Genomic DNA, 144,179 nt, shown 5'->3' with positions numbered 1-144,179 from the left:
AGGCCTTTGCAATAATTCAAGTGAGAGGAGATGTAATCCTAAGTTAGGGTGGTGGCTATGTGAGAGGACATAAGAGGAGATGTGATATATGTTGTGGATGTAGAAGTGGCAAGGGGAAGGGAAGTTGGAGAGAAGAGTAGAGATTAATTCCAGGATTGTAAACCTAGAAGGAAGGTGTGGTCCTGAATATAAATAAGAAATTATGGAAATAAATGGCTTTTGATCGAAGGTTGGAGATAAGATGAGTTATCTTTTAGACTTGCTGAGTTTAAAATGCCTTTGGGATATCCAGGTACAAATGTCCAACTATTGGTGATGTGTGGATTGGAGTTTAGAGGTGGATATGTAGATGTGGGATTCATTTGAATGGAGATGTTAATGGCAGTGAAAGCTAATAAGCTCGTTGAGAAGGTATAGCAAAAGTTGAGATTTAGCAGTACAAAATCTTCCACTATATTATGAGGCAGTAATTATCAAAAGCTTCTGGTTCTGGCTAAGAAATAGAAAGGTAGATCAATGGAACACAGGAGTCATACAATGTACAACAGGAAATAAATACAGTAAACTTGTATTTTTGGGGATAAGAACTCATTTTTCCGTAAAAAATATTGTTGGGAAAATGGAAAAGAGTATAGCAGAAACTGGACATAGACCAATATCTTACACCGTTTGCCAAGATAAGGTCAAAATAAATACATGACCTAGATATAAAGAAAGATATTAAAGAAAATTTGAAGAACCTGGAACATATTACCTATCAGACTTATGGGCAGGTCAATAATTTATGGATAAACAAGAGATAGAGAGCAGAGTAAGGTGTAATATGGATAATTTTAATTACATTAAATTTAAAAGGCTTTTTTTTTTTACAAATAAAACAAATATTGCCAAGATCAGAAGGAAAGCAGAAAATTGGGGGAAAATTTATAGACAGTTTTTCCAAATAAAGATTGCATATCTCAAATATATAAAGAACTTTGTCAAATACATGAGAATCAAGTCATTCCATAATTGATAAATCGTCAAAGAAGACAAACAGGCAGTTTTTAGATAAGGAAATCAAAACAATTCATGGTTATATGTAAAAATGCTCCAAATCATTATTGATTAGGGAAGTGCAAATTAAAACAATCTTGAGATAGCATTTCACACCTATCAGATTGGCTAAAATGATTGAATGGGAAAGTGACAAATGTGAGAGAGGATGTGGAAAAATTGGGACTCTAATTCATTGTTGGTGGAATTGTGAACTGATCCAACTATTTTGGAGCACAATCTCTAATTACACCAAAAGAGTTATTAAACTATCTATACCCTTTGACCCAGCAATACTACTACTATGTCTATTTCCAAAGATTATTAGGAGAAAAGGAAAGGAACCTATATGTTCTAAAATTTTTATAGCAGCTCCCTTTTGTGGTGGCAAAGAACTGGAAATTGTGGTGATGCCTGTCAGCTGGGGGGATGGCTGAACAAGTTGTGGTATGAGAGTGAGATGGAATACTACTGCGCTATAAGAAATGATGAGCTCAATGATCTTAGAAAAACATGGGTAGAATTGCATGAAGTAATGAAGATCAAAATGAGCAGAATCAAGAGAATGTTCTATAACAGTAATATTGTTTTAAGAACAATTTTGAGTGAATAAGTCATTTTGACTATCATAAGTATCCAAATTAACTGCAAAGGATATATGAAGGAAGATCCTTTTTGCATCCAGAGAAAGAAGTGATAAATAGATTTATGTATAGAATAATTTTACATGTTATACACATATTTGTGCCTAATGGTAGCCATGGTGAGTGGAGGGGGAAGAAGGGAAAAAAAAAGGAAAAAAGAAATTTACATGACAATTTTATTATATATATAAAAGAATAGCAAGTTATACATAATAGATTTGCACTTTCATGTGCAACCATCTTTTTTTTAATTATGCTATGTTATAGAAATGCTTGTTTTATTCCATAAATTAAAAATAAAATAAATTTAAAAAAACAAGTGACTAGGAGGAGAGGAAGTGGATTAAACAAGGGTAGGTTCCCCCCACCCCACCCCAGTAGCTGATTGGGAAAGGGAAGGGATAGCTTAAGATAGCTTGAAATGATGTCAGGGCCAAACGAAAGTTTTTAAAGGATTGGATAGATCTGAGCCCATTTGTAGAAAGAAGGGGAAAAGATAAAAAGATTAAGGATTAAAGGTTATTTTTCAAAAGGGAAAGCGTAGGATTGAAATAAGAAGATGGGATCAATGGAAGAAGTAGAAGGATCGGTCCTAGAAAAAACCTCTATGTCCTTTTCAGAGATTGTTGCAAGGACAGAACAGGATGATATTGAGACATTTTGAATTGTAGAACAGGAAAGAAGAGAGGACCCACAGGAATAGCTTTTTTTTTGTCAGAAAAGTAGGATGCAAATATTTCTCTTGAGAGGGAAGGGTGAAGTAGAAGGTGTTGAAAAATTGATTCGGCACTCTAAAAATGTTTACTCAATTAAGGCTGCCTTTTCGTAGTCACAAAAAAGAGTTAGCAATAGACCCTATAGTAGCAATTTAGATTTGAAGATCTTTTCCACCCATTAATAGGCCATGTGACCTGCTTATGTCACAGGAAGCCTGAGTCACATGTGGTGGGAGGAGCTTCCTGAGAGGAAAAGGAATTATGTCACAGGAAATGGAGAGAGAGAGAGAGAGAGAGAGAGAGAGAGAAAGCAGTTATGGCTGCTAATGGCTGCCATTGTGATAGTTAGAGCTGAACAGGCTGACTTAGCTGTACTGTGTGTTTGTTTTTGGGAAGACCCCAGCAGGGAGTCAGAGAGGTTTTGGGATGTTGAGGCTCCATGTTGTGATATTGTTTATTGAATGTTTTACTGCTCTGATAGATTGGATAAATGGCTTGGGGGATATGGTTCTCTGGTGTCTGGATAAATGGTTTCCTTCTTCCACCTTCTATGTGGAGAGTCTTGTATACTTTGCGATACAGAACCACATAGACATTGTTATAATTATCATCTACATTGTTATTATCGCCTTATTGATACATTATTTGGTGACAAATAGGATGGGATCGCAAGGTATAAGATCTCTGTTTAGAGGTAGAAGGGCTTTAGAAGGAGAAATGGTTATCCCAAGACAGGAGGATGTAACTTATTGCTTCCTAGCAACAGAATAGTGTAAAGCCACTGGTTTGCGTGAGGACTGAAAATAGAAGGTACACAGTGGAGGACCTAGAGATTTGGAGTGATGTCTCAGAGAAGTTACTGTTGAGCCAGGAAAGGAAGGGCTAACAGAGATCTCTAGATGAGGCTGGATTTTACTCGCAGCCTATTATATTATATATGAAAGCAGGGACAGACTATTACGAGAGGGAACTCAGACTCAGACAGTTGCTGAAACGTTTGCTAATTCAAGTGAGAGTGCTTCTTCTATACCACAGAAAGATGGAGAATCTCAGGCAGTAGAACAACAGGAATCTACTAACTCTGTGATAAATTTAGCTAGAAGGCAGAGGGAGTGTAAAGGCAATCAGTGAATGGGAAGATCTTCCCCACCCATTTGAGTGGGCTTTGGGGGCAGGGCTCTCAGGGTCCTGGGGGGAGTGGCTAGGACTGGAGCCAATGGTAGGTGCCTGAGTTCTGGTCCACATGATGACATGAAGCCTGTGGTGGGAGGAGCTTGCTGAACGATTGGAGCAGAGCTAAGAGGCAGTTGGTGAGGCAGTTGGTGAGAGCAGTTAAGAGCTGAAGGAGAGAGGAAGCAGTCAGCTAACTGGAACACAGCTTGGAGATTGCAGCAGTGACAGCGGCAGGTGCCACAGAAAAGCAGGACTGACCCTCATGGAGACTGGAGAGTGCTGAGCAGGGGCCTGAGGTCAGCGGGTGGTCTTCTTGCTGGAGGGCCCTGGTATTGGGGGTGGGGGAAGCACCAGTATGGCTTGGCTTGCTGCCATAATGTGTTTCTGTGGCCCCCTGGTCACTATTGTGAGATGGGCATACTGGTTTTAGAAGGTTCTTGCCAGGATGTTGAATTGGGGACACTGGTCTGTGGGTCTGCTACTTTTGAGTTTCAATAAATGCTTTAACTCCTCCACCTTCTACTTAGAGAATTCCTTATATCCTGTGATTCTGGACCATTCAGGCATATTCATGGTTATCCTTGAAGTCATGAATTCTGCATTAATTATATGGGAGGCAATAAAAAGACTGGCATTTGTCTGAACAAGCTGTACTCTCCATACAGGAGGTACCTGCTCCCTAGGAATGCAAAATAACTAGCTGAGACCCCACACTCTTTTAAGTGGGCTACCCATATTCATGGTTATCTTTGAAGTCATGAATTCTGCCTTAATGATATACTGTCCTGACTCTTTGGTGAACAAATTCAACTCTACACTGTCTTCCTCTTTTGTATCCTTAGGAGGCCTATCATGTTACAGACTGTGTCCAGCCAAGCCTCAGCCTTGTATCACTCCTATCATTTGTTGTCTTTGTTACTACACATACGCTGCTCGAGAAAGTGGAGAAGATAATGCAACCATTCTGACTGGGTCCACTATCAATTTATGTGACATAACGTCAATTGGGCCGTCACTTCTCCTAGACTATCCTAGTATACCTTCCTTATCAACTCCATAGCCAAATCTCCACAGTGTCTCTTTGAAATCTTTTCTACCATCCTCAAACCTCCCATGGCTCCCTCTCCCCCTACTGTCTCATACTCTGGCTCATATTTTACACAGAAAATTAAAGTCATTCCCCATGAATTCACTCTTCTCTCCTCTTCCTTATCTTCTATTACTCAGATGCCTTCTGCCACTCTTTTCTCCTTCATTCCTGTCTCACATGGTGAAGTAGCCACCTACTTGTTCATCTGATCCATTCCATCCTGTCTCCTTGAACAGATTGCGCCCCCGTCCCCACTCCTTCACTTATTTTCAATCTCTACTTGCTCATTTCCTAGTGCCTACAAAAATGCCCATGCCTCCCCGTCCTGAATAAATTCTCTCTTTATTCTTTTGATTTCTCTAATACATGTCTTCCTCTCTTCCCATATGGGTCAGAGATGACAACGATATCCATGAAGACCAACTCCAGAGGATATCTTTTGGACCATAGATGAGGCCTACATCACCCTATTCAGACTTCATCTAGAAGCATCTGGAATCCCAAATTCTAAGCTGATTTTTCCTTCTTGATCCCTCTTCCATGTGAGCTTTTTCTGTAGTGTCCCTTCTTCTTCCTATATCCCTGTTGCAGGTGTACAAAATTGTAGCTGCCAATATCTTAATCTTTAAATAAATATCAGTGCTGAACATGAACTTTCCTGAATTTTTTCCATTCATGTTGAAGCCAAATAACCTGTACTTTTTTACCTTGAACCTGGCTCCTGAGGGACACAAAGTTGGATATCTGAGTGACCATATTCTTGGCCTCTTTGAAATCCTAGATACATTTTTTTCAGTCATTCAGGCCTGGTCTCTGAGTGATCCTGTGCCTAGTTTCACAGTGATGCTAGGCACCCCTCCACAAGTCACCCAAGAGAACTAGTTCCAAAGTGGACCATCACAGATCATATGGAAGCTTGAAATGATGTCATCCAGAAAGGAAAATAGGACTTCACTTGGATTTTCTACTTAAGATTCCATTCCTAATCTCAGCAATGCAAGGATGTTAAATTGAAATGTTTTTGTACAAAACAAGCCAATGCAACAAAAATTAGGAGGGAAGCAGAAAATTGGGAGAAAATCTTTACAACTAGTATCTCTGATAAAGGCTTCATTTCTAAAATATACAGGGAACTGAGCCAAATATAGGAATACAAGCCATTCCCCAATTGAGAAATGGTCAAAGGACATGAACAGGCAGTTTTCAGAGGAAGAAATTAAAGCTATCTATAGGCATATGAAAAAATGCTCTAAATCACTACTGATTAGAAAAATGCAAATCAAAACAACTCTCAGATACCACATCTCTCCTGTCAGATTGGCTAAAATAACAAAACAGGAAAATGATAAATGCTGGAGAGGATGTGGGAAAATTGGAACATTGTTACATTGCTGGTGGAGTTGTGAGATGATCGAGCCATTTTGGAGAGTAATTTGGAACTACACCCAAAGGGCCACAGGAATGTTCATACCCTTTGACCCAACAATACCACTTCTAGGGTTGTATCCCAAAGAAATCACACAAGCGGGAAAAGGACACATATGTACAAAGATATTTATAGCAGCTCTTTTTGTGGTAGCCAAGAATTGGAAATCAAAGGGATGCCCATCAATTGGGGAATGGTTGAACAAGCTGTGGTATATGAAGGTAATGGAATACTATTGTGCCATAAGAAATGGGGATGATATGGACTTCATAACAACCTGGAAAAACCTACACGACATAATGCTGAGTGAGCGGAGCAGAGCCAGGAGAACATTGTACACAACCACAGATATATGGATTCTGTGAGGACCAACCCTGACAGACTTTGCTCTTCTCAGCAACACAAGGTGCAAGGACAACTCCAAAGGACTCACGAAGGAGAATGCTATCTACATCCAGAGAAAGAACTATGAAGTTTGAATGCAGATTGAGGCACACTTCATGCTCGCCTTTTTTTCTTCTCTTTTGTTTTTGTTTTTGGTTTTTCTTTTTTGGTTCCGTTTCTTCTTTCTCATGATTCATTCCATTGGTCATAATTCTTTTCCACAACTGGACTAGTGTATAAATTAATTCAATGTGATGTTATACGTGGTAGTTATATGAGATTCCATGCTGTCTTGGGGAGGGAGGGGGAAGCGAGAGGAGAAAATCTGGAACTCAAAATTATGTAGAACTGTGTGTTGTAAACAAATAAAAAAAAGAAAAAAAAAGAATGGAGCAAGTGGAAGCTAGTGACTTCAGGAGAAATCAAGAAATGATAAAACAGAACTAAAAGAAGGAAAAAATGGAAGACAGTGTGAAATATCTCATTGGAAACACCACTGATCTGGAGAATCAATCCAGGAGAGAGAATTTTAAAAGTATTGCACTACCTGAAAGCCATGATCAAAAAAAGAGCCTAGATATCATCTTTCAAGAAATTATCAGTGGAGCCAAGATGGCAGCTGGAAAGCAGGGACTTTGATGAGCTCCCCACCACATCCCTCCAAAGGCCTATAAAAAAATGGCTCTGAACAAATTTTAGAATTGCAGAACCCACAAAATAGCAGAGGGAAGCAGGGATCCAGCACAGGACAGCCTGGATGGTCGCTGGATGAGGTCTTTCATGCACGGAGTGGAGAATGTTGGGGTCTGCCACCCCTCCAACACCCAGGCCTTTGTCCAGAAAAGACCTGATCTCCCGGACAATGAATGAGGCAGGAGCCGAGGTGGTTAGTAACTCCGATTTATTCAGGTTAGCAGCAAACTTTTATATCTTTGGTGATGTAGGTACTATCTTTGGTTATGTAGGTACTAGGACTGGTTCTGCCTACTCTCCTCCCCTTCCACCCCTTCCCCCCCAAAGTTCCCTGCAGTCAGGCAAATCCAGATAAAGAACCGGAAGTGCCATGTGCTCAGGCAGGTCCACACAAAGGAACCGGAATTGCCACATAGGTAACAAAGGCGAGACCCTCCTTCCTGGACCCATCCTGTTCCTCCCATGTCGCAGAGCCCCGAGTTTACCTCGGCAGGTCCTGGACGCAGAGATCCGAGGAGGGCAGGGGTCAGCTCTAACTTGCCCCGTTACAACTCCCCCTTTTTTTTTTTGCTCCAAGCGTCAATGCGTACTAAATCAATGGCTGTATACAGGACCCCAAGACACATCCTCAGCACTAGAGGAGTGCAACAATATAGCAAAAAGGGCAAGGCCCCCACAGTGGCCACAGTCTCTAAAACATTAGTAAGCCAATTGGGGGTTAAAAAGGTCTTAATATGACTCAGAAAGCTGTCTGTAACACTGTCAGGTTGTAAGTTCTCATGTGCTGCTTTTTCTTCCTCAGTGGCCAATTGCAACAACTGGGTAATTTCTGCTGTAATGTTCTGAATATGAACTAAGGCTTAAACATAGCATTCATTATCCTAAGGACACAAGCTAAACAAAAACTTATTATGACCAAAGATCATAAGGTACTGTATGGAAAATAGTCAAGAATACATTACGAAATGGGTAAATGTTTTGAAAATATCAATAATTTTTTGAAACTATCAATAATCAATAATTGCTTTGCCAAAGTATCAATAATCAATAATTGTTCTGCTACTTCAATATTCCACTCAATCTGTATTCCACTCAGTTCCCCCCTTTTCTTTTTTGCAGACATCTCACCACTATAGGTACATCCAAATTTTTTTTTTCTTTAACTATCCCCTTGTAAGTAAACATGGGAAGGATTGATCGAGGCATTGACAAATCAAAGGTGGCAGTCCCCTTTGTGAATATAGATACATAGACTCAAAAAAGAAATAAAAATGTAATTGTCTCTTTAATATTCAAAAAGTTCTTTTCGTATGCAGCTGTCTGGCAGAGGACATCGTTAAGGAAATCTTCTAGTTCTTGGTATCTGTTCCAGTCATCTCCAGCACAGAGGCTTCTTCTTCTTCTCTTCTTGCAGGAATCAGCTTTCTGTCCATTCTCCTACAAGAGTAATCTTAGCACAATTTTAAGTTACCATTTCTAATCCTTATAACCCTGATCATTTTACAAATTCAAAATTGGAATCTTGACCAATTGTTCTGTTTAAGAAATTCACATCAGAACCCAGTTTCTTATATTTTACATTCACTCATTATTAATTTCCTCACCAGGGGGATGATATCTCACTTAAGGAATTAACAGGCTTCAGCACATACATAAACACATTAAATTATCACAGTACATACAATGTCATAAACTTTTGTCATGGCATGTTTCTTTGATGGCATTTACAGGATAATACACAAGCCATTCTTCTTTCAACATTACTAATTGTAACAAAGGTTTAGACAAGCTTGATATTAACCAAATAGCAAAATAATATTCTCACAAGCCCTTGACCTAATTGTCTCCACACCACAGCCTAGAAAAAATAAATCTAACTTATACCTATACAAAAACACTGCTCCCAGTCCTATGGTAATCTAAGAGGTTCCATAATTAATATTAATAGATTTTCACTGTACTTACAAAACCTTCTGATTATAGAAATTTGCCACCAAGAGAGTAGGGACTTAGAGTAAGGGGACCATATTTTCCCCAGCTTCCTGTCAACTCCAGGCAGAGGCTGTGTCAAACTGCAAGCTGCATGGAGCCAGGCTTAGTCTGCCAAGTTTCAATTAAGGCATCAAGTCAAAAGGGTCCTACCTCAGCACAGGCTGAACAGTTGCTCTCTCAACTCTGCCAAGAAATCATACCTGCAGCTCATGCTTTCCCTCCCACAGGGCTGCTGGCATCTTGGGTCAGCCTTCCTTGATACTCACACCTGGAGTTAGACTCAGAAAAACAGTCAGTTAACAGTCCCATTAAGTCTTTGAATGGCAAGATTGAATGAATATAATCTCACATTGCTTCAGGAACATCCTTAAAGCTAGCTCTAAATAGCTTGCTTGCATTTCCTCCCTTGTTCATAAAATCTTCCCATTAAGATCATAAGGTATTGCTCTAACACATTTGCATCAGTTTCTCTTCAATTTTCCTATTCTTCTTTAATTATGCCTGATCTGAAAGAATTGAGCCATATAACTTTATCTTCATGTTTTAGACGATGAAATGAATTCAAATCCACATTTAACTTTTTCCATAAATATTCTACAACTTCTCTCCTAAAGAGACTTACATTGAAATTCCTTTTCCTAAACTGAAGATGTCTCTGATTTAGTTTCAGTGATTAATTACACTATTTGTATTAATACCTAATTGCTTCTTATATCACTTTAAAACATCTAGGGACTCTATCTCACATAGATACAATGTAACTTTAAAATCCCAGCCTTAGTCTATGGGATAATGATTCAACCTTACATTTGTAAACAATATTGTCTCATTAAACTTATTTTCCCCTTTTTCCCAAATTATTCCCATTAATACTTTAGAAGCCATATTATCTTTCATTTGGCTATATAAGAGTACCAATGTGACCAGTCATTTGATTAAAACAAGATTTCACATATTTGCATTTATCCAGTTTTCTATTTTTCCCCAAGTATGAGGTTCTCACCCAGAACTTGGAAAACTCACAGAAAACTGCAACCAATTAGCTTACAGGTGGAAATTCAGCAGGCCTTCTGAAAATCATACAAAAAGAGTTTACAGAGCATTTTTCAAAAGTATTTTCCATTCTTTAAAACAGTTTGAAATTTATCCTGATGTTAAAAGGAATACTCACTAAACCTTTCTGAAGAGAATTATTTAGAAGGTTTTAGAATGAAAGACATGTATCTCCTTCTCTTTCCTTAAAGCAAATTAACCCTTAAACACTGGAATTCGTTAGCTAAGTTAGTGGAGAATGTCCTCATTCTCAAATATAGGACATTACAAAGTTCCCTAGTCAAAAGGTGTTGTAACGTAGAGGACACTTAATTTCTATAATTACATACCCAATTAAATTTACCTTTATCACAATAACAAAGTTTACCAGGACTTTGAAAGTTTTCATAGGGATTCCTTTACACAGAAAGCTGTACACAAGATTGGTAAGAATTCATGACTAGATGGTTAACAACCTCAATTTCTTAATTAAGTACAATTCTTAATCTAACAACACCCAGATTATAAGAGGAATTATTTTTCTAACAGCATAGGTAATGCAATGTTAACCCATTTGCATAATATAACAAATTTAGAAATATAAGTACACTGTAAGCCATTATCATGTATTTAAAAACTTGAAACAGAATCTAATTAATTACCAATCTAGTGATCATAACTGAGTTGGATAAGCAAATCAAATCTGATTCATAACCATTAGTGTTAACATTTTAATTTCTAAGGCCCACTACTCTTAGCACTGTAAAAGAAAAGATTACTGTTTATAAAACCACATTTTAACAGTTCACAATGTACCTGAATTGACAGAAATTACAAGAGGACCTGATGAGGGCACAGTCTCTGGGAACCCCCTTGAATCTGGAATACAGTCTCTGGGAACCCCCTTGAACTGTCCTTGAATCTTCCAACTAGATCTGGCCTTCCCCAGAGACTACAGCCTCACATTATCATTAGGCCTAAACCTTCCCCTCTATTGTTAACTATAGATATGCATGCCTTCAGTTACTTCCCAAAGACTATAGCCTCACATTATCATTAGGCCTAAACCTTGCCCTCTATTGTTACTTTAGATATGCATGCCTTCAGTTACTTCCCAACCTTGATATTCCTTCAGGAACTTCCTGCACTTGATCCCATTCTCTAGGTTCCTGGACTCTGACCCCACCTTATCCTCCTTAGGCTTCCCCTCAAGACCCTCCCTAAACCCCTCCTCTGGTCACCCCAGACCACCCCTCAATCCCTCCTACAATCTTTGTGTATATAATCTCCATCTTGCCTCCATGAAGGTGCTCAGGGTCAATCTAGCTCAGTAGATTGAATCTGGCCCGCTTGTGGAAACAGGCGTCACAAAGGGTGGGATTTCTTAAGGCAGCCCATTATGGTGAATCCCTAATAAACTTTGTCTTTTCCCTTGGCTGAGAAGGCTTGAGTTAAATTCTTTTGGCAGGACACAGTGTGTAGGTATTTTGGGGTCTCAAGCACCCCTAGAAACGTATGGTTCCCTTACCATCATCATTTTTTACTTTAACCTCTTCAGACCCAACAAGGCCTTTGTATAAATCGTTGATTTATAGCAAGAACAATTTCAACTGAACTTCCAGACAAAACTTGGAAGTTATAATTTCTTAGGTTATAGCAATTGTCCAACTTCTTAACCTAATGCAACTCTAACAAAAATTTTTACATTATAGAAATGTAATGATGCCCTAAACATTATTATGTATGTAAAATTTGAACTACTCATTTCAGTCTAGGTAAATACATTTCTAAGCCAAATATGACAGTTTAAAATTACCAAATTTTCATCACATCCTTGAAAAGCACCCAATTCACATATGACAAACTCAGATTAAAATCATTTAATGGTCTTCTCAAATTACACAATCTAGAGAATTTTAGAAATAAAATATAATTTTAGAAATACAGAAACAATAAATTTCAGATGTCATCAATTGCATTTTTAGGTTATCACATATAGAAATTGTTGATCCTATTACTTCTGGTATTTCTATATTAATATATAAATACATGCATAACATAAATTAATACATTAATATCTTAAATACACTTTATTTATTTAGCTGTATATTCTTCAGCACCCACTTTATAAAAAAGAAAAGAAAAACTTTTTATTTCATATCATTATCTGCTTTTAGGAACCATGCAGGTTTGAATTTGGTACCCCGCTTTCTCCAAACTTCATCTTATGCATTCCAATCCCTGACTCTAATACGTCAGTTTCTACAAAAGGGTTTGAATTAACAAAAGGCCTGAGGAATTTGAAAAAGGTGAGCCACTTCCTTTCAAGCAAAAGGAGTAAGCTAAAACAATTTTAGTTTCCTCTCCCTTCTGTCTACCTCGGCATGAGAAGAGGGGGATCCTTTTCACTTGCTGAGGAGGACTGACAAAGGTGAGTTAAAGAGGAACTCAAGATTATCCATAATAAAGATCTCAGCCACAGGTAAATTACTTTGGGCTGGGAAGTCCCTTTGAGAACAAAAAAGCTTACCTATGTTAATTTTCCCAGCAGAGAGCTTCCTCAACCAACAGTAAGATTTCATATTTTTAATACAGTCATACCTTACATAGACAAAGCTTAATGATTATACAAATTGAAATCTTTCTCATAGTAAATACCCAGAGATTCAATAAAACCTTTCATCACTAACTACAGGTTACAAGTTTCTTTTAGTTTCAGCTCCTAATTAACACACCCAGTCTTCTAAGGTGGAGTGGGGGGGAGAGGGTGGCCCAGAGCACATGGACCCAGAGCCACGTGCACTCAGCAGCAGTTTCTACCCCCCACACCTAAATTCCTTTATACAAGTTTCTCTCTCTCTCTTTCCCAACTTTTACTTTAACTTTTAGCCTCTGCATTCCAATTTTAATCTTTCTTTCCTAATCTTGACCCAAACTACCTCAAACATTTCAAGTAAATAATAAATTACATACTCACCCAGCTTTTCCTTTCTCCAGCTGGCTTTCTTTTCACCTTAAAACTTAAAGATTAAAATGACCAACAACTTAAAACTTTTTTGGAAGTGAGAACTTTGAACTTGCCAGTCAAAGGTGAGTGGGACTCTGGGAAAAAAAAATCCAGTGGTACCATATCCCTTTCTCCTTGTACTGGAAGACTCAGAGTGTCTCTTTATTAGAGATTCATGCATTTTCTGAATTTGCCTTAGTGCCAAGTGGTATAAGAAATTCTGACTTTATCTTAGGCATCAAAACAGGAGCAACACATTTCATTTAAATTTCAGGGAAAAATTCCCGCTTTCTTTCTTATCTCTCTTCACATCCATATTGGCCAGATTTGGAAATGAAGGAGGAAAGAAAGAGCATTATTTCTGACAACGTTCCAAAAGTTTTTTCAACACCTCTAATCACATTGTAAAAAGAAAAAAACCATTAAACAAGAAGACATTTTTCTCTGTCTTTCTCTCTCCCCTGCCCTCCTGTTCCTCTGAAGAGAATGGAGTCGGGGAGGGAGAGAAAGAGATAGTGAACATTACAGGGTGTCAGATTACACACTCCACACAGAAACGCAGATACAGAACAGATGCAGACAGGAACAAACAGGAAACACAGAGAAGATTCTTTGAATCCTATACACAAAGTGCTTGGCCCGCTGATGTAACAAAGGCCAGGTGCCATGCTTTATTGGGGTTGTGGAGACCCTGCTTTTAAAATGATCTGGGGCAGATCCCCGGTTGGTCTCTTCCAGTTGTTTAATCAGAAAAAGGGTACACAGGGACGTGTCTTCTCACTGGTAGAATTTGTCTTATTCTCGTCTGCCCTGGATTGTCAGGATCATCCTCCTCTACCTGCTGACTGGGGTCCTCCATAACGGGGAAAGCCCCTACTCCTACCTAGGAGGCCCCACACGTCCTCATCTCCCTGCTTCCTCATCTTTTTTTATCATATATTGTAATGGCGACATTCCGCCATCAGAGGACGCCTGAGTTTCACTTATGAATGCCTGCGCTCTCTTTCTCTCCCCTTTTACGGGAGCCTCTGCCTTTGTCTTATTCCTGGCTTATAGCCAAGGTCCTCTTTAAAACTGACTTTTTCTTGTGGAGCTGACTGAGCTAACAATCTTTCCAACCTTTTCCCCAACTCCCCAACTTCTTGTAAGAACCTCTGTCTCTCCTCCCACTTTGGCATTTGAATTTGAAACTGCTCTAAATCAGCACATAACCACTGTGGGGGAGGCAGAGCTCTAAGATCTGGGGAGGGAGATTCGGATTGTCTGGGGGATGTGGGGGGCGTGGTTTGAGTGGCGGCTGCGAACTGCCTGGGTGGTCTTTCACAGCAGCCTTCTGCAGCTTCAAGAGCCGCCTTTATGATCTTGTATAGAAATAATGTGCTGGGCATGTAATCCAGAAAGAGAAATCATAAGGGACTTACTAAAGTTGAACTGTTTACATTCTTACATGGAAAGATGATATTTGTAACTCATGAGACCTTTATCAGTATTAGGGTAGTTGAAGGGAATATGTATGTATATATGTATATATGTATATATATATATATATGCATGTATGTATGTATATATGTGTATGTATATATATACATATATATGTATATATATGCATGTATGTATGTATGTGTGTGTGTGTGTATATATATATATATATATATAGAGAGAGAGAGAGAGAGAGAGAGAGAGGGTACAGGGTGAGTTGAATATGAAGGGAATCTATGTAAAAAAATAAAATTAAGGGATGAGAGAGGAATATATTGGGAGAAGGAGAAAGGAAGAGATAGAATGGAACAAATTATCTCATGTAAAAGTGGCAAGAAAAAGCTGTTATAATGGAAGGGAACAAGGAGTAAGTGAAAGGGAATGAGTGAACCTTGCTCTTATTGGATTTGGTTTAAGAAGGGAATAACATACACATTCAATTGGGTATCTTACCCTATAGGAAAGTAGGGGGAAAGGGAATGGGGGGGGATGAGGGGAATGATAGAAGGGAGGGCAGACTGGGGAAGGAAGTAACTAAAAGGAAACACTTTTGAAAAGGGACAGGGTCAAAGGAGAAAACTGAATAAAGGGAGCTAGGACAGGATGGAGGAAAATATACTTAGTCTTTCACAACAAGACTATCATGGAAGTGTTTTGCATAATAGTACACATATAACCTATATTGAATTGCTTGCTTTCTCAGGGAGGGTGGGTGGGAAGTGAAGAAGGGAGAGAATTTGGAACTCAAAGTTCTAAATACAAATGTTTAAAAAATTTGATTTTGCATGCAACTGGGAAATAAGACATACAGGCATTGAGATACAGAAATCTATCTTGCCCTACAAGAAAATAAGGGGAAGGGGGATAATGGGAAGGAGGAGTGGGGTGATAGAAGGGAAGGCAGAATGTGGAAAGGGGCAATCAGAATACATGCCGTATTGGGGTGGGGGGGAGGGTAGAGATGGGGAAAGTTTTTAACTCAAAATCTTGTGGAAATGAATGTTGAAAACTAAAAATAAATTTTTAAAAATTAAAATTAAAAAAAAGAATTTCAAAAATACTTAATGAAAGAATGGCAAGATGTACTATTCTGAGAAGCAATCATATTTTAAATTATTTCATGCTAGTTAAAAAATAGAAAAGTTGGTCATTAAAACAAATTGCCATGCAACAGGTAAATTAACAATAATGTAATATATCATAAACCCACCAAACCCCAATAACTAGGGTAAGGAATCACTATTTGATGAAAACCTCCTAAGATAGTCAATTATGGAAGGGTTTTGGAATGATAGAAAAATAACAAACTCGTTGTTGGAGCTGTGAAATGGTAAATGTTTGGAATGCAGTTTGAAATTATACAAATAAAGTGACTAAAATGTCCATACCTTTTGAGCCACAGATTCCATTACTGAGCTGATACTCCAAGGAAATCATCAATAAAAATAGAGTCCCCATATGGAGTAAAATATTTCTATTCATTCATTCAATAAACATTTTTAAGTACCTACTATAAGCCAGGCACTGTGCTAAGCTCTGGGCATTAAAAAAAAAGTCAAAAGAAATCCCTTCCATCAAGGAGCTTGCAATCTAGTAAGGGAGACAACAGGCAAACAAATTTATACAAAGAAATCTACATAAGGATAAACAGGAAATATTTAAAAGAGGGAAAGCACTGGAATTAAGAAGAGTTAAGGAAGACTAACCATATAAGGTAGAATTTTAGCTGGGACTTAAAGGAAGCCAGCAAGGTCAGAAGTCGGAGCAAAGGAGGGAGAGTATTCCAGACATGGGGGACAGACAGAGAAAATACCCAGAGCTGAGAGATGGAGTGCCTTGCTCATGGAACAGACAAGAGGCCAGTGCCTCTTGATTGAAGAGTATGCATTGGGGAGTAAAGTGTAAAAAGACTGGAAAGACAAGAGAGATCTAGGTTATAGAGGGGCTTTGAATGCCAAACAGATCATGTTGTATTTGATCCAGGAGGCAATAGGAAGCCACTGGAGTTTATTGAGTAGGAGGGTGACATGATCGGACTTGCATTTTAGGAAAAACCACTTTAGTGGCTGAATGGAGAGTGGATTAGAGTTGGAGGAGACTTGAGTCAGGAAGACCCATCAACAGGTTATTACAGTAATCAAAGTGTGAGGTGAAGAAGGCCTGCATTAGAATGGTGGCAGTGTCAGAGGAGGGAGATATTACAAAGGTGAAATCAACAATCTTGGCAACAACTTGGATATAGAGCACGAGAGATAGCAAGGAATCCAGGATGACTCCTAAGTTGAGAGGCTAAAGGACTGAGACGGTGGTGTTTACCTCTATAGTAAGAGGGTACTATATGTTCAGAGGAATTCAGGAGGAAACTTCAGGGAGTTCAGGGGAAAAGATAATGAATTCTGTTATGGAAATACTGAGTTTGAGATATCTGACATTCAGTTTGACATGTCCAAAAGGCAGTTGGAGATGTCTGATTGGAGGTCAGTAGAGAGATTGAGTCAAGAAAGACAGATTTGACAATCATCAGCTTAAAGATGGCAATTAAACCCTTGGAAGATGATGAGATCACCAAATGCAGTATAGAAGTAGAGAAGAAGAGGACCAGGACAGAAGCCTAAGAGGCATCTGCAATCAGAGTGGAAATCTGTATCTGGAGGAGTATCCAGGAAAGGAGATGGAGGAGTGGTCACATAGGTAGGAGGAGAACCAGGAAAGAATGGTGTCCCTAAAACCTAGAAGAAAGAGAGTATCAAGGTGGAAAATAAGTCAGTAGTGATTAAAAATAAGTTAAATGAGTGGGGACAATAGAAGAGTGATAGTCTTTTCAAGGAGACAAGATAGAATGGGATAACATGAAGACATAGAGGGGTGGGTCTTGGTAAGGAATAGGCCACTTCATCGTGTGAGACCGGGGTGAAGGAAGTGACAGTAGCAGAAGGTACCTGAGTGAGAGGAGATAAGGAAAAGGGAAGAAGAGGAAGTTCAAGGTGAATGGCCTTGATTTTCTCTGAAAAGATGAAGCATCATTCTCTGCTGAGAGAGTAGGGGAGGGGGACTCATGGGAAGTTTGCGAAGGGATGAAAAGGTTTGGAAAAAACATTGTGGAGATTAGGATATAGAGTTGATAAAGAAGGTACACTAGGATTGCTTAGTAGCAATGAGTGCCCAGTTAAGGTTATGTAACAGAAATGTGTAGCAGACCCACTTAGAATGATTGCCCAAATTCATACCCAGTTATGTAACCTCCATCAGAATGATTCTCATTATCAAGAGACTTCTCCTGGTTGATATCACCTACACCTTCTCCCAATGCGCAGACAACAGCGCTACATACTGCCTTCACACCTAGAAAGAGAAAAGACATGACAGAAGAATCCTGAGTCTCGAGCAGAACTCCAACAACGTAGACCTGGCTCTTTCAGGAAATGAAACTTCTGCCCTGAATTCAAGATATTTCCTTATGGGTGGCATAGAAACATGCCCCAGACCACTGGTGTCCAATGGAAATGGTATGTCAAGATGAACCTTATAAAAAAGGAATTCCTTCCCTGAGTTAAATGCTAGATTCTCCAATCACAATTTGTGTTATCACTTTAGGCCCTTGCTAATACTGCTCCATTTCTGTCAGAAAGAACTAAGGATGAAAAATAACCTGCCCTAACCTAGCAGTCTCATTCCTATTTCATATCCTGAGCGGCCTGGTGGCTAAAGACTTAAGGGCTAGATTCCATACCATCACTACCCCATTTTGGATCTTTCTCCCTTAGGGGTTCATTCCCTTCTAGGCGAAACAATCTTCCTCTTCTCAGCATTCACGTGCTTTTGCAAAGCAACATAGCTGATGTTTAAATCAAAACAGAGGAGATAGACAGCTATAACATATTCTTACCAGTTAACATTTCCTTACCTTAACCAATCATCACACCAAGCTTACTTGTACTGTTGACACACAGGACAAAGGAAAGGAGGAAGAGGCTTGTGATGAGTTTCACTGTGAAGAGCAAACTGAAATGCAGAAAAGAGATCCTCAAGAAGTCAGACCAAGACTCACAAATGCTTTTCTGTTTCACTGATTTAGTATTCCTAGTTCCATGCCTATGCTTAATTTTCTTACAACCTTTCTTACAACTTACAACCTTTACTATCTAATACGTGAAAGCGAAAAAATTGCTCTACAGAGAATCAAACAATTTCAATTCTCCTGATACTACATCAGCTCTTGGGAAAAGCCCAACAGGGTTCACTTAGCATAGGTACCATGCTGGATAATACCCTTAGCATGGATACCATGGCTACCACTAAACTTTCCTAGGTTTTGCTCCCAATTTTGTTACTCATCAACATGGGGCCAGTCAAGCATATTATTTAATTAACCAAATCAACTCAAAAAATATTGATTATGTGCCTATTAAATGTTATGGTTTGCTCTGCCCTAGAGATACAAAAAAAAATTTAAGGCATTCCCTGCTCTCAAGGAGCATACATTCTATTAAGGCACATCTTATTTAGAGCTTAATATGTTAGACCTGAGGTCACAGAAAGGAAAACAGAAGAAAAAGGCCCTGTCCACAAGAATATTCCCCACTAGATGTAATAAAGGCTCTCTGCAACAAAAAAGAAGAAAAGAAAGGCCTCAGAGAAATGCAAGTTCACCTGGGATGCCCTCTCCTTTCTCAGTCCAATGGGGAGGCTCAGCTATAAAGCCTGCTGGGCAATAGAGGAGAGGCTGATACTTATACAAACTTTTCACCAATGGAAAAAATTTAGAATTGAATCTGTAAGCCAATCCTACTTGAGGTATACTGCGAAGTCCCCCTTGAAAATTCTTCCTCAGTGATTATTGAAATAAATGCCAAGGAACAGAGAATTTGTCATTTTTTTATATTGCAAAACATTTGACTCTAGTTTCTTGGCAGGTTTTCCTGTTTGAATGCTTTCTCATACTTTCATTGTCTTGGAACAAAGGAAAGAGCCCTATGGGGTCAATTTAGCACATTGAACCAGATAATCACAAACTTTGAGTTGTGGATAGACTGCAGTCTTTATACCACATTATTTCTAACCTTGGGATCTGAACCCAATTCAGTTGTAAATATAAAAATCACCAACATTTTGATAGGTTTATAAAGCATTTTACACATCTTCTCTCATTTGAGCTTCACTACAACCTCAAGAAGTTGGTTCTATTTACAGATGAGGAAACTCAGGCCTGGAAAGGTTAAATGATTAGACCATGGTTAAACTAGGGAAAGTTATGAGGAGCAGACAAAGCTTACTGCGTTAAACTTTGTTTTTCAGTTTCCATTCTGCCTGAGACTTGGCTCATGCCATTCCTCTTGTATGAAAAGCTTCCTCTGCTCTGCATGTATAAAGCATACTTTTCAACACACAAATAAAATGTCTCCTCCTCAGTAAGGCCTTCTCTGATTACCTCAGACTGCAGGCTCCACCCCTGTTCTGAAGTATTATTCCTTAACCTGCATTGGGGCAAAGCAATATGATTAGGTGTATCAGTCAGAGCTAAGTACTGAGGACTCCCTCCATATGTGGTTGAGGGAGGAAACATACATTTCAGCGTCTTTGCACTTAAACAACTTCAATGCTATTGTGCACTGGCCTGACATATGAATTCTATGTGAGAATCATGTCATAGTGTGTGGGTGAGGGGAAATAAATAGTAGATAGGGATCCAAGAAAATTACAACTCACCCCTTTCCTATGTCTCTTGGGGTTTTATAGGATCTAGGCTACAACATATTGGGTAACTGCTGCTATTGTGTCTCATGTCTCCTATTTGTGTTTCCATCCATATCTTTCACTGATTAGGCTTAGCCCTGGACTACAGCAGAGCCAGCAGAGAGAGGACATCTAAGATGGGACCTGGGCAGTGACACTACATTCTAAGTAGTGAGGTCTGAGAGCAACATATCTCACACTCACTAATGGAGCTCAGTCTCCCATAGCCAAGGATGACAGTCTAGCAGCAAATGTTCATTATCACCATTTCTAAGTTCTGTGAATGCATGGACCATGTCTCATATTTCTATTAAATCCCACAGCACTTATCACATGACTGAGCATATACGAAGAAACTGGACAATTAGAAATACATGGAATATCAGAGTTAGAAAGGACCTTCAAAGTTCATCCTTGACATAAGAACTATGGCTTAAAGCCAACATGCCTAACTTGTGACCTGAAAAACTGCAGAGTGCTTCTGAATCATATTAAAATATAACTGGGAGATAAGAGAGAACAGCCCCCCCACCCAGACCTTGTGGAGTGTTACATGTTGCACATGTTTTCCAACTTTTGACAGGTATTGATTAGCTGTGCTGATTTTTTTCCTCTCTAAAAAAAATACTGTTTGTTATGAAGGATGACTCTCTGAGAGGGAAGAAGGAAGGTTACTTTGGATAAATATAATGATGCAAAAAACAGAAGAGAGCAAAAAGTTTTTTAAACAAAAAGAAGTATAATGGGGAAATATTTCACCAAAAAAGTACAATATAACATAGATAATATTAATTTGTGATTTTCTAAGTCAATATGTGACTGACAGGGAACCATGTCTTACACCAATGACACCAGCAGCTTAAACTATAATCATAACACCTCACACTTGTTTCTAGGGACCAATGATTTAGCTCTCTGGGGGAAAATAGTTGTTGATCATAGCCACAGAGGGACAGGAGTGGAGAGAGTAGGAGACTTATCCTCACAGAAAGTAAGTTCCAGGTTTGGTGGTCAAAGGAATCATCTGTGACCATATTGTAAAAAGCCAAGAAAGATAAGTCTATTCCTTCTTACAGATGATAAGTCTTACTTCTTAAAGATCACCTCCCCTACTAAGAAGGCCTCTCTTCTCTAAGATAAACATTTCCAGTTTCTTCAACAAATTCTCATAATGTATACACTTCTAACCTCACCATAAGCATCACTGTTCTATAGACATTCTTATTTACCGTGTCCTTCCCAGATGTCTCACCCAGAACTGAATACTATATGCTATCAGTTATCTGACCAAGCCCAAGTGCCTTGGGACCATGACATTCCTGGTACAGGACACTCAAATGTCAAATGGAGTGCATCAATTTTGATGTTTCTTCCCACAGTGCATATTTCAACTCATTCATGTCTGCTGACCGTGTAGGATATCTTATCCATATCTTTCCCCATTTCACCTCAGAGGATCCACTCAATACGCTAAGCTTTCTTCAGTTCTTGAGTTTGCAGAGTTGCAACTGAAGAATTCAGACTGTCCTGATGTCACCCCTCATCTTTGACACATGAGTGGTCTACCATCTTATCACATGATTCCTCGATGGTATCTTTTACTCCTACTTCGAAGTTCCTTAGTGATTATATGTTGACAAGGTTAAACTGCTTTCATTAGTTACATCTCTCTTCCATGAAGTTATGCAATATTATACAGCTTAATGGAATGAGTATAATGTCATCTGCAAATGAGAACATTTGCCATTTCTAACCATCCACAAGGAATTATGTGGAACAATGATATTAGATTTCAATTGTGACAGCTTCATGCCCTTGATGGCCACCACAGTTTATAATAAAAATCTTTACACATCACCTCTATTTTGTTCTTGTTGATTGTTCTTCAGTTTTCATGCTTAAATGCCATCAAGATCAATTTGCTTAGCTGAATCTCTTGCCAATTTCTTCAAATTGATTTTATCCACCATTGTTTCTCTCTATTTTATGAGATAGTATTATTCATAATAGGCATCATCTGTCTCTGTAAGACTTTACAAAGATATTCTTACTCCAAACCAGTGCTGCCTCCAGCTGCCAGCCCCCTCAGTATTTGTGGACTTGATCCCTTTTGTGGAACTTTCAATTTCATTGAACTGTTAATCATTATAACTGATGCTGATGTAATTTTTCCTCTGCCTTTCCCCCATTTTTCATGACTAGTTGTGTAAATAGTTTGGGATTGAGTTGCTGCAATTGCCTCTCATCTCTTTCCTTATTATTCTTTCTTCTAGCCTGGACTAAGATTGATCTTTGCTCTAAAAAATTAGTCATCTGACTGTACAAAGGCCGTTGATGTATGGTCATTCTCAAATCAGTAATGAGTCTTTTCCCCTCTGTTAAAATATAAACAATTTCATTTTTGTGACATTTTTTCAGTGCTCACAATATTCAGTGCCTATTTTTCTTTTCTCAAAGAAAGTAGTCATAATGTAATGGCAAAAGATTTTTCTGTAATTAGCAATTCTTTGGCCTCTCTCATTCCCACTTCTTGATCCAGGTTTTCCAATGCATTTCTCAACATAGTCAAATATTCTAATAATGTTACTATCAAAGTGTATGATGCTTTCAGTTTTTGATGTTTTCATAGAATTTCTTTATTTCTTAATCCACTACAATTGATGTCAGTACATAAGATAAGATGATTTTCCCAGTGGTCTTTTTTTCCAATATCAAGATGATTACAAGATGATTATTTTCTCTTATCCTATCCAACAAGGCCTTTGACGCATTGATTCATTCTGCCCTGGGTCATACAATTAAACCAATTTTGCTAATTCTTTTCTCTTTCTCTGGGGAAAGCTGAAACAGTAAGGCAATAAACACAACATCAATGATAATTGTGAATATGCCTATGTAGTTCTGTATTGCAAAGTATACAAGAAGGTAGAAGAAGTGTAACATTTATTCAGACACCAGAGAACCATATCCCATAAGCAAATGCTCAGCTCTTACAGGCAGTCAGTCCACAATCATAACAGCAAGGAACCCAAAACATTCAATACAGAAAATCACAACATGGAGCCTCAACATCCCAAAACCTCTCCGACCTCCTGCTGGGGTCTTCCCCAAAACAAACTCACAGTATAGCTAAGTCAGCCTGTTCAGTTCTACAAGGGCAGCCACTAGCAGCCACCAGCAGCCATACTCTCTCTCTCTCTCTCTCTCAAAATCAAAATTGCTAATACAAAAGCCCACCTTCATTTTAGTTGCAACTTTCTTCTTTCTTCTGGTTTCTTTTGTAGAGGGAATGTCAAGGTTGACATGATCCAGATTCTCCAGTAGTAAGGCTCCTCATTGACCACTGGCGAAGGTCTCATACTTAGAGTACTCACAAGAGAGTTAAAGTATATAAGCAATTTCAAAATTATGGGTTTCTCAGCACCCTCTGCTTCCTTATCTGCCATTCTGCCACCATCAATCACCGCAGAAAGAAGCTGCAGAAAATGACAGAGTCATTTTGAATTTTTCTTTGTTTTATAGATTGGCATGGCCAAAGAACTCATCAAGCGGTCAGCCTACTAGCAATGAGCTTCTCTTTACTTAGCTAAAGTAGCCTTTGGAAAGCTGCATTTATGTGTCTTCAGAGCCATATTTGAATCCTTTTTATTGCATGATAGAATGTGTCAGAGGTTAGAGTCACAGGCATTTTCTTTGAGAGCCCAGGCCGATCTTTGTGGCATGATGAGACATTAGATTAGGATTTTGCATAGCACATTGTGCTTCTCTTAATGCAGCCTAAGAGTATATGATGATTTTTTCATTGACATCTCACTCTGTTGGCTCATACTGAACTTCCAGTCCACTGAAGCCAAACTCCAATTTTTTAAAAAATAAATGACTCCTTTGTTTTGCACTTATGAAGTTGCTGTATTAAATCCAGGTATGACTTAACTCTTTTAAATGTATCATTCTGAATTAAATTTATTAGATTCTCTTTATAGAGAGAAGAAAAAAGAAGAAAGAGAAGAGAAGAGGGCCCAGGATATAGTAGTGTGCGATTGTGTGTGTGTGTGTTTGTCCTTCATTCTCAAAGAGGACTATGACGTCAGGGAAATGATGACATGACTTGCAGTTGACTTCGATTTGAGTGAGGGTGGGCTGTGCAAGGTCACCAGCCTCACTTTCTCCTCCAGAGCCATCTGGATCCAGTTACCTGACCTTCACCAGGATGACTAGAGATGGCCCAGGATGCATTGGGAGATCCTGGCCTTTTTAGGCTAAGGTATTTTCAGGTTCTCACTTTGAGTAAGGTAATATCCATGGTTAGATGATGTGACCTGGATGAATATGAAGCAAAAAGGACTGAGATCAAGAATTCAGATTGGTAGATAGAGAATTAGGAGAGAGTAGTGTTCTGAAAGCCTAGGGAGAGGAGAATATCAAGGAGAAGAGAGTGACTGGCAACGTCAGAGCCTGCAGAAAGATCAAAAATGATGAAGACTAAGAAAAGGCTATTGGATTTGGCAATTAAAAGATAACTGGTAACTTTGAAAAGAGGCATTTCCAGTTGAATGATGAAGTTGGAAGCCAGATTGTAGAGAGTTAAGAAGAGAGGAGAAGAAGAATCGAAGTCTCCTATCATGGATGGCCTTCTCAAGAAGTTTAACCACCAAAAGGAATAAAGATATAAGACAATAGTCAGCAAATACGTATGGTTAGATCAACTGAGGTTTTTTGAGAATGGGGAGACATGGGCATGTTGGTAGGCAATAGGAAAGCAGCCAGCAGAAAGGGAGAGACTGAAGATAAGAGAGGGAATGAGGATGATAGTGGGGGAAATCTGATGGAAGAGAAGGGATGCAGTTGTTCTAACTTGTGCAGGAAGGGAGGTTAGCCTTGGCAAGAAAAGGGCCATCTCTTCATGTGAGACAGGGATGAAGGAAGAGAGAGTGACAAAAGACATCTGAGCAATATGAAATGAGGAGGAGGGGAGAAAAGGGAGCTCTCCATGAATGGCCTCAAGTTTTTCAGGAAAATATGAGGCAAGGAATCCTGAAGCTAATCCTCAGTTAATTAGGAAGATGTAAAAAGATTATCTAGCAGCAGTGAGGATCTGGTTGAAGTTGTGATGCAGTCGATTATTGTGTGATTTTTTTTCCACTGTCATTCAGTAGCATCTTTGTAGCAGGGAAGACAAAGATGTAGAGAGTAATCCAAGGTTAAGATTTGGAAGTGCATGTTCAGAGATATGATAAGGGGACAAGAGACTCGAAGGAAGAGGACAGTGTAGAATTCAACTGGTTGACCAAGGGGTCAAGATGAGGAAAGGAGAAGAGTATAGCTAGGGCAGAAGTAAGAGAACTGAGGGGTCAAAGGAGGAGAGGGAAGAATGTAAGTGAAGAGCAGTGTTTGGAACACTGATGGAGAAGTAGAAAGCTTATAGTTTGTGATCAGATAAAGGAATTTCAGAGTTCATGAACATGGAGCTTGTGTATTTGGGGGTGATGGCAAGATCAAAGGTTTCTCTCTGCTGTCAGTTATCATTTCTGCTTTGCATAGCCATCCCAAGCCATGATCCCATTCCTTCTTTCTGTTTTATTCTTGGAAGAAAGGCTTCTTTCTGAATTGATGGGATTATGTTAAGGAAACACCTATGTTGGACATGTGTATTAGCATATTGCAAAACCCCTACTTGTCCTATGTGATGAATAAATCCCTTAGTTGTCATTCCAGGTTCACCAAACAACACTTTTCAGCAATTCTTTTGTCATCTGTCCTGGTGCATAGCTTATATTAGAATAAAACATCACTCTGTCTCTTACTTAATGTTTTAAACCTAATGCATGGGGTCTGGATTTTCTTTTCTTTCTTTTTTTTTCCTTCTCAAACAGTTCAAGGTGAAGAAATAGTTTTCTGCTTTATAATTCCCTCCATACCTCTGAGAACAAGTAAATTTTGCTAGGGTTGCTCACCCCTTGCTCACTCCTGAAAAGTTCTGTCAGGGGATCCTGGTTGCTCTGGGGTCCTGCTTGCTAAAAGTAAATAAGCAAATATTTAGGATTCATCCTGTAAGATGTAAAACTCACAGTTAACTGTGGCTTTCTTCCAATTCTGAAAATGCATGTGTATTGGCTCAGTTTGTAACTACCATGAACTGTGACGAACCTGTTTCCAGAAATTGACAAGGTAAGGAAAACAGAGATTGGTCAGGTCTCGATAATGGACACCAATAAAAGAAAATCTGAGAATACAAGACCAAGATGTGGGGACATCCTCTCCTGACATGCCAGACAGAAAATTATAGGTCAATATTATTAACGTATCTTGATTCAGAATAGTAATAAACTGGCAAATATAACACAAGAATCTATCCAAAATCATCCATTTAAACTAAGTAGTGTTTATACCTAGAATATAAGGTCAGTTTAATATTATGGGGGGAAATATCAACATAATAAATTATGATTGTATGTTTTCTGTTTGCTTCCATTGCCTTATAAATGAATCTATTCATTACCTAAGCCTTGTGACCCAGGCCCTTGCAAAAGATATTGGCAACAGGATCCTAGGTGCTCCCAGATAATGAAGTTTCAGGTTATCTACATTGGGGCAGTTAACCAGAGAAATGAATCCCACCCCAAAGTGTACCCAAAATTTGGCTTTAAAAAAGGACTTTAATTGAAAGAGTATTCTTTTATGATTTAAAAAAAATTGAACTTTGCATTAATTGAAGGATATTTCTCTCATCTGATTAAAATAATCTCCTTGTAGCTTATGACCTATAAACAGCCATGAGGAGCAAAATCTCTTGTGTATACCTCTAGTGAGTGAGGTCCTTCCATGGAAGCCAACACAAATGCAGAAAGTTTTTGGAAACTGTGAAGTTGCGAATCAAATCCCCAAAATGACAAATGTTTCTCTGGCACTGACAGGTCAGCACCATTTTTTACTATACCCAACCCTGCATTTGTCCCTGTCTCCCTCTCTAGCCTCTCAAGCAATTGCAGAGGAAGGGGAGTCAAGTGTAGCACTAGGTATTTCAGACCCCTTGCTCTTGGCAGGTGAGGCTGGACAGATCTCTCTCCTGTATCTTAAAACATGAAGAGAGCCATGGGGAGGCTTTGGCCAAGCCCACTGCCTAGTGTGACATATAAAAGTTCAAAGACATAATTTCTGGGTAATTAATATTTTATTAATTATGTCTAGCAAATAATTAATAAAAGGATGGTCATTTGATTGTCTCTCATAAACCAAAGACCCCTCCCAGAGGTCTCTTGATGCTTATATGCCCTTGGAATAGTGGGTGATCCTGACAGGAGGGAACCAATTCTGATTGATTAACAATGAATGAGAAATGAATATCATAATGAGAGGCTGACCTATTGTAATGGAGGTCTGGGGGATGTGACTTTGATTATGTCACTCTTACTCCCAGACCACCCTCAGTTTTGCATAATGGGCCCAAATTCACCTAGATTAGATTCTCTTTGTAAGGTCTTTTTAATTGGGTGGGGTAATACTCCCACCTTGATAAGATGGTCTAGGTTTGGTAAATTTTGGGACACAGCCAGTAAAGTCCTTCAAAGACTGTATTAATCTACAGGGGTTTATTTCTGAATGAGGAAACAGAAAGAATAGAAAGAAAAAATCTTGATTTTACATAATAATTGGTTATGATATAATATAATTATTGTAATATAAAATATAATGTAAAATTGTAATATAAAAATAATCATTCCTCTCACTTGTTTGAAAAGTCAGACTAGTTACTGATATATGTATGTCCTAGGAGACCAGCCATGCTGTGATGAGGCCAAAGCTACAGAGATTCTCTATGTGAATATCAAGGCCTTGAACAAGCCAAGTAAGAAAAAGAAGCTGACTTCTAAAAATAATTCTTTTTTGGCCACTCAATTCTTGATCAAGCAAATCTTTTGAATGCTGGACCCTGGTCTGAACAAAGCTGAAAAGTTTCTACCTACACTGACCCATAGTGAGAATATGGTGGCCAAGATTGATAAGGTTAAATTTACTATCACTTTTCACATGGAAAAGATACTATGTCTGGCAATTGTGGTTGGCCGTATGAAAATGAAAGAAGACAAACTAGTCTGTAGTATCCATGTGGCTCTCAATTTCCTGGTGTCTCTGCTAAAGAAAAACTGAAAAATTGGCAAAATGTTAAGGACTTTGTACATCAAGAATACTATTTCCATTTTGAAGCATGGTGTTAATAAATGGAAGAGGCTACTAATAAAAGAAAAGAAACTGTCAGTTTTCTAAATATGAAGGCAGAGTGTTAGCACCTTCATCACCATTGAAATTGGAGTGTAAGAAGAGCAGATAGTGGCAGGAAAGCAGGGACTGGCTTAGGCTTCCCCCCCAATCCCTCACACCTGTAAAAAAATGTCTCTGAAAAAATTCTAGAGCTACAGAACCCACGAAATAACAGAGGGAAGCCGGTCTCTAGCCCAAGGCAGCCTGGATGGTCCCTGGGACGGATCTATTGCACCATGCTGGAAGCAGAGCACAACCCAGTGTGGGCCGCACCAGGACAGACCAGGCACTGAGGAGATCAGGCAGAGCAAGCTGTATGGCTCTGAATCACTGAGTTGTGGCAGCTATTGGACTTCTTAACCCACAAACATCAAAGACAACTTAAAAGGTCAGTGGGAAAACTGCTGGATCAGGGTGAGAGGAGGGCGTGGTCAGCCCCAGCCCCAGGGGTGGTGGAGGTGGTGCAGCATAAGGGCTGCAGCAGCAGGAAGATCCTGCAGCTGCTTCCAGAGCTCCAGCTGTAGTTCTTTCCAGCCCCAAGCATGGTGGGAGGAATCAAGTGGTGGGTCAGAGTGGGAGTGCAGGGAGTACTTTGCTGGTTCAGAGGCAGGGTTCTCTTGCTTTGCCTTGCTTGGATCTGGGTCATGGTCCTGGTTGGTGGTTCTTGGGGGAGGAGTAGTGCTGGTGTGGCAGAGCTGGCCGGGTAGAAGTAGCTCTGAAAACAGCAGCACAACACCCCAAAGCTTGGGAAAAAGCACTCGCCATTCTGAAGCCAGTCATACTGTGACAAAAACCTCAAGGGTCAAATAGTTGGCTGGGAACATGGCCAAGCAGCAAAAAAGGATGCAGACTATTAACATACAGTCAGAAGAAGTCAAAAAAGTCTAAGAGCCCACATCAAAAGCCACCAAGAAATATTTGAACTGGTCTCAGGCCATGGGAGAGCTCAAAAAGGATTTGGAAAAACAATTAAGAGAAGTAGAGGAAAAAATCGGGAAGTGAAATGAGTGATGCAAGAAAATTATGAAAAAGAGTCAACAGCTTGCTAAAGGAGACCCCCCAAAATACTGAAGAAAATAACACCTTAAAAAATAGACTAACCCAAATGGCAAAAGAGCTCCAAAAAGCCAATGAGGAGAAGAATGCCTTGAAAGGCAGAATGAACCAAATGGAAAAGGAGGTCCAAAAGATCACTGAACAAAATAATGTCTTAAAAATTAGAATGGAGCAAGTGGAAGCTAGTGACTTTAGGAGAAATCAAAAATTTATAAAATTTATAAAAACAGAACTAAAAGAATGTAAAAATGGAAGACAATGTGAAAAATCTCAGTGGAAAAGCCACTGACCTGGAGAATAGATCGAGGACCTGAAAACCATGATCAAAAAAAGAGCCTAGATATTATCTTTCAAGAAATTGTCGAAGAAAACTGCCCTGATATTCTAGAACCAGAGGGTAAAATATAAATTGAAAGAATCCACTGATTGCCTCTTGAAAAAGATCCCAAAAAGAAAACTCCTAGGAATATTATAGCCCAATTCCAGAGTTCCCAGGTCAAGGAGAAAATATTGCAAGCAGCCAGAAAGAAGCAATTCAAGTATTGTGGAAACAAAATCAGAATAACACAATATCTAGCAGCTTCTACATTAAGAGATCAAAGGGCTTTGAATATGATATTCCAGAGCTCAAAAGAGCTAGTATTAAAACCAAGAATCACCTACCCAGCAAAAATGAATGTAACACTCCAGGACAAAATATGGATTTTCAATGAAATAGAAGACTTTCAAGCATTCTTGAAAAAGAAAAGAGCAGAGCTGAATAGAAAATTTGACTTTCAAATACAAGAATCAAGATAAGCATGAAAAGGTAAACAGGAAAGAGAAATCATAAGCGACTTACTAAAGTTGAACTGTTTTGGTTACATTCTTACATGTAAAGATGATATTTGTAACTCATGGGACCTTTCTAAGTATAAGGGTTGTTGAAGGGAATATATGTGTGTGTATATATATATGTGTGTATGTGTGTGTGTGTGTATGTGTATATATATGTGTGTGTGTGTATATATATATATATATATATATATATATATATATATATATACAGACAGACAAAGGGCACAGGGTGAATTGAATATGAAAGGATGATATCTAAAAATAAATAAATAAACACAATCAAGAGATAAGAGAGAAATATATTGGGAGAAGGAGAAAGGGAGAGATAGAATGGAGTAACTTATCTCACATAAAAGTGGCAAGAAAAAGCAGTTCTTTTGGAAGGGAACAGGGGGCAGGTGAAAGGGAATGAATGAATCTTGCTCTCGTCAGACTTGACTTAAGGAGGGAATAACAAATACACTCAATTGGGTATCTTACCCTACAGGAAAGTAGGGGGGAAGGGGATAAGAGAGAGGAGATGATAGAAGGGAGGGCAGAGAGGGGAAGGAGGTAACCAAAAGCAAAGACTTTCGAAAAGGGTCAGGGTCAAGGGAGGAAAGTTGAATAAAGGGGGACAGCATAGGATGGAGGGAAATATAGTTGGTCTTTCACAACATGACTGTTATGGAAGTGTTTTGCATAATGATATATGTGTGGTCTATGTTGAATTGTTTGCCTTCTCAAGGAGTGTTGGAACTCAAAGTTCTAAAAACAAACGCTCAAAAAAATTTGATTTTTTTGCATGCAACTAAGAAATAAGATATACAAGCAATAGGGTATAGAAATCTATCTTGCCCTATAAGAAAGTAAGGGGAAATGGTATAAGGGAGCGGGGAATGGGGTGGCAGAAAGGAGAGCAGACTGGGGAAAAGGGCAATCAGAATATATGCCATCGGGGGGGGAGGTAGAAATGGGGAGAAAATTTGTAACCCAAAATCTTGTGGAAATCAATGTTAAAAAGTAAAAAATATTAAATGAAGAAATAGAAAGAGAAAAAATAAGCATTAAATAACAAGACTGTTACAAACAAAACCATGCATGAAGAGATAACAAGAGATACCCACTTTTAAAATAACTCTAGACAGTATAAAATACCTGGAAGTAAACTTGCCAAAACAAACCCAGAACTATATAAATAAAATTGTTTTTTAAAAAAACTTTTTATGCAACTAAAATCCGATTTAAATCATTGGAAAAATATTAATTGTTTGTGGGTAGGCAGGGACAATATAATAAAATGACAATTTTATCTAAACTAATTTATATATTCAATCCCATCACAATTAAATTGCCAAAATTGTCCATTTAAGAAAATAATAAAATTCATTTGGAAAAACAAAAAGTCAAAAATATCAAAGGAACTAATGTAAAAATATGAAGGAAGGAGGTTTAGCATTACCAGATCTGAAATTATATTATAAGGCAGTAACTATCAAAACTATCTGGTACTGGCTAGGAAATAGAAAGGTAGATGAATGGAACAGAGGAGACATACAATTTATAGCGGTAGATACAGTAACCTTGGATTTGATAAACATAAAGACTTAAGATTTTGGGATAAGAATTCATTATTTGGTAAAAATTGTTGGGAAAACTGAAAAGCAGTATGGCAGAAATTGGTCATAGACCAGTATCATACACCATTTACCAAGATAAGGTCAAAATGGATACATGACCTAGATATAGAAATATTACAAGAAAATTTGAAGAAAATGAAACATATTTTATCAGACTTGTGGATAGGCAAACAATTTATGAATAAACCAAAGATAGAGAGCAGTGTGAGGTATGAAATGAATAATTTTGATTACATTAAATTTAGAAGTATTTGTACAAATAAAACAAACGTAGCCAAGATCAGAAGGAAAGCAGAAAATTGTGGGGGGGAGGGGGAAATGGGACATTTATAGACAGTTTCTCAGACAAGTTTCTCATACCTCAAATATATGAGGAAAATGAGTCATTCCCCAGTTGATAAATGGTCAAAGGATATGAACAGGCAGTTTTCCAATGAAGAAATCAAAACAATTTATAGTCATATGAAAAATGCTCTAAATCATTATTGATTAGAGAAATGCAAATTAAAACCTTAAGATATCATTTTATACCTATCAGATTTGATAAAATGATTGAAGGGGGAAAGTGACAAATGTTGGAGGGGATGTGGAAAAATGGGGCACATTCATTTTTGGTGGAATTATGAACTGATCCAACCATTTTGGGGAGCAATCTAGAAATATTCCCAAAGAATGATTAAACTAACTATACCCTTTGACCCAACAACACCTCTAGTTTGTCTATTTCCAAAGATAATTATAGTAAAAGTAAAATAACCTATTGTTCTAAAATGTTTATAGTAGCTCTCTTTGTGTTGGCAAAGAATTCGAAACTGAGGGGATGCCTGTCAACTGGGGAGTGGCTGAACAAGTTGTGGTATATGATGATGATGGAACACTACTGTGCTATAAGAAATGATGAGCTTGATGATCTTAGAAAAGCATGGATAGACTTGCATGAAATAATGAAGAACTAAATGAATAGACCCAAAAGAATGTTACATACAGCAACAGCAATATCGTTTTAAGAACAACTTTGAGTAAATAAATCTTTTTGACTATTGTAAATACCCAAATTAAGCACAGCCCTCCCTCACTTGAATCAAAGTCAACTGCAAGTCATGTCATCATTTTCCTGATGTCGTGGCTGTCTTCAAAAACGAAGGACAAACACAACAAAGGACATGTGAAGAAAGACACTGTCTGCATCCAGAAAAAGAACTCATAAATAGAAGTATTTATAGAAAAATTTTACATATATACAGATATAGATAGAGATACATGTACATATTTATGTCTAATGGTAGCCATGGGGAGGGGAAAGAAAAAGAAGAAAAAGAATTTATATGATAACTACTATATATTTAAAAGGAATAGCAAGTTATATATAATAGATTTGCAGTTTCATATGCAGTCATCTTTTTTTATTATATCAGGTTATGGAAATTCTTGTTTTATTCCATAAATCAAAATAAAATGAATTTAATTGAAAAAAGAACAAGCCTGTGAGCTAGGCACCAGTCACAGAGAAAGAAGAGCCAGTGTGCTGGAGAACATGCCAGTGACAGGTTTAGTTTAGTAAAATAGAAGCAATTGCCAGAGCATGGATCTAAAAGGGCTGAAGGAATCAAAGAAGATGTGGAGACCATCTTCAAGACTTTAAATAAATGAGGGAGGAAAGAAATATGGGTCCAGTATAAGGAAGGGCTGCTAGGTGTGATTCAGGCATAGGCAATTTCAGATAATAGGAAGATACAGAAGAGGAAGAATTCAGGATAAAGGTGAATGTGTGACTAGTGGGTTCAGGTTCCAGCAATGCAAGAAATGGGAAACAGGAACTTGAGGTGTTATGGGCCTGGAAGGTATAGCAAGGGTGACCCATAGCCCAAAAGGTACAATACTTTGTCTCTCCTGGCATTCCCATCAAATAATTTTTGGAAGCCTTCTGCTTGTTTTGTCAATCTGTTACTGGGTATGTGATCTTCCTGCCTATACCCTTTTCAAATTTATTCCCTATGTTGAACCACAAAACTTACTCCTGTTCTAGGACTTTCTTCCTCCCTTTTCACCTTTAAACACAGAGTAGCCTGTTGTGCATTCCACAATAACTCTTCCACTGGGGTGCACATATTTAAAGGGATGTGACTCCTAATTAGATGAAAGAAAGATGAGCTATGACCTCATTAGGGTTAAAAAAAAGAATTTACTCAAGTTAGAAACCACTTCAAGAGGAAATCTCAAGAGAGATGAGTTGAGACAATCATTTGATGAGAGGTTCCAGTCCCCGAACTTCAAGTCCTGTCTCTCCCTAAGTGGCTTGTATTTAAATATTTTATGTGTGTATGTATACTCACACATATACGTATCCATGCATATGCACACATAGATATCTTCATGTAGATATATTATTTATAGTATTTAATAAACATATGTAAATATAAATATCTTCAAATATATACAGAGATATACTTGTGTAAAACACAAATACATAAATATTTTTATATATCTATATATTTACACATAGCTATCTCTAGGTAGATATACAAATATATGTTATTTGTAATATATTAAATGGAATATATTTATTCTATATTTATTATTATACTTACTAATTACATAAGTATATTTATATTATTATATTGTAATACATACATGAATTAGGCATGCCTCCTTTATTAAAGCATGTGGTAACATGCCAGAGTGAGAAAAGAACTGAATCTGAAAGCAGAAGACATGGATTTGAACCTCAGCTCAGCTACTTACTGTTTGACACAATTTCTCCAGGCCTCAATTTTCTTGTCTATAAAGCAAAGGCCCCTTTGAGCTCTACGAACATTACATTGCAATACTCAAAGTACACAGTACTTTACAACTTTACAATAGTAAAGTACACAGTAACAAACTGGAACAAACAGCATCTCAAATTCCTAACTTAACTTTCCATGATCAGCTTGCCTTGAACAAATGATCAATGATAAAAATGATAACACTTTACATTTACATAGGGATTTATAAACATTAAAGGTTTTCACTTGTGTTACCTCGTTTAGGTCTCATAACACCCCTGTGCAGCAGACAGGGCAGGTATTGTGTATCCCTTCCTTGTAGATAAAAAACCTGAGGCTCTTGAGAGAAGTTATTATTTCTGTCTTGTATTTAAGAACTAATTGTTGAATTGGGACCAAGATTTTTCCCCTTTTCTACTTCCTCATTCAGAAATCGGCCCCTATCGGTTACTCAGACAACCTTTGAAGTGCAGGGCTGATATTGAGAGGGGGAACTCATCTGTTTAAAAGATAAAGTTAGGTGACTTGATGGATTCCTGCCCATTGAGTTTTCCTCAGACAGATCTGGGAATATGTGGATTCTCCCTTTTGTCAGACAGGTGACACAGATGTAGATAATTCTCTTTGACCAAAACTGAGTGATCAAAGTCATGTGCCCCAGATCCTCATAAGAATAGGTCCACCTCAGTCGTGAACTGATCCAACCATTCTAGAGAGCAATTTGGAACTATGCCCAAAAGGCTATAAAACTGCATACCCTTTGACCCAGTAATACCATTTCTAGGTCTGTATCTCAAAGAGGTCATTAAAAAGGGAAAAATACCTACATGTATAAAACGGTTTATAGCAGCTCTTCTTGTGGTGGACAAGAATTGGAAATTAAGGGGATATCCATCAATTGGGGAGTAGCTGAACAAGTTGTAGCATATGAATGTAATGGAATATTATTGTTCTATAAGAAATTATGAGTGGGTTGATTTCAGAAAAACCTGGAAAGACTTATATGAATTGAAATGAGCAGAACCAGGAGAACATTGTACAGTTACAGCCACATTGTGTGATGACTAACTTTGATGGACTTGGCTCTTCTCAGCAACGCAAGGTTCTAAGACAACTCCAAAAGGCTCATAATGACATCCAAAGAAAGAATTAAGGAGTCTGAATGCAGATCGAACCATACTATTTGCTCTCTCTCTCTCTTTTTTGTTTTGTTTTGTTCTGTTTCTTCTTTCTTGTGGTTCATTCTATTGGTTATAATTGTTCTTGGCAACATGACTAATGTGAAAATACTTTTAATGTGAGTGTATATGTAGAGCCTATATCAGATTGCATGCTGTCTTGGGGAAGCAAGAGGGGAAGGAGTGGGAGAAAATTTGGAACTCAAAAGCTTGTGGAACTGAATGTTGTAAACTAAAAATAAATAAATAAATTATTTTTTAAGAGTAAAAGAAAAAAGAAAGAATTGAATGCTTCAAGGGTCTCTACTAGAAAGTTCTGTCAAATGGTCTGTAGTTTGCTGAGTCAGTCAGCTATCGGTAAATATGTCAATATTAGAATTAGAACTATAAGAAATGGAGCTCAAAGTATATTGTGGCAATCTTCTAGCCCATGACACTCAAATACTTAGTGTTCAGTAACTGAAATGGGCCCATTTTAGAGAAGGAATAAAGCCCAGTAAAACCAAAGTTCATTCAGGACTCAATCATCCACTCCAGTAGTTCTTAAATTCTTAGTCCCGAGACTCCTTTGCCCTCTCTAAAAATCACAATGACCCCCACTCCTCCCAAAGAGTTTTGGCTTGTGTGGATTATATCGGTTGATGTTTACTATATTAGAAGTTAAAATATCTTAATAATACTATGAAAATAGTTTTGACCTCATGTACCCCTTGAAGGGTTCTCAGGGATCCCCAGTGGTTCCTGGAGCAATCTTTGAGGACTGCTGATCTAGACCAATAAAATATTTTGGAGTGCATGTCTAACATCAAAATAAAATAAAATCTGCAGATTTCCTCACCAATCTGGACAGAAAGGAAGTCTGGGGTTATGTGGTACTTTTACATAATAACGTTATAACAACACTGTGCAGGACAGAAGGCAAATGTTGTTAACCCTGAAAAAATTGAAGGTTAGAGTTATCTAGTGTCAAATAGCTAGTAAGTAAGTGAATGAGTCAGGTCCAAACCCAGAGTTGGAAGACGCCGCAGAAGCCACTTCATCCAACCGAGACCCAATCGAGAATCCCTTTTACAACATTGCCAAAGGCTAATCACCCACCCTTTGCTTGAAGACTCACAGTGAGGGACAACCTACCACCTCTGAAGCAACCCATTGCGCTTCTGAAAAACTGTGATTCAGCAAGTATTTATAAAACAGCTACCATGTTCCAAACACTGTAACAGGCACTAGGAATACAAAGACCAAATGAAGCAGGCCCTTCCTTCGAGGAGAGTACATTGTATCAAGGGGAAATATGCATACCTATCAGTATGCAAAAAATACACAATTTCCAGTAGGAAGGCACAGACCTAATATGAAGTGTAGTTTGTCAGTAGAATGGGATTCTGGAGGCCACAAATAAAGGGTAGAGTGGGACAGGGACAGTGGAAAGAAGAGACTGACATGGATGGTCATGAGGAAGCAGGTAATGGAGGACATGGAAGGGAGCTTTGGCCTAGGCAGCCTATGATTATGAATTACAAGGCTTCTGAGTAATCAAAAGGCATTACCTTCACAACAGTAAAGGCAATGTTGATGTTTTTATATTAATCTCTGAGAAAGAGGTATAGTTTATGATCTTGTCCAATAGTTAAGCTAGGGGATGTCCTGAGGGCAGGCTGATTATAGTAGAGGGAGGCATATTTGGGGTACTCCAAGTGGCTGGTCCTTTCCAGATCTGAAATTGTGTGATTCTTCAGTACACCTTTTTAAATCTAAAGTTAGTGGTGTCCCTGTTCATGCACAATCTTTTTATCCTTCTTTTCTTCCAGAAAATTGTTTCTTTATCTTCAGAATTTCATTCTTGAGAACAACCCATTTCTCCTAGGCAGGTTTCCCATGTATGATTTAGCTGATGACTGAGTCAGGACATTTACATTCCAATCCTACCCCAGAAACTATGTGTGGTCACAGACAAATCTCTTGATGTCTCAATCTTAATTTCATCTCTAAGTCTGGGATAATAATGTTAAGGTTGTTGTGAGGAAAAGTGCTATAGAAACAAAAGGAAATCCTGGCTAGGAAACTTCTTTCACTAAAAGAGTTCTGCAACTTAAGAGTCCCAGAGAGTTTCCTAGAGCACTGTGAGAAGAAATGACTTGCCCACAGGACACAGGTACCCTCCAGGGCCAGTTCCACACTCACTCCACTACACTGTCATTTATTATGACCATTTTTCAAGTATTTCTGCTGTGCAGACATGATGTTTCTGTACAGTCTGTGATGCTTTGCCCTCTTTCATATTCTTAGTTCTGAGCCTTGTTTTCTGGGAATTTTTCCGTTTATAACTCCTACTACCACCTTTCTAATAAAATCACTGCATATGAAAGTATATTTTATTTTAAAAATCTAAGGTTTATAGTAGCAGTAATTCAGATTCTTATATCACTTGCCCACTTAAAAAGTGCCTCCCTCAAGCCACTGTGGCAGGGAGATTTTATAATGATCAGCATCCCTATTTAGAGATATCAAAACTGAGACTCAAAACAGGAATGAACAAAAGTGAGATTCAAATAAAATTTGCCCAAGGTCATCCAGTTAAGAGTTACACCCTAGATACTACCTCGGGTGGCTAAGAATCTTAAGTTTCTATCTCCATTTATATATCCTGAAACTATTTTAGAAAACAGAAACTTTCTTAAAATTTAAACTCAGTAGAATAAATATGCACAAGAGACTTGCTATTGACAATGAATCTTTACACAACTTAAATAATGCAAGGACTCTCTGTAATAGTATCAGAAAGCTTTTATTAAGAGCATTTTATTAAAGGGCATAATTGTATAGAACCATTCAATTTAGGCAAATGCGGCAATAAAGCATTGTGGATAGAGAAACAGCAGCCTGTATCTGAGTATATATTGTAAGATGTCAAATAAATATTGGAGAATACATAGTTAAGTAGTTAATCTGATTTTAAAATTCAGTCATTTAATTTAAATACACAATTTGTGTCCTGCTTAATTTATTCTGTCTACTAATTGTTTTAGTCGAGATATTTCACACAACAGTTGCCCTGTTTAGAAACAGAAAGCCTTGTCCTCTCTCTGGTCTGGAATAGAACTCTCTCCTTGTGAATGGAGAGGCAGCTGGGGAAGCAGCACTCAAGCGCACAGTGAGTGGGAGATAGCTTATGTGAAGACTTATGTGAAGAGGGAGAATATAGAAATTATTTCCTTCTTTTATCTTAAAGTAAGTGGCATTGGAGGAGGGGGGGCGGATCAAAATGGACTCAGGATTTAACCCTGCAGGGAGTTGATTACCTAACTCAGAAATTCAGGGCTTGGGGCAGTAAGTGCCCTTCCCTTTCTCTTCCTTAGTGCTAGCACAAAGTTTTTACCAAATAAGGATATAATGGACTACATACGGGTTGTTCATTTCCTGCTCCAGGAAGACTCCCCCTCACCTTCCTCATTCCTCTTCTTTACCTTAGCCATATTACTGCCACATCAGCAGCTAGTTGCTAAATAAAGAGATGTGTTTTGGATTGGCTGTGCTTGATTTTCTGGTTCTTTGTCTAGTTTTTCACCTAGATTGTAAGCCCACCTCCCAGCTAATGGAGAGGAGGGATAGTGGTGGGTAGGAATCTTTCACGTTAGGATATAAATTGGTGCCTTGTCTTTTGTAAATCCGCCTCCTTCTGCTAGTCCGTCCTAGTGGAGGTGGCGCCTCTTTCTCCAGTGCATTGAATAAATACTTTCTGTTCTTACCTCCAGATGCCTCTTTGCTTTATAAGTTTTATATTGTTAAGGGTCTTGTACCCAACACAGTTTTGAGGACTTGTCTAGAATCCACCCACTCGCAAGTGGAACCCCTAACTGGACCCTAGGGATTGGCTTGCCATTGGAGATTTCTCTAGCAGTCCCCAGACAAGGCTTGGGGTATTTTAGCTTTGGCTGGGTAAAGTCCTGAAGAAAGAGGAACTTGGAGGAACAGAAATTGAGAGAGGCTCCAACTGAGTGAAACCAAATCCCAGTGGGAGAACAGTCACATAAGTTATATGCGTATAACCCAGGGGTGGGCAAGGTCTGGGGGTCCTGGGGTCTTGATTGTAGAGTCATTGACTCAGAGGATCCGGCAACAGACCTCATCCAAATTTCGGGCTGACCCTGCTCAGGGATGTAGGCAAGTGAGCCCCACGGGTGACTGAGGGGAGTAAGGCGACCTCTCCTGCAAATTCGGCTATGTTCCAGACCTGGAAGTACCGGCAACGGACTTTGTAAACTAAGAACGGGAAAAGGACAATCCAAACCCATTGCTTCGGAGTGAAATCTGTCTGACATACTGGTCCTTTAGGTAGTGGGCTTAAATATTGGGATGAACTGCCAAAGTAGAAAGGAAAATGGCCATAGAAAAGAGGTCTTAAAATATTTGACCTAGGTGGGGAGAATGGATTTCTTGGCAGTTTGATGGCATTTGCAGCCCTTTGGCAGCCAGAGGGGAAAGAGTTGGTGTTGGGAAATGATAAAAATTCTCTCTGTCAGGGAGGGGCAGATTGATTTGCATTTCAAAGTCTTTCACTGCTTCATGGAAAGGAGGTTTCTAGCCACAAGGGGAGATGTGAAGCATGTGTTATTTCATATTAAGGATGGGGTGAGGACAAGAGAGAGCATCACATTGGATGGAGTCCTCCAGTGCCAAGAGAGAGGCTGCACACCAGAACAAAAGGAGGTCCTAGGCCCATATTGATGCACTGCCAAACTCACACTGGGGGCACCACTCAGTTACAGATCCAGGAAAGATGAAAAGGAGACCTACGGCTCAGATTCAAACTGCTTGTGAAAAACGAGCATGGGGCGGAGCCAAGACGGAGGCTGAAAAGCAGGGACTAGCATGAGCTCCCCACCGAGTCCCTCCAAAAACCTATAAAAAATGGCTCTGAACCAATTCAGAACCCACAAAAGAGCAGAGGGAAGCAGGACTCCAGCCCAGGACAGCCTGGATGGTCTCTGGGTGAGGTCTATCCTGCATGGAGCTGGGAGCAGAGCACAGCGGAGTAGAGCAGAGCCCAGCGTGAGCATCATGGACCAACCAGACCAGGAGCCGGGCCGAGCATGCCCTAGCGCCCTGAATCAGTGAGCTGCAGCAGTTACCAGACTTCTCAACCCACAAACACCAAAGACAACAGAGAAGGTTAGTGGGAAAAGCTGCGGGAGCGGAGGGAGTGGAAGGAGTTTGCAGTTAGGCTACCACCCTGGGGGCAGCGGAGGTGGGGCAGCTACAGAAGTACAGCTGCAGTTGCTTCTGGCCCCAGGCCCACCTGGTGGGAGGAATTAAGTGGCAGATCAGAGCAGGAGTGCACAGCCTGCTGAAGATCTAAGCCCAGTCTGGGTTGGGGGTTCTTGGGGAAGGAAGAGTGTTGGTGTGGCAGAGCTGGCGCATCCCCCCAAGCGTGTAACATAGAACTCTGTAGTCTACAAGCAGTCATACCCTGCTGAAAAGGAGACCTGCACCAGCAGTAGCATAGGGTGGCCCTGAGAGGTGTACTGAGAAAGGAGGAAGTTCATAAGACCTTAATATTAGCAGAAGCAGCCACAGCTACAAGGTGGCTCAGACCTCAGGGGCAAATCAGAGTCTTACTCCAAGCCTCTACCCCAGCCTGCAGAGGAACAACCAAGGCATAAACCCAAACCAAAGAGGAACCTATAATTCTGCCACTTTGAACTAGCAGATCTTTCGAGGCTGCTGAGAGGCGCAAAGTCCAGCAACAGTCAACTCTTGTATAGACCCCAACCTAGATTAGGAGCTTGCAAAGCTCAGACCTGGATTCAAAGGGCAGCAGTAAGACTTTGCCCTGGATCAGATAGATCCTTTTGGGAACATTGAAAGCTTAAATGTCCCCAGCCTGTCTCTGAGATCTTGGAATAACACAACATGATACCCTCATGAAAGCAGCAATAGGACTAGCCCAGATCTTCCTTCTAGAAGTATAGCGAAGTCCAGCCCTAACGTCACATCCAAAATCGGAAAGTCAGCTGGAAGAATGGGCAAACAAAAAACTACCCAAATCTCTTAGAACCAGAAAGTAAAGTGGAAATAGAAAGAATCTACCAGTCACTCCCTGAAAGAAATTCCAAAATTAAACCCTTCAGGTACATCATTGCCAAAATCCAGAGCTTCTATGTCAAAGAAATAAATGCTACAAGCAGCCAAAAAGAAAGAATTCAATGACTGAGGAGCCCAAAGTCATGATCACATATGATTTATCAGTCACCACTAAAATGGAGCAGAGAGAGGAGGCATAGCCAAGACAGTGGAGTCTAGGCAGCAACCCAGAGGAACTCTCCCAACATTTCCCTGCAAACAACTTTAAAATTACTATTCAATTCAAATTTTAGAGTAGCAGAGTTACTCAGATGGTCGGAGTATGACATTTTCTAGCCTGAAAAAACTTTTGGGGTCAGCAGAAGAGGTCTGTACAACCAGGATAGGAGCTGACCCAGCACACATGCCATGGCAGCAGCAGCAGTGGGACTTGGAGGTGCCTCTGCCAGCTGGGGCATCAGCAGTAGTTTTAGGAGATCTCAGACTAAAAATGGTAAAGATGTTGGAGAAGTGGTGAGAAAAAACATTACAGTGATCCCTTTTGCTGCCAGTGAGTGCAGCTGGTACTGACTGGCAACTCTATTGCCCATACACAGTTCTGAATCAGTTCCATGAAAAAGGGAAGGTTTGTGGTTGGTCAGAAGGGAGTAGGGACTCCATTGGAAGTTCAAAAGTGCAGAGGAGGCCTAGCACTTGGGGCTTCAGGATATCAGGGAATCCGGTCACAGTTCCAGGGCCAAGAGGAGTGCTGGTGCTTACAGGTGCAGCCAAGTAGGGGCCCATCCTAGGTAAAGACCAGAGGACAAACCAAGAGAGTAGTGACCACACCTCTCCCAAAATCACATCACCTTGGAAGCACCAAAAACTTGTAGACCCCCAGAACTAGCACTGGAAATAACAGCAAGAAAAAGTCTGAAGCTTGGAACAGTGCCTCCTCAACACCGGGTGGGCAGAACACAACTTTAACATAAAATCAAGGTCAAAAACTAGACTAAAAAAAATAAGCAAGAAAAAAAATGACCATGTAAAACTACTAGTGGCAATGGTTAAAAACGTCCTGGAAAATCTGGATTAAGAAACAGAAATGCTAGGGGTCAAAGACTTGCTAACATAGAAGCTTCCTGCATTCATATCATAAATACTTTATATGATAAGAGAAAAAGTAGATGCTTAATAGAGAGAGAACTAAATAATTTCTCAAAAATGAAACTGTCGTATTTGATAAACAGGGAAAAACTCATTATTGATGTGAATATATTCTTATATCTATTGTCTATGCAACTATGTAGCTAACTTTTTAGAGCAAAAATTGGGGTTAGTCAAATCTAGAAGAAAGAATAAGAAAATACATGGGGGCAATTCAAATAACTCATATGTGAACTATTTTCACAAATTATTCATCAATAAAAATAAGGAAATCATAGGAAAAATTACATGACTATCAATTATAATAATTTTATACAGAAATTTGACTTATTGGCGCAACAATGAGACTGAAAATCCCAAAAAGGACTCAAGTCCACAAAGGCAATGTTGGTTTAGAATAAGAATGCTTTTGAAAAGTCTTATGCAGAAAAAATGATGTTCATTATGAGGGATCATCTCATAAAACAGGGAGAATCAGTGGTGGATAAAAACAATTTCAGGGAAAATAGCAAGACATTCAAATAAGTAAATTTTTCTTGATGCCATGTAAGCATGAAATTTGAAGGAGAACAGCCAACAAAAGCAAAATTGAGGTGACGTTAAAGATTTTTATAAGATACTATGGTTGCCATCAAGGATTGTAGACCTGCCACAATTGAAGTCTAACATCACTGTTCCAGATAATTCCTCGTGAAGGCCAAATGTTCTTGTTTACACATGACGTTGTGCCAGTTCCATCAAACCGTATAATATTGCAAAGCTTCAAGGAAGAGAAATGTAGCCAATGAAAACAGCTGAGCCTTGCCAACATATGATTAATGTGGAACTTTGAAGAAGCACAAGATACAATCGAAGACTCATATGATAAGAAAAGAAAGTAGGTCAATCATGTGTTAAAGGTAATGGGTAATAGCTGGAAAGCCTGAGTCCTTCAGTGGCATCTTTGCAAAGTCAGGAGAAAATGAGGAAAATCTCTAGCACCTTAGGTGGATCCTCTGAGGTGAAACTGGAAGAGATATGAAAAAGATTCTAATAGGGTGGGCAGGCATGGGTTGGATTACCATATACATTGTGAGAAGGAATATCAAAATGATGAGATCCATTTGAGATTTTGAGTGTCCCATAATGGGGATGTCATAGTCCCAAGGCACTCAGGCCTTATCAGATAACAGATAGGATAGTGTATTCAGTTCTGAGTGCCACATTTATGAAGGACACTGATAAAGGAGAGTGACCAGTCAAGAGTGACACTTATGATAAAGTTTGCAAGTTTATATCTTATGTAAAGTGGTGAAGAAAATGGGGATGTTTATCTTGGAGAGGAGAAGCCTTCTAGGTAGTGCATGTGATGGCTATCTTTAAAAACTAAGGGTTATCATCTATCTTATTTTTATTGGCTTTTCACACTATGTCCCCAGGTATTTGTTTCCTTTGACCACCAACCTAAGAAGTGGCTTACCATGAGGTTAGATCTCCTATTCTCTCTTCCACCCCTGTCTCCCATAGATATGATGACCAATTTCTTTCTCCCAGAGAGTTCTCTCATCAGTTCCTGGAAGCTTGTGTGAAGGGCTACAGCTATACTAAAAACAATGGCCCTTTTGTTGTGTGTAAGGTCATCTAGATAGCTTTTGAAATTCCTTCAAACTCTTATATTCTGTGTATTTCTATAACTTGGTTTCCTCAATATATACCAAGCATTTTTGGTAGGTCCTGTGGGATGCTATAAAAGTATAAAATATGTTCCATGCTGTCACAGAACTTACAATCTCACTGAGATAAGAGATGAACCTCTATAAAACCATGAGTGATTGTGATGAATGTTTAATGCTGGACCATCTTTCCTGCCCATAGAAAATTGAGCTTTTTTGACAAGGGTGAGATTTATTGCTCTCAGGCTGAGGTCTTAGGATGTGGCAGGATGTTCAGATCCTCTCTTAGATGTACTTTGTCTACTAGAACTGTTATCATTCAGGAGGTGAGCCCAAACCATGAAATATCTAGAAGGAAACATTAAGACACATCAGGCACAGCATTCATACAACATATCGTGGTCTAGGCCCCTAAGGAACATGGGAGAGGGAAAAATCTGGACCACCATTGATGAGCTTCTATAAACTTCTTGGACCTCTACCTACTATTTGTTTCTTTTCACACATAGTGAAATGATTCTTACACAGAATTAATTCATCAGGCCAGTGCACACCAACACTGAAGTGGCTTGAATGAAAAGACGCTGAAATATATGTTTCTTCTCTTAACTACATATGGAGGAAGTCCTTGACAACTGTCTCTGACACATACACCTGGCCGTATTGCTTACTCCTGTGGAGGGTAAGAATAGTACTTAAGAATGGGGTGACTGCTGCAATCTGGGATAATCAGAGAAAGTCTCAATCAGGAGGAGGCATTTCATTTGAGTCTCAAAGGGTAGAGGAGAAGAAGTATTCTATGGGCAAAGAATGGCATGAGCCAAGATTCAGATGGGAATGAAAACTTGAAAATAAAGTTTAATTCAGTAAGATTTTCCTACTCCTTGTAACTTTCCATGGGTTTTACCATGGACCAGTCACTTTACCTCTCCAAGTTTTAGTTTCTTCATCTATGGAACCTACCTCAACTCATGACATTGTTGTGGAACTCAAATGAGAGAATACATGTAACACTCTTTATAAACCTACAAAATATTTATTATTTTTTAAAATTCAAAACTAAACTGGACATAGACCCCAAGACATTCGAAATGATATTTTACAGAAGCTGAAGTGTACCTATAACATTCAGAGGGTAAGATTATCTATTTCAATGTGTTAAATTCACCCCATGGAGCTCTTTCTTTTGTTCCAAGGTTAGAGAAAACATTCAAATAGGAAAACCTGCCAAGGAACGAGAGTTGAGTATTTTGTAGTCTTAGAAAAGGATTATTTCTCTGTTCCTTGACATTTATTTTAGTAATCACTAGGGAATAATTTTTAGGGGGAATTCCCCAACTTACCTCATGCACAATTGACTCATTCCCTATTGTTCCATTTTTAAAATGTCTGTATAAGTACAGCCTCCCTTCCACTATACAGCATTCCCATCAATTGGACCTTCTCACAGACTCTTACCCCAGGTAAGCTTGATGGGTTTTTGAGGCCTTTCTTTGTCTCCTTTTTGCTATAGAGCCTCTATCACACTTAGCTGACAACATTCCTCTGGGCAAGGACTTAGTCTGCTGTTTTCTTTGCATGACCTCAGGACTATCACATATCATATACAGATTAGACCTGCAGTAGTAGAATGTAAGCTCCTTGAGAGAGGGGAAAACTTTTCTTAATAAAGGTTTTTTGTTTTGTATCCCCAGAGCATTACAAAATGCAAAATATATCATAGGTACATAATGTTTTTTACCTGATTTGGTTAATGGAATAACGTTCCTGACTGTCCTATGTTGTTGAGTAACAAAATAGAAAAATATAAAATTGGGGGCAAAGCCCAGAAATTTTAGTGCTATCCATGGGATCAGTGCTAAGGGTACAATTCTGCAAAGCACCCTTTTAAGAGAACCCTGTTGGAATTTCCCCAAGAGCTAATGGAGTACAGGTAGAATTGAGAGTTGCTGAGTATTCATAAGAACAATTTTGGAACTTTCACATATGACATAGCTAATGTAATGAAACCACATGTGAATGGAGAATTAGGGATATCAAAATAGTAAAACCAGAAGGCATTTGTGAGAGTCGGTGTGACTTCCTTAATATCTCTTTCCAGCATTCCTCTCTGACCATCACAATGAAGCTTATCACAAGCTTCTTCCTCCTCTCCTTTGTCGTGTCTGTCAACAGCTTATTTCTCCCTACTCTCCTTCCAATAGCTGGGCAAGGTAAGGCCATGCTAAATGGTAAGAGTCTGGCATATCTGGCTAACCCCTCTGTTTAGAGAACACATTGCCTTTGATTACATTGGTTTGCACAAAACTGTGAATGATGAAAGAAGGCAGGCTATTTTGCCTAGAAAGCAATGGACGTTTCAGGTAAAAGGGTCTACAGGGGAAAGGGGGACATTGTGGAATCTTGGCTCATAAGTCCCTGGCCACCAGTGGAAATAAATAGTTTGTCCAGTGTTCTGCCACTCAAGATGTGGAATAGGTGAGAGACTGCTTTTTTTAAAGTGGATTTTTTTTTATCCTTGGTCATTTTTGACTAGGAGCAGTATTAGCAAGGGGCTAAAACGGCAACAAAAATTGTAATAAATAAGCCAGCATTCAATAGTTGCAGAGAGAAGCAACCCCAATTTTATAGGGTTCATCTTGACATCCCATATCCATTGGGAGCAAGTGGTTTGGGAAATGGTTCCATGCCATCCATAGGGAAAAATCTTGAACCCAGGGAGGAAATTTCTATCTTCAAAAGGGCTAGGTCTGTATTGCTGCATCCTTGTTTGTGACTCGGCATTCCTCTCTATGTCTCTTCCCTTTTTAGCTCTAGGTGTAGCTGTGCGGGCACTATGTAAGCAGTACTGTGAAGGAGACCTAGGAATTGAAGATGTTCCTTCTACAAATGGTACTGGACAACCAGAGATCAGGTATAAATTTGGGCATGATTCTGACAGTGAAACACATTTGGGCTATCTGGGGACCATCAGAGGTGGGGGAAAAGCCTAGGTATAAGTTTGGTTTACTCAGTGCAGCTATATTTTGTCCTGTGTGTTTCCCAAAGTGTCCATTGCAGGGTCCTGGGTAGTGGTCTTATGTATGTCAGCCTAATAAAGACAGTGGCAGGATTTAGTGTATTGTTGGTACTGAAGTATCTATTCCCTGAGCAACAGTGAGATCCAAGGAAAGATTTCTTTTTGAAAGTGTTCTGAATATAATAGACACTAATAAGTGAATATTTCCAAATAGAAAGAACAAGAAAAAGGATTACACATAAAACTATTACATAGAATTTTAAAAGTCCACAATAAAGTGACTGGCTTTTTAAAAATCCATCACTGATGCTCTTTCTTTTCCTTTTCTCTCCTCTCTTTTCTCTTTCTCTCTCTTCTCCTCTCTTCTATTCTGGGCAATATTATCATCAGTTCTCTTCCCCTCAATTGTCATCACTTATATTTTTAAACCCCTTGTAACAAATTAGCCTACTCACGAAAAGCATATTGTACATTGGTCATGTTGAGGTTCTATGGCTCATTTTTTGCCAATAGTCCATGACTGGTCGATAAGATGTAAGAAGCATGTATTATCTTTGATGGATCCAAGTTATTAGGTCTTACAAAATTATTTTTCTTTGCAATATTGTAGTCATTTTGTAAGTTGCCTTCCTGTTTCTGCTCACTTCACTGAACATCAGTTTAAGTCTTCCCATGTTTCCCAGAATCTATCATATTTATCTTCCTTACTGCATAACAATATTCCATTACCTTCATATATCATAATTTGTTTAGATGTTGCTCAGTTGATAAGTAGCCTCCTTAGTTTCCAAAGCTTTGCTCGTAGAAAGAGTTCTGCCATGAATTCCTTTGTACATATGCATCCTTTCTCTCTTTTGATCACTTTTGGGTACCTGGCTCATAGTGATATTGCTGGGCCAAATTTTATTCTGGTTTAGTGACTTTGGGGGTATCGTTTCATGTTGCTGTTTAGAACGGCATTGACAGCTCCCTCAAAGTGCACCAATATGCCTTTCCTCTAATAGTATCGCCAAATGTTGTTTTCCCTTTTTTTCATACTTGCCAGTAATGATAGAGGTGAAGTAGAACATAAGAAATTGTTTTAACGTGAATTTCTCATTATCAGTAGATTGGAACGACTTCTAACATGAAAATGTTATATTGTTTTTCTTCCTTTTAGAATATCTTCTTTATATTCTTTGACTATTTATCTTCTAGGGAAATCCCTTGCTCTTATATAATTGGATCAGTTCTAAATATAGCTTAGATAACAGATTTAACCAGAGAAATATACTGCAAAGATTTTTCCACAGTTAACCATTTCCCTTCTAATTTTAATTACATTGGTTTTGTTTATACCATCGTTTTTTAATTTTCTGTAACCAAAATAGTCTATTTAATCTCTTATGGCCTTCTCTACTAGTTTCTTAAAGAATTCTTCTCTTATCCATAGGTGTGAAGGGTTCCTCTTTGCTAATTTATTTGGTTTTTTTTTTGTAAACTGCTTGTTGGGATATAGGGTTTTTCAAACACTACATTAGTATGTTAATTTTCTTCTTATGTTCCTAATCTCACCAAGTGATTAATCTTTTTTTATTTTTTAACCAGTGTGAAATCATTTTAAAGGTTATTACTTTCAGTATTGTTTGAGACCTGGTATTGGTAGGCCCCTACTTTTTCATTCTCTTATTATGTACTCTTGATTTTCTTGATCTTTTGTCCTCTAGTTGAATTTTTATTATATTTCATAATACTATTAAGTAGTTTTTGGTAGTTTAATGGGAATGGCAACAAATAATTATATTGACTTAGATAGCTTTATCATTTTTATTAGATTGGCACAAAGTACAAGATAATTCATTCAGCCACTTGTTCTTAATGTTTAGATCTTGATAAAGTAAAGCGGCCTGGCAGTGGCTGAGTTTGGGTATGAAAGCAGAGGGTGGTGGTGAGCTCCAAGCCCCCAATGCCTGGGAAAATGATAGAGATGAAGCACCTTTCTCTGAACTGTTGTCAGAGTGTCCCTTCCCCCTTTCAGGTATAAGGAAGGATTAGAGAGAAGGGGTTAGGCTGGAGGGGAAATATTGATATCTCTAATACTTACCTTTCTTTCTTCCAGAGTTGAGGATTGGATGTTTAAAACCTTCATGGATGAAGTGAATCACATGTTAAAATATTTGCCCAAAAATTGAGGTTGTGATACCTGAACCCAATCAGTTCAAACTACCAATCAAGATCCCAAATTTTAAGCAGGCTTTGCCTTCTTGCTCCCTCTTCTACGTAGCCTGTGAACCCCTATTGGAGGACCCTTGTCATTTCACTATCCTGGTTGTGCAAGGTTGCAGGTGCTAAAATGTATGCTTTTAATAAATATCAATGCTGAACATGACATTTCTTGACTCTCTTTAACCACACTGAAGTTAAATAACCTGTGCCTCTTTGACCTTGGATTTGGCTCCTGAGGGACCCCAGTTTGGGCACCTAAGTGACCATATACTTGGTCACTTAATGACCCAAAGTCCATTTTTCTTCAGTCTCTCAGGGACTACATTCTAAGTGATCCCATGCCTGGTTTCTCAGTGATATTGGGTATCACTCCACCCAGCCTCCAAGAAGACTTGCTCCAAAGTATGCCATCACAAACCTTGGGGAAGCTTGAAATGATTTAATCTGGAAAGGAAAATATTCCTAATGTAGACTTGTCAGTTCATATTTCACTGATATTCCACTGCCTTCATTAGCTCACATTTTAAAAAAATCCTGGTGTTCTATTCCTCTTCAGTTCTGACAGCTTGTAGTTGCTATTTCTTACATTTACATATTTCCAAACAATATTGCCAGCTTATAGTCCCCAATTTCTGCCTTTACTATGTCCAATAACAATGTCCATTCTTCATGATGTTTGACACTCTCTGTATTCAGTGTGATTGAGGGTAAGTGATTGAACCTCTGTGGTCCTCAGTTTCCTCGTCTGTAAAATGAGGTAATAATATTTTCCTCTAAAAATTGTGGGTGGAAAGTAATTTATGAAATCTAAATTGTGGTATTGAGCTATTCTAATTATCATGATTATGTCACTAATATAAATAAGACTTGGGATTTTCAGAAGTGACGTGTTGTCTTCCACTCAACTAATATTTGGATATGCCCAATAGGTATAGGGTCCTCTTAGGAGCCAGAGATAGAAAAAGTAAAAGACAAAATATTCCTTAATCTCAGGGATCTTACATTCTATTGGGGAAGAAGGGATAAAATGTTTATACACATAAGTAAAAATAAGATAAGTTGAGGAGGAACAGAGTTTAAGAAACTAGGATTCTTGTAAGTGGTCATCCCACTAGCTGTGACACAAAGAAGCTTAAGATTCTAAGAAGCAGTGCTGAGCTAGGGGATTTTGAGTTCTGGCCTGTGCAAAAGGAAGGAGATGGGGGTAGAATTCTGAGTCTGAGGACTACTAGTAGATCAATTGGCCTGAAGCATAGAGTACATGGCTGAGAATATAGTGAAATAAATCTGATGAGAAAGGCTGGATTCAGAATGTCCAGGATTCTAAATATCAAGCGGAAGAATAGTTATTTTGTCCTCAAGGCAATAAGCAGTCTCTTCAAGGCTTCAGGAGTCAAATGATGTGGTCAGCCATGTGCTTTAAGAAGACAATTTTTATTCGTTTTTAGAGGATAGTTTAAAGGATGTAGAGACTACACTTTTAATTAAGAGGCTTTTTGCGATAGTCCAAGTGAGAAGAAATGCAAACCTGAGTTACAGTGGTAGTTGTGTGGGTAGACATAAGAGGAGATGTGATATGTGTGGTGGATGTACAAGTTGTCAAGATTTGGCAATTGACTGGATGGGAAAGGGAAGATGGAGAGAAGATTAGAGATTAATTCCAGGATTGCAAACCAGGGTACCTAGAAGGATGGTAGGGCCCTGAATAGAAATAAGAAATTATAAAGATAAGTGGTTTTAGATTCAAAGTTAGAGATAAGATGAGTTCTCTTTTAGACTTCCTGTGTTTGAAATGCCTTTGGAACATCCAGGTACAAATGTCCAACTACTGGTGATGTGCGGATTGGAGTTCAAGGCTGGGTGAAATATGTATTATTAGGAGGCTATACCAGGATCACAATCTGCCAAAGCAGGCTGATAAAGGTTAGATTGGTAGGAGGAGTACTAGTATCAGGAGAGCCGGTGTCATGAAAATTCATGAGGAGAAAATATCCGTGAAGAGTAAGTGGTCCACTTTGTCACATGCTGCAGAGGCCAAGAAGCAGTGAACAAGTATTTATTAAGCACCTACTGTTTTTAAAATTATTTTTCTAGGTGCTAATGCTAACACAAATACAAAGTCCAAAACAACCTCTCATCTTAAGGAATTTAAATAAGGATTACAAAAACACTATGATTTTAAAATTGAGAAATTATTGATAACTTTGTACAGAATAGTTTAAATGGGGTGATGGGGTCAGAAACCAGAGTAGAACGACTTAACAAATGAGTAGGAGGAGAAGAAGTGGACTCAACAAGGGTAGATTTTTTTTTCGTGAAAGGTGATTGGGAAAGGGAAGAGATAGTATCATAACTTGAAAGGATATCAGGGTTAAATACAACGTCCTAAAGGATTGGACTGATCTCAGCCCATTTGTACAAAAAAGGAAAAAAGCCTATAGATAGAAAGATTAAAATTCAAAAGGGAGTTTTTCAGTGGGGAAAGTTTAGGGTTGAAATAAGAGGGATGGGATCGATGGAGCAGGTAGAGGGATTGGCCCTGGGAAAAAGAAGGACTATCTGCTTTTCAGAGATTGTTGCAGACAATAGGGGATGATATTGAGGAGTTTTGAATGGTAGAAAAGGAAAGAAAAGGTAGCCTACAGGGACAGCCCTTCTTATAGCAGAAAAAGAGGATGCAAAGTTCTATAAGAAGGAAAAGTGAAGTAGAAGGTGTTAAAAAATTTATTCAGCACTCTACAAATTTTTGTTTAGTTAATGCATCCTTTTTTCTTGTGGTCACAAAGAAAAAGTTGGACCACCAACCCATAAAGAAGTATTTATGGTCAGGCTCTTCTCTGACCTGAACAGTATCTTAATATTTTACATGCTTTCTTAGTCAACTTAGAAGAGAAGAAATTGAGTTTAAAGTTGGGAGTAATAAGAACATTTCAGGAAAAAGGTAACATTTAAGATGATATCTTTTATTTGTGTCTTACCAAGCACCAACAAATGCAAACATTTCTAGGTAGTTTGATCTTTGAAGGTAATATCTCAGATATATGATTGTTGTTGTTGTTGTTGTTTGACCGACCTTTGTTCTTAAAGAGAACCATGACATCAGGGAGGTGATGCTACAACATGCAAGTGAATTGGATTTAAGTGAGGGAGGGCTGTACAAGGTCACCAGCCTCACTTTCTCCTCCAGAGCCATCTGGGTCCAGTAGGCAGACACACATCAGGATGACTGGAGATGGCCCCAGATGCAGTGGAAGACCTTGACCTTTCAAAGCTTAGATCTTTAGCAGGTCTCAGTGTGGCTGAGGCAATGTCCATTCAGTGATTAAGCTAGGTAAAAAACAAGGCAAAGAATGGCCTCTTTAAGCTAGTCCAAAAAAAAGATCAGAGTGTGGGGGGGAAGACCCTCAGGATTTCTGGCCAAAACAGAAATAATTCCTGTTTACATTCGCTCTGAGTCAATCAAGGGATAAAAAATGACCAAGTGGGGTTTAGCCTGGGATGTATTATTGGCCAGTGAGGCTACTCTGTAAACCCCAAGATTTATTGTGATGTTTCTAAAAGGAAAGGAAGGAAGGAAGGAAGGAAGGAAGGAAGGAAGGAAGGAAGGAAGGAAGGAAGGAAGGAAGGAAGGAAAGAAGAAGAGAAGGAAAAGTTGGGTCCCCAGAGGGGCAGGGCAGCTCCTATTGCGCACAGGGCTGTTGTTTGTTCCTCATTCTCAAAGAGGACCATGACATTAGGGAAGTGATAACTTAGAAAATCCGAGGTATATAGATACTCACACACACACAAACATAATTACCCATTGGAATTTTCCCATAGTCCTTCAGGCTAGCAATATCGAGTCTAATGAGAGCTCTTTTCAGCAATGCCAAGTTCTAAGAGGAAAATATGGTATGAAGACTTAGAATCCAGACTCCCTATTCCTTCTTTTTTGTGATTTTAAAGCACAATGGTCATCTTGGAAACTAGAATTTTCCTCATTGTCAATTAGCATGAGGTAGATAACATCTTCAGTTGTGGAAGGTAGTCCTTTGAGAAGTCGGGGAACACAAATCAGATACTGTTTCTTTGCAAGTACTTCGCAATGGGTGGTTAGTTGGCAGACCAGCATTTATACATTCAGATATAGTTTCTGCATATATTTAATTTATAACTAAGTCTTTGCATACAATTCCTATGGCTGGAGTTCAACTATCCTCTTCACTCTTAGATGCTTTTTCACACTGGCATAATGCAAAATTGGCAAATCATACAGTCCTGTTGGTCCATGGAGAAAAATTTGGGGGCAACAAATTTATTCATCTCTGCTTTGCTTATGGGCAACCTGCTATAGTGCATAAGAACAAAGTATGGGAGTAAGATCATACAATGGACATGCAGGAAGTGGCCAGTGAATGTTTCCTAAACGTATCAATAGACATAAATCTTGCATTCTATCTTAATCTCCTTTTCTTTTGTCTAATAGGCACTTGTCCCAAGACAAATGTCTGACAATAACTGCACTGCTGTGACTGAATTCATTATTTTGGGGTTAACAGATGATCCAATTCTTTCTATCATCCTCTTTGTGATATTCCTAGGTGTTTATGCTGTCACCTTAGTTGGTAACCTCAGCATAATCATATTGATCAGAAATAGCTCCCAACTTCACACTCCAATGTACTTTTTCCTCAGCCACTTGGCTTTTGTGGATATTGAAATTTCCTCATCTGTCACCCCTCTCATGCTCATGAACTCCCTTGAGGACATAACCTTAATCCCTCTTCCAGGGTATGTGGCCCAAATGTATTGTGAAGCCACCTTTGGGACAGCTGAGTGCTTTCTGCTGGCTGTGATGGCCTATGATTGGTATATGGCCATCTGTAGTCCCCTACTCTACTCCACCAACATGCCTACTAGGGTCTGTGCTCTGTTACTCATCATATCCTACCTGGGTGGTTGTGTGAATGCTTGGATCTTTACTGGTTGCTTATTGAACCGGTCCTTCTGTGGAACTATTAAGATCAATCACTTTTTCTGTGATTATTCACCACTTTTGAAGCTTTCCTACTCCCAAGACAATCTTGCTGAATTTCTTCCTCCTGCCTCTGCTGGGTCAATAATTATGATCACTGTGCTAATTATCATAGTCTCTTATGTATGCATCCTGTTCTCTGTCATGAAAATAAGCTCCACTGAGGGGAGATCCAAAGCTTTCTCAACTTGCACCTCCCACCTCACAGCAGTCACTCTGTTCTACGGGACCCTTACTTTAATTTATGTGATGCCTAAGTCTAGCTACTCAGTGGATGAGAATAAAGTGACTTCTGTTTTCTACAGTGTAATGATCCCCATGTTAAACCCCCTGATCTACAGTTTAAGGAACAATGAAGTAAAGGGAGCACTAAGGAAACTGATGAGTAGGAAACATCTTTTTTCATGAATTCAACTGAATACAAGTGCTTTTTGAAAAAAAAATTATTATTTATTTTAAACATTCTTTTATTTTTAAATTTTGATTTTCAAATTCTCTCCCTCCCTCCCACTCCCTTCCACACCTTGATAATTGCTTGAATGATGATGTCTAGGCTCTTTTATGGACCATGGCTTTCATATAGTCCAATAATTCTTAAATTATCTCTCTTGGATCTGTTTTCCAGGTCACTTGTTTTTCCTATGAGATATTTCACATTTTCTTTTATTTTTCATTCATTTGATTTTGTTTTATTGTTTTGCAGTTACTCATGGAGTCATCAGCTTCCACTTGACCAATTCTAATTTTTTAAATAATAATTTTGGTAAATATTTCACAATTACATTTAAAATATTTAGTATTTTATTTTCTCCCAGTTACATGTAAAAATAATTTTGAACATTTGTTTTTAAAACTTGAGTTACAAATTCTCTCCCTCACTCCCTCCCCAACCCCCCTCATTGAGAAGGCAAGCAATTTGATTTAGGTTTGGCATGTGTAGTCATGCAAAGCATTTCCATAGTAATCACATTGTGAAAGAAAACATAGACCAATGAAAAAAACCCTCAAGAAAAAAATAAAATAAAAAAGTATGCCTCAGTCTATATTTAGGTATCATCAGTTCTTTCTCTTGGGATAGATAGCATTTTTCATCCTTCAGAGTTGTCTTAGATCATTGTCCAATTCTAATTTTTAAGGGATTATTTTCTTTAGTCAAATATTGTACCTATTTTCCCATTTGGCCAAATTTGCTTTTTAAGGAGTTCTTATCTTCAGTAAATTTTTTATCTCCTTCTCCATTTGGCTAATTCTACTTTTTAAGATGTTACTATCTTTAAAAAAAAAAGGTGTTACTTTCTTCATTATTTTTGTGCCTCTTTTACCAAGCTGTCAATTCTCTTTTCATAATTTTCTTGCACCATTCTCATTTCTTTTCCCAATTTTTACTCCGCTACTCATCTCTTTCTTTAACTTTTCCAAGAATTCTTGTTGAATTTGGATACAATTAGCAGTTTTCTTCGAGGCGTTTTTGTACCTGTTTTCACATTATTGTCTCCTTATGAATTTATATCTTGGTTTTCCCTGCCACCACGGTAATTTTTGAACTTTATGTTAATGTTAAGCTCTGCTCACCCGGGGAGTGGAAGGCATTGTCTAAAGCTTTGGGCTTTTTTGTGCTGCTGTTTTTAGAGCTACTTCTGGGAGTCTGTGTTTTTGGTGCTTCCTAAACAGTGTGATCCTGGGAGAGGTGTGGCCACTGCTTTCCTAGTCTGTGCCCCCTCCCAGGAAGGGCACCTAATCCCTTGCAATTGCAGCCACTTTGGAACTGTGTCTAAGGTCCTTGCTCCCCTGTCAACAACCACCAGAACTCCTCTCCATCCTGGAACTACAACCCAGCACTGCATATGAGCAATAGAGTTGCCAATCAATGCTACCTGTGCCCAGTGCCAGCAAAGAGTCCCTTATAATCTCTTTCTGACCATTTGTCCCACTCTCCTTACTGTCTCTGGACTGAGAGCTCTCAAAGGTGCTGTTGTGGCCACTGCTGCCACTGTGGCATGTGTGGGCTCCCGATAGGCCTCCACCCTGGTGGCACAGATTTCTCTTGCTGACTTCTTGAATTTTATATGGTGGGAAAATGTCTCACCTTGACCTTTTGTTGGTTGTCTCTCTCCAAAACTTGGTTTGAGGTATTATTTTAAAGTTGTTTAGAGGGGAATGTTGGGACAGTTCAGCTGGACAGCTGTCCCTAACCTGCCATCTTAGTTCTAGCAATAAATATTTATTAAATACACAGTATATCATAGGCACTGTATTAGGCATAGGGGATACAATGACAAAAATGGAACAGCCCCAGTCTGTAAAAATTGAATATTCTACTAATATAATAGTTATGATCATGTGATATAAATAAATGGGCTTTTGAAAAAGTATATTTTCATTTAGTTCATTAGATTTGTGAATTTAAATGTTGATTGTGATGGTCTGAAAATACACGTAATGTTCCACAAACATGCCATCTCAGCAAAAGAGTAGGGAAAGGTGTTTCTTCATTACTCTTCTTTGGGCCCATGACTACTTTTTAAAAAATGATTTTGTAGCATGAATTTTCTATTAATTTATAGGAGTTGTTCTTTCCATCACATTGGTGTATCCATTTTATGTATTGATTTCTTGGGTCTGCTATGATCACTCTGTGTCAGATTATGTAGATGTTTTGTGTTTCTGTATTAATCATACATTTTTAAATTTTTTATCATTTTTTATTTTTTTGGTCTGCATTTTCTTTTGCAACATGACTATTATGAAAATATTTTGCATGACTGCAAATGTATAATCTATATAAAATTGTTTGCCTTCTCACTGAGGAGACAGGGGAAAGAGGGAGGGAGAAAATATGGAATTTAAATTTTTTGAATGCTAAAAATGTTTGTTTATCAACTTAATAAAAATTTTTATACAAGTAAGATCAGATTTAAATTATTGGAGAAATATTAATTGTTTAAGGGTGGGCAGAGTCAATAATATAAAATGACATTTTAAACTAAACTAAATTAATCTACTTATTCAATGCCATCCCAATAAATTACCAAAAATTGTTTTATTCAAGTAGAAAAAAAAAGTAACAAAATTCATTTAAAGTACAAAAGGTCAAGACTATCAAAGGAATTAATGAAAAATGTAAAAGGAGGCTTAGCGTTACCAGATCTTAAACTGTATTATAAATCAATATTTATCAAAACTTTCTGGTACTGGTTAAGAAATAGAAAGGTCAATCAGTGGAATGGAATAGGCATTCAATAAACAGTAATAAATAATTATAGTAATGTTGTGTTTGAAAATGTAAAGATTTAAGCTTATAGGATAAGAATTCACTATTTGGTCAAAATTGTTGGGAAAATTGGAAAGCAGTGTGGTAGAAATTAGCCATAATTTAATATCTTACACCATTCACCAAGGTAAGGTTAAAATGGATACATGATCTATATATAAAGGTAGCTATTATAAGAAAATTAGGAGAACATAGAACTTAATATAAATTAGACTTAGGGATAACAGAAGAATTGATGTATAAACAAGAAACAGAGAGTATTGTGAGATGTAAAATGGATAATTTCATTTATATTAAATTAAAAGGTTTTTTTTAACAAATAAAACCAAAGTAGACAAGATAAGAAGGAAAGCAGAAAATTGGGAAAACATTTTTGTAGACAGATAAAGGTCGCATACTTCAAATATGTAAAGAACTTAATTAAATATATAAGAATACAAGTTATTCCCTGATTGATAAATGATCAAAGGATATGAACAGGTCAGTTTTTGATGCAGAAATCAAAACTATATGGTAATATAAAAATTCTCTAATCATTATTGATTACAGAAATGCAAACTAAAACAACCTTGAGATTCATCTCATATCTACCAGATTGGCTAAAATGATAGAAGTGGGAAATCACAAATGTTGGAAGGGATGCGGAAAAATGTCGGTGGAACTGTTAACTGATTCAAACATTTTAGAGAGCAATCTGGAATTATGTCCAAAGAATTATAAAACTATGTATACTTTTTGACCCAGCAATACCACTATTAATTCTATTTTCCAAGGTGATCAGGAAAAAGGGAAAAAATCTATACATTCTAAAATATTTATAGCATCTCTCTTTGTGGTGGCAAAGAACTGGAATTGGAGGGGATGCTCATCAATTGGGGAACAACTAAACAAGTTGTGGTATATAATTGTGGTAGAACACTGCTGTGCTGTAAGAAATGAGCAGCTGATTGATTTTAGGAAAAAACCTGGAAAGACTTGCATGAAATAAAGAAGAATGAAAAGAGGAGAACTGAGAAAACATTGTATACAGTAAGAGCAATACTATTTGAAGAATAAGTGAGAACAACTAAGTTATTTTAAGTACTCCAATCAACTACAAAGGACCTATAAAAGATGATGTCTACTTCCAGCAAAAGAACCAATTAAATAGAAGTGTACGTAGTGTGGTCTTATAAACACACACACACACACACACACACACACACACACACACACACTTGTGTAGCATGAATTTTCTATTAATTTATGGGAGTTGTTCTTTCCATTACATTGGTGTAGCCAAATGGTGGCCTCCTCTAGTGTGAGGTAAGAAGGGAGGGAGTCAGTTTAGAAATGAAAATTTAACATAAGTAAATTAAATTAAATTTGAAAAAGTTTATTTACATGAAATTAAGAAAAAATGAAATGAAAACTAAATGTAAAGAAAAACATCTTATACAAAGAATGATACAATAGGGAAATATTACAAATAACTTACAAAGACTATCTAATTTAAAGATAGGTTATTTCACTGTAAAATGAGCATAGGGAGAAGATTGAAAAAAATATATATTGGGAAATATGGTTCAAGAGTAAGAAATGAAAGAGTCCAAAGGCTTGCAATATAATTGCCTGGTTCTAACAAGTTTCATAAAACCCTGGAGTAACACTTTTGGATAGTATATCTAAGCCTGCCACTAGGTGGTGATCCAAACTTTAGATGCACTTCATCACTGAAATGAAAATGTGTAAAAGAGCCTAAAGAGTTGTACACCTAAGAAAAAAGTGCAGATTGTACTCCAATCGCCTAAACCTTCCAAACATTTATATTTCCCTAGTGTCTTCCTGGTTTCCTGTCTATGGGTTTCACTATTTCTATAACTCATAATTTGGTGCAAGAGACCCCACTCACTGGATCCCCCATCTTGCTTTTTTCCATAATTTGACCCTTCCTCCAAAAAATTCATTCAAATGAAATTTTATTTAATATCTTGAAAGCAAAATACAAATATAAATGTGAGATATAAAGCAGCTGATTACCCAAGCTCCAATTTGACCCATCATGTTCTGTGAAATGATAGGTTAACCCACTTGCAGGTCTTTATAAAGAAGTCCTTTAAAGCTTTTCTGTTTCAAAAACAGAGGGGACAAAACCAAATTATCTTACCAAGCTAGAGAACCTCATGTTCCCTTTCATGACCAGGGAGTCTGTGGTCCTTATCTTCTGACTCTCAGCTGACTCAGCATATGTCAACGAACCTTTGGAAAAACCCCATTCATATATCCTAAATGCTTTCATATTCCAGGAAAAAAATTTATCAGGAGCCTTGAAAAGATTGCCCATACTACCTTAACAAATGAATGATTTTCCTTACTGTGTATACTCGTTTGTTCTAGAATCTATAATTTCTACTAAGTTGAGTTTCATAAATGCCTTTCAGTCTCAGTTGGATATAAGTATCATCAGTATCCATTATAGCCTGACCAAAATAAGTATGGTAAGATGATGAGGACCACTTTTTCTACGTAGTCAACACTGTCACAACTGCAACTACAATATAATGTTCAAGTTTAAAGTAGTTGATTGCTTAAGCTCCCAACTTGTCTTAAGGTATTCCGTGACATAATGGGTTAATACATTTGGAGGTCTTTGTAAAGGAAGTCCTTTCAAGTGTCTCTGTTTCAAACAGAGGGGACAAGACCAAATCATCTCACCAAGCTCAAGAATCTCTTGTCCCTTTTCACGACCAGGGCGTAAATGATCCTTATCTCCTGACCCTCACCTGACTCACAGCATCTGTCAACTATCCTATAGAAAACCTCCATGTCATATATCATAACTTCTTTTGTATGCCAGGGAGATTTTATTGGAACCTTACAAAGATTATACTGCCTTTACATATGATAAATTGTCCTTACTGTGAACAGTACCTCTGCCGTAGGATCTGCAATTTCTACTAAACTGAATTTTGTAGATGGTCTTTTCCACCTCAGTTTTGTATATATGTAATCAGTGTGGGTTATGGCCTGACTAAAATGGATCTGGTGAGGTGATAAGGACCAATTTTCATACTTAGTGAACACTGGGACAATCACAATTTCCACATGTTGATCCCAGAATAATTTTTTAGAAATTCTTGGCGATCATGCTAATTTGTTTTTATTGCTATCCAATCTTGTTTCACACTTTTTTAAAATCTTCTATAAACATAGACAAAGAAAAAATAAATGAAGACCCCTGAGAATTTTGAGAATTTAGAAACTTCTTCTTTGTGTTAGTAATTTACTCAATCCCAGTGGGCTACAACTGGTATTTTAATGAGGTAGGTTACATTTGGTGTTAGGATGCTCAAGGGCTTATATCCCAAATGCTGTTGAAGCCAACATAAATTTAGTGCTGCCATGCAGAGACAATTCCTTGAAGTCTAAAGTTATCATCTTCTGGCATGAGTAGGTACCACTGCTGTTCTAGATTTTACTCTGAAAATACTAGGATTTGATTTTTTGATTTGGAGCTCATTTAGGGAGGCCAGTACATTCCTCTTGCCATGTCAAACTTTATACTGATTTCAGTTTTACATGAGGTTTTAATTCATCTCTCTCTCTCTCTCTCTCTCTCTCTCTCTCTCTCTCTCTCTCTCTCTCAGATTAAGCTCCATTTGTGATTTGGGTCATTGGATTTCTGGTCCCTTGTAGTGCTATATAAAGCCGAAGATTTGGAAGTAAACTATATGTATGGGGAATTATTACAGCACAGTAGTAAGCAAATTCTGATTGACCACAGGTCCCATCACATATCTTGAAATCTCTCTGCAAATAGTAAGTACCTGATAGAAGATGATTAGGTAAGGACACCTTAGGTAAAGATCTCTGTGTATACATGTGTACATTTATTTCATGTAATATTTTTCTCCCATTGTTCAGATTGAGAATTTAGGGGGAAGAATTTTGATGTATTTATTGTTTGATGTGGTGGAAAGAGAATTAGACTTCAAGTTGTCAGACCTGGGTTTGAATCCCACATCTGAGTCTTATTGGCGCTGCCTGTGATTGTGGGGAAGTGATTATGCTGTTATCCTCAGTTGCCTCAGCTGTAAAATGAGAATAACAGTATTTTCCTCTAAAAATTGTGGGAGGAAAATAATTTATGAAATTTAAATTGCAGTACTGAGTTATTAGAATTCCTGTTATCAAATTATTGTGATTATGTTACCAATGAAAATGAGACTTGAGGTTTTCGAAAACAAGTTGTTGTCTTTCATTCAACTAGTATATTTCTATGCCCATTTTGCACAGTTTTTAAGCTCAGTAAGCTTACATTCTATGGAAGAGGAAGAGATAAAATAGTTACACAGAAAAGTAAATACAAGATAGGTTGAGGAAGACAGAGTTGTGGAAAGTAGGCTTCTTGTAAGTGGTGACCCACTAGTTGTGAAACAAAGAAACCTTTAGATTCTAAGAAGAATAGAAGAACTAGTTCATTTGGAGGGTAGATGGTGGCCTGTACAGATGGACAGAGATGGCAGTTGCATTCTGAGTCTTGGGCACAGAAAACGGGCTGGTTGAGCTGCAACATAGAGTGCATGAATGAGAGTAAAATAAAATAAATCTGAAAAGGGAGACTGGATTCAGATTGGACACGACTCTAAATATGAAGCTGAGGAAGTATTATTTTGTTCTTAGGGCCATAAGGGATCTGTTCAAAGCTTTAGTAAACAAGTGTCATGGTCAGTCGTTTACTTTAGGAAAATCACTCTTGTAGGTTTTTAGAGTATAGTTTAGAGGAAGGAGAGGCTGGACTTCTAATTAAGAACCTTTCCAACAGTCAAAGTGAGAAGAGATACAAATCTAAGTTAAGTAGGTGGCTTTGTCAGTGGACATAAGAAATGTGAGATATGTATACATGTATGTACATATGTGTGTATACACACTATACACATATACAGGCACATGCACATGTGTGCATATGTACATATAGATATATGATGTAAAAGTGGCAAGATTTGGCAATTTTCTGGTTGGGGAAGGGAAAATGGAGAGAAGAGTAGAGATTGATTTCAGAATTGCAAACCAGGATACCTAGAAGGTGGGGGGGGGGCACTGAACAGACAAAAGAAATTATAGAGATAAGTGGTATTAAAATTGAAGGTTATGGATAAGATGAGTTCTCTTTGGTGCTTGTTGAGTTTGAAATGCCTCGGGGACATCTTGGTACAAACATCCAACTATTATTAATGTATGAATTAGGAGTTTAGGGCTGAACAGATAGATAGATAGATAGATAGATAGATAGATAGATAGATAGATTTGGTAGTAATCTAAGTGGAGGTGTTAATGGGATTCGTGGAAACTAATTAGCTCATTGAGATGGTACAGAAAAAGAAGAGAGGGCCTGGGCAGATCCAGGGGGCACATTATGAGTGGGAGAGTGTTCCAAAATCTGCCAAAGGAGTCTGAGAAGCAAAGGTCAGATAGGTAGGAGGAATTGTAGTACCAGCAGAATTAGTGTCATGAGACCTTATGAGGAGAAAATATCCATGGACTGTAGGTGGTCTACATTGTCATGTGCTAGGCAGAGACCAAGTTTTATTAAGCACCTACTGTTCTTCAGGCTTTTTCCTAGGTGACACAATGGATAGAGTGCCTGCCTGTCCTGGAGTCAGAAAGACTCATCTTCCCAAGTTCAATACAGTCTCTCATACTTACTAGGTGTGATGCCGGACAAGTCACTTAACACTGTTTGCCTTCGCTCCTCATCTGTAAAATGAGCTGGAGAAGGAAATGGCAAACCACTTCAATATCTTTGTCAAGAACATCCCAAAAGGGGTTACAGAGTTGGACATGAATGAAAATGATTAAACAACAAAAAAATGATACAAATACAAAGTTTGAAACAATCCCTACCCTCTATGAATTTAAATGAACATTTAAAAATGGGGTTTATAAATTAAGAAACTATTTACAGATTTGTAGAGAATGCTTCCAGTGGACTGATGGAGTCAGAACCCAGATTAGAATGAGTTAACCAGTAGGAAGACTGGACTCAACAAGGGTATATTTTTCCTCCTGAGAGCTGATTGGGAAAGGTGAGATATAAAGTATGATAACTTCAAAGGATGCCAGGGCCAAATGAGTGTTTTTAAAGGATTTGACAGATATGAGCCCATTTTTAGGAAGAAAGAAAAAAGCATATAGAAAAAAAAACATTAAACATTAAAGGGGAGTTGTCAATGGGGAAAGTTTAGGGTTTGAAATGAGAGGGATGGGATTAGTGGAACGAGTAGAGGGGTTGGTCCTGGATAAAAGGACTATATTTTTTTTCAGATATTTTTCCAAAGACAATAAGGGATGATATTGAGGAGTTTGGAGAGTCCACAGGAACATCTTTTCTTTTGTTGGAAAAGTAGGATGCAAAATCCTCTCTTGAGAAGGAAGTTTATTAGGAGGTGTTGGAAAATTGACTCAGCACTCTAAAAATTTTTGTTTAGTTAAGGCATCCTTTTTTCATGTGTTCACAAAGAAAGAGCTGGGCCATACACCCCAAAGGGGACATTATAGTCAGATTCTTCCTGAGCTGAACAGTGTCTCAATATTTTACATTCTTTCCTCCTGGATTTAGGAGAAAAGATAAAAGAGTTTAGAGTAATAAAAATATTTCCAGAAAAATTAATATTCAAGATGATTAACTGAGAACTTGTAAAGCATCAATAAATGAAAACATTTCAAGACAGTTTGGCACGTGAAAGAAATATAATGTATATACATATAAAGTTATACTTCCCTGTTGTCTTTTGTGCATTTTGAAAATGTTTTGTTGTTACTCTTTCTCCATGTTTATCACTATCCACTGAGCTACTTCTGCCCACTCACAGTGGAAGCCCTCCCTTGTAAAAGATATGTATGTAGCTAAGGCATACAAATTAACAGATCAGAGCAGCCATGTCTGAGAATGCATGTCCCATTCCGTACTCTCTGTCAAAAAGTGCTAGTTAGTATTTCCATATTGGTCTTTTGAAGATATGATTCATCTCTGTTTCACCCAGTTCCAAGATCTTTCAAAGTTGGTTCCCCTCTCATGATTATTGTGGTCATCACATGCATTTTTCTTCTAGTTTTACTGAGTTCACTCTGCATCATTTAGTAAAAGTGTTTCCATATTACTCTAAAGCAGTCATATTCATCTCTTCCTGTAGCACAATAAATTTTTACTAAATTCCTATACCACAATTTGCTCATTCTGTAATTGCTATTCTTCAGTTGAAGGAAGCGATGTGTAAACAGTATATGGTTACATCAGGGTGAGCAAGTGCTTTCTATTATTTTATCTAGAAACAGCAGAGGTTCCAAGGGGAAATTTCCCATAGTCCTTCAGGCTGGTAATATCTAGCCGGTTGTTAACCTTTATAGTAATACCAAGTTCTAAGAGCAAAATACAATGAGAAGACTTAGAGTCCATATTCCCCATTCCTTCTCTTTTGTGATTTTAGTGCACAAGGGTCATCTTGGAAATGAAGACTTTCCTCATAGTCAGTTAGCCTAAGGTGGATAACATCCTCAAATGTGGAAAATTGTTCTGTGAGAGGTGAAGGATAACAATACAGACTCTGTTTCTTTGGAAGGAATTAACAACGGTGGTTACTTGGGAGAACAGCATTTACACATTTGGATATAATCTTTGCATGTATTTAAGAAAGGTTCCTGTGGTGGAAATTCAACTGTCTACTATACTCTAATGGTCTTTTTTATACTGTCGAAATGGTAAAAATTGGCAAATCATAGAGTATTGTATTCACAGGAAAATAATTGGACAAAACAAATTTATTCATCACTGCTTTGCTAATAGGCACCCCACCATGGTGCATTGGTGCAAGGTATTAGAGTAAGACAATAGAAGTGGCACGTCAGAGGTGGCCAGTGAATGTTTACTGAATACATCAACAGACATCTCCAAAGCTTAATCCTGGGTTCTATTTTAACCTCCATTTTTTATGTCTAATAGGCTCTCTTTCCAAGACATGTCTGGCAATAACTGCACTGCTGTGGCTGAATTCATTATTTTGGGGTTAACAGATGATCCAACGCTTTGTGCCATCCTCTTTGTGATATTTTTAGGTGTCTATGCTGTCACCTTAGTTGGTAACATTAGCATAATCACATTGATCAGAAGTAGCTCCCAACTTCACACTCCAATGTACCTTTTCCTCAGCCACTTGGCTTTTGTGGATATTGGATATTCCTCATCTGTCACACCTCTCATGCTCGTCAACTTCCTTGATGATAAGACTTCAATACCTCTAGGTGGCTGTGTGGCCCAAATGTGTTCTACAGCCACCTTTGGGACCACTGAGTGCTTCCTGCTGGCTGTGATGGCCTATGATCGGTATGTGGCCATCTGCAGCCCCCTATTCTACTCCACCAACATGTCTACTGGAGTCTGCACACTGTTGGTCATCATATCCTATGTGGGTGGTTGTGTGAATGCTTGGATTTTCACTGGTTTCTTATTGAATCAGTCCTTCTGTGGAACTAATAAGATCAATCACTTTTTCTGTGATTATTCACCACTTTTGAAGCTTTCCTACTCTCAGGATGATCTTGCTGAAATTCTTCCTTCTGCCTCTGCTGGGTCGGTAATTGTGGTCACAGTGTTAATTATCCTAATCTCTTATGTATACATCCTCTTCTCTGTCCTGAAGATAAGCTCCACTGAAGGGAGATCAAAAGCATTCTCAACTTGCACCTCCCACCTCACAGCAGTAAGTCTATTTTATGGGACCAGCACATTCATTTATGTGTTGCCTAAATCCAGCTACTCAACAGATGAAAATAAAGTGGTGTCTGTTTTCTACACTGTAGTGATCCCCATGTTGAACCCCCTGATCTACAGTCTAAGAAACAATGAAGTTAAAGGTGCCCTGAAAAACCTGATGAGTAGGAATCACCTTTTTTCATGAATTCAACTCAATACAACAAGTATTTATTATGTACATACTATGTCTCAGGTGCTACGTTCAGTTTTGGGGATGCGAGGATGAAAATAAAACATTTCCTTGTTTGAAGGATCTAATATTCTACTGATACAATGTTTTCGATTAAGCAATACCAATAAATGGGTTCAGGAGAGGCAAGTACTTTAACCCTTTTGCCTTATTTTCCTCATTTGTAAAATGAGCTGCAGAAGGAAATGGCAAGCAATTCTAGTATCTTTGAGAAGAAAATCCCAAATGACTCAGAAAGATTTTTTTTTAAATTTTTTTTTTATTTTTTTTTTAATTTTTGGAGGGGGGAAAGCAGGGCAATTGGGGTTAAGTGACTTGCCCAAGGTCACACAGCTACTAAGTGTGTCAAGTGCCTGAGGCCAGCTTTGAACTCAGGTCCTACTGACTCCAGGGCCAGTGCTGTACTCACTGTGCCACCTAGCTGCCCCCAGAAAGATTTTTAAACAACTGAAATGACTCAACAAAAAAATTTCTTTTTGATGAGTTAGACTTATCAATTTTATTACAAAGGTATGAAACTACATGCAATTTTCCAATAAACATGGACCTCCCATGTCTTCAAGGAGGAGGGAGAGATGTCTTCTCATAGCTCTTCTTTGGGTCTGTGATTATTTTTGGACTCTTGTAAGACTCCTTTTCTATTGATTTGGGTGGGTGGGGCTTTGTCCTTTCCATTTGCACTGTTCTACTCCCTATGTGGCTGGCTAGGTGGTGCGCTGGATAGAGTCCCTTGCCAAGAGTCAAGAAGACTAATATTCAGGACTTCAAATCTGGTGTCAGACATTTACTAGCTGTGTCACCAGACCAGCCACTTAACCCCATTTGTTTAAGTTTATCACCTGTAAAATTAGCTGGTAAGGGAAATGGCAAACCACTCCAGTATCTATGCCAGGATAATCCCAAATGGGGTCACAAGGAGCCAGATATGACAGAATAACAACAAATTTCCCTGTGTGTGTGTTTTCTTAGTTATGTTTATCATCACTCTGTTTTAGATCATGGAAATCTTTGTTATGTTTCTGTATTAATTACTATTCCCTTATGTTCATGTGCCACAATTTGTTTAGCCATTCCTTAATCACTGGACTTATCCTTGATTTCCAGTTCTTTCCTACCACGACAGTGGTACTATAAAGATTTTGGACTACCTGGGGACTTTTCTTTCTTCAATGACCACCTTTGTGGCATAATACACATGAAGAAATATTTTCTTTTTTTCTGTGGGATAGCTCTTTGTAAGGAGGGAGGAGGGAGAGGTACTAGAAGAAATTTAGCTCATATTAAAACTAAAGATATAAATAAAGAATCATTAAAAAAAAATCTTCGCAATGTGGCCTCTTCCCTCCTTTCTAGTCTTACACTTTCCTCCTCTCCATGAACTGTACAATCTAGCTATACTGTAACATTTGAGAGCAGCTAGGTGGTGCAGTGAATTAAGCACTGCCCCCTTAATCAGAAGGATCTGAGTTCTCCCCTCAAAAAAAAAGAAATATTTGCCTTTCCCAAAACATGAGACTTCATATTCTGTGTCTTTACAGTGAGTGTCCTGTGTGCGTGAAATGCTTTTCGACCCCACCACTGCCCCTTAGTTTCACTGGCTTTTTTCAGGAGACAGCTCAAATCCCATGTTCTGCAAGAAATGTATCCTCTCTAGCTAATAGTAGCTTCCTCTCTAAGATCACTGTTCACCTTCTCTGTCTGTAACTTATACACACTTGATTATTTACATGGTATCTTTCCCAATAGAGTGTGAGCTCCTAAAAGGCTAGGACTATTTTTTTTCTCCTCCTCTCCCCTACCCCTGTATTACAAGTTATACCGTAGATCATGGTGTGTAGTAAACTGTTAAAATTCTTATTGATTGATGACCACTTGATTATCCTCCTCTAGGTGCTCTCCATATTTTCAATATTTTCTTGAAGTGAGAGCAAGATTGGATCTTTGGGTATGTCAAACTTTAGATTACTCTCATCATTTACTACAGTGTATTTAATCCATCCCACTGATGCATCACACTATTTTTAACCAGTACCAGATTGTTTTGATGATTACTGCTTTTTGGTTTTGTTTTTTTGGCAGGGCAATTGGGGTTAAGTGACTTGCCCAAGGTCACACAGCTAGTACATGTGTCAAGTGTCTGAGGCTGGATTTGAACTCAGGTCCTCCTGACTCCAAAGCCGATGCTCCACTCACTGCGCCAACTAGCTGCCCCTGATTACTGCTTTTTAATACAGTTTGAGATCTGGTACAGCTAGGCTGTCTTCACTCTTTTTCTCATTGATTCCCTTGATGTTCTTGACTTTTGTTCTTCCAGATGAATTTTGTTATTATTTTTCTACCTCTACACAATAATTTTTGATAGTTTGATTGGCATAGTAAATTAATTTAGACAGACTTGTCATTTTTACTGTATTGGCTCAGCCTACCCATGAGCAATTAATATTTCTCCAATTGTTTGTATCTCACTTAATTTGTGTAAAAGGTGTTTTGTCATTATGCTTATATAGTTCCAAGGTTTGTCTTAACAGATAGAATCCCAAGTGTTTTGGATTTTCTGCAATTATCTTAAATGGAATTTCTCTTCCTATCTCTTTCTGCTAAACTTTGTTGGTAATATATAGAAAGGCTGATCATTTCTTTGTAAAAGTTGTTGACACACAAGCTGCAATTATTTTCATTGTAGTCTTTTTGCAAACTATTTTACTAAGTTCTGCAATATAAAATGAAAAATCTTTTATGAAATATTTCTTGTTACCTTTGTGCATAAGATAATATCTCCTCCACCAACTTCCTTCTTTGCCTCTTCAAAAACAACTTCAGAACCATCTTCCCATTTAGTTGTAACTCCATTTTGTATTCTGGTTTGATTTGTGCCAAAAATGTATGATGTGTTGTGAGTATTCCAGGATTATATCCACCTCTTGACAATTGGACAAGAATCCAGTTACATTTGGAGAAATAATGGCTCAGTTAACATTAATACATAGGCATGGTCTGGCTTAATTGTTTCACAGCTATGCCAGTATTACTTCCCCTTTTTGTTCTAAGGTACCACTGAGTGGTTTTGGCAATGTTTTTATCTAACTCTCTGGAATTAAGCTTTCACTGCAATGTATTTCTTTACTATTGGCTAGTTCCATTTATCCAATTAATATCAATGAGATCTTACAAAAGGGTTTTTACTTGGAAGATATTCCCCACTTCCAAATCTCTAGAAGACAAGTAGATTCTACTCTATACCATCTTGGTCCCTGGGGAGAGTGGACTCAGAATTACCATAATTTCTGTATAGCATTCCCCTCACCATCATCAAGTTCACATCTAAATGTGATGGCAACTGTATGAGACTGAGTCTCAATTAATATTAGGCTGAGTACTAAAGGTCGTTCCTTAGAGTCTGGATGCTAGACTCACTACTCCATTCCTGGACCTCCAGATGGTTCACTCTCTTGTCTTTCTCAAGTCCACATGGATAGACTATGTGCTCTTGGTTTCCTGGAAAAACTAGAAAGCAATTTGGCAGAGACTTGATATAGAACCACATTTCGCATTGTATACGATCAAAATGGATACATTTTTAGACATAAGAGGTGATATTATAAAAAAATTAGGAGAACATGAAATAGCTTGCCTATAAGATTGATGGATAAGGGGAGAATTTATGAATAAACAAGAAACAGAGAGCATTATGGGTCATAAAATGGATCATTTTGATCACATTAAAATTTTAAAAATCTGCATAAAAACCCCAATGCAGCCAATATTAGAAGAAAAACATCAAACTGGGGAGAATACCACAAGTTTCTATGATAAAGGCCTCATTTTTCAAACATATAGAAAATTTAGTCAAAGTTATAAGAATATGAGTACTTCTCCAATTGATAAATGGTCCAAAGATATGAGCGGGTAGTTTCAGAAGAAGAAATCAAAGATTTCTCTATTGACATGAAAAATGGTCTAAATCATAATTGAATAAAGAAATGCAAATTAAAACAACTCTGAGGTACCAGTTTACAGCTGTCAGGTTGGTCAATATGAAAGAAATGAAAAATGGCAAATGTTAGAGGGAAAATGGGAAAATTGGGACACTAATGTATTGTTGATGTAAACTGATCCAGCTGTTCTGGATATCAATATAGGACTATACCCAAGGGGCTATCAAACTCTACATAGCCATTAATCCAGCAATACCACTGCTAGGTCTGCACCCCAAAGAAATCAAATAAAAAGTCCATATATGTACAAAAATGTTTATAGAAGCTCTTTTTGTGTTGGCAAAGAATTGGAAGTTGAAGGGATCCACATCAATTGGGGAATGGCTAAACAAATTGTGGTATATAATCATGATGGAATACTATTGTGCTGTATGAAATGAGAAAGATGCTTCCAGAAAAACTTGGGGAGACTCATATGAACTGATGCAAGGTGAAGTAAGCAGAACCAGGAGAACATTGTACATAATAACAGCAATATTGTACAATGATCAACTAAATCACTTAGTTGTTCTTAGCAATACAATAATCCAAGCCAATTGTGAAGGACTTATGATGAAAAATGCTATCCACCTCCAGAGAAAGAACTGATGGTGTCTGAAATTAGATTAAAACACACTTTTAAACTTTCTTTATCATTCTTGATTTTTTGGCCTACATTTTCTTTTATAGCATGACTAACATGGAAATATTTTGCGTGGCTGCAAATGTATTATCTATATCAACTTTCTTGCCTTCTCAATCAGCAGAAAGGGAAAAAGGGTAAGGAAAAAATATAGAATTGAAATTTTTTTAAAAATGTAAAAAAAATTTCTTACATGAAATTGAGAAAATAAAATAAAAATTAAATGTAAAAAAACTTTTGCAAGGATGAGGCAGTAGGGAAATACTACAAAAAACTCAATAAGATTATGTAATTTAAAATTATTTTAATGTAAAGTTGATCATATGTTGAGAAGAGAGAAAAATATGTTGGGAAATATGGTTCAAAACTGAGAAATGAGTCTAAAGGCTTGTGATATAATTCCCAGGTTCATAGAACAGTGGTCCATAAAGCAGAAAAGATGTTACATCTGGAGTAGCACATCTGTATTTGAGCAAGCCACTGAATGGCAACCTAAGCTTCAGATACAGTGCATCAACCAAATGAACAAGAAAAGTCCATAGAGAACTATAGCTCTAAGAATCCACCCTATTTTCTCTAAAGATTTGCAGATTTGCTTATATCTCCTAGACATTTCCAACCTTTGTGTTTTTCTAGTGTCTTTCTGGGGTCCTATCTATGGGTTTGGATATTCCAGTAACTCATAACTTCTCTGACTTGAGAGTCCCCACCCATTGGATCCTCCATCTTGATTTCCTCCTTAACTTGACCCTCCCTCCGAAAAATTTATTCAAATGAAATTCTATTTAGTATACTGAAAGCAAAATACAAATATAAACATGAGATATAAAGCAGTTGATTACCCAAACTCCAATTTGTCCCACCATGTTCTGTGAAATGTTAGGCTAACACACCCACAGTTCTTTTTAAAGGAAGTCCTTTCAGGCTTCTGTGGTTCAAACAGAGGGGAGAAGACCAAATCATCTTTACCAAGCTACAGAACCTTTTATTCCCTTGCATGACTAAGGAGTGACTAATATTTATCAACTGGCCCTCAGCTGACTCACAGCATCTATCAACTGTCTTTTCAAAAATCTCTGTAGCATATATCATAAATGATCTTATATTCCAGGGAAATTTTATCAGGAACCTTGAAAAGATTGACAATATTGCCTTCACACATGGATGATTGTCCTCAGTGTGAATAGTATCTCTTTTCCAGGATCTGCAGTTTCTACTTAGCTGAGTTTCATAGCTGGTCTTTCAGCCTCAGTTGTGTATATGTGTAATCAGTATGGGTCATAGCCTGACCAAAATGAATCAGGTGAGGTGATGAGGACCAATTTTCATACCTAGTCAACACTGTCACAACTATAATTACCACATTTTGATCACAGAACAACTTTGAGAGCTTCCATGGCAGATCACATTAGTTTGACTATGTTGCTATCCAATCTTGTTTTTCACTTATTAAAAATCCTGGATAAATATAGACAAAGGAAAACAAGTGAAGGCCCCTGAGATTTTAGAGATTCTCACAGAACTCATCTGTGTGCTTCTAATTTACTCAATCCCAATGGATTTCAAATAGAATCTCAATGATGCATTTGGAGTTATGGGGCTCCAGGGGTTATAACTCAAATGCTGCTAAATTCAACATAAATACAGTGCTGTGGTGCAAAGATAATAACTTGGAGTCTAAAGTTTTCATCTTCTTGCAACAGTAGGTACCACTGCTGTTCTTGGTTTGCTATAAAAATACTTAGATATAATTTTTTATTTGCAGCTTGTATCAGAGGTCTATTCCCCTTGCCATGCCAGACTTTGTATTTATTTCAATTTTGCATGGTTCTCTAATGCATCTCTCTCTCTCTCTCTCTCTCTCTCTCTCTCTCTCTCTCTCTCTCTATCTCTATCTCTCTCTCTCTATCTCCCTGTTTAAATGAATAAGATTCATTTTTGATTTGGGTCTTCATGTTCCTAGTCCTTCAAAGATTTGGAAGTGAGTTATATGCACAGAACATTATTATAGCATGTTAGTAAGTAAAATTTTAATCTACCACTGGTCGTATCACACATCCTGAAACCTCACTACAAACAGTAAATACCTGATAGAACATGATTAGGTAAGGAACATTAGGTAAAGACTTCTGTGTATATGTGGGTTATTGGTTCCATGTATTATATTTCCCTCACTTCTCAAATAGAGGCTTTGGCTGGAGGATTTACACTAATATAATTGTTGTTTGATGCAGTAGAAGAGAATTAGCCTTGAAGTCAAGAGAGCTGGGATTGAATCCCACACCTGACTCTTACTGTCTCTGCCTGTGATTGTGAGTAAGTGACTATACCTCTGTGATCCTCAGTTATTTCAGGTGTAAAATGAGAATAACAATATTTTCTTCTAAAAATTACAGGAGGAAAGTAATTTATGAAATATAAATAGTCAGATTGAGTCTTCAGTATTATTATTATCTGATTATTATGTTACCAACATGAGATGTGAAATTTTCAAAAGTGACTTGCCTTCCATTCAACTAATATTTTGATATGCCCACTATACATAGGGCTGTCCTAGGCAATGTGGATGGAAAGAAAAAATGCAAAACAGTCCTTAATCTCAGAGAGCTTACATTCTATTGGAGAGAAAGGGATAAAATATTTACAGAAATAAGTAAGTACAAGATAAGCTGAGGGGGTACAGCATTTTAGAAACTAGGTTTCATATAAGTGGTGACCTACTAGCTGAGCCTCAAAGGAAGCTTGAGATTCTAAGAAGCAGAGATGAGGTAGGGCTTTTTGAGCATGGAGGATAATCTGTGCAGAGGGACAGAGATGGGAATAGAATTCTTAGTCTGGGGCACAGACAGTATGCTAGTTGGGCTGGAATATGGAGTACATGTCTGAGAGCAAAGTGAAATAAATCTGAAGAGGGAGACTGGATTCAGATTGCACATGACTCTAAATATCAAGCTTTGAAGAATTTTTGTTTTTTCCTCAAGGCAACAAGGGATGTGTTCAAGGCTTAAGTAAGTAAGTGACATGGTCAACCACATGCTTTAGGAAGATTGTTTTTGTAGGTTTTGGAGGATAGCTCAGAGGAAAGTGAGACTGAACTTCTGATTGAGAGGCCTTTGCAATAATTCAAGTGAGAGGAGATGTAATCCTGAATTAGGGTAGTAGCTATGTGAGAGGACATGAGGAGATGTGACATATGTTGTAGATGTAGAAGTGGTAAGATTTGGCAGCTGACTAGTTGGTGAAGGGAAGATGGAGAGAAGAGTAGAGATTAATTCCAGAATTGTAAACTAAGTACCTAGAAGAAAGGGTCCTGAATATAAATAAGAAATTATGGAAATAAATGGTTTTGATTGAAGGTTGGGGATGAGTTCTCTTTTAGACTTGTTGAGTTTGCAATGCCTTTAGGACATCCAGATACAAATGTCCAACTATGGTTGATGTGCGGATTGGAGTTTAAAGATGGATGTGTAGATGTGGGATTCATTTGAATGGAGATATTAATGGAAGTGAGAGCTAATAAGCTCTTTGAGTAGGTATAGAAAAAGATGAGAGTGCCTAGGGACAGATGCTGGGGCACAAGTATAATTAAAGTTTGCACTTGGATCATGATCTGCCAACGGAGGAATACTTAGTAGGAATACTAATGGCAGGAGAGCTAGTGCCACGAAAAAACCCTGAGGAGAAAATATCCAAGAAAAGTGGGTGGTCGGCTGTGTCACAGGTTGCAAAGAGGTCAAGAATCAATTAACCGATGATATTTATTAAGTACCTATTATTTTAAAGCCACTTTCCTAGGTGCTAGTGTTACAAATACAAAGGTTGAAATGATCCTTACCCTCTAGGAATTTAAATGAAGATTACAAAAATATTGTTATTTTAAAATTAAGAAATTATTGGCAATTTTGTAGAGAATAGTTTGTTGGGTATGATGGGGTCAGAAACCAAATTAGAATGGGTTAAATTAGGCAAAGAATGAGATCTTACCAAACTCCTTTTACAAAACAAATATGATGCTGATATCTAAACCAGGCAGAGTGAAAACAAAGAAAATCATAGACCAACTTAATTAATGTATATGGATGCAAAAATCATAAATAAAATACTTGCTAAAAGATTTCAACAATATATTACAAAGATTATATTTTATGACCAAATGGCATTTATACCAGGAATGCATCGATGGTTTAACGTTAGGAAAACTATTAACATAATTGATTATATCAATAATAAAAGGTCAAAGAATCATATGATTATATCAATAGATGCAAAAAAAGATGTTAATAAAGTACAACACTCATTTCTATTAAAAAACACTTGGAAGTATGCATGTAAATGGGTTTTTTCCTGAAATTGATATAAAAGCATTTAGCTAAAATCATCAGCAAGTATTATTTGTAACGGGGATAAGCCTTCCCAGTAAAGATCAGGTGGAACACAAGGATGCCCACCGTTACCAATATTATTCAATATTGTATTGGAAATACTAGCAATAGCAAAAAGAGGAGGAAAAGTAACAGAAAGAATCAGAATAGGGAATGAGGTAATAAAATGATCTCTTTTTGCAGATGATAGGATGATATACTTGTAAAATCCTAAAGCTTCAACTAAAAAGTTAGTTAAAATAATTAATAATTTTAGCAATGTAGCAGGATCTAAAGTAAATCCACACATATCATCAGCATTCTGATATATCACAAGCAAAACCTTGCAGGAAGAGGTAGTAAGAGATACCCCATTTAAAATAACTCTAGACAGTATAAAATACTTGGGAGTACACTTACCAAAACAAACTCAGGAATGATATGAACAAAATTATTAAAAAAACTTTTTATACAAATCAGATGTAAATAATTAGTGAAATATTAATTGCTCATTAGTTGGGAGAGTCAATGTAATAAAAATGACAATTTAACCTAAATTAATTTATATATTCAATGCTGTCTCTATTAAATTGCCAAAAAATTATTTTACTGAATTAAAAAAGTAAAAAAGAATCATTTGGAAGTATAAAAAGCCAAGAATATCAGAGGAACTAATAAAAATGTAAGGGAAGTTGGTTTAGCAGTACCAAATCTTCAACTCTATATGAAAGTTATCATATAACTATACCAAAACTTTCTGGTATTGGCTGATAAAAGAAAGGTAGATCAATGGAAGAGAGTAGACGCAATTTACAGCAGCAAATAAATACAGTAAACTTGTATTTGACAAATGTAAAGACTTAAGATTTGGGGATAAGAATTCATTATTTGGTAATGAATTAAATTGTTGGAGAAAATGGAAAAGAGTATGGCAGAAACTGGACATAGATCAATATCTTACACCACTTGCCAAGATAAGGTCAAAATAAATACATGACCCAGATATAAAGAAAAATATTAAAGAAAATTTCAAGAACATGGAACATATTGCCTGTCAGACTTGTGGATAGGTGAATAATTTTTGGATGAACAAGACATAGAGAGCAGAGTAAGGTGTAGCATGGATAATTTTAATTACATTAAATTAAAAAAGATTGTTTTTACAAATAAAACAAATATTGCCAAGATCAGAAGGAAAGCAGAAAATTGAGCAAAAAAATTTCTACACAGTTTCTCAAATAAAGATCTCATATCTCAAATATATAAAGAACTTTATCAAATATATAAGAATATAAGTCATTCCACAATTGACAAATTGTCAAAGTTGATGAACAGGCAGTTTTTAGATAAAGAAATCAAAACAGTTTATGGTCATATGTAAAAATGCTCCAAATCATCGTTGATTAGGGAAATGCAAATTAAAAAAATCTTGGAATATCATTTCGCATCTATCAGATTGGCTAAAATGATTGAACGGGAAAGTGACAAATGTGAGAGAGGATGTGGAAAAATTGGGACTCATTCATTGTTGGTGGAATTGTGAACTGATCCAACTATTTAGGAACACAATCTCTAATTACAGCAAAAACGTTATTAAACTGTATATGCCCTTTGACCCAGCAATACCACTACTAGGTCTATTTCCAAAGATGATTAGGGAAAAAGGAAAACAATGTGTATGTTTTAAAATATTTATAGCAGGTCCCTTTTGTGGTGGCAAAGAACTGGAAATTGTGGGAATGTGTATCAATTGTGGAATGGCTGAACAAGTTTTGGTATATGATTGAGATGGAATACTACTGTGCTATAAGAAGTGATTATCTCAATGATCTTAGAAAAACATGGATAGACTTGCATGAAGTAATGAAGATTAAAATGAGTAGAACCAAGAGAATGCTGCATACAATAACAGTAATATTGTTTCAAGAATAATTTTGAGTGAATAAGTCATTGAACTGCAAAGGACATATGAAGGAAGATCCTTTTTGCATCCAGATAAAGAATCGATGAATAGAAGTATATACAGAATTATTTTACATATTGTACACATATTCATGCCTAATGATAGCCATGGGGAGGGGGAAGGGAAAAAAGATGGAAAAAAGTAATTTAGATGATAATTTTATTATGTATTTAAAGGGAATAGCAAGTTATACATAATTAATTTGCAGTTTAATGTGTAACCATCTTTTTTATTATACTATGTTATGGCAATGCTTTTTTTAATTCCATAAATTAAAAATAAATTTTAAAAAGACAAGTGACTAGGAGAAGAAGAAGTGGATTCAATGAGGGTATATTTTTTCCACCCTGGTAGCTGATTAGGAAAGGGAAGGGATATCTTATGATAGCTTGAAAGGATGTCAGGGCCAAATAAATGCTTTTAAAGAATTGGACAGTTTGAGCCCATTTGTAGAAAGAAGGAAAGAAGATAAAAAGATTGAGGATTAAAGGTTATTTTTCAAAAGGGAAAGTTTAGGATTGAAATAGTAGGTTGGGATCAGTGGAACAAGTAGAGGGATTGGTCCTAGAAAAAAGGACTATCTGTTTTTCAGAGATTGTTGCAAAGACAATAAGGGATGATATTGAGGCATTTTAAATTGTAGAACAAGAAAGAAGAGGGAATCCACAGGAATAGCTTTTCTTTTGTCAGAAAAGTAGTATGCAGACATTTTTCTTGAGAGTGTGTGTTGGTAAGCAAAATGGGCTCTTGGCACTTAGTTGGCTTTTGTTTCCTTCGAGTAATTCAGTGTATTTCATTGAGCCTTACTAGGTGCTAAGCCCCAGGCCCAAACCCCTATTAGATACGAAGAAACCTACGGTGGGTGTGGATTGGTAACTAAGGTGGGGCCCAAGGTGGGGCTAACTCAGGGGAGGGCCTAGTTTACACATGAGTTTGAGTGACAGGTTTGGGAAGTTAGAGGCTCTTAGACCATGTGGGTTTAAGTCGCCTCTTTGTGATGACTTTAGGTCATGTGGGTGAGTCACATGTGTGACTTACCCCTGATGCTGAAAAAGGTATAACACCAGGGATTGGCTTTATCTTCTTTGGAGCTCTTACCCACAGCAGTGCATGCCTCTGGGCCAGCCCTTGTTCTGAGCTCTCGAGCTGAACCTAGATGTTGGTAACTATGAATTGTATTGGGTCTGTCTGTTTGTAATTTGTTTAGGGCTCTCACTTGCAGAGACTCTGGGCAGCTGTAGCTAAGAAGCTCTCCAGCTCATAAACCCAGATGCTGAGACTTTGTTAAACTCTGGTAACTATGTATTGGGATTTGAATCAGACGAGGTCTGTCTGTTGATGTTTGTACTTTGTTTGTATTTTGCTCTGAAGTTCAGCGTGCTGGCTTTTTCCCCTGAACTAAGTGAATGATATTTGTATGCTGAATTAAAGTAAGCTTGTCAACCCCTCAATGTAGCTTTCCTTAGTTAAGCAGATCAAAAGAACCTGTGCTTTTGCAGCATGCTGGTAGCGTTCTTGTTGTTGGGGTTGGGTTGGTCTTACACCGCCACAACAGCTGCTAGCCGGATTGTTGAAACAGAGGGAAGGGTGAAGGTGTTGAAAAATTGATTTGGCACTCTAAAAATGTGTACTCAATTAAGGCTTTCTTTCTTTTTGCAGTCACAAAAAAGAGTTAGACTATAGACCCATAAATGAATGTCATAGTCTAATTCTTCTCGGTGCTGGCCAGTATCTCAATATTTTATATCATTTCTTATTGGAATTCAAAGAGAAGAAAAATGATGAAAGAAAAATGTATTTAGAGTTGAAAGTAATAAAAACATTCCAGTAAAAATTAGCATTTAAGATTATTTCTTTTATTCGGAACTTAACTAAGCATCAAAAAATGAAAACATTTCAAGTTTCATCTTTAAAAGAAATAAAACATATATGTAAAGGTGTGCTACCCCACTTTTTTGCATTTTAAAATATATTCTTGTCAATCTTTCCCTTCCCCCTTGTTTATCTCTGCCTACTTAACTACCTCTCACAGTGGAAATCCTTCCTTGTAAGAGATATGCATAGTCAAAGAACAAAAGTCAATAGATTCACCATGTCTGAGAATGCGTATCTCAATCAGAGGTTGCCAAACTTATTTGGTCTACCACCTTCTTTTCAAAAAGAAAATATTCAGTGCCCCCTGGGGAAGGATTAGGTTAAGCCTTGTTTTTATTCAATGCCCCCCAAATGCACCAGAAGCAACAACTGCCCCGCCCTGATTCATTCCAGCACCACTAGGGAGCGTAGTCACTCACTTTGGAAACCTACGTGTCTAGTCTAGTCCATCACCTCTCTGCCAAGAAGTGGTAGTTAATATTTCCTCATCAGTCTTTTGAAGACATGATTTGTCATCATTTTGGTCCTAGTTCTCAGTCTTTCAAAGTTGTTTCCCATTTCATGATTATTGTGGTCATAACACAAATTATTCTTCTAGTTCTACTGAGTTCACTCAGCATCAGTTAATAGGAGTGTTTCCGTATTTCTCCAAAGCAGTCATATTCATCATTTCTTGTGGCACAATAAGTTCCCACTGCTTTCCTATGCCACAGTTTGCTCAATCTACTCTGCAATCAAAGGCAGTAATATATAAAACAGGATATGATTACATAAGGGTGAGCAAGTGCTTTCCATTGTTTTACCTAAAGACAGTCGAGGTTCCCATGGGAAATTTCTCATCGTGCTTCAGGCTAGCAATATCTCACTCAATGATAGCCTTTTTCAGTGGTACCAAGTTCTTGGAGATAAATACAATAAGACAGAATCCAGATTCCCAGTTCCTCCTCTATTGTGATTTTAGAGCACCAGAGTCATGTTGGAAACCTGGGCTTTCCTCACAGTTAATTAGCATGAGGTAAATAACATTTTCAGGTGTGGAAAGTGGCCCTGTGAGAAGCCAGGGATAACAAATCAGACTCTATTTCTCTGGAAGGAATTAAAAATGGTGGTTAGTTGGCAAATCAGCATTTATACATTTGGATAAAATCTTTGCATATCTCTAAGAAATTTACATATCCTGGGAGGAAACTATCCTCTTCACTCTTAGAGGCTTTTAAAAATTGTCACAATGGCAAAATTGGTAAATCATATATTCCTATTAGTCCAGTGGGAAAAATTGGAAGGAAGCAAATTTGTTTTTCTCTGCTTTGCATATAAGGACTCTGCCCTGATACCTACTAGCAAAGCATGGGAATAAGAGAGTAGGATGTGCATTTAGGAAGTGGTCAGTAAAAGTTTCCAGAATACATCAATAGACATATCCAAATTTTAGTCCTGGATTCTATTTTAATCTCTTTCTTTTTTGTCTAATAGGCTCTCTTTTCAAGACAGATGTCTAGCAATAACTGCACAGTTGTGACTGAATTCATTATTTTGGGGTTAACAGATAATTCAATCCTTTGTGTCATCCTCTTTGTGATATTTCTGTGTGTCTATGCTGTCACCTTAGTTGGTAACCTCAGCATAATCATTTTGATCAGAAATAGCTCCCAACTTCACACTCCAATGTACCTTTTCCTCAGCCACTTGGCTTTTGTAGACACTGCATATTCCTCATCTGTCACACCTATTATGCTCAAGAACTTCCTTGTGGACAAAATCACAATCCCTCTGGAAGGCTGTGTGGCCCAGCTGTGTTGTGGAGCCACCTTTGGGACAGCTGAGTGCTTCCTGCTGGCTGTGATGGCCTATGATCGGTATGTGGCCATCTGTAGCCCCTTACTCTACTCCACCAACATGTCTACTGGGATCTGTACCCTATTACTCACCATATCCTACCTAGGTGGTTGTATAAATTCTTGGATTGCTGCTGGTTGCTTATTGAATCGGTCCTTCTGTGGAACTAATAAGATCAATCACTTTTTCTGTGATTATTCACCACTTTTGAAGCTTTCCTACTCCCAAGATAATCTTGCTGAAATTCTTCCTGCTGCCTCTACTGGGTTAGTGATCATGATGACAGTGTTAATTATCATAATCTCTTATGTATACATCCTCTTCTCTGTCCTGAAAATAAGCTCCTCTGAGGGGAGATCCAAAGCTTTCTCAACTTGCATCTCCCACCTCACAGCAGTCACACTTTTCTATGGAAGCACTACATTCATTTATATGATGCCCAACTCCAGTTACACAACGGATGAGAACAAAGTAGTGTCTGTTTTCTACATTGTAATTATCCCTATGTTGAACCCCCTGATCTACAGTCTAAGGAACAATGAAGTAAAAGGGGCCCTGAGAAAACTAATGAGTGGGAAACAGATTTTTTCATGAAATTAACTCAAAAGAAGTATTTATTAAGTACATACCATGTCCCAGTCACTTTGTTAGACTTAGGGGATACAGTGACAAAAATGAAACAGTCTCAGCCTATAAATAGCTAGTATTTTACTGAGATAATACTTATGATCAAGTGATATGAATTAATGGATTTTAGGAAAAGTGTATTTTTATTTAGTTCATTAAATTTATGAATTTAAAAGTTGATTGCAAAGATCTGAAAATAAATGCAATGTTCCACAAACATGGGCCTCCCACCTCTGCAAAGGAGTAGGGAGAGGTGTCTTCTTATACTCTTCTTTGGGTCCATGATTGTTTTTTATAATCTTGTAGCACTCATTTTCTATTAATTTATGGAGATTGTTCTTTCCATTACATTGGTGTGGTCATTTTATATATTGATTTTTTTTTGGCTCTGCTATCATCACACTGTATCAGATTATGTAAATGTTTTCTATGTTTCTGTATTAACCATTTGTTTTTAAATTTCTTTATCATTCTTGATTTTTTTGGTCTGTATTTTCTTTCACAATATGACAAATACAGAAATACTTTGCATGACTACAAATATATGATCTGTATAAAATTGTTTGCCTTTTCACTGAAGAGACAGGGGAAAGAGGGAAAGAGAAAATATGGAATTTAAAACTGTTTAAAATGCTAAAGATGTTTGGTTATGAACCTAATAATAAAAATTTTATACAAATAAGATCAGATTTAAATTATTGGAGAAATATTAATTGTTTAAGGGTGGGCAGAACCAATAATACAAAATGACATTTTAAGCTAAACTAAACTAATCTAGTCATTCAATGCCATCCCAGCAAGTTACCAAAAACATTTAATTCAGGTAGAAAAAATAACAAAATTCATTTGAAGAACAAAAGGTCAAGAATATCAAAGGAAGCAATGAAAAATATAAAAGAAGAAGGCTTACCAGTACCAGATCTTAAACTATTTTTAAAATCAGTAATTATCAAAACTTTTTGGTACTGGTTAAAAAATAGAAAGGTGGATCAGTAGAATGGAGTAGATACACAATAAACAGTAATAAATAATTATAGTAACTTTGTGTTTGAAAAATGTAAAGATTTAAGCTCATGGGATAAGAATTCACTATTTGGTGAAAATTCTTGGTGAAATTGTAAAGCAGTCTGGTAGAAATTAGGCATAACCTAATATCTTACACCATTTATGAAAATGAGGTTAAAATGACCTAGATATAACCTATATAACATGACCTAGATATAAAGGTAGCTATTATAAGAAAATTAGGAGAAAATGAAACTTAATACTTATTAGACTTATGGATAACAGAAGAATTGATGAGTAAGCAAGAGAGAGAACATTGTGAGATGTAAAATGGATAATTTTATTTAAATTAAATTAAAAAGATTTTTCTTAGCAAATAAAACCAAAGTAGACAAGATTAGAAGGAAAGCAGAAAACTGGGAAAACATTTGTATAGAAAGATAAAGGTCTTATACTACAAATATGTAAAGAATTTAATCCAATATATAAAAATACAAGTTATTCCCTGGTTAGTAAATGGTCAAAGGATATGAACAGGTGATTTTTTGTGGAAAAAAAATCAAAACTACAAAGTAATATAAATTCTCTAGTTATTATTGTCTAGAGAAATGCACATTAAAATAACCTTGAGATGTCATCTCATATCTACTAGATTGGCTAAAATGATAGAAGTGGGAAACCGCAAATGTTGGAAGAGATGTGGAAAAATTGGGACATGAATATATTCAATGTTGGTGGAACTGTGAACTGACTCAAACATTTTAGGGAGCTATCTGGAATTATGTCCAAAGAATTATAAAACTGTATGTTCTTTGACCCAGAAATATCACTATTAGGTCTATATCCCAAGGTGATCAAGAAAAAGCAAATATTTATAGTATCTCTTTTTGTGGTGGCAAAGAACTGGAATTTGAGGGGATGCCCATCAATTGGGGAATGACTAAACAAGTTGTGGTATATAATTGTGACGGAATACTACTGTGCTGTAAGAAATGAGGAGCTGATTGATTTTAGAAAAAAATAGAAAGACTTCAATGAAATAATGAAGAGTGAAAAGAGGAGAACTAAGTAAGGGAACATTATTTGAAGAATGAGTGAGAACAGCTAAGTTATTCTATTATAAATATTCCTAAGCTACAAAGGGCTTATAAAAGAAGATGATGTCCACCTCCAGAGAAAGAACTGGTTAAATAGAAGTATATGTAGTATGGTTTTACCCACACACACATACACATGTGTCAAACGGTGGCCTCTTCTATTGTGGGTTGAGAAGGGAGGGAGACAGTTTAGAAATAAAAATTTGACTCAAATAAATTGAATTAAATTTGAAAAAGTTTAATTATATGAAATTAAGAAAAAATAAAGTAAAACTTAAATAAAAAGAAAAACATCTTTTACAAAGAATGAGGCAATAGGAAAATATTGCAAATAACTTAAAAAGATGATCTAATTATGTCAACTAACCTTTGGAAAAACTCCATGTCATATATCATAAATGCTCTTATATTCCAGGAAAAAATTTATCAGGAGGCTTGAAAAGATTTCCATCCTGCTTTAACATGTGGATAATTTTCCTTACTGTGAATACTACATTTGTTCTAGAATCTATAATTTCTACTAAGTTGAATTTCATAAATGCCTTTGAATCTTAGTTGCATATAAGTATAATCAATATCGGTTATAGCCTGACCAAAACGAGTCTGGCAAGGTGATGAAGACCAATTTTCATACCTATTCAACACTGTCACAACTACAATTACCACATTTTCATCACATAATAATTGTTGAGAGCTTCCATGGAATATCATAATAGTTTGACTATATTGCTGTCCATTCTTGTTTTTCACTTTGTAAAAATCCTGGATAAACACAAAGAACAAAATGAAGACCCCTGAGAATTTAGAAAACTTCTCAGAAAACTTATCTCTGTGTTAGTAATTTTCTCTATCCCCATGGATTTCAAATGGCATTTAATGATGCAGGTTACATTTGATATTAAGGTGCTCAAGGGGTTATATCCCTAATGCTACAAACCCCAACATAAATAGGCTGCTGCCATACAAAGATAATTCCTTGCAGTCTGAAGTTATCATCTTCTTCATTAATAGGTACCACCGCTATTCTTGGTTTGGCCATAAAAACACTTAGATATAATTTTTGATTTGTAGCTCATTTCAGGTAGGCTTCTCTATTCCTCTTGCTACGCTAGATTTTATATAGATTTCATTTTTACATAGGATTCTCTCTCCCTCTGTCTCTGTCTCTGTCTCTGTCTGTCTCTCTGTCTCTCTGTCTCTCTCTCTCTCTCTCTCTCTCTCTCTCCCCTTCTCTGTATCATTCCTGATTACATCCTTCATATTTCTGGTCCCTTATAATGCCATATAAATTCAAATATCTGAAAACAAGCTATAGAGAGAGAGCATTATCACACCATATTAGTAAGTAAATCCTGACTGACCATAGGTCGTCATACATCGTGAAACGTCTCACTACAAACAGAAAGTATCTGATAGAACATGATTAGGTAAGGATACCTTTAGTAAAGATCTGTGTGTATGCACAGGTGCATTTGTTTCATGTATTACTTCCACACACACACACACACACACACACACACACACACACACACACATTCTTCTCAAATAGAGGCTATGACAGGAGGAATTTCACTGATAATAATGTAAAGAGAATTAGACTTCAAGTCAGGGGAGCTTGGTTTGAGTCCCAAATCTGACTATGGCTATGACTGTGATTGAGGGTAAGTGATTGAACCTCCGTGGTCCTCAGTTTCCTCATCTGTAAAATGAGGTAATAATATTTTCCTCTAAAAATTGTGGGTGGAAAGTAATTTATGAAATCTAAATTGTGGTATTGAGCTATTCTAATTATCATGATTATGTCACTAATATAAATAAGACTTGAGATTTTCAGAAGTGACGTGTTGTCTTCCACTCAACTAATATTTGGATATGCCCAATAGGCATGGGGTCCTCTTAGGAACTAGAGATAGAAAAAGTAAAAGACAAAATATTCCTTAATCTCAGGGATCTTACATTCTATTGGGGAAGAAGGGATAAAATATTTATACACATAAGTAAAAACAAGATAAGTTGAGGAGAAACAGAGTTTAAGAAACTAGGATTCTTGTAAGTGGTCACCCCACTAGCTGTGACACAAAGAAGCTTAAGATTCTAAGAAGCAGAGATGAGCTAGGGGATTTTGAGTATGGAGGATGGCCTGTGCAAAGGGAAGAAGATGGGGGTAGAATTCTGAGTCTGAGGACTACTAGTAGATCAATTGGCCTGAAGCATAGAGTACATGGCTGAGAATATAGTGAAATAAATCTGATGAGAAAGGCTGGATTCAGATTGTCCAGGACTGTAAATATCAAGCTGAAGAATAGTTATTTTGTCCTCAAGGCAATAAGCAGTCTCTTCAGGGCTTCAGTAATCAAATGATATGGTCAGCCATGTGCTTTAGGAAGATAATTTTTATAGGTTTTTAGAGGATAGTTTAGAGGATGTAGAGATTACACTTTTAATTAGAGGCTTTTTATGATAGTCCAAGTGAGAAGAGATGTGAACATGAGTAAGGCTGGTGGTTGTGTCAGTTGACATAAGAGGAGATGTGATATGTGCTGTGGATGTAGAAGTGGCAAGATTTGGGAATTGACTAGAGGGGAAATGGAAGATGGAGAGAAGATTAGAGATTAATTCCAGGATTGCAAACCAGAAATAAACAGAAATAAGAAATTATGGAGATAAGTGGTTTTAGATGCAAGGTTAGGGATGAGTTCTCTTTTAGATTTATTGAGTTTAAAATGCCTCTGAGGCATCCAGGTACAAATGTCCAACTATTGGTGATGTGTGGATTGGTGTTCAAGGCTGGATGAAATATGTATTATTAGGAGGCTATATATACCAGAATCACAATCTCCAAAAGCAGGCTGATAAAGAAAGGTTAGATTGGTAGGAAGAGTACTAGTTCCAGGACAGCCAGTGAAAATTCATGAGAAGAAAGTATCCATGAGGATTAAGTGATCCACCTTGTCACATGCTGCAAAGGTCAAGAATTAATGAACAAGCATTTATTAAGCACCTACTATTTTTCAATCATTTTCCTAGGTGCTAATGCTAATACAAATACAAAGTCTGAAACAATCTCTCATCTTAAGGAATTCAAACGAGCATTACTAAAACATTATCATTTTAAAATTAAGAAATTATTGATAACTTTGTAGAGAACAGTTTGAGTGGGGTGATGGGTCAGAAACCAGATTAGAATGGGGTAACAAATGAGTAGGAGGAGAGTAAGTGGACTCAACAAAGGTAGACCTTTTTTTCCTGAAAGGAGATTAGGAAAGAGAAGAGATATAGTGTGAGAACTTGAAAGGATGTCATGGTTAAATGGAATGTCTTAAAGCAGGGCTGTCCAACTTTAGGTTACCTTAGGGCTGCATTAAAATAAAACAATTATTGGAGGGCCACACCCAGAACAAAAAATACAGTGCACTAACAGAAAGTGGGGGAACAGGCATCATCAATACAACAGGTAAAGGCGTGATACGTGAAAGCAAACACAAAACAACAAAGGGACAACACAACAGTATAAAGGTAGGTGCATACTGACTAGTCTGCATTGTACAGATGGAACGCATCCCACAGATTGATTGAAAATTCCGAGCGATATGTTCCATCCATAATATTGCTTAAAAACACCAAAGAAAATTAACATCAATGAGATTATTTATTAGTGATAGAAGTAAAAAAAAATCTAATACACATTCCATGCAAACTATTACTTCATTTTTTCTCTCTTGAAAATTAAAACTCACAGGCCAGCCCCATAAAATTGCATTGCGGCCACATGCGGCCCCTGGGCTATATTTTGGACAGCTTTGTCTTAAAGGATTGGACAGATCTCAGCCCATTTGTAGAAGGAAGGAAAGAAGCCCATAGACAAAAAGATTAAAATTCAAAAGGGACTTTTTCAATGGGGAAAGTTTAGGGTTGAAATAAGAGGGGTGGCATCAATGGAACAGGTAGAGGGATTGGCCCTGGGGAAAAGAAGGACCATCTCTTTTTCAGAGATTGTTGCAAAGACAATAGGGGATGATATTGAGGAGTTTTGAATGGTAGAAGAGGAAAGAAAAGGGAGCCCACAGGGAAAGCCCTTCTCATGTCAGAAAAGTAAGATGCAAAGTCCTGTCTTGAGAAGGAGGAATGAAGCAGGAATTGTAGAAAATTCATTCAGCACTCTACAAATTTTTGTTCAGTTAATGCATGCTTTTTTTCTTGTGGTCACAAAGAAAGAGTTGGACCACAGATCCATAAACGAATATTTATAGTCAGGATCTTCTCTGACCTAAACAGTATTTCAATATTTTATCTACTCTCTTAGTCAACTTAGAAGAGAAGAAAAATGAGTTTAGAGTTGGGAGTAGTAAGAACATTTCAGGAAAAAAGTAACATTTAAGATGATTTCTTTTATTTGGAGCTTACCAACAAATGCAAACATTTCTAGGTAGTTTGATCTTTAAAGGAAATATCTCAGATATATCGCTTGTTGTTGTTTTTGTTGTTTGTCCTTTGTTCTTGAAGAGGACCATGATATCAGAGAGGTGATGCCACAACATGCAAGTGAATTGGATTTAAGTGAGGGAGGGCTGTGCAAAGTCACCAGCCCATCTTGGTCCAGTGGCCAGATACACATCAGAACGACTGGAGATGGCCCCAGATGCAGTGGAAGACCTTGACCTTTTAAAGCTTAGGTCCTTAGCAGGTCTCAATGTGGCTGAGGCAATGTACATTCAGTGATTAAGCTAGGTAAAAAGAAATGAGGCAAAGAATGGCCTCTTTAACCCAGTCCAAAAAAAAAAAAAAAATAAAGATCAGAGTTGGAGGGGAAGACTTTCAGGATTTCTGTCCAAAACAGAAATAATTCTTGATTACATTCCCTCTGGATCGATCAAGGGATAAAAAAAATGACCAAGTGGGTTGTAGCCTGGGACCAATTATTGGCCAGTCAGTGAGCCTACCCTGTAAACCCCAAGAAATATTGTGATATTTCTGAAAGGAAAGAAAGGAAGGAGGAAGGAAGGAAGGAAGAAAGGAAGGAAGGAGAGAGAGAGAAAGAAAGAAAGAAAGAAAGAAAGAAAGAAAGAAAGAAAGAAAGAAAGAAAGAAAGAAAGAAAGGAAGGAAGAAAGAAAGATAAACAGGAAGGAAGGAAGGCAGGAAGGAGGAAAGAAAGAAAGAAGGAAAAGAAAAAGGCTGTTTCAATTGGGTCCCCAGTGGGGCTGCTCCTATTGCTCACAGGATTGTTGTTTGTCCTTCATTCTTGAAGAGGGCATGACATCAGGGAGGTAATAGCTTAAAAAAACCAAGATATATAGATTCACACACACACACACACACACACACACATCTACACATGTAAAATTGTACTTCTCTTTTTCTCTTGTGCATTTTGAAAATGTTTTGTTACTGTTCCTTTCTTTCACTCAGGTCTATCACTACCCACTTAGCTACCTCTCCTGACTCATAGTGGAAGCCCCCCCCCACCCTTGTAGGAGCTATGTATTGTCAAATAGCACACATCAACAGATTGGCTATGTCTAAAAATACATGTCTCATTCTGTACCTCTGGTCCATCATCTCTCTGCCAAGAAGGGGTAAATAATATTTCCTCATCAATCTTTTGAAGACATAATTTATCACTATGTTGATCCAAGTTCTGAGGTCTTGCAAAGGGGTTTTCCCTTTCATGATGATTGTGGTTATTATATAAATTGTTCTTCTGGTTCTACTGAGTTCACTCTGCATCAGTTAATACAAATGTTTCCATATTATCCAAAGCAGTCATAGTAATCACTTCTTACACCACAATAAATTGCCACTACTTTCCTATACTAGTTTGCTCAGCTATTCTCCAATGGATTGAAGCAACATGTAAATACTTACAATAGGCTGAACAAGTGCTTTCCTTTTGTTTTGCCTAGAAACAGCATAGTTACCCATTGGAAATTTCCCATAGTCCTTCAGGCTAGCAATATCTAGCCTAATGACAGCCCTTTTCAGAAATGCCAAATTCAAAGAACAAAATACAGTAAGAAGATATAAAATCCAGACTCCCTATTCCTTCTCTTTGGTGATTTTAAAGCACAAGGGTCATCTTGGAAACCAAAACCTTCCTCATAGTCAATTAGCATGAGGTGGATAACATCTTCAGTTGTGGAAGGCAGTCCTTTGAGAAGTCTGGGATCACAAATCAGATACTGTTTCCTTGGAAGGAATTAACAATGATGGTTAGTTGAGAGACCAGCATTTACACATTTGGATATAGTCTATGCGTATGTTTAATTTATAGCTAAGCCTCTGCATATACTTCCTATGGTTGGAATTCAAGTATCCTCTTCACTCTTAGAGTCTTTTTCACACTGGCACAATGCAAAATTAGCAAATCATACAGTCCTGTTGGTCCATGGAGAAAAATTTGGGAGCAACCTGTCCCCTATCCTTCTTTCCTTATTCATCTCTGCTTTGCTTAAGGGTGACCTGCCATGGTGCATAGGGGAAAAGTATTGGAGTAGGATAGTAGGATGGGCATGTAGGAGGTGGCCGGTGAATGTTTCCTGAATGTGTCAATAGACATACTCAAATCTTAGTCCTGTATTCCATTTTAATCTCTTTTTCTTCTATCTAATAGGCACTTTTCCCAAATAAGATGTCTGGTAATAACTGCACTGCTGTGACTGAATTCATTATTTTGGGGTTAACAGATGATCCAATCCTTCGTGTCATCCTCTTTGTGATTTTCCTAGGTGTCTACACTGTCACCTTAGTTGGTAACCTCAGCATAATCATATTGATCAGAAATAGCTCCCAACTTCACACTCCAATGTACCTTTTCCTCAGCCACTTGGCTTTTGTGGATATTGAAATTTCCTCATCTGTCACCCCTCTCATGCTCATGAATTACCTTGAGGACATAACCTTAATCCCTCTTCCAGAGTGTGTGGCCCAGCTGTGTTGTGGAGCCACCTTTGGGACAGCTGAGTGCTTCCTGCTGGCTGTGATGGCCTATGATCGGTATGTGGCCATCTGTAGTCCCCTACTCTACTCCACCAACATGTCTACTAGGGTCTGCACTCTGTTACTCATTACATCCTACCTGGGTGGTTGTGTGAATGCTTGGATCTTTACTGGTTGCTTATTGAACCGGTCCTTCTGTGGACCCAATAAGATCAATCACTTTTTCTGTGATTATTCACCACTTTTGAAGCTTTCCTACTCCCAAGATAATCTTGCTGAAATTCTTCCTCCCGCCTCTGCTGGGTCAGTAATTATGATCACAGTGTTAATTATCATAATCTCTTATGCATACATCCTCTTCTCTGTGCTGAAGATAAGATCCACTGAAGGGAGATCTAAAGCTTTCTCTACTTGTACCTCTCACCTCACAGCAGTCATTCTGTTCTATGGGACCCTTACATTCATTTATATGATGCCTAAATCCAGCTACTCAACGGATGAGAATAAAGTGGTGTCTCTTTTCTATACTGTAATGATCCCCATGTTGAACCCCCTGATCTACAGTTTAAGGAATAATGAAGTAAAGGGAGCACTAAGGAAAATGATGAGTAGGAAACATCTGTTTTCATAAATTCAGCTGAATACAATTGCTTTTTTTTTGAAAATTATTATTTATTTTAAACATTCTTTTATTTTTAAATTTTGATTTTCAAATTTTCTCCCTCCCTCCCTTCCACTCCCTTCCACACCCACTGAGAAGGCAAGCAAGATGATATCAATTATACATTTGAAATTATGTAAAACATCTTTCCGTATTAGCCATATTTCAAAACAAGCAAGAAAATCAAGAAAGCTAAAGAATTATACTACAGTTTGCACTCAGAGTTCATCAGTTTTCTCCTTTTTCACCATAAGTCCTTTAAAATTGTCTTGGATCATTTTTCTGATCAGAGTAGCCAAGTCTTTGACAATCAATCATCATCACAACATTGCTGCTACTATGCACAATGATCTCCCAGTTCTTCTTACTTCCATTTCCTTCAGTTTATATAGTTCTTGCCATTCTTTTCTGAAACTACTTCCCTCATCATTTCCAAAGCACAATAGTACTCCATAACAATCATATGCCAGTACTTGTTCAGCCATTGCCCAATTGATAAATATACCCTCTATATCCAATTCTTTGACACTACAAAAAGAGCTGCTATAGATGTTTTGTTCCTATAGGTCCTTTTCCTTTTTCTTTGATCTCTTTGGGGGTACAGACCTAGTAGTGGGATTGCTGGGTCAAAAGGTATGCACAACTTTATAGCCCTGTGAATATATTTTCAAATTGTTCTGCAGAATGATTAGCTCACTTCATTATTCCACCAGCAGTTCGTTAGTAGACTTATTTTTCCATCGTCCCCTCCAGCATTTATCATTTTTGATAGGTGTGTGGTGGTAACTCAGATTTGTTTCAATTTCTATTTCTCTAATCAATTGTGATTTAAGGCAATTTTTCATATGACTATAGATAGCTTTGAATTGTTCTTCTGAAAACAGTCTATTTATGTCTTGTAACCATTTATGGATTGAGGAATGGCTTTTTTTTTACAAATTTGACACTCTTTTATACTCAGTATACTTTTGAGAAATGAGGCCTTCATCAAGGAAACACTGTAAAAATTTTTGATCTTACATTGTCTATGGTACTTTGTAGCATAATGTAATTTCCCTGATTATCTCTTTTACTTAGGTCTATTTTTCTTTTGTTTTGGCTCTGATCATGATTACTATCCCTTCCTTTTTTACTTCAGCTGAAGCATATTAGATTTTGCCCCAGCCCTTTATTTTAACTCTGTGTGTGTCTTTCTGTCTCTTATAAATAACATATTATTGGATCCTCGTTTTAATCCATTCTGCTATCCAGTTTCATTTTATGGGTGAACTGATGTCATTCACATTCACAATTACGATCACTAACTATATGTTTCCCTTCATCCCATTTCTTCTCCTTCTCCTCCTCCTCCTCCTTCTCCTCCTCTCTCTCTGTCTCTCTGTCTCTGTCTCTCTCTTTTCCTCTTTCCTTCCATCACCCCCTTCCCCCAAACTCTATTTTGCTTGTAATCACTGCTTCCCTTAAATCATCCTGTCTTTTGTCATACTCATCTCTTTCTCTTATTTCAAACCTCCCAGGTCACAGAGAAAATACTTCAAGCAGCCAAAAAGAAACAATTCAGATAGTATGGAAACATAGTTAGAATAACACAAGATTTAGTGACTTCCATGTCAAAGGAGTAGAAGGCTTGGAATATGATAGTTTTGAAAGTGAAAGAGCTAGGATTACAACCAAGAATAGTAATAATCATTCTGGGGAAATGGGTAGTCAATGCAATAGAGGATTTCCAAGCATTCCTAATGAAAAGACCAGAGCTGAATAGAAAATGTGACATTGAAATAGAAGACTTAAGAGAAACATAAAAAGCTAAGCACAAAAGAGAAATCACAGGTGACACAAAGAAATTAAACTGTTTGCATTCTATTTCTATTTTTCCTGCTGGGTCTAAGATATGAAGGCAGTTTTCCTGGATAATTGCTTGAAAGATGATGTCTAGGTTCTCTTTTTGGATCATGGCTTTCACATAGTCCAATAATCCTTAAATTATCTCTCCTGGATTTTTTCCAGGTCAGTTGTTTTTCCTATGAGATATTTCATATTTCTTCTATTTTTCATTATTTTGACTTTGTTTTATTGTTTCTCATTGTTTCGTGGAACTATCAGCTTCCACTTTCCCAATTCTATTTTTTAATTAATTATTTTGGTAAATATTTCACAATTACATTTAAAAATATTTAGTATTTTATTTTCTGCCAGTTACAGGTAAAAACTATTTTTAACATTTGTTTTTAAACTTTGCATTCCAAATTCTCTCCCTCCTCCCCCCCCCCCCATTGAGAAGGCAAGCGATTTGATATAGGTCAGGCGTTTCTATAATAATCATGTTAAAGAAAACATAGACCAAAGGAAAAAACCCTCAAGAAAAATAAAGTTAAACAGTATACCTTAATCTCTATTCAGATGTCATCAATTCTTTCTCTGGGGATGGATAACATTTTTCATTCTTCAAAGTTGTCTTAGATCATTGTCCAGTTCTAATTTTTAATGAATTATTTTCTTTAGTCAAATATTGTACCCTTTTTTTCCTATTTGGCCAAATTTGCTTTTTAAGGAGTTCTTATCTTCAATAAATTTTTATATCTCTTTTTCCATTTGGCCAATTCTACTTCTTAAGGTGTTATTTTCTTCAGTATTTTTTGTGCCTCTTTTACCAAGCCGTTAATTCTCTTTTCATAATTTTCTTGCATCACTCTCATTTCTTTTCCCAATTTTTACTCTACTACTCTCATTTCTTTCTTTAGCTTTTCCAGGAATTCTTGTTGAATTTGGACACAATTAGCAGTTTTCTTTGAGGCATTTTTTGTGGCTCTTTTCACATTATCGTCTCCTTAGGAATTTATGTCTTGATTTTCCCTGCAACCATTGTAATTTTTATGGTCAAGTTCTTTTGTCGTTGTTGCTTATTTTTTCAGCCTATTTCTTGACTTTGAACTTTATGTTAATGTTAGGCTCTGCTCACCTGGGGAGTGGGAGGCATTGTCTAAAGCTTTGGGCTTTGTTGTGCTGCTGTTTTTAGAGCTTTCTCTGAGAATCTGTGTTTTTGGTACTTCCTAAGTCATGTGATCCTGGGAGAGGTGTGGTCACTGCTCTCCTAGTCTGTGCCCCCTCCCAGGAAGGGCCCCTAGTCCCTTGCAACTGTAAGCACTTAGGAACTGTGTCCAAGGCCCTTGCTCCCCTGTTAACAACCACTAGGACTCCTCTCCATCCTGGAACTACAACCCAGAACCGCATATGGGCAATAGAGTTGCCAGTAAGTGCTACCTGTGCCCAGTGCCAGCAAAGAGTCTCCTATAATCTTTTTCTGACCAGTTGTCCCACTCTCCTTACTGTCTCTGGGCTGAGAGCTCTCAAAGGTGCTGCTGTGCTGTGACTACTGTTGCCACTATTATCACTGTGGCATGTGTGGGCTCCAGATAGGCCTCCACCCTAGTGGCACAGACTTTTCTTGCTGACTTCTTAAATTTTCTTAGGCTGGAAAAATGTCTCACCTTAACCTTTTGTTGATTATCTCTCTCCAAAACTTGATTTGAGGTATTATTTTAAAGTTGTTTAGAGAGGAATGTTCAGATAGTTCAGCTGGATAGCTGCCCCTAACCTGCCATTTTGGCTCTGCCAATACAAGTATTTGTTAAGTATATACTATGTCCTAGGCACTGTATTAAGCTTAGGGGATACAGTGACAAAAATGAAACAGCCCTAGCATGTAAAAATCTAATAATACACTGATATAATGGTTATGATCAAGTGATACAAATAAATGGGCTTTAGAAAAAGTGTGTTTTCATTTAGTTCATTAGATTTGTGAATTTAAATGTTAATTATGATGGTCTGAAAACACATACAGTGTTCCAGAAACATCGCATCTTGTCAAAGGAGTAGAGAGAGGTGTCTTCTCTTTACTCAGTTTCCATTAATTTATGGGGGTTGTTCTTTCTATTACATTGGTGTATTCATTTTATGTATCGATGTCTTGATTCTGCTATTATCACTCTGTGTCAGATTATGTAAATGTTTTCTATGTTTCTGTATTAATGCAATATTCTATTATGTTCTTGTGCCACAATTTGTTTATACTTTCTTCAATCACAGGACATCTGATTTGTTTCCAGTTCTTTGCTACTACAAAAGTAGTGCTATAAGTATTTTGATGTATGCAGTAACTTTGCTTCAATCTGCATTCAGAATCCATCAGTTCTTTCTCTGGATGTAGATAACCTTTTCCATCATGTGTCCTTGGTAATTGTCTTGGATCATTTTGTTGCTGAGAAGAGCTAAGTCATTTACAATTGATCAGCATACAATGTTGCTGTTACTGTGTACAATGTTTCCCTGGTTCTGCTTCTTTCACTTTGTATCGGTTTGTACAAGTCTTTCTAGATTTTTCTGAAGTCGGCCTGCTCATCATTTCTTATTGCACAATAGTATTCCATTGCATTCATATACCACAACTTGTGCAGCCATTCCCCAAGCCTCACTCTTTCTTCCGAGTCACTAAAGACCAATGTCAAGACAAAAGTCAAGATGACTTTCAATGGCCAGGATATAGTGAAAATCCTTGGCATCTTTAATGTCTGACCAGGCTCTAAGTACTCCACAGTGTCTGCTTCAGCTTCTGTCCTCACCATTGGAACACATTGTTTTTATCCATCCCTTCTGCCAGGGAAAGTCTTCACATGCTTAGAGTGGACATCCCTCTAACTCGCCAAAGGGTCTGATGCCTGTTTGTTACTTTTAACCTGGTTTAGTCTATCCGTCGAGATGGTTTTTCTATGGGATAGCTCTTTGGGAAGGGTGAGGGGGGAGAAATACTAGAAAAAAATTTAGGTCATGTAAAAACAAAATATATCAATAAAGAATACTTTGAAAAATAAAGATCTTCACAGCCTGTCCCCTTCTTCCATTTCCAGTCTCTCACTTTACTCCCATCCACGTAATTGTACAATCTAGCTACATTGGACTATTTGCCTTTCCCCACAAATGACACTCCATCTTGATTATTCTCCTCTGTATGCTTTCAATTTTTTTTCTAGAATGTGGAGGCCAATACTGAACATAGTATTCTGTATCTTATCTGACTAAGGCAGAATCCAGTGGAATCACCATCATCCTAGTTAATGATCCTATGTTTCTCTTAATTAGATCTAAATTTCTATTAGCCCTTCTGGCTGACATACTGAAAAATGCTTACTTTTCTAATTGCTTTGTAATCTATTTTTTTTGTAAACCTCTAATTTAATATATAACTGATTTAAATTCTGGATCTGTTGTTCTACCTATTTTACCTTTTAGCCAACATGAAATAATTTGGGCAATAATCACTTCATAGAATGATTCAAAATCTGACAGAGCTAGTCCTTCTTTCTCTCTTTTTCTTCATAATTTCCTTTTATGTTATTATGCAGTTCATACTGGTTTTTGAGGGTACTTATCCCAACTTACACTCCCATTGACAAATCAGTGTCCACAGAGAAAGGTTCTAGGAGTGGCCTTAAGGGATTATGCTGGGTTTTTTTCTAATACTATCAGCTTGAACCCCTGTCCCCATTTTGGCATGTTCTCCCTAACATCAGTTTCCAGTGTCATCATTTGATTCAATGATTTATTCCCCAATGTCATTCAACCAATTATAATCAATTACTGTTACAAAGGGATATTTACTGAGAAGCTGTAGCACAACCAGAAGTTATAAACACATCCCTGTGGACTACTAGCATACTCTCCCCTATACTATTTCAGCCCCTGGGAGAGTGGGCTCAAACGTAGAGTAGTTACCATAAAGCATTGGCTCTATCAAGTTAACTTTGAAATCCAGCCTTGCCAATGGATAGCCTCTCCCTTACTTGTAGGAGCATGGCATCTTGACTGTGAAATCAATATCTTGCTGGGATGGGTTCTGGTCTCTTCTTAGTCCTCTGTTGGTGGTCTAGAATTGGCTGCCTACAAATTCTATTATCTACTCCTCTTCTGGACTTTTGAAACACACATGATCTGAGCCCTCTCTAACAGTCCTTCATCTAAAAACAAATCAGAATAGACACAACATAGGCAGAAGCAACCACAGGGCCATGTGTTCATGGATTCATGTCAACCTGGGTGGAGAGAATAGGTCATTGGCCCTGTGTTTTGAATGTTAAGAATTTTCTTAATTGGAGGCTTAGAGAAATTGTGACTAAACTTATAACTTTTCATCTAAAACAAACCCCCTAAAGCTGAAAAGAAGAGAACCACAAGGGCATTTGGAGCCTACAAATCCAGTTTGAGGCTTAAACTGAGCCAATTATTGTAATAGACACGAAACAGAGATGGTGAATGGAGCTTCAGAAGAGTAAATTGACACACTTTTCAGGAGCAAGAACAATAGTGCTTTGCTTATGGTTCCCGAATTGGCAAATGAAGAGATGGGGTGGGATATGGTAGGAGGTATATTTGGTGGAAAGGTGGCCTTTGAGGAGATGAACAGACAGCAGTGTTAGGCATAGCTGGAGCTGGCTTGATCTGCTTTAGTGCAACAAGGAAGGCACTTATTATTGTGTAGTGAAATGGAAGCTTCTTAAGTAAAAGAAGCATTGTAGTGAGTAGAATTTATTATTATCATTTTGAGTTCAGAGTTTTCTTTGAAACCTTTTGTAACTATATATGTATATATGTGTACACACACACACACACACGTGTGTGTATGTATATATATACATGTATATATATACATGAGTGGGCTATGTTTTTGAACTCAAACTGTAACTATAAGATATTAGCTTCTTCCCAAGTCAAACTCAAAATAATTATTACCAACTGTTTTGTGGATGCTGCCCACCATGAGATAACAATTATATCACATGGTTACTAAATATATTTCATTCTTAGGCTAACTATAAGAAATGTTCATTATAGGCCTTCCCTCCTGCTAACAATAACATATTTCTGAAGCTACAGACATAGTTGATTGTATGCTAAGTCTGAGTTGCCATTCTTGGCAAATACTGAATTCATACAGACTGTTCATAATCTTAAATATGCATTCCCTAGCACAATCTCCAGGAGGGATTGTTTGTATAAGGTGAAATGATTCTACTATGCTCTAGCAGGAGACAAAGGATTAGGAATTTTAATTTCTCCATGTTTGGCCCCCAACTTTGGGCTGTGGACACTGATAGTCTTTTCCAGCTACTCTCCTCTTCCTACCACCAAATGTGACTTTCTTTTTAGTCCTCATCTCTGGCTCCACCTGTATAAAATGGTTTTTCTGAGCATGGCCAGAATGGAAAAGACCATATGCCCCACTCCATAAGCATGTCAAACCCTTCACTACACAGAAACTGTTGTTGGGCTCACCTTTTGTCTAAGCGGGGGAAACAGATTCATGTTTTTATCCCTCTTTAGGAAGTTATAGAATAAAAATCAATATGATCCTTTGAATTAAGATTCCCAGGTTGGAAGATCCTGCCATTTTACAACAGTCTATTTTTTCTGTAATATTTCTGTGTAATTTGCCACTGTGCCTCTCTCTTGCATTCCATTCTCGATAATAAAACATACACACAGCAGAAATTGTTGTGATCAAACAAACTTTTGGCTGATGCCATACTGCAATGCTAATTGAACAGAAATGTAAACAAACTGGATGTAACAAGGAAACTTTTGAATTAACAAAGGCTTTCCCAGGCTGGGAGAGAGAGGAACAGAACTGGTAAATCACTGATCTCAACTGTGCCAAATGGAAGGGGTAATAATAACTGGTCTTCTTAGACAGGATCCACAGGCTGGTCTCCTAGCTCTAATTGCTATTTAAATGCTGCCCCATCCACTACCAAAAACATCTTCAGTCCCTTGAAATTCTTTTCAGAGTGGTTAACTCATCTTCTTACTTATATCTCTTTCCTATCACAAAACTTTTCCAGTGGAAGGGGAAAAGAGGAGACCCAACTTCTTTAAAGCATAATCCTTCTTTAGTCAGTGGATCCAAAACAAAATGAGAATCTTCTTTCATCTGAACTAATAAGACCATCTCATAATTTGACTTGTAGTTTCCATTATTGTATAGTGAAATGGAAACTTCTGTTATTGTAGCTGTGTGTGTGTATAAGAAATTATGATAATTTTAACACTGTCATCACAATTATTGACCCAGTAGAGGCAGCAGGAAGAATTTCAGCTAGAGAAACACCAGAACATGAAGGCTTCGAAAGTGGTGTATAGTTACAGGAAAAGTGGTTGATTTTGTTAGGATCACAGAACGACAGACTCAGTAAGCAACCAGTGACTCCCCGTTGTCTCAAAAATAAAATACAAACTCTTCAGATTGATACTTCACATCTTTCACAATCTTAATATAACCTATTCATCCAGACTCATTTCACATTATTATTATTATTCACATACTCAGTATTCTATTGAAATTGGCAAAATGTTATTTTCTGAACTTGGGATTCCATTTTCCATTTGCATGCTTCTGTAAAGCCATCCCCCAGCCTGAACTGGACTTCTTCTTCATATCTGCCTCTTAGAATCCTTAGCATCATTTAAGTCTCTGCTAATGTGCTGCTTCTTACAAGAAACTGAGTTTCTAGTGTTTTCCCCTTCTTTTCTTAAGTTGTCTTTTACTTAGTTATCTGGGTAATTTTCTTATCTTGTAAACTGTATGCTCTCGGAGGATAGGGACTTTTAAAAATATTTTCTTTGTATCTGCAGTGCCTAGCACAGGGCTATTACATAGTAGATGCTTAATAAATGGTCAACTGCCTGGTGCTGGGCCTCTCTGAACAAAGCTAGTTGATTCTTTCCATGAGGCACCCACCATTTATGTTGTTGAGTGCCAAATTTGTATTCTGCTAACCACTAAAGTGAAAAACTTTAGACAAGTAATCTCAGAAAGGAAGTGATTAAGCTTCTGGATATGTTGCAAAGGGACCCTGTGGTTGCTAGATTATGTGAGGAGCCATATGATTGAGTTTGGTTAATCATAATCACCAACAATGCTAGATTCCTTAAAAATCCAGCTATTTCCTATGAATTCCAACTGCTCTCAGGGTGCATTTTGTCATTTCAACAACTTGATTGATTAAACAACATTTTAGTGAGCGCAATCATTATTATACAAGATCCTGAGCTGCATGCTAAAGGTCCAAAGAAGAAAAATAATGAAATGTGTGCCATCAAGGAGTTTACTACTTGGATGTAATTATGATTATGAAATACAGACAATTGGTGTTTAGTATTTGGAAGTATAGAGGTGAAGGAGATCCAAACAATGTGCAGTAGAAATATTTGAAATGGGAAAGATGACTGAAGGCATTAGGGAAAGTTTCACAAAGCAGGTTGCACCTGAGCTGGACCCTGAAATAATAGAACTTAAACAGGGGGGGAAAGTATATTTTAATCATTAGTATGTTTGGAGTTAGGAGAATACAGAACAATATCAAGAATCTATTAATGTTCCAGTCACTGGAACAACTTGGCATAGAACAACTTGCTTGAAATGTTTTTGGAGCCAGATTTTAGAAGGTCTTGCCAGTTTCAGGAGTTGAATTTTAGCATATAAGCAACAGAGTCACTGATAATATTTTATTGGGGAAGCCAATCAAAAGTATGCCTAAATTTTAGGTTCACATTAGTCTATATTGACTTGACATAGCTATGCATATGACATGAAATCTGGCACTTCTAAAAAAGGGCTTTGGACCCAATCTACTCTATTATGAAAAGACCTACACCCTCACCAGTGACACCTGTTAATTGACTCCTGAAAACCAACCCCGCTAGAGTCCTTGAGACTTTGGCTGTTCAAAGTGTCCAAAAATCTGTTATTATAGATGTCCCAAGGCCTATCCATTCACCAAGGTTCATATAAGCCTAACAAGTTTGATGGGGTTTATCATTTCAGTTTTTCATAATCTGGCACACAGATATAAAATGGCACCCCTCCTTCCTGACTGAAAAAAAATCCCCTCACAAAAAACCAGACTCCGTGTTTTGTACCAATTTTTTTGAAGGGACATTAAATTCTGAATAGATGGTAAAGTACTTCCATTGACCTTGTATTAATTACATATCCTCTATAAAACTATAGAGGCTCCTAAAGGAGATCCATAATCACTCTGAAGAGTTGGGCCCAACTATTCCCACTAGAAAGATTGAAAATCATCTCTAAGGCTCTGCTGGAACTAATCTGGGAGACTCCAGAGAAAGTTCTTGCACATTGCTTTTAACTTCTCTCCTGGAGGATTTAAATGTTTCTATATTCCTGTGAAGGACTTTGTAATTACCTTGACAAATACTAGGGGTATTTGAATGAGTTTTTATTTTAAAAAAAGATTTCTAAGAATATAAAAGCCAGGCTTCTAAATTATTCTTATTTTAAGGACATTGATAAATTTGGGAGAATTGAGATAAGGTGACCGGGGATGATGAAAGGACTTAAAAGCATAGTCAAATTATTTATAAAAGACATTTGAATAAAGATGCTATTTGCACCCAAAGAAAGAACTGATAAATATAACTGTATATAGCATAATGTCACACATGTATGTATACATATATAATATATATATGCATACACACACACACCCCTCTTTGTGTCTAATGGTTGACATTTGGGTGGGGGGATTGGGAAGAAAAAAAAGGTTAAAAGGAAATTTACAGGATAATTTTGTTGTATATTTGAAAGGAATAGCAAGTTGTGCATAGTAGATTAGTAGTTTCATGTACAATCATTTTATTATTGTACTATGTTATGGAAATGCTTATTTTATTCCAGTATATTAAAAATAAAATTAATAAAAACAAATAAATGTAAGTCAAGGAAAAAACTCACTGGTTTTACCTGGCCAAAAAAAAAAGCATAGCCTGGAATAAAGAAGCCTTAAGAATCTCATGATATTTGTCTTTAAGTACTGGGAGACAGACTAGATTTGCTCCAATTGGCTCCAGAAGGCAAAAGTAAGAGCAATAAATAGAAGTTAAAAAATTAAAATTTTTCCTTTTAGGAAAAAATTTCCTTAAAATGGAGCTATTCCCAAAGTGAAATGGGCCTCCTCTGGAGGCAGTCTATTCTCCCTTACTTAGCAGCCTTCTAGGGGAGGCTAGACACTCTTAGGGAATGTTGTCGAGAGCTTTCAATCTGGTCCATTGAAGGAGATGAACTGTGAGGTCTCTGTCAATGCTGATTCTAATGACAAAAAAAAAAAATCATCCAAAGTATTCTTCAGATAAAGAGATAAGACATGCCAGACCCTTTTCCAGAAAGGGCACTTGATCTCTATGGACAATCACTGGGAGAAGATAAAAAGGTATTTCTTTAGGGAATCAAATTTATCTTAGTAATTGTGGCTGGCTTTTTTTCCTGGGTGCCTAGGGAAGCTGTGCCTGTAGCCACAGGAAAAGAGATTTAATAGATTTGTACTGTCAATTTATTGCCACTGATTCTGAGCTTCCAGGCTACTGTTTGAATGAATGTCCACTCTCATTGGCAAGTTAAGCCCTCAAAAGGCAGCTACTGCTCGTTTCACTCAGGTTCCAAGGGGCAATCCAAAAGGGGTGGGGTTTTCTCCTATTATTACAGCTCATGAGCTCAATCCATGTGTTTCTTTTAGATTATCAGATAAGTTAGTCTGCCAGGCTTTCTTAGCTTTTAGAAAAGGGTATTTACTAAGGAGGTGTAATAGGAACAATTGGTACATTTACACTCAACCTCTATCCTGAAATCTGCAATATATTCCACCAAAAGTACATACAGAGTCTAAGAGAAAGTGGGTTCAATCTTGGAGCGCAGGTGGCAAAGGAAGAGTCTTTAGATGTTCCTCTTCGGTACTGTAAAATTTTCTGCTAGGCTCTTTCTAGTGTTCTGAAGCGGCTTTTCCTCTGTATACCTAGTTTATCCTTGGCTCCAGTTGCAAACGCCACTACTAGTAACCATTATTTGGGATCCCACTGGGAGATGATAAGTCCAAATCCTCTGACTCTGAAGTCTACAAGGTCATCCTTTGGTGGTGGTTGTAGGGAAACAGAGGAGATGGAGGGGAATCCCCTAACCAACTTTCTCTCAGAAACTGGAAGTTTTTATGCCACTGGCTGGCCAGACATTGCAATTCTCAAATGCTAACTAGTTTGCTGATTTTCTACAAACCCCAAAGTATATGGCTGAATCTCCACCCTTCTAAATATAATTCCTGTAACAGTTAAAATATCTTTGCATGGTCACTTGGTTTAGTGGACCTATTGTGTGGTTTGGGTAGACATTTTAAATAGATTGCCATGATTGATACTCCCACTCTTCCACCTCCACTCCTCCACCAGAAAGGATCTATTCCTAAGGGACTTGATAGGACAGTTCTGGCTTCACTCAAAAGGATACTAAGACACTAAGAACCTAACAGACTATTTTGGCCTCTACTTTCCCAGGGCAGGTGGAGGCTACTAAGTTTTAGAGACGTATGGCGGAGCAGAGTGAAGTTTGGGCAGAATCTGCTGGCCTGGGTGAAAAAAAAGTCAGAAGAGCTGAATACTGTCAGTTTCTCCTAAGCTCTTCTTCCCTTCTCCAGGGAGGGAGCTAGGAAGGTAGTAATTCTTAATAGCTGATTTTAAAAGCAGAATCATCTAATTTTGTGTTCCTTTTGCTGTGATTTTCTTTTTTGATTTGAGGTGTCCAGACCTGTGATCTAATGGAAGGAGCAGGGAGCTCCAGGTGTGGGGACTCCCTACAGTCTTAGAAAGCTGCTGGAGGTGAGAGGATGGAGATGCGAAGGGAACTATTTTCCATGGTCACACAGCTAGTATATGACAGAGGCAGTTCTTGAAATCAGGTTTTTCTGGCTGCTAGGCCTGCCACGATTCTACACCATGCACAGAGGCTGTCCTTGTAGGGTGTCAAAGAGCCGTTCTAGGTCCTCCGGAGAATCTGGGTGCTGGACCTTAAAAGTAAAAGCTCAGAGTGAAAGGAGTGTTGGGGGGAGGGGAGGGAAGTGAGCGCACTAACCTTCTCCCCTGAGCTGTGAATGGAAATACTCATTTTGCTGGCGGCAATACGCTGCGTTTGATTATGAACCACCATGCGCGTTCAGTGCCCAACCAGAACAACGGCTTTTCTCCCTCCGCTAGTGAATGTCAACCAGAGTCCCTCCACTCCGTGTTCTTTCTTTAGATTGTGATTTTATTTCTTTCTATCATAACCAGGATTTTTAACAAAAGCGAATGAAATTGGACATCCGCAGACCCGGCTGGGAGAGGCCGCTATAGTGATCCAACCCACCTGCTCTGCCACCGTAATCCTTTGAGTGTCAGTTCTCTGAGTCATCTATCTTACTGTGGGTCCAGGTTCTATGACCAGGAAGATAGAAATACAAAACCGACCGTTTGAGAGCACCACAAACGACACATCTGAGTCTCTCCTTAAGCACATCATCTTGTCGCTGGGGATGTAGCTCAGTGGTAGAGCGCATGCTTCGCATGTATGAGGCCCCGGGTTCGATCCCCGGCATCTCCAGGTTAGGTTATTGTGTTTTTTCGTAATTACCCCACATATTTCCTTGGAAATGCGCGGCCCTAGATCTTCCCTTCTCCAAGATAAATATTTCCAGTTTACTGAAAGTGACCCCACCAGATGCAGACATGCACCTGTCATTTCCAGTGTCCCTTAAGGTTCTTTCCTCAACCTGTTGTGCTGGGTATTTTCGGCCCTGAAACATAATCAACTCCCAGATGTTGAAATCAATGCTGATGCAGATCATGCATCGATTTCTAGAGTTGCTTGCAACACTGGGAGGCTAATTAACTTGCCCATACTCACTCATGTCAATGTTCTTCCTAAAATGAGGCAGCTACAACTGACATCATGAATAACTTTATGCTTCAGAGACATCGATCCCACTGCCAGTTCTCTAGCTCCTTTCTGCCTCTCAGGAAGCTCCTCAGACCTTTTTCTGCTCCTTATTTCAAGAGTCTGTCTTTGGCATGGTTCCCTTTACTTCTCCCTTGTCTACTGTATCCATAAAAGAAAGAAATAAGGAAGACATCCAACAGTTTCTGGGGAGTGATGGTAAGGTAAATAATGTTCTGTTTTTGGACAAGTTGAGTTTAAGGTTGCAAGGGCCTCCAAACAGAGGGGCCATGTGTACTATTGGATAATGATACAGATCTTTGGAGTCGTTATTAAGGCCTTATTTTAATATATAGTAGTTGTGTAACCATGGGTTAGTTACCAGGGCTCTAGATAACTCTCTAAGACCCACCCAACCTAAGTCCCGGACCTCCATACCACATCATCCAAAAACCAAGACCCAGTTCCTGGGGATAATCATTCACTGTCTTCTACTTTAGTGTCCAATCCAGGTGACTGGAGACTGGGTACAAACGAATCTCCTCAGCTCAGAATATCTACTGGATGCCTCTAGAAACCAGAGTCATACTTCAGCTACAATCCCATACTGCCATCCACTAGGGCCATTTCTCGATGCCACATACCTATAGCCTGGGATGAGGTTTATTCCTCCAACCCACAGTCCCAAATTCTCCTCTGCACTCCCCAGTACAAAACACTCCTCTCTGGTCACCAATTTCCTAGATGTGTTGTCTTGCTTAATGTAATAAAAGCTCTTTTAGAGCAGAGAACCTCTCTTTTAACTAAAAAACAAATCCAAATTTTACTATGGTATACTCCTAATAAACGCCCTTTTATTCATTTTATTCAATCACAATGAGATGGTGCTTGCCTCCATTGGAAGGGGGGGAGTTTGCTTATAAAGGAGTTCACTATAGCGAGGTCTAGTGTGGAGACTATGAATTATATTTCCAGCCAGAGCCTATAGAAAAGGGGAAACAAAGTGGAAAGAGTGGGGGGGGGAGGGGAGGGGGAAGGTAATATTCAGGGGAATAGTAAAATCTCTAAACACGTCCCTGAGTGGGCTTGAACCACTAACCTTTCGGTTAACAGCCGAACGCGCTAACCGATTGCGCCACAGAGACACCATGGTTCTGCAAGCTTGGTCAAATTGAGACTCGAGACAGAAAAAAAAAATTTAAGCATGACAAGAGTTTAGTAATCACAGATTATCTTTTCTTCCAGGGAACTTCAAAGAGGGAGTAAAGTGTCAATATGCATATAGAACAAAGTCAACCCAAGAGGATTTCAAAGTAGGAATCACAGCACACATCTTTCCTCCTGGGACTCCAATGCTCTAAGCTGCACCGACTCTTCTCACTTCGGTGTCCCAGGACAGCTGCCTAACTAAAAACCCCGAAACCTCCTGTAAGCCGCCAGGGAACTCTCTCAGTCGGGGACACCCCGAATCCTATATCCCTTCCAGAGGCCAGCCAATAAGGGCTAGGCATTGCAATGGGAAGCAAAGAGGAAGCCAGGCTGGCATTTTTCCCCTCCTAGTTTCGCGTTCTGGGAGGGGAAATTTGTCCTTTCCTTTTCGACTTCTTCTTTGAGCTTGAATTTATTCAAAATTATACAAATAAAATAAATAAAATTCAAAATCACAGATCTCGATCTACCCACGACAGTCTTGTCAGGGTGCCCAGAGGACCCATTCCCGCTTGACCTTGGGGACAAGGTACGTACTTTCCTCCCTAGACTTGGGTCTGCTGTAACTGCCAAGAAGAGAAGTTTCTGTAGCTTGACCATTAGTGCCCTCGACTGCTTATTAGCCAAAGGGACAGTGGCCCCTTTCCCCAGGCCCACCGAAGTTTTCCTTTCTCTTGGACTCTGCAAAGCGGATCCCTAATTACCAAAGTGTTTTACTAACCAGCTTTTCTTGTCCTCTGCCTCTTTGAGTTCTTCCCTACGTATTTACCCATCTTTCCACTCCAAAATGTCAATGGCCCTCACTCAGATCAATTTCCAGCCCTGACTTCTGGGCTCCAGACCCAGGAGGTCAAATTACCAAGAAGTCTCTTCCGGGAAGTCCTCACCACCTCCCCGGATTTAAGATCAAATTGGAGGCTTGTATCTTCGTCCCTCCCACACCCAAAAAGAACTCCTCAGTTCCTCTTTCCATCTGCGGGGTTCCACTCTTACGCAGAGAGAGTACAAAGAGAAAGCCGAGAAGGTAGACCTGGTCATTAAGGGGTCCAGGAGGAACCATGGACAGGGAGAAGTGCTAGGAAAGTGTGGTGAAGCAGAGAGAGGAGGGGATGGTGAACAGAGTTCAGAGTTGCTAAGAGCTGAAAGGAGATGAAAATGGAAGGCTATGGACACGGGAACGTTGTGGGAGACTTGGTAAATAGAAGTACCAGAAGGAAGACCTTTGAGTCTCCTCTCTCCATCATCTCTCACAGGTTGTGTAACTTCCTAAGAGATCTTCCCGTAGCCCGCCTGTCCTTGTTATGCTGCCAGGATAAAGTTTCCTTTTTAAATTCGAAGTTTTCTTGGTATCTTTGTTTTTACCTTCCTGTCTTTTCCGAAATATTCCTTTTGTCTCCTCCCTGGTGAGCCATCCCTTGTAACAGAGAATTTAAAAGGGGAAAAGCAGTGCAGCACTAACCAATCTTTCAACCTATTCAACCTAGACTCTCTCTCTCTCTCTCTCTCTCCCCCCGCCCCGTCCTCCCTCCTTCCCTCCCTCTTTCCCTCTCTCTCTCTCCCCTCCTTTCCTCTCCCCCCTCCACACACATGTGTATATATGTCCGTAGTCCATAGTGTCCCTAAAACTCCTGCAAAGAAGGGACTTCATTTTCTCGTCTCTTCTCAGTCAAGCTTGATCTTTCTAATTACACAGCGTTCTCCTTCGGATTTTTTCGTGCACTGGATAGAGTGCAGGCTCTGGAGTCAGGAAGTTGAATTCTAAGTTCTCCTTAGACCTAACTTACTATCTATGCGACCTTTGGCAAGTCACTTAACCCTGTTTACCTCAGTTTCTTCTTCTGTAAGATGAGCTAAAAAAGGAATTCGCTAAGTGTTTGCCAAAAAAAAAAAAAAAAAACTCAAATGGGGTCACGAAGAGTCGAACACAAAGTCGACAAAAGCAAAGTTTCTTTTGCTCAAATTTTGCGGGGGTTTTGTGTTTCCATTTTAAAAACTCAGAACTCAGGGGGAGGAAAGGCAATGGAAAATAGTGTTCTTGTTTCCATTTCGGCGATTACGCTAGATATTCCTTAATAGTACTTTCCGAATTTTCGAAGAATACCATCCTCACCTAACTTAATGACAGGACCAAGAAAACAAAGAGATAAATATTGAATTGAAGGGAAAGAATAAAAAAAAAATGCGAGTACAGGAGGGGATGTAGCTCAGTGGTAGAGCGCACGCTTTGCATGTGTGAGGCCCCGGGTTCGATCCCCGGCATCTCCATGCGGTCTTTTGATTTGTAAGTCAATTTGCCTTCTTGCACAATATACCAGAAGACTCCAACCTTTCCATCCCTTTGGCAAAGTCAGAATTACCAAGTAACTAGTTTAACTCGTTGAAGTCTGATCTCCAGAGAAAAAACGTTCCAGGGCACTCTCTAGAGCTTTGAATTTTAAGCATTAAGCATCACTGACGTTAAGTGAAAGTGTAAACAGAAGACTGTTTTCCACCCCCTAAATCCCAGTAATTATTTTGATAAGTGCAGCGTCGTTCCTCTGCCCAGATGTGAACCTAAAAGTTATCTCCTTGGCAGCCAAAAAAAAAGGCGTCTGAAGCGACGGAAAACAGCTTCTGCTTACTAGTGGAGAGGAGAGTGCAAGAGAATTGTGGCCAGAAAAAAAGGCAAAGTTGAGGGTGAAGGAAGCACAGCGAAGCTGCTCGAGCCTTCTTGGGGATGTATTCAGTTCCAAGACCCAATCAACAAGAAAGCCAGAAACACTCTAGAGGCAGGTAAGGGTTGGTAAAAAACCTTCCTCCCATCGCCCAGACTCGCGCTTTCATAATGTCACAGTTAGATCCAGGCGTAGAAGCTTAACTCTCCTAGAATAGACCAAGAGTCTCATTCTGTTTTCTCTCTTCCTCAGAGCGCCCCTCTCTTTCCAAGGCTGCTCCGTTCCTTTCCTCTCCGCTACCTTTAGGCCCCCCAGGACTGAATCTTTTCTCTTCTTTTCCTTCAGATAACTGTAGGTCTTGCTGCGCCCAGATCTCCTGAGCACGACTTACCTGTAGCTGAGCTTTTAAAGGCTCAGAGAGTTGATTGACATGCTCTTTCTTTGGAATGTTTCTTGTTGGAATAAATGCAAAATCCTAGCATGAAAAATTCATTTGCAAATCACATAAATGCCTCTGTCTTTCCAATTTAACATTTCCAAAAATTCAGACGACAGCTAAATAGAATGAATCGAATCCTTTCAGATTGAAAAAGTTATCATGTCCTAAAAAAACTCTTCCTAAGTATAAATGATCTGGGTTGCTTTTATCCTTCCATTAGCTTCTGGCACCACCTGGTGTCCTTTTTCTGCCTTGCTTTCCTTTCTCTGCGCACCACCTGCTCCTCTCATGCCGTTTTAAAATGTGCTACCCAGATATGAAAATAATACAAACTCATGGAATCTCCAAGTTGTCAGAGTTCCATAAGCTATCTAGTTCACCGCTGAACCAAAAGGAATCTCTAACTTATTTAACAAATGTTCATTCAATGGATGTTAAGGGAATTGATCTCAAAGGAAGCCCATTTCACCCACTAGACTTCTTTATAGCACTAATTGTTAGGAAGCTTTTTCAGAAATCAAGCTTTAATTTGCCTCTGGAAATTCTACCGGTGCTTCTATTTCTGTTGACTTTGGTAAAATTAAAACATGCCTAGCAGTCCTTCAGATACTTGAAGAACTCTCCTTTCTAGGCTAAATATCCTCATTTCCTTCAAGTGGTTCCCCTATATAGTAGACTTAAGGCCCTGCAACACCCTGGTGGCCTCCTTTGGAGACTCTGCAGTTTGTTCATATCCTTCTTAACTGTAGTTTTCATAAGTGAACACATTTCAACAGATATATTCTGACTGGGGCACAGTACACAAGCACTAAATATTTGCTTATTCCTGGAAGCAACATCTCTCTTAAGGCAATCCAATATCCCCTTAAGTATTTTGGTTCTTACACCACACTGTTGACTCATATTGGCCATATGGTCCACCAAAATTTGAGGAACTTTTTCAGGCACTCTACTGTCTAACCATAGATCTGTCATCTTTTGCTTGGGAACTGGATTTTTTTTGAACCTATGTATGAAAAGACATAAAGTATTGGGGGGTGGTTATAAAAAGTTGTGATAGAACCTGATGGTGTAGCACATTAAATGAAAGACCAGGAAATTATTCTTCACCTGACAGATAATGGAGTGCGAAAGTAGACCCCACAGTCTGTGGAGAGCCATGTGGAGAGCCAGCTATATCCTGTTTAGGCCTCTTAGGCCTCATTAAGGCAAGGCCATTTGAGGATAGGTCTATGCAAGGCAAAGCTGTCAAAGGATAAGAGGACATGCCAAGGAACTGTGCTCGCAGCTGCTCTCTGCGTGGAAAGAACAGAAATGTTTCAATATGGTTAGCATCAAGGGAACAAATGTTTCATACCCAGGAACAAGATGATGATAATATTACTGTGTTGATGCATTACAGCATTGTAGTTTTATGAGAAGTCCAAATGACTCAGCAATTAATCTGTATAAAAGGCTGTCAGTGTCCCCATTAAAGTCAGTCTATATGACTCACCTAGCCGTGTGTGTGTGTGTGTGTGTGTGTGTGTGTGTGTGTGTGTGTGTGTATGTTTGTGTGTTAATTACTTCATCCTACACTATACATCATTGCTGGCAACAGTCCTTTTTCTCTTTTGGACCTCTGATAAAGTTAAAATTTGGGGAGTTTGGAGATGGATGAACCTAGTTCAGTAAGCCTCAATAGTGATCTCTTTTGCATTGGTCTTACTGGGCCATCATCTTTAGAGGTCTTATGATCAGCATAAGGCCCATTCAGGGTAACATCCATCTTTTACTTCCCCACTAGTGACTGTCAGAGGTATAGGGTATGTTCAGGGAAGACCACACCACCCATATGTGGAACCATCAGTTACAGCAAATGGAGAAGTTTTGAATGCTGTGGATAAGTTCACCTACCTTGGTAATGTACTTTCCAGGGATGTACACGTTGATAATAAGGTTGACGCACACATTGCCAGAGCTATCTCAATGTTTGGGAGGCTTGGAAGGAAAGTATGGAAGAGAAGAGGTATTAGACTGACTACCAAACTGAATGTCTACAGAGCTGTGGTGCTGACTTCATTGTTGCATGCCTGTGAAACCTAGACATTCTACGAGCGCCATGCCAGGAAACTGAATTGCTTCCATTTGAATTCTCTTAGGAAGATTCTGAAGATCACCTGGCAGGATAAGGTACCAGACACTGAGATCTTTACTTGAACTAAACTGCCAAGCATTAAAACTCTGCTTCAGAGAGTGTAACTCTGATGAGCTGGCCATGTTCTTCGAATGCAAAATGTGTGCTTGCCAAAAAGACTATTTTATGGAGAACTGACACAGGGCAAGCGTTCACATGGTGGTCAGAAGAAGTGATACAAGGACATTCTCAAGGTTTCAAGAACTTTGGAATTGATTGTGTGACATGGGAGACATTGGCACAGGACCACCCAGTGTGGTGAGTCCACATCAGAGAAGATGCTGTGTTCTATGAGCAAAGCAGAATTGAAACACCTCAAAGAAACACAGAATGCAGAAGTTTGATCCCAAATGTTCACAAGAATTATTTGTGCCCAGCCTATGGTAGAGCATTCTGAACTCGTATTGGCCTGATCAGCCACAGTCAGACACATAGAATCTTGACTCAAGCATAATAGTGTCATTTTGGTCCTCTTCGAGAATGAAGGACAACAACCAACCAGTGACTGTCAAGTTTCCTGCTGGAATATCTGAAGAGGGAGCAGGGTAATTTAAATACTTGAGATAGGGCAACTAAATTTGAATCATGGCTCTTACACTTTGTCTTTGTGTAAGCTGGTACCAATCATTGAAGGTCTCTGGAACTCATTTTCCTCATCTATTAAAATGAAGATAAAGGGAATGGTTGGGATAGATGGGCTCCCTGGCTCCTATAAACTCTATCTCAATCATGTCACATATCTTGATCAGGTCATACTTCCTCCTTTATTAATAAGGCCATTTTAGTGATTGTCGTTGAAAGGAAATGCCTTGGGAACAGATTGCTTTGCAAAATACCCTCTGCCTCTTCCAGTGATCCAGTAGTTGCCTGGGAAGGAGTCCAGCAAGTAAGGCCCTTACTCTTTCAATCTCTATATTCGACTACATTCACCCACTTTCCTTAAAGTTGAATCCCAGCCAAGCCTTTCTTTAAATGATAAGTAGCATCTATCTAAAACCAAGAACATGTATTATCCATAAGGAGAAACTTGAAGCATTTCCAATAAGATCAGGGGTGAAACAAGGATGTCCATTATCACCACGCTTATTCCATATTGTACTAGGGATGAGCAATGAGAGAAGAAAAAGAAATTGAAGGAATAAAAATAGGTAATGAAGAAATAAAACTATCACTCTTTGCAGATGATATGAGGGTAGTCTTCGAGAACCCTAAAGAATCAACCAAAAACTAGTTAAAACAACTTAATAAAGTTGCGGAATATAAAATAAACCTACACACCTCATCAGCATTTCTATATACCACCAACAAAATCCAGCAGAAAGAGACAAAAAGAGAAATTCCATTTAAAATAACTGCAGACAATATAAAATACAGGGAGTATGCCTGCCAAAAGAAACCCAGGCATATATAAACAAAATTACAAAATACTTTCCATAGAAATAAAGACAGATCTAAACAACTGGAGACATATTTATTGCACATGGGTAGACTGAGCCAATATAATAAAAAATGACAATTCTACCTATATTACTTTACTTATTCAGTGTCACACCAATCAAACTATCAAAGAATTATTTTATAGAACTTGAAAAAATAACAAAATTAGCCTGGAAGAACAAAAGTTCAAGAATATCAAGGGAATATATTCAAAATATGTGAAGGAAGATGGCTTAGCAACACCAGATTTCAAACTATATTACAAATTGAAATCATCACAACAATCTGGTGCTGACTAAGAAATAGAATAGTGGATCAGTGGAATAAATTAGGTACACAATAGCAGTAGTAAATGGCCATAGTAATCTAGTATCTGATAAATCCAACAATCCAAGTTTTGGGGACAAGAACTCACTATTTGACAAAAATTACTGGGAAAACTGGAGAGCATTTTGGCAGAAACTAGATATAGACTATCATTTCAGACCATCTATTGAAATAAGGTCAAGATGGGCACATGATTTAGACACAAAGGGTGATATTATAAACAAATTAGGGGAGCATGGAAAAATGTACCTGTTAGATGTATGAATAGAGAAAGAGTTTTTGACCAACAAGAGACAGAGGGGATCATGGGAAGTATGATGGATAATTTTTATTACATGAAATTAAAAAGCTTCTGTGCAAACAAAACTAATGCAGTCAAAATTAGAAGGAAAAGAGGAAATTGGGGGAAATTTTATAGCAAGTTTCTTACAAAGGCTTCATTCCTCAAATACGTAAGGAAGTGAGCCAAATTTATGTATAAAAAAGAGTACTTTCTCAGTTGCTAAATAATCAAAGGATAGGAAAAGGCAGTTTTAGAAGAAGAAATCGATGCTATCAATACTCCCATAAAACAATGCTGAGATAGCACCTTACATCTATCAGATTGCCTAACATGACAGAAAAGGAAAATGACGAATGATGCAGGAGATATGGAAAAATTGGGACACTAATAAACTGCTGTTGGAGTTGTGAACTAGTCCAACCATTCAGAGCTATGTCTGATGATGCCATAAAACTGTGCATACATACCCTTTTACCCAGCAATACCGCTAGTAGGTCTATATCCCAAAGAGATCAAAGAAAAGGGAAAAGGACCTATTTGTACAAAAATATTTATAGGAGCTCTTTTTGTGGTGGCAAAGAAATGGAAACCAAGGGGATGCCCATCAGCTGAGGAACAGCTGAACAAGTTGTGGTACATGATTGTGATGGACTACTATTGTACTATAAGAGATGACAAGCAGGATGGTTTCAGAAAAACCTAGAAAGACTTGTATGAATTCATGAAAAGTCAAGTGAGCAGAATGGGGATCGCATAGTACAGAGTAACCAATATTGTAATTACAATTAATTTGAAAGACTTAGACACTCTGATAGACAATGAAAGATAACTCCAAAGTACCCATGATGAAACATGTTATGTCTCTCCAGAGAAAGAGCTGATGTACTCTGAATGCAGACTGAAGAATGCTTTTTAAAACTTTCTTTATTTTTCTTGTTTTTTTTTCTGTTTTTTTTTTTTTTGCAACATGGCTAATTTGGAAATATGTTTTGCATGACTTCACATGCATAATTGACATCAAATTACTTGTTTTCTCAAGGAGCTAAGGAGCAACAGGAGGGAGGGAAAGAATTTGGAACTCAAAACAAATTTAAATGATTTAAAATTCTTTTACATGTAATTGAGAAATATTTAATGAAATAAATAAAAACAAATATTTAAAAGAAAATTGAATCCCTCCTTTCATTATATTGTTGACTGTCAGAACCTACCATGCTCATTTTGGGCTCAGTTCTTTCCTGTCTTTAAAACATTAATTTTCATGTAAGGGAGGACCCCAGGAATTTAGTGAGTTTGGCCATCCAGAAGCCTACTAGGATTGCAGTAGGGTTTGAAGGATTAGCTCAGATGGTATAGAGAGTGCTCTCCTAGTATGTAAAGATCCTCCAGGTTTTTCTTTTCTGGAGTTGCCAGATTTTTACTTGCCAGTTAACCCAAGGGTGGATGGAATACAAGGTTCCCCTTTCCCCCTCCTACATTCCTGTAGTCATGCTGGTCACCAAGAGAATAAGGTTAATCCAGATGTTGATAGAGTAGATAGAGACTAGAGCAGCTTCACAGCCAGGCTTTAGGAAGATCCCTGAGATACTCATCAGTCCAGGTTCTAGGCTCTTATGTCACTGCCAAATCTTGAGACCCTGTCATCCTGCCTGAAGGTTGAAGAAGAAATAATCCTATAACATCAACATGGGAAAGTCCCTGGCTGGATGTCAGCTTCTGCAGTTTGTGTTTAGACATTTTATTGTGGTGATAATGATGCATTCACTCTGTGCCTTTATTCAGACTCTTCCTTATGCCTTCCATTCTCATCTTCTCATCTTCATTTGCTGAATCCTCATCAGTCCAGTAGAAGCACCCTGTCCCAAGGAGTCTTGCCTGATGATCCCTGGCAATGTCCTCCCCCAAGAATTTTGCTTCAAATTTTCCTTTGTAGCTCCAGTGAATTTTCTATAGAATATTGTGTGCTGGCTTTATTCATGTTGGCATTATCGCCTGCTAAGTGAGAAGCAGCTCCATGAGGCTGCAGATGCCATTTTACCTAAAAAAGATATGAAAAAAGACACAAGCAGACATGCTGTTTAATGGTTGGAGCACAACCACAGTTTCTCCTTCATGGATTTTGTGAAGGACCTGAGCAAGTGTTATAGGCACCTGAGCCTTCATTACTCCTGTGGCCTACTGAGAATTTACTTCCCATCTCTCAAAAGATTGCTGCATCCTCTTGCCAGAAGTGCACAATTCCATGTCCTCTGGCTGAAGAGAACATATAGGTGATATTACCACATACAGCACAGAGAATGAAACCCATCTGGAACACTCAAAACCTCTGCTCTGGGCATTCTTGCAATTTGAGGAACAATAAAAGTTTCTAAAGTTCCATTTAAGTCTGCCATCTAATGGGGAATCTAAAAAATGGCTCACCTTTACAGTAAATGATAAATGTGTCCAGCTAATGGTCAGTCCTTCCCCACTCCACTCACTATGGTTAGGCTTTATTTCTTGTCTCCAGCCTAGTATGACTGTTGCTCATGGAGCACAGTCTTCTGCTCATGGACTTCAATGCTTTAATGTATCCATGACCTCATCAATGTAGATGGATTCTTAACCACAGAAAATGAAAACCCCTCCTTAGCCAGTTTTTCTTGCCCAAACTCTGCCACCAGCAGAGTATTTCACCAACATTGTAGAAGGATTCCTCTAGCTCTCTGGGCATTTATGGGGATACCAGCACAGAACTTTGGCCTGTTTCCTGTTATACCCCTATCCTGATCCACAATGGGTACCCCTTTTCCTATTCAGCACTTTCTAGCTGATATGACTGGGGCCAGGGAGGGGGGGTGCCAAGTCACCTTCTTAGGACTTAAAAAAAACAACAGGAACCTAGATAGCTGTTTTCCAAGGGAGTACCTTTTAGAACTTCTAGAATATCGATATCAGTGAGAAGGCTGGGTTAATATTAGGGGGTGAAGGAATATCAGGGGGTGAAGGTAGACATGCTGTTTAATGGTTGGAGTACAGCCACAGTTTCTCCATCATGGATTTTGTCATGGATCTGTGCTTTTTCAATGTGGTACCACAAAAGTGGTAACCTTAATTTAGGAAGGAAAAGAGACAAGGGTCTTTTTTTGAAGTTTCATTAATATCTTTTAAAAAATCATTCATATCCTGAAGTATCCTCTTGCCAATAGCCCTTCCTTTGTAAGAAAAAAAAAGTTAAAGAAAACCAACCTGTTTATTTGCTACAAGATTTTAAAGAGGAAGACAGTTTGTTTTTTTCCAGTCTTATGGTTCTATTGCCCTGGGCTGGGGTGGGGAGCTTTTGGCCTCCAGGCTACATGTGGTCCTCTAGGTCTCCAAGTGTGGCCCTTTGACTAAATCGAAACTTCACAGAACAAATCTTCTTAATAAAAGGATTTGTTCTGTAAAACTTGGACTCAGTCAAAAGGCAGAACCCAAGGACCTAGAAGGCCACAGGTTTTCCACCCCTGCCCTAGGCTCTACCTTAGGCATTAACTTTCACACTTTGACTATTATATTAAAAATGCTTAGTTATATTTTGTTCAAATAACATCAATATATTGTTATAAGGTGAAACAGCACATACAAAAAGCTTATAGTTTCAGGGACATCCAGACTGAAGACTGATGGACTGGGATTGACTCTATTATGTTAAGTGAATTTTCTTGAATCCTTTGCTTAACCTGAAAACTCCTTTTTCCTGGTATGTTCTAATACTATCCCATACCACATTCTAAGGTCTGGTCCAACCTATATTCCCAAAGGACACTTCCAGTCTCTTCTTGAAAATCTTCAATTTGATAAGGAACCTCTAGTTCCCTTAGAAGCCCAATTCATTTTTTAAAAGATTACATTTTTAAAGTATCAATATCTTTGTTTTTAAATTATCTTCACATTCAAATATATCCTTTCTGCCAACCTTAATGAGCCAGTCAGGAAACAGTAAGATTTAGGACCAACTACTTATTCTACAATTCAGTGGAAGGCCAGCTGTTGAAATTTCCAACACTTGTTATTTTCTTTTTCTTCTACTTAAGTCTCTGTATTTTTTTCCTATGGATTGTAGCTGTAAAAGCTGAGATTGGCTGCCTCTCTGAAAGGGAAAAAGGTTAAGAGGAAAAGAGACTGGTCCTCCAGAGCCTCCCCACACTCGATTCAGTTGTCACAAACCCCAGATACCGACATTCAAGACCTTCTCCAATCTGGCTCAAATCTACGTTGCCAACCTTATCTCATCCTATGTCTTTTCAACTACTGACCACATTGAGCTAACACTCTCCCTCTATCATGCACAGTTCTCAACAGTCTTTGTACCTTTCCTTGCTCACACTGTGGCCCAGGTTCACCCTGTTGAAATTTCTTTCTTCATTCTAGGTCATCTTCTCCAGGAGGCCTTTGGGAGCATTGAAGAGAACAAGGTCTGTATTTTGCCTTTTGTTCTAATCCCAGCGCTTGGCCCAACACCTGGCACTTAATAAATACTAGATGATTACTTAAATGGGGTCCCCTCCAGCTCTAATCCTTCCTCAAAGGAATATGACTTTTTCCTGTTGTCTTAGGAAATCGGTAAGAAACAAAAATTTAAAAGTAAAACAAAAAGGCCCCGCTGGGATTCGAACCCAGGATCTCCTGTTTACTAGACAGGCGCTTTAACCAACTAAGCCACGGAGCCAAGACTCTACCTTTCCTTCCATTCAAGCAAGAAAGAAAAAAAGGAGGAAGAAAACCCGCCCACATGGCTGACACTTTCTTTTTCTTCACTCGCCAACCCCAGACACACAAAAAGGTTACCTGGCCACTTCTTGTTTTCCCCTTCCCACTACGCCTCACCACAACTTCCCCATTCCTTCCCTAGTCCTCCTCAGGAATGCAGACTCTCACTCACAAACGCGCCAGCCGCACCTTCCCGCTCCTTCGGCAGCCCGCCCACCAACCTCCCCTCGCCCCTTTCCTCCGCTGCTCCTCTCCTCCCTGACTCGCCCTACCAAGGAATCCTCTGCTCATTGGATCTAGCCACTACCTCACCACCAGCATCCACTATGGTATTCGGGGAGAGCCGTCAGCTAGCCTCGGCTTGGAAACACGCAAGAGCGCCAAATTCAATACACTTCAATGAGCACCAAGCACTGACGCGGTGCCTACTTCGCCCCGCCGGACCCTCTCTACGCTGTGCCAGGAGGTAATCTGGGGTCGAAGGAGAAAACCAGAAACACTCCCACTCCCTGCAGCAAAAGACCCTGGACGCAACGTCAAAGGAGCCTTCCTGCGGCCCATCAGCTAGCTCCATCCCGAACGCTGCGTCCCCCAGTCAGTCACCGTATCGTACTCTTCCTTCTGTGCGCTCTTCAGTGATCGCTCTCCTTGCAAGGGATTTTAGACAGCGTGGACGACCCGAAAGATCTGGGACTGAGCCCTCGAAGAGCGGCAAGTAAGTAGCCCGTGGCTATTCGCGGGGCTAGTTTCCTCTCGCCTAACTGGGACACTTGGTTACTCTTGTCATGCCAGCAGGATCTGACCTCAATTACCTGAGTGAGCCCCGCCAAGAGAAGTTCCTCCCCTTCCCCCTGAATCTAAGTGTGGATAAGGAGGAAGAGGAGATGAAGAGGACACTTTCTCCGTGGGCGCCTTAGGAAAAGTGTTCCCTGGTTCCGCGGCCAGTCGTGTAACTTACAGACTTCCTCCTAGCGATCAGCAGGGCACCCTGAGCAAATGCTCCCACAGTCAGCCAGGAGCCCCTTCCCCTCACCTGAACAACGCAGAGCTCCGGCTTCTGCAGCCTGAAGGCGACGGGTCCAAAAGGAAAAGAGGCAAAACAACTCACCTCTGAAAGGATCCCGCATACCGTTTGGTCAGCACTTTCAGGGTGAGACGCAGGCCAGGCGGATCCGAGAGCAGGGTGCACGGGGATTCGATCGCGGGAGACCCTTCCAGAATGCGTTGGCTGGAGCCTTTGCCGCTCAGCCACGGAATAAAGAGCAACGGTTTGGTGCTTTGTGTAACAGAAGTCGGAGCAAACGCAGGCAGCAGCACAGGCAGCGGCAGCAGCAGCAGCCGCCAGCCTGGCTCCTGCGCCCAACTGCAATGTTCGTGACGTCCCTTTCAGGACCACGCTGAACCCTCCATTACCTCCTGCTGGGCCCCTGAACTCACCGAGATCGGGGGTGCGGGGAGTACACGTGAGACTGCCTGTCTGTCCCTACCTCTCTCCCCCCCCGCCACTTAGTCCCTGCTACTTCGCCCGCCTCCCGCCTCCACACAAGCACTCCAGCTCGCTCTCCCGGCCGGGGCCGTTTGCTCGCCGAAGACCGGCCAAAGCGTGCTGCATGCCTATTCGGGGCTTTGGGAAACTGCCCGGCCCAGACCCGCAGAAAGAAGCCCCAGCCTGGTGTCAGAAGGAAACGCCTGGGAACCCACCCGAGTCCTCGCCTACCCAGCTGGGGCTGCGTCCGTCCTTCCGGCAAAGAGCCAGCCAGCCAGCCAGCCATGGCACACAGTCTCCTGGGAAAGAGTCCTAGCAAGTGAGGCTCCTGCCCTGGCTGTCCCCGCTTCTATCTGCCTCCCGGTTCTTTTGGCCCTGCTCGCTCAAGCCTTCCTTCAGGTCAGAGTGTGACTCCCTCGCGGCCACGTGATCTCCCCTAGGGCTTCCGTTCCAGACTACTCGGACGCGAGTGTGTGTGGGAGGGAGAGAGGGAGAGAGGGGGACAGGGGGAGAGGGGGAGAGGGGGAGAGGGGGAGAGGGGGAGAGGGGGAGGGAGAGGGAGAGAGAGCGCATATAGATGACTGTTAGGATCACTCTAAGCGGCATTAGGGTCGGGGGATTAGCTCAAATGGTAGAGCGCTCGCTTAGCATGCGAGAGGTAGCGGGATCGATGCCCGCATCCTCCACTTTTGATTCGTCCTCCTCATCAACCTCCCAGCGGGACCACCCATTCCCTCACTCAGCGGTGTGCCTAGGCCCACGCCCCGGCTCGCCAAGGAGCTCCCTGAAACTCGCCCTGCCCGAGAGGAGTTGTTCCCGGAAGCCACAGGGTAGTCGGGGTATGGGAGAGCGAAGGCATCCTTCACATTCACCAGGGGTGACGTACCCCTGTTTGGGAGCGTTTTGAAGCAGCTCTCGCATCCACCACGTCAGGGGCACTTTCTCCGTCAGCAAAGAATTGGAAACAGAAAGCTTGCTGCAAAATATGAATGAGTACAGAAATGAACATTTCAGCCACTCTGAGGTCCCACTTCGAACTCCTCAGATTGGCAAAGATGATTACCCCCTTACTCCCCTCAAAAGATAAATGACAAATGTCGGACTGGTTCTGCAAAAGCCCAGTAGGGCTCTCTCCAGGTGTGGCTGTGTGAATTGCTCCAGCCACTCTGGGAAGCAAAGTGTACCTGCACTCCGAAAATTCCTGAATTGGGCCTACTCTTTGAGCCCGTGATACCACTACTAGATAAATAGTTAAAACTGCAAAGGCAGGAAAATGTTGTAATTAATCTTAGACTTAGGGGGGGTTTAAGGGTAACTTAATTTAAGGGTAATTTTAAATGCCTCTTTGGCATTAAAGCTGGACCTTGTCAGACTGATAAAAATTATGCCTGATGTGGATAGTTAGAAATTCAAGGATGGCTCAGCATTAGGAAAGTGAAAAACATCCTACCTCATCATAATAAAAATATTTTTAAATCAACTTTTATAAAATGAGATGCAGAAAAAGCCTTTGACAAAGACTTGCTCCTTTCTGTTTAAAAAAAAAAAAATAGAAAGCACACGAATCAAAGGACTGTTCCTTAATATGATTAAAGTATCTGTGGCAATAGAACTAAAATCACAATCCTACTGAAATTGATTTACAGATGTAGTGCCACACCGAAAGGGTACATATGTGGGTATATATACATACATTTGTGCATACATATATTAAAAAAATTTAACCTGATGAATAAAAAAGGTCACAATCTCAAAACTGAAAAAAAAAAAAGTGAGAAAGGGGGCCTACTACTACCGTATCTCAAACTATACTACAAAGTAGTAATCATCAAAACTTTTTGATACTATTTATAAAATAGAAAAATTGATCAGTGATACATATTAGGTGCACAAGACCTAGAAGCAAATCAAGTAGCATAGTGGTTGAAATATCTGGGCAAGTCATTTGTGCTCTGTGTATCTCAGTTTCCTCATTTATAAAACAGAGGTCTGAAAAATAGGGTAGTTATAACTATAAAAGGAGATATTGCTTGTAAAGTGTTTTGCAAACCTCACAGGAAAACTGGGCAGCAGTCTGGTTATCCTTTCTCCAAAGGATGTGATCAAACAGTTCCTCAAACAAAAAAGTCAAACTATCAATAACAATATAAAAAAAGTTCCAATGCATTATTAACAAAAGAAAAGCAAATTAAAATGTCTTTGAGATCCAACTGCATAACCATGTTGGCAAAGATGACAAAAAAAGGGGCATGACATTCGTAGGAGGGACTCTTGGAAGACAGGCACAGTAATGCGCTGTTGGTATCTACAGGAATTGGTCCAAATATTCCTGAAAGCAAAATTGGAACTATACTCAGATCACTAAAAGTCTGAATATCCTTTGACTCAGTGATAATATTACTAAATCTTCATCTAAAAAAGATTAAAGAAAGGACCTATATGGACAAAAATTTTTAAAGCCACCTTTTTTCATTGTTTTAATAAAGAACTGGAAACAAAGTGGTTGCCCATCAACCAGGGAATGACTTAGCAAATTGTGATATATGAATGCAATGCAATGAATTGCTATGTGGCAAGAAGGGGCAGTTTGGGGTGGGGGAGGGACATTGAATGGCCTATTCAAATATAGATGTAGAAGTAAGCAAAACCAGGAGAAGAATTTATATGAAAACAATGGAATTAAAAAGAAAAACAACTGTGAAAAATTTAAGAATTATGATAAATACTGATGACCAATCAGGCCTCCAGAAGATTCAGGAATCATGCTTCTTACCTCTTGGCAGCGATGGGATGGACTAGATATGCAAAATGAAACATGTAACTTCAGATATTGGACAGTACATGGATTTGTTGGTTTAACTGTCACAAGGGAGTACTTTTGTTTCTTGGGGAGGGGGGGAAGAGTTGGGAGGGGAAGTGATTTTGACATCCAACCAAAAGAGATCCCAGAAAGAAAAGAGAGTAAATGAAACACTAAAAAGCAAAACAAAACACAACACAACACACCAAAGCAAAAAAACCCACAGAAGAGAGCAGTAAGAAAGGAGAAAGGCAGGCTAACAGGTAACAAGCATTCATTGTTTACTAAGTGCTAGGCACTGTGGTAACAGGAAAATGTTGAAACTATGTTGTTAAATTTAATATAGATAGAAAAAAAAACAGGAATAGGGGCTGGGCCTGTTATTTCATTGGCGTAAGGAACTCCAGCAACCAGAGAAAACGCCTACCAAGGCAGGTTGCTAACTCCTGTGCATCCTATAAGCTCAGAGAGCAGGTCGAAGCACAAAGAACTTATGATTGGCCCAGGATCTCACAGCTACTATGTTTCACCAGGAGCACTTGAACACAGGCTTTCCTCCATTTAAGGCCAGCTCTCTTTCCAGTACAACAAATTATACATAATAGAAGTTTACATGAACACATATAATACTCTGTTCTTTTTATATGAAAAAGTTCATGTTTATTAAGTTTAAAATTATAAAGAAAAATTTTTTTAAAATATAAGCAAAAGCTACAGTTTGTGTCAGAAAAAACACTGGAGTCTCTCCCAATAGGTTCAGGGTCAAAGCAGGAATGTGTACGCTGCCTACACTATAATTTTCATATGGTGCTAGAAATACTAACTACCAGAGCTATATCGAAGAGTGGATAGAGTCCCTGGAGTCAGAAAGACTAATCTTTTTGAGTTCAAATCTGGCCTCAGGCACTTAACTAGCTATGTGACCCTAGGCAAGTCACTTAACCCTATTTGTTTCAGTTTCCTCCTCCGTAAAATGAACTGGAGAGTAAATGGCAAAACCAATCCAATATCTTTGCCAATAATACCCTAAATGTGGTCATGAAAAGTCAGACAGACTGAACAACAACAACAAAAGAAATGGAAGAAGAACGGAGAGGAGCAAGAGGAGGAAGAAGAAATTCAAGAACTAAGAACTAGCAAAGAGGAGGCAGAATAAAAGAAGAGCCTGAATCTTAGGCCAAAAAAAACTTGTACTGAAATCCCAGCTCTGATAAATTCAAGGTTCATAATGCTGAATGTAAAATCGCTTCACAGGGCCTCAGACAACTCTTTAAAAATAAGTTTTGCCTATCTATGTTGATAAAGGTAGTTTTACCACTCCATTAAAATTTCAAGTCTGGACAAAATTAGATGTTTATTGAGTAGAAAATTGCAGTCTGGCTCACTTTTTCATCTTTAGTTTTTGGAATAATTGCTTCTTTCCTTCCTTCCTTCCTTTTTCTTTCTTTCTTAACCTAACGCTTTCTTTGAATTTGTTGGGGCTACAGACCTTGTGTAGCTGACTCAAGGGGCTGAAATGTTCATTTCTGAGAATGTTCATTCATGTTTTGGTAGTAGTAGGCCCCCTTTCTCACGTTTTTTTCATTGTTTTCAGATTGTGACCTTTTTTATTCATCAGGTTAAATTTTTTTAATATATGTATGCACAAATGTATGTATATATACCCACATGTGTACCCTTTCGGTGTGGCACTACATCTGTAAATCAATTTCAGTAGGATTGTGATTTTAGTTCTATTGCCACAGATACTTTAATCATATTAAGGAACAGTCCTTTGATTCGTGTGCTTTCTATTTTTTTTTTTAAACAGAAAGGAGCAAGTCTTTGTCAAAGGCTTTTTCTGCATCTCATTTTATAAAAGTTGATTTAAAAATATTTTTATTATGATGAGGTAGGATGTTTTTCACTTTCCTAATGCTGAGCCATCCTTGAATTTCTAACTATCCACATCAGGCATAATTTTTATCAGTCTGACAAGGTCCAGCTTTAATGCCAAAGAGGCATTTAAAATTACCCTTAAATTAAGTTACCCTTAAACCCCCCCTAAGTCTAAGATTAATTACAACATTTTCCTGCCTTTGCAGTTTTAACTATTTATCTAGTAGTGGTATCACGGGCTCAAAGAGTAGGCCCAATTCAGGAATTTTCGGAGTGCAGGTACACTTTGCTTCCCAGAGTGGCTGGAGCAATTCACACAGCCACACCTGGAGAGAGCCCTACTGGGCTTTTGCAGAACCAGTCCGACATTTGTCATTTATCTTTTGAGGGGAGTAAGGGGGTAATCATCTTTGCCAATCTGAGGAGTTCGAAGTGGGACCTCAGAGTGGCTGAAATGTTCATTTCTGTACTCATTCATATTTTGCAGCAAGCTTTCTGTTTCCAATTCTTTGCTGACGGAGAAAGTGCCCCTGACGTGGTGGATGCGAGAGCTGCTTCAAAACGCTCCCAAACAGGGGTACGTCACCCCTGGTGAATGTGAAGGATGCCTTCGCTCTCCCATACCCCGACTACCCTGTGGCTTCCGGGAACAACTCCTCTCGGGCAGGGCGAGTTTCAGGGAGCTCCTTGGCGAGCCGGGGCGTGGGCCTAGGCACACCGCTGAGTGAGGGAATGGGTGGTCCCGCTGGGAGGTTGATGAGGAGGACGAATCAAAAGTGGAGGATGCGGGCATCGATCCCGCTACCTCTCGCATGCTAAGCGAGCGCTCTACCATTTGAGCTAATCCCCCGACCCTGATACCGCTCCACCAGAGTAATCCTAACAGCCATCTAGATTCTCTTTCTCTTTCTCTTTCTCTCTGTCTCTCTCTCTCTCTCTCCCTCCCTCCCTCTGACTCACACACACACGCACACTCTCATGTCCCAGTAGTCGGCAACGGAAGCCCTGGGGGAGATCACGTGACCGCGAGGGAGTCACACTCAGACCTGAAGGAAGGCTTGAGCGAGCAGGGCCAAAAGAACCGGAAGGCAGACAGAAGCGGGGACAGCCAGGGCAGGAGCCTCACTTGCTAGGGCTCTTTCCCAGGAGACTGTGTGCCATGGCTGGCTGGCTGGCTGGCTCTTTGCCGGAAGGACGGACGCAGCCCCAGCTGGGTTGGCGAGGACTCGGGTGGGTTCCCAGGCGTTTCCTTCTGACACCAGGCTGGGGCTTCTTTCTGCGGGTCTGGGCCGGGCAGTTTCCCAAAGCCCCGAATAGGCATGCAGCACGCTTTGGCCGGTCTTCGGCGAGCAAACGGCCCCGGCCGGGAGAGCGAGCTGGAGTGCTTGTGTGGAGGCGGGAGGCGGGCGAAGTAGCAGGGACTAAGTGGCGGGGGGGGAGAGAGGTAGGGACAGACAGGCAGTCTCACGTGTACTCCCCGCACCCCCGATCTCGGTGAGTTCAGGGGCCCAGCAGGAGGTAATGGAGGGCTCAGCGTGGTCCTGAAAGGGACGTCACGAACATTGCAGTTGGGCGCAGGAGCTCGGTGGGCCGCTGCTGCCTCCCCAGTTTGCTCCAACTTCTGTTACACAAAGCAGTAAGTAGCTGTTTTCTGTTCCGTGGCTGAGCGGATTAAGCCCCTTGCTAATGTATTTGGGGCATGGTTCCCGCGATCGAATCCCGACGTAATCTGCTCCGTATCCTTCTGCCCTGCATCTCGCCCTGAAAGTGCTGACCAAACGGTATGCGGGATCCTTTCAGAGGTGAGTTGTTTTGCCTCTTTTCCTTTTGGACCCGTCGCCTTCAGGCTGCAGAAGCCGGAGCTCTGCGTTGTTCAGGTGAGGGGAAGGGGCTCCTGGCTGACTGTGGGAGCATTTGCTCAGGGTGCCCTGCTGATCGCTAGAACGAAGTCTGTAAGTTACACGACTGACCGCGGAACCAAAGAGAACTCTTTTCCTAAGGCGCCCATGGAGAAACTGTCCTCTTCATTCCCTCTCACTTCCTCTCCAAACTCAGATTAGGGGGGAAAGGGAGGGAACCTCTCTTGGTGAGGCTCTTTCGGGGAATTGAGATCAGATCCTGCTGCCATGACAAGAATAACTAAGTGGCCCAGTTAGGCGAGAGGAAACCGGTCCCGCGGATAGCCACGGGCTACTTACTTGCCAGCTCTTCGAAGGCTCAGTCCCAGATCTTTCGGGTCGTCCACGCCGTCTAAATTCCCTTGCAAAGAGAGCGATCACTGAAGAGCGCACAGAAGAGTACGGTACGGATGACTGACTGGGGGACGCAGCGTTCGGGATGGAGCTAGCTGATGGGCCGCAGGAAGGCTCCTTTGACGTTGCGTCCAGGGTCTTTTGCTGCAGGGAGTGGGAGTGTTTCTGATTTTCTCCTTCGACCCCAGATTACCTCCTGGCACAGCGTAGAGAGGGTCCGGCGGGGCGAAGTAGGCACCGCGTCAGTGCTTGGTGCTCATTGAAGTGTATTGAATTTGGCGCTCTTGCGTGTTTCCAAGCCGAGGCTAGCTGACGGCTCTCCCCGAATACCATAGTGGATGCTGGTGGTGAGGTAGTGTCTGGATCCAATGAGCAGAAGATGCCTTGGTAGGGCGAGTCAGGGAGGAGAGGAGCAGCGGAGGAAAGGGGCGAGGGGAGGTTGGTGGGCGGGCTGCCGAAGGAGCGGGAAGGTGCGGCTGGCGCGTTTGTGAGTGAGAGTCTGCATTCCTGAGGAGGACTAGGGAAGGAATGGGGAAGTTGTGGTTAGGCGTAGTGGGAAGGGGAAAACGAGAAGTGGCCAGGTAACCTTTCTGTGTGTCTGGGGTTGGCGAGTGAGGAGAGGGAAAGTGTCAAGAAGCATCTGGGCAGTTTTTCTTCCTCCTTTTTTTCTTTCTTGCTTGAATGGAAGGAAAGGTAGAGTCTTGGCTCCGTGGCTTAGTTGGTTAAAGCGCCTGTCTAGTAAACAGGAGATCCTGGGTTCGAATCCCAGCGGGGCCTTTTTGTTTTTCTTTTTAATTTTTGTTTCTTACCGATTTCCCAAAACAACAGGAAAAGTTATATTCCTTTGAGGAAGGATTAGAGCTGGAGGGGACCTCATTTGACTATTCATCTAGTATTTATTAAGTGCCAGGTGTTGGGCCAAACGCTGGGGATAGAACAAAAGGCAAAAAATACAGACCTTGCTCTCAAGCAGCACCCAGTCTAATGGGGGAGAATATAAATTTAAAAATTCAAATACAAAACACGATATGGATAAGATCAATCCGGGGCTTTCTCAGAGGGGAGGAGCTAAAATGGGGAATGCCTCTTGTAGAAAGCCCCTGATCTGAGACTTCAGAGAAACCAAGAGGCGGCGATGGGGAGGAAGAGGGTTCCATGCATGCTAGACAACCGGTAAAAAAGCTCAGATTCTGGATATGGAGTGCAGCGTGTGGAGCAACAACGAGGCCAGTGTCATTGTATTACGGGGTACATGGAGGGTGGTAAGGTGCAAGAAGATTGAAAAGGTTGAAAGGGACCACTTTAATGGCATTAAAGAAAAGCGTAGCTCAGGGAAATTGTGTCTTACCCAGATAACAAGAACTAAGAAGGGTAGGTGAGAGTTTTAATTCAGTTCCTCTGAGACTAGGGGAAGGAAGAAAGAAGTGCGGGGGGAAGGGGTGCGGGGCGGGGGGGGGGGACGGGACGCGATGCCCAGGAAGGCTTCCTGGACGAGGTGGACTAGAAAGCAATCGTGGGGCACAGTGTGAATAAGAAAAAGTGCGAAGTCTGTAGAGAGCTTGGCCAGAAGTTGATGGGAAGTAGTTGAGATTGAGCCAAGTCTTGAATATCAGAATCAGGAGTCTGTGCTTTATACAGTGGGCAAGGGGGGAATCCCTAAAGGGTTTTTTTTTTAAAGGAGCGATCACTTTTCCCCCTTAATTTTTTCCCTCTCCCATAAGCAGTCAGGTTTCTCCACTTTAACAGCTAGTAGCCATAGGAAAACACATAGAGGCTTAAAATAAAAAAGAAAAATGACGCGTGGTAGAAATCTTAAAAGCTGGCTTTCCGTTCAGATGTAGAGACGGTGTTTTAGTCCAGTCATTTTTAGTCGTGTCTAACTCTTCGTGACCCCATTTGAGGTTTTCTTGGCAAAGATGTCGGAGTGGCAGTTGAGTGTAGAAATCTACCTTACCATAAAGGAAAGTACGAGGAGAAGGGGATAAGAAAAGGGGCAGGGGGAAGCTGATAGAAGGGAAGGAAGATTGAGGGAGGTAAAAGTCAGAAGCAAAACACCTTTGAAAATGGACAGGGTGAAAGGAGAGAAAGAGGAGGATAAACAGCGGACAAAATAGGATGGGGGGGAATATATAGTAATTTTCCAGCAATTTTTTCTGATAAAGACCTTATTTCTCAAATATCTAGAGAACTGAATCAAATTTATAGAAATAAGAAACATTCCTGAATTAATAAATGGTCAAATGATATGAACAGGCAGTTTTCAGATGCCATAACCAAACCTATCTATAGGCATATGAAAAAGTGCTCTAAACCACTGTTGATTAGAGAAATGCAAATTAAAACAGCTCTGAGCTACCACCTTACACATACCACATTGGTTAATATGACAGGAAAGGTAAATGACAAATGTTGGACAGGATGTGGGGAAACTGAGATAATAGTGTACTGTTAGTGAAGTTGTGTACCGATTCAACCATTACCTAGAGAAATTTCAAACGATGCCAAAAGGGCTATGAAGACACTACTAAGTCTTTATCTCAAAGAGAGGGGGGAAAAACAAAGAGGAAAAGGACATATATGTGCAAAATTATTTACAACAGCTCTTTTTAGTGGTAGCAAAGAATTGGGAATAGAGAGGATGTCCATTAATTGGGGAACGGCTGAACAAGGTGTTGTATATAATTGTAAGGGAATATTTTTGTGCTACAAGAAATGACAAACAGAATGCTCTCAGAAAAACCTAGAAAGACTTATATGATGCAAAGTGAAGTAAGCAGAACCAGGAGAACATTGTAAACAACAGCATTTGATGATCAAGTGTGGATGACTTTGCTATTCTTAGCAAAACAACGATCGAAGACAATTTTAAAAGACATGTTGAAAAATGCTATCCATCTCCAGAGAAAGAACTGATGGAGTCTGAATGCTAATCAAAGCATACTTTTTCTTTACTTTATTTTTCTTGGGTTTTTTTTTGTCTGTGTTTTCTTTCACAACATGACTAACATGTGCACGTATATAACCTAAAATCAAATTGCCTGCCTTCTCAATGAGGGTGGGGAAGGGGAAGTAGAGAAGGAGAAAATTTGGAACTCAATTTTTTTCAAAAAAACAAATGTTGAAATTTGTTTATATGTGTAATCAGGGAAAATAAAATGATAAAATTTAAAAAAAAACCATTACAAAAAGATACTGGAGCAGCTTTCCCTTTTCTTTCCCAGATGATTGATGAAGAAACAGGTAAACAGGGTTGAAGTGGCCTGACCAGGGTCACACAGCTAGTAAGTGTCTGAGGTCAGAAATGAACTCAAGTTTTCCTGATTTCTGGCCTGCACCACCCAGTTAGAACTAAATATCGTGCATGTCCTGAATGATTCGTGGAGGCTCGAAGAAGGTCTGTGTATTTGAAAATGAAGTTAATATCAGTACTTTTTAAAAATAGGAACATTTTGTTATTAAAAAAAGAAAATGGTAATGAGTTGCTTAGGGAACTGTTTTCTATTGGAGGTCTTCAGGTAGATTGGAAGACTACTTTGGGGATATGGGTTGAACTATGCCTCAGACCTGTGGATAGTGTTAGAAGACATCAGGAATAAGAGTCTTCAACTTAAGCAAAAGATTTAAAGAGATCCAATGATATTCCAAACGATTAGTCTGTGTACTGAGTGTCTCTGGCATTCTAAGATTTATTCATTTGATGTTATAAAATATAATAATTAATTTTATTTGTCTAAAATACAAGCTAAGAATTTTTTTTTCTAATGTAATGTTCAGGATACCAAGGTGGAGGATTAGGTGTAATCTAGAGCCTAGAGGATTTTAAAATCATATCACTAACACAAAGAAATTAGTTTCCTCATTTAAATTACCTATCAAACCTTAAAAGTTTGGTTAATTTTTTTTTTGTTGTTGTTACAAGGAAGGACTTATGGGGAAGGAGTACATCCTGAAATTACTGATGTTTTAAAAAATCAATAAAACTTAAAAGAAAAAACTTCTTTCCTTTTCCCTACAGGAACTAAGGCTACCAGCTCAGGCTCATATTCCCTAATTCCCTGAAATCAACCCAGTCCTTTCACAGTAGCTAACATTCCAGTGGTTCCACACATTTCTCCCTTGGTAAACAGCTCTCTAGGTTTCTGGACCAATGTTCCTTTTAAAAAATGTTCCAAGAAGATAGCTTGATAATCCCCTTTCCCCCCTTTCTAGCCCACCTTAGCTGGGAAATTGATTTGGAAAAGGCAAACCTATCATTTACCAGGAGAGAGGTATAGTGGGGGACAGCTGCAATGCTGCCCTTGTAAACCAGAAATGCCCACGGAAATAGAGCAAGGCTTTCACGACTTTGGTAGGATTGGTGGCAGAGTTTGCACAAGACCAGGCTGAGGACAGAAGAATGGGTTTTCATTTTCAGTGATAATGATACTATCCACATTGGTGAAATCATGGACTTCAGTGGAGGACTGTGCTCCATGGGCAAAGAATCATTCTAAGCAGGAAATAATAAATAAAGCTTAACCATAGGAAGTGGAGTGGGAAAGGACTAACCATTAACTGGACATATTTAACATTTACTCCAAAGAGGAGCTATTTATTATATTCCCCACTAGGTGGCAGACCCGAACGGAAATTTAGAAATTTTTGCTATTAACCCCAGAGTAGACGTTTTGAGTGGTCCAGATCTATTTCATTCTCTATGCTGTGTGTGATAATATCAAACATATGTTTCCCTCAGACAGAAGACATATGATTCCTGAACTGGCAAAAGAGTGCAGCAATCTTCTGAGAGATGGGCACCAAATTCACAGTAGGCTACAGGGGTAATGAAGGTTTGGGTGCCTATAACACTTTCCAGGGGCCATTACAGAATCCAGAAGGAGAATCTGTGGTTGTACTCCAACATTTAAAGAGCATGTCTACCCTGTGTATTAAAAAGGCGTCGTCTTTTCCACTACATTACTAAAGTTCCTTCTCTTTGTATCCCCAGAGCTTACCAGAGTGTCTGGCATATGACTGCTTAATAAATCCTTGTTGCGTTCTCTTGCCTTCTATTACATGCAGAACCCTATGACTGGGACGTGGGGAGCAACAAAGTTTAGGTAAAACCTCACGAAGCTGTTTCCCACCTAGCAGGGCGATGACACCAATATGGATAAAGATAGAGCGAGATATTTCGCAGTAAGCTAATTGGAGCTCTAATGGAAAGTGGGAAGCAAAGTTCTAGGGAAGTACGTTGCCAAGGATCATCAGGATCCTTTCTAGGGCAGGCATGTTCCTATTAGACTAGGAAGGAAGGGTAGGATTTTATCAGGTGAACATAGGAATGAAAGGCATCGGGAAAAGTCTGAAAAGGCAAAGAACGAATGCATGGAATCACCACAATAAAGGTCCTAAATACTACAGTCCTAAACCTGGCATCCAGCCGCGGACCTTTCAGGTTGGGGAATCGCTTCTTCAGTCTTCAGGCAGGATCACAAGTTCTCGGGGGATGGCGGAGGAATAAAAACCCAGCACCTTAGGTAAGGGGTGATCTTTTGAATGCCTGTCTGTGAAACTGCTCTCGCATACAGTGGATTATCTTCCGAGCCCCCGAGGACTATTCGGTAACAAACGGAAAAACCGGACTGGAGGATGCGGGCATCGATCCCGCTACCTCTCGCATGCTAAGCGAGCGCTCTACCATTTGAGCTAATCCCCCACACTGTAAATCGTGTGAAATAGGCTCCTAGATGACCTAATTCACTCGATGCCTGGGGCTTTCTTTTGCATAGAAATGGAAATCTTAAAGGCAAAAAGGAATTGAGAGAAAGCAAGGAGAATACTAATGTGTGGGAAAAGAGCGGTTCGACTTTAAGGAAAGGGAGTAGATGTAATCGGATGAAGAAACTGAAGGTGTCTCATTTTCTGGGCTCCTTCAGACCAATGGATAATTGTAAGAGGCAGCACCCAAGATAAAATTTGCAAGGGAAATTGTTCTCAAGGCATTTCTTTCCAAAAATAATCTGTAAAATGATGTGGTTGACGGAGGGCAGGGATGTGGCCTGATCAAATCGTGTGGCATAGATGAGACAGACCTGAAAAGGGCTAGGGAACTCATCTATCACAACTACAGCTTGATCCTTATTTTATAGATGAGGTAAAATGAGTACCAGAGATTTTCAGTAATTGCCTTCGGTTTACACGAGGGGGAAATACAATTCAGTTCTCTCAACTCTAAATCCACCACCGTGTCTGACCCAGGGAAAGCTGCACTCCTTTAGACTTTTCCACCATGGCCCCCAGGAACCTCACCATAAGGAACCTTGGTATTCACACCTCATCAGAACCCTCCCTCTGGTTGGAGGGCGGAAGGAATCGTTCCTCTCCAAGTCTCTATTTCAGAAGGACACCAAGGCCAACCATCTCTTCCTTTCCCACGGAGCTGTGGTCCTTTGGACTTCTCCATTATGACCCCTCTCCCAGTATCTCCTCTCCCACCTTCTTCCCCCTCCTCTATTTTCACCTTCCTTTTATTTGTTGTCTTCTCTCATTAGATTGTTGAGTTCTTTAGGGCAAGGACTCCTGTTCATTTTTGTATTTGCATCCCCAGGATTTAGCATAGTGCCTGGAACAGGTTGCTGTTCAGTCATTTTTCAATCGTGTCTGATTCTTTGTGACCTCATTTGGGGTTTTCTTGGCAAAGATACTGGAGTGGTTTGCTATTTCCTTCTCCAGCTCATTTTACAGATGAGGAAACTAAGGAGAACAGGTTGAAGTGATTTACCCAGGGTCACAAAGCTAGTAAGGGCAGCAAAGTGGAGCAATAGATGACCCATTGGGTTTGGAATCAGGAAGGATCATCTTGGTGAGCTCACCTCCATGATGGAAAAAAAGGATTTATAAATTAAACGGCTAAAGGAGAGCTTTGGAAAAGAAATGAGAAACATAGAGAAAAGACTTGGAAGGAGATTTCACAGCTTAGCACAAGCATTACAAAATCTTTTCTGTAAGTCAGGATGGACCAATAAAAGTGAATGCCTCAATGAAATAGTAAGATACAAAATCTAAAGCTGGAACAAATAGAAGTAAATAAAGTGTTTCATATCAAAATTACTTAACCTGGAAAACAGAGCAAGGAAAAATAACATTAAAACCATTTGGACAAACTGAAGGTTATGATCCTGAAGATGAGAAAGGGTAGGGAAAACTCTGGGTGAAGCAGTCAAAATCATTACAGTAAAACTTATCAAGCACAAGCCACCCAACATCTTGCCAGAGACTTTCGCATTTTTAGGCTGGAAGTTTTCTCATCTTCATACTGCAGGACTGATGGGGATTTAGATGACACGTTGTCAGGAGATGGAATGTCTTGAGAGCCAAGCACCTGGGATGCAGTTGCTTTAGCAGGAATAAAGGGGGAAGTCTTCAGGCTCCCAGGAAATCCAGGGCATTCATTTCTCCTGGTGAATAGCAGAGGAAGAAGATGGACGCAGGGAGGGCCTGTATTCCATCAACTCTTGGGTTGCATTGAAGAATTTATGACTGGTTGGGAACTCTGGAGGGAATTGAAGGGAAGAAAAAGTGGGGAACACAGGCATTGCCTCTGACATGCTAAGCAAGCTCCCTACTACCAAGCTATTTTCCCCAGACCCAGAAGCTTAACTAACAGGCCATATGCCTGGAGCCCTCCTTCTAATGAATTGCAGTACCAAGAGGCAACAGGAGCCTGAGGGATGGTGGTGGTGGTAGTGGGGAGGAACAAGGTGCAGAGTGACTCAATGCCAAATGTAGCTGAAGGAGAGATCAGAACTTAGAGTTGATGAGTGGGCATCACTGGATTTAGAAAGGTCAGGGAAAGGGCCTTGCTTCCTAGTCTCCTTTACAGGCGATTGTGATGGATTTTGAGGGAACACAGCACTTCATATGATTTTCAAGGGACCAATTCCCAATACTCTGTAAAAGGATGGAGAGAAAAAGGGATAAAAAGTACATCCTGATCAAAGCAGGTGTCAAGGATCAGATTTAGACCTGAAAGAGACCACTGGGGCCCTGCAGGCAACTATGTGAAATGCAAGGGAATTCCCCACACTAGGTGTATATGCACATTCTGACAATCATTTCTCTGCCTTTAAAAGGTCTGAGATGGGGGAGTCCTGGCACCAATTTCCAGGGTCCCCTTTTAAGGTCCCCCTGCCCCCCTTTTAAAAGGGGGAGGCATTCGACTATAAGTGTCAGCCACCAAGGCAGCCAGATGGAAGGACTCTTATGGACAGTAAGATTTGGTAAAACCCTTTTCCTATCTATGACTTCCCCCAACCCCTTACACTCTCAATAGGTCACAGATTGAGACTTAAAAGCTTCACCCTCCTAGACTGTCAAATTCAAGGCAAAAGAAAAAGCCAAAAAAGGAATAAAAAGATGCTACTCCCCTAATGGGATGCTGAGATACCCAAAGCTATTTACGTGGATGCTCTTGGATAGTCAAAGAAGTATTAAGAAAAGCTATATGGAGTTTACCAATTCCTGAGAAGACTCCAATTTCCTACATCAGACATTTGTACCAGTTGTCATATTGGGTGCAAATAAGGATCTTTTTACTGGGTACAACCTTGTGTTGCAAGCAGATGTTACACATAGGATGATGATGAGGACATATTCTGCATAAGTTGTAAGTATAGAAGTTAATACAGGCAGTTGGAGGTCCAATGAGCAATGACCAGTCCATTTTTCTGTAAAATTTCTCAGGATGTTGTTGCCAATAAAATGGAATCCTGGAATGTATTTTGCAGCCCTTGTGAAGATAGTTGTAAAAGCCCACTTGTTCCATAAAATGCAAAGCATAGTATCATCAATCTATCAGCAGTCTCAGAAGTGGTACTAAAGAATACAGACAAAGTGCTGGGTGGCAGATATAGGGGAACAGAGGAATTGTTGTGAATGTAAGCATAGTAATGGTGTAGCAATATGCCAAAATGGTGGAAGACAACTATCTTTCTAAGAAGTTCTTTGAAAACACAAAAGGAAGAGTAATTCATCACAGAGCTCAATGTTTTCTTCTAATGGATCAATGTACCCCCTATTATCATTAATGCAGAAAACGGAATTCATCCATCTACTATCTCTCAGATTTGTGAGTCTGGTGACTAGCTTCATGAAATCATTGGACAACTAGGTGGTGGAGTGGATAGAGTACTAGGCCTGGAGTCAGGAAGATTTGAGTTCAAATCCAACTTCATATACTTACTAGCTCTGTGACCCTGGGTAAGTCACTTAACCCTCTTTGTTTCAGTTCCTCCATCTATAAAATGAGGTGGAGAAGGAAATGTGAAGCCACTCCAGTATCTCTAAGAATAAAACCCCAAATAACAATTGTACATGACTGAATTAACAACAAAATGAACGCATTGATGTCTTCTTGTGAAGTAAAAGAGGACAGATCAATGTGATATATCTGTAAACAGAGACAACATCAAGTGGAATAGAGTGTGGAGTGAAGCTGGAAAATGAAGATGACAGTCCATTTTTGAGAAATCATTGTGATCAAATGTTTGTGACCCAGTGGAATTAATGGGTGTAGAAGTTGTAGAAATCATGCAAAGGAAACTAAAGAGAAAGATAAAGGACAATATTAAGGAGTAGCTGTCAGATTCCATCTGACTAAGAGATGTCTTGTTCCATGATCTTAGGAAAGCAACCAACTTCTCATTGTCATCTGCTGCATAGGAGGCTTCTTTCTCCTTAAACCATCAGGAGAGATGTAATTGCTTATGTGTTTGACAGCTAAAAATACCTAATAACCCATCTAGGTCCAAAATCTCTTTGAACAGTTGTTTCTTCCAATAAACCCAACCTCCAAGTTTCCAGCATTGACTGTTCCTGGATCTACAAATCCCACAGAACAAACATTTTGGAGTAATTCTGTTTCTCTTTAGGTGAGGCCTGTATTATGAATATTTTCCTTTGCTTGTTCAGTCCATTGGTATGACCAGAAATATCTACATTCCAAAATATGGAGTGGAAATTTATCAAAGACAATGGATCTGGCTGATATATATTCTAGATTTTGCTTTTTATTATTCTTATTTCCCATGAGAATGTGCCTCAACTTTCACAACTGCTATTTTATAGGGACAGCAAAATAATAATTTGCATTTGGGGTCCATTCTTTATTGGATATAAATGTAGTTGTCTCTGCAGTAGTCATACTATATGCCCAAAGTATTACCAAATTGCATACTTTGCCAAAGGCATAAACATTCATAGTATATACAGCATCTGTCTTACCTTCTGCAAATTTATAAGCTCTGTTTAAACTATGGGTTTAGCAACCTGGACTGAGCTACAGAAGAGTTGTACTTTCTCAAGAACTTGATGAGGGATAGTAACAGTATTGTCTGAGATATATACATACATATATACATACACATATATAATGCAAACTATGCAGAAAACTTGTACAAAGTCAGATTTTAAATTTTTTGTATCACTATTTTATTAAAAATACAATCCTTATTTATTTCTAAATTGTAAACAGTAAGGAACTGTAAATTCGCTATTTGTTGCAGGTATTTATTATGGAACAAATGCAGCATCCAAGGATACCATTATATCTTTATATAATCAAGACATATAATCGAAATAAAACAACAAGTATCTAAAGTGTGTGTGTGTGTGTGTGTGTGTGTGTGTGTGTATCTGTGTGGCTATGTGTTGTTGGGAGGAAGGCTTGTTTCCTTTTTCAGCGACTTTCCAGATTACAGAGGTGTTTATTCTTAGGAAGACAGGATTTAGTACGTGATAGTTGTTTTTAAATGTTTGAAGGTTTATGAAGCGGAAGAAGGATTAGACAGTCAGTTTGACAACAGAAGATGAAACTGAAAGTAAATAGTTTTAGTTTGTGTATAAAGAAACTTACTAAAAATGAGATCGATTCGGGGAAGGTTCGCTAGTTCCTCTTACAGGTGGTAGGCAGAATACTTGCTTCTATGACCTTTGCAAATTCTTCTTCCTTGTTTCACGAGTAAATCGTCCAAGGAAACTCAAAAGATTGGAGAGCACAAGCTCATTGGGCCCCTTAAAATCGACAACACAACGTCTGCCTTCCACATTTGGGAAATGTTAAAGCGGATGGGCAGAGACGTCTTTGTCGATCTCAAGTGAATTCTCCATGCTAGGATTCCCCAACAATCCTCACAGGAAATATCCCAAAGAAAGTTCGTGTTAATCAGCTCTCTGCTTTTAATACCTCCGGGGTTGGCAATTCCAGCAGTCCTAGACCGAGGAGATAGACTTTCATCTATCTGAAGGAGCAGAAGGGAAAAAATTCAACCCAGGGATGCCTCAAGGTGGCAGAAAGGGAGGGAAAAGAGTAGCCTTAAGAGAGAAGCTCTCTGGGGAAGAAGAGAGAACATCAAGGGAAGAGAGACTGAGACTGAACAGGGAGGAACAGACTGAGACTCTCGGTCTAGGAGGAGTAAGCTTTTAAGCCTGGATGACTATGACGTCACGAAAGCATAATTTGGAGCAATGGGAGGAGAGTTTTTTCCAAACCTTAAGGTCCCCAAGAGTCTTTCCCTCTGGATGTATTAGTGACTAGTATCTTATATCTGAACGCTTTTCCAAAGCTCTTGGAGAGCTTCCTTTGGACTCAGCGTCTTTTCTTCTAGGAGTTAGGGGGAACATTTTTATTTTGTCATGCAAAAAAAAAAAAAGGTGACAAAGTTCGTTTCCCAAGGTGGTTCGCATAGTGTCTCTCACATATTGCAATGTAGGGCAGTTTACCGAGGGTATGATATCTTTGTTGAACAGGTAGCCTCATTCTTCGCTTTTCCGAATCATTGGAAGCAGAATCCCGGAGCGGAGCGCTGGGGAAGGTGCTAAGAAAAACCACAAAGGCTGTTGGAGATGCCGGGGACCGAACCCGGGACCTCACACATGCAAAGCGTGCGCTCTACCACTGAGCTACATCCCCCACTTAATTAGCATTCTCTCACTTCTATTTAATATATAATATCCATTTTTTTCTTCTGAGGATGGGTGGGTTTGGTAAGAACGGTATTATTCGAAAACCTGTACACGTACATCCAAGGAAGGTAAATGCTAACTGGCCACTTGGAAGAGGTGAAAACATTTCCTGTCGCCTGACCTTCCCCTGGGTTCTGGGATTTGAAAGATGCTTTCTCTGCAGGCATACATGGACATAAAAAGTCAAAACCTGTACAACTTCACAAGAGAGACAATAGCGAAATCCTGAAGATTTTTGAGCAAGTGTGTTGGGGTCCTCTCACCCCTGGTAGTCCTTGACCAGCAAGGACCTGTCTCCATACTCAATGATTGAGGCGGGAGTCAAGGATGGAAGGAACTCCGTTAATTGTTTCAGCAAGCAGGATTTTTATGCAGTACTAGCCTTCGTTACTGGGTGCAAGCAAGCTCGTGCGCGATCCTCTAAGCCTATCAGCAGCCCCAAGGCCATGCATCACAGCTCGTGGACAGCTCGTGTCTAGTGCTTATTTGGAAAGGGGCCATGTGCTGTTCACAGCCTGCCTTATCAGAGGAGAAGAAGCCGAGCCGGACTGTGTAGCCCCAGATAATTCCTTTTTTTTATGGGACTGTCCTTGAGCTTCAACTCCCAAGCTCATCAGGCTCTCAAGGGCTCCTTACACAAGTGTAAGTGGAAAGAACAGTAAGAACCTCATGAAACTGACGGCTTTGTGATTATAATGCTCAAACTTGAAGAAGAGACAAGGAAAATTAATTCCCCTCTTTTCTTTGAGGTAGGGCTGGGAGTGGAGATGAGACTATGGGAAGGGGGAAAATTATTTATTATGGCCATACGTTCTATGACCCAGGCTTTGAACTAAGAGTTGGGTATACAATTTTTTTTAACGGTACAGTCCTTGCTCTCAAAAAGTTTATATTGTAATAGGCAAAACAATGATCTAAAAAACTTCTCAAGAGAGAGTTTTTTACATTAATATTATTTTAATAGAACTGTTTTCTCTACCTCCTGCTTCCCTCCACTCCAATGGAAAGGAAAAAAAAGAAAAAGAGCCAACCGATTTGTAACAAACATGACTAGTTAATCATAAACAAGCATTGGCCATGAATGTCCAAAATTAAAGTCTCATTCTGTGCTCTCAGTGCATCACTTCTCTGTAGGTGGGTAGCATTTTTCATCATGGTTCCTCTGGCATCATGGATGGTCAGTACATTGATCAGATTTCTAAAGTCTTTCAAAGTTGTTTGTCTTTACAATGGTATCAGTACTATGGAAATTGTTGCCCTCCCTTGACTTTACATCAGTTCAGAAAAGTTTTCTCTGGTTTATCTGAAACCATCCCTTTGATCATTTCTTACAGCATAACAGTATTTCATTAGATTCACATAACATGATTTATCTGGCTATCCCCCATTTGGTGGGCATCCCCTTAGTTTCTTGTTCTTGCCAGAACAAAAAGAGCTGCTACAAATATTTTTGCACACATTGGTCCTTTCTCTCTGTTTAACCCTTTAGAATATAAGGCCCGCAGTGTCAGTTGGGGGTCAAAATGTATTTCAGTTTAATAATAGGGGGAGGGGATTTTCCAACTTGCTTTCTAGAATTAATGGACAATCACAGTTCTACCAACAAGGTATAAAAGTACTGGTTTCCCCAGAACATCGCCAACATTTGTCATTTTCATTTTTTTTTTTTGGACAACTTTGCTAACTTAAAGAATGTGAAGTGAAACCTTAGAGATGTCATCTCTGAAATGAGAATGTCTGACTTTTCTACCTAGTCTGGCATGAAAATTGAGGCTCCATTCTAATTAGTCCTGATGATCTGGGAGTGGAGGGCTGAGTCCTGAAAGTAGAGGAAAGTCTGTATTCCATCAGCTCCTCAGTTGCATTGGAGATCTGCAGGATGTAGGTAGCAATCCTACTATCTCTAGCACTGAGTGCTCTACCATATTAGCTAATACCCTAGAGCTGCCACCAAAACTAACAGGCTCCCTGATGGTCAGACTCACTCAATATAAGCATTTATTCCTTGTAACCTTCAACACTGCCGATCATCCTCTTCTCTTTGACACTCTCTTTCCTCTCTAGGTTGTAGGGACACTCGTCGCTCCTGTTTCTCCTCCTACCTATCTGGCTTTTCTTCTCAGTCTCCTTTGTTGGATCCTCTTCCAGGTCACAGCTGGCCCACTAACCATGGTGTCCCCTAGAACTTTGTTTTTCCCTGACACCCCACTAGACGGCAACTAGGCTAGAACTTTAGAAGCTTTTGCTGTTAACTGGGCCTGAGGAATTGAATTGAAGTTAACCTTTCATTTACATTTCAGTTGTATTTGTGATAATATCATTATTATCATAATCATATAACAATGCTATTGAATCACTACTCAATATAGCACTTTAAATTTTACAAAACTTTCTTCCAACAACTCTATGAAGTAGGGAATATGATTATTATCATTTCTATTTTACAGATGAGAAAAATTAGGATGAAAGAGATTAAATCAGTGTCATAGCTGGAATTTACACCATGTCTCTTGATATCAATACTATTTCTCTTTCTACTACATTGAATTCTCTTTTCCATTATTGGAATTCTTACCGAAGTGTCAAACAATAAATACATACAATATTTTTACCCCTCGGTATGAGATAACATAATAGTAGTTCACAAAACACATACATATACAAATTATCCTGAAAGTCTTATTGTAGTTTTAAGTTTTAACAGCTTAAAGATCCTGTATATAAACACAGAGACTGATACTCATGTTTTTATTTGACCAAGTCATACCACACATTGTTTGTAGTGATATTTCACTGCATATGATTTGGTTAGTGGTTTTATGTATAAGTTTACCTGTGTGAAGATATAAGCATTATCACTATACATAAAAGGATATATTTATGTTTATGTCTATATCTAAATCTATAAATTCCAAAACTCAGGCTTATAGGATCAGAGATCTAGAGCTAGAAGGGAGCTTAGAGGCCAGTGTACCAATACCCCTCATTTTTTAAGGATGTGGAAACTGAGTCCCAGAGAAGTTAAATGACTTAGGGTCATATAGCTAGTAAGGAAGGCTTTAAATTGAAATATTCCTAACTCCATGTCCAATATTCTGTTCAGTACTCCATGTTGTGTCTCCTTTGATGCATAACATGATGTTGGAAGTGATGAAATGCTGGAAGACACAAATCCAGAAAGAATCTTGGTTTTGTAAAAGACAAATCATTTAAGGCCTAAGTAAATTGAAAACAGGTATGATTATTGGCATGGATAGAAAAATAGACAGACATGCAAAAATGTGGTGCAGCACAAAATCAGATTTAAATATTTATCAATGATCCAAGACAATTCCAAAAGACTCATGATGGAAAATGCTATCCACATCCAGAGAAAGAACTATGAAAGAACTAAGACATTTGAATGCAGATAGAAGCATACTATTTTCACTTTTTTTGTTTTTTGTTTCTCATGTTTTTTCTCTTTTGTTCTGATTCTTCTTTCACAACATGACTAATGTAGAAATATGTTTAACATGATTGTACATATATAACCTGTATCAGATTGCTTGCTGTCTTGGGGAGGGAGGAGAGAAGGGAAGGAAGGAGAGAGGGAGAAAAACTTGGAACTCAGAATCTTATGAAAATGAATGTTGAAAACTAAAAAAAATAGATTTAAGTATTTTTACAGTAGTGTTACCTGTTGGTATAAGAAGTTGATGAGTTTAAACACCAAGGAATTATTTTTGTATGGCACTACTGTGTTTATAATGGACATAGTGGCATTTGGATCATAATCCTTTGAGCACCATAACATCAAGTGCAGCCTAGATCATCAAAATAACATTTTAGATCTATTGGGATTGTGAAAATTGCACACACAGAGAGATTAATTATCCTAGAAATTCTCTAAATTCTCTAGGGCTCAATTATCTCATTTCAGAATTAAAAAAAAAAACAAAAATAACAGTGGATAGCGACATAGGCAAAGTAATAATTATGATCTTTCAAGGAAGTTCTTTGTAAAATTGTTTTAGATGACCATGTGGCAATTGTGCTTGTGGCAATGGAAATTATTCATGAAAACTGTGTCAGGCATACTCACCAGGCCCATTTTTGTCAGGCCATATACCATGCTGTCTATAGATATCCATGCTGAACATTGACGGTTTCCCTTGAAACTCATCTCATAGTAGAAACATCAATTCCTAACATAAATATGATATTCTCAGTCAAATTTCCTTGGGAATTTTAT

At 38.9% G+C, this 144,179-nt stretch overlaps 4 protein-coding genes and 9 non-coding genes across 13 annotated transcripts; 8 read left to right on the top strand and 5 right to left on the bottom strand.

Annotated features, from left to right (window-relative positions):
• Positions 1-54,707: 54,707 nt before the first annotated feature.
• Positions 54,708-55,646, top strand: LOC118854196 (olfactory receptor 480-like). Its single transcript, XM_036764539.1, has one exon. It carries the CDS (start codon positions 54,708-54,710, stop codon positions 55,644-55,646), a length of 939 nt encoding a protein of 312 aa, XP_036620434.1.
• Positions 55,647-66,494: 10,848 nt separating this feature from the next.
• LOC118853696 (olfactory receptor 5P3-like) lies at positions 66,495-67,442 on the top strand. The gene has a single exon (XM_036763882.1). It carries the CDS (start codon positions 66,504-66,506, stop codon positions 67,440-67,442), a length of 939 nt encoding a protein of 312 aa, XP_036619777.1. The 5' UTR covers positions 66,495-66,503.
• Positions 67,443-81,794: 14,352 nt separating this feature from the next.
• On the top strand, positions 81,795-82,733 carry LOC118853902 (olfactory receptor 508-like). Its single transcript, XM_036764136.1, has one exon. The coding sequence runs from the start codon at positions 81,795-81,797 to the stop codon at positions 82,731-82,733; it is 939 nt and encodes a 312-aa protein (XP_036620031.1).
• Positions 82,734-91,488: 8,755 nt separating this feature from the next.
• LOC118853690 (olfactory receptor 508-like) lies at positions 91,489-92,433 on the top strand. Its single transcript, XM_036763878.1, has one exon. The coding sequence runs from the start codon at positions 91,495-91,497 to the stop codon at positions 92,431-92,433; it is 939 nt and encodes a 312-aa protein (XP_036619773.1). The 5' UTR covers positions 91,489-91,494.
• A 13,432-nt stretch (positions 92,434-105,865) lies between these two features.
• TRNAA-CGC lies at positions 105,866-105,937 on the top strand. Its single transcript has one exon. It is a non-coding gene; the product is annotated as a tRNA-Ala (tRNA).
• Positions 105,938-107,341: 1,404 nt separating this feature from the next.
• TRNAN-GUU lies at positions 107,342-107,415 on the bottom strand. The gene has a single exon. It is a non-coding gene; the product is annotated as a tRNA-Asn (tRNA).
• A 2,257-nt stretch (positions 107,416-109,672) lies between these two features.
• On the top strand, positions 109,673-109,744 carry TRNAA-UGC. The gene has a single exon. It is a non-coding gene; the product is annotated as a tRNA-Ala (tRNA).
• Positions 109,745-119,411: 9,667 nt separating this feature from the next.
• TRNAT-AGU lies at positions 119,412-119,485 on the bottom strand. The gene has a single exon. It is a non-coding gene; the product is annotated as a tRNA-Thr (tRNA).
• A 2,140-nt stretch (positions 119,486-121,625) lies between these two features.
• Positions 121,626-121,698, top strand: TRNAA-AGC. The gene has a single exon. It is a non-coding gene; the product is annotated as a tRNA-Ala (tRNA).
• A 4,769-nt stretch (positions 121,699-126,467) lies between these two features.
• On the bottom strand, positions 126,468-126,540 carry TRNAA-AGC. The gene has a single exon. It is a non-coding gene; the product is annotated as a tRNA-Ala (tRNA).
• A 2,105-nt stretch (positions 126,541-128,645) lies between these two features.
• Positions 128,646-128,719, top strand: TRNAT-AGU. The gene has a single exon. It is a non-coding gene; the product is annotated as a tRNA-Thr (tRNA).
• Positions 128,720-133,567: 4,848 nt separating this feature from the next.
• TRNAA-AGC lies at positions 133,568-133,640 on the bottom strand. Its single transcript has one exon. It is a non-coding gene; the product is annotated as a tRNA-Ala (tRNA).
• A 6,180-nt stretch (positions 133,641-139,820) lies between these two features.
• Positions 139,821-139,892, bottom strand: TRNAA-UGC. The gene has a single exon. It is a non-coding gene; the product is annotated as a tRNA-Ala (tRNA).
• Positions 139,893-144,179: the final 4,287 nt, after the last annotated feature.

Source organism: Trichosurus vulpecula, chromosome 6 (genome assembly GCF_011100635.1).
Source record: "Trichosurus vulpecula isolate mTriVul1 chromosome 6, mTriVul1.pri, whole genome shotgun sequence".
NCBI classification, from domain to species: domain Eukaryota; kingdom Metazoa; phylum Chordata; class Mammalia; order Diprotodontia; family Phalangeridae; genus Trichosurus; species Trichosurus vulpecula.
Note: the sequence above shows the minus strand (reverse complement) of the source record. Positions and strands in the feature narration are given on the sequence as shown.

Bases quoted from the DNA above. Each gene is read 5' to 3' on its own strand.
- LOC118854196 (XM_036764539.1), top strand. From the start codon at position 54,708: ATGTCTGACAATAACTGCACTGCTGTGACTGAATTCATTATTTTGGGG.
- LOC118853696 (XM_036763882.1), top strand. From the start codon at position 66,504: ATGTCTGGCAATAACTGCACTGCTGTGGCTGAATTCATTATTTTGGGG.
- LOC118853902 (XM_036764136.1), top strand. From the start codon at position 81,795: ATGTCTAGCAATAACTGCACAGTTGTGACTGAATTCATTATTTTGGGG.
- LOC118853690 (XM_036763878.1), top strand. From the start codon at position 91,495: ATGTCTGGTAATAACTGCACTGCTGTGACTGAATTCATTATTTTGGGG.